Consider the following 144179-nt stretch of genomic DNA (forward strand, 5'->3'; position numbering starts at 1 on the left):
AGAGAGCAGCCCCATGTCCTCAAGAAGCAGAGTCAGTGAGGTGGACAATTTGCAAATAAGCACACAGTTGTGATGTTATATGGCAAATTCTTCTACAGACGGAAGAATAAGAGAGAGTGACAGCAGCAGAACCAGGCCTGATTGATTGAAGAAGATTTTACCTTAGGATTGAAAATCCAAATGAAGTTTTGCAGTGAAGGTTGAACTGGGATTCTTCAGGGAGGAATAGCTATACCAACCTAGACAGCATATTAAAAAAGCAGAGACATTACTGTGCCAACAAAGGTCTATATAGTCAAAGCTATAGTTTCTCCAGTAGTCTTGTACGGATGTGAGATTTGGACCATACAGAAAGCTGAGCACCAAAGAACTGATGCTTTCAAACTGTGGCCTTGAAGACTCATGAGAGTCCTTTGGACTGCCAGATCAAACCAGTCAATCCTAAAGGAAATCAGTCTTGAATAATCATTGAAAAGGCTGATGCTGAAGCTGAAGCTCCAATAATTTGGTCACCTGATGTGAAGAATTGACTCACTGGAAAAGACCCTGTTGCTAGGAAAGATTGAGGGCAGGAGGAAAAGGGGACGACAGAGGATGAGATGGTTGGATGGCATCACCGACTCAATGAACATGAGTTTGAGCAAGCTCCAGGAGTTGGTGATGGACAAGGAAGCCTGGCGTGCTGCAGTCCATGGGGTCACAAAGAGTCTGACATGACTGAGCAACTGAACTGAACGGAAGGGCAGAATTCTTCCTGAAGAATCCCATGGCAGAGGAGTCTGGGTGGGCTACAGTCTACAGAGTTGCAAAGATTCGAACACAACTGAAGCAACTGAGTGTAAGGGCCGAATAGTTCACACCATTTGTGGCAGAGGGAAAGATTTTGAAAGAGGCAAAGGATGGAGAAACCTATTTCTTTAGGAATTAATTGTTTTCCCATGACTGAATTCATGAATAGAAGATCTGTATACACATTAAAAGTTAAAAAATAAATCCCCTTTTCTTCTGATTAACTCTATGATGGTTCAGACATTTTGTTTTCAAAGGAACTAAATTAATCAAGGCTTTATGCACAAATAGAAAAAAAATAATTAAAAATATTTTGGTTTCAACCTAGGAGTCCAGCAGCCGTATCATGAAACTAAATAAAGTTTATAAAAACTGAAATAATCCTGAAGTGTTTAGTTAGTACCAAAGTCATATTAATATTTTGAAAATGACATAATATAGACTCATTATAAGACAAGTTCCACTAAAAACAAATAAACTCCTAACAGCAAGTGGTCTAAGTACTCATTATTTTAGTGTTTAAAACTTTGGTCCTGAAATTTAATGTCTACCCTTCATTCCAAATATCCCCCCTCTATTACATGTGCAAGAAAATGATTGACCTGTAAGATTAAGTAGTTAGTACACTTTCTAATGATACACATTTTCCAGGGCTATATGGTTTCCCCTAAGTTTCAGAAGAGAATTTTAGAAAATAGCTCTGGGGTTTTAAAATACAAGTTGTAGTTAACTTATTCATAAACCACAAAGGTTTTTTTTATGATAATTATTTCAATATTGAAGACTCTAGTGTTCTAGAGTTCCCCTCTGCAGAATATATATTTTTGGATACTCACCCAGACCTATGATATTCTAACCCATACTCAATTTCTTCCTTTGTACAACAATACAATTACCATGTCAATAAAAGTTCTTCTAAAGTTTCCAACAAGAAAATGGGGCAGATCCATTATAGTAATCTTGGCAATGATTTGTTGATTTAAATATTTCTGTATTAAAAAGAAATAGTTTTGGCAAAACTAATACAATTTGTACAGTTTAAAAATAAAATTAAAAAAAAAAAAAAGAAACCATGGTTTTTGGCTACTCTAGTTAGTTTTGGACACAACTCATATTTCGAAATAAGTTAGTGATCTCCAAAGCTGTTTGTTGATCGACATCATTCAAGGAACTTTAAAAAATACAAATTCCCAAGAGATTTCCCTTGGAGATCCTAACTGAATGTGTGTGACTATGACATCTACATTTTTAGCAAGCACTGAAAGTGATTACAATAAGCAGACGAAAGTTATGTTCTATTCATTTCGCTATTTTTTTGCTTTTCTATGTAGTAGATGATCCAAGACTTGGATTCTACTCATTTCTGTATGTTTGTTTCTTGGTAAAGTGGAAGATATCATCATTGTAAGTTTAGAGGTCTTAGGCTAATTTCAGGCATGGAGAACACCCAACTTTGTACTATTGAAATGATCTTCTCCTCAGGACTTTAGCCAAAAGCCTTGTTTTTTCTGGTCTCTTGTGCATTAACGGTCCCTTCATAATTCTTTGCATTCTCAGTTGTCTTATGCAGATAGTGCCTCTGACTTTTCTTTTTTTTTAAGTAAAAAATGTGTGATTAATGGAGAAAATTCAGGATTAGTGAATCAGGAAGACCCCCAAGGGGAAGGTCTTATCATAGCTTTCCTTATCTATTCAGTCTATTAAATAATGCAAATTTGAGGAAAGAGGATGTTAAAAGACTCAGGGTCTTCAGGGATATTCCTGTTGGTCCAGACATGGACTCTGGCTAACCTACAAGCTAGTTAATCATGGATTATTTATTCATTTTATGTTGATTGAAAATTAATGCACTGTATTCAGTTGAACAAAGAAAATTGAAGGGTTTTTTGTTTGTTTGTTTGTTTTGTTTAATCTCTCTTCCACCAACACTGGATGATAGGAAATCTGAATTTAATAATTATCATTTTGTTAATCTCTATTTAAAAGGCCTCTCTCAATTTAATTGTCCTTTTAGCCTTCCAGAGGGATTCCCCTGGTGGCTCAGACGGTAGGTAAAGCGTCTGCCTACAATGTGGGAGACTGGGGTTCAATCCCTGGGTGGGGAAGATCTCCTGGAGAAGGAAATGGCAACCCATTCTAGTATCCTTGCCTGGAAAATACCATGGATGGTGGAACCTGGTAGGCTACAGTCCATGGGGTCACAAAGAATCAGACTAAGCAACTTCACTTTAGCCTTGCAGAGTTTAACTCCAGGATGGAATCTGGGTGTGGAGCTTAATATATGTTCCTGGTGCCAGAGGCTTAGGTAGGGCAGGAGCAGCTACAAGGATTAGTATATAATGGTTCTTTTGTTCCTCCCTATCTTCATTGATGAACCTCTGCACTGGGTCCTGTGCTCCTGAGTCTGTGTTCTCTTTATCTCTGGGTTGGATCCTGTACCCATCAATTCTCCATGAAGACTATCTCACAGCATCTCCAGCTGGCTTTGAATAACTTTCTGATGGTTGGCTATGACTCCCAAACGAATCCCTACTTGGGTGGTTGACTCTGCAGTCACTAAAGTAACAGAACCAAGGCCAGAGTAGACAGAGGGGGGAGAAGGAGGGACTTAGATGAGCTCCAGGATTAGTTTTCCCATTGCTCCGATAATAAATGATCACAAACTTAATGGCTTAAAATAGCATACATTTATTATGTTTCAGTTCTGAAACTCAGAAATCCAAAGTGAGTTTCACTGGGTTTGAGGGGGAAGTCCAAGAGACAATTCATTTTCTTGCCTTTTCCAACTTTTAGAGATATCCATGTTTTTTGTTTTTGTTTGTTTGCTTGTTATTTGTCTCAAGTCCACATCTTCAGAGTTGACAATGGTCACTTGAGTCTTACATCACATCACATCACATCACATCACTGTGACATTACCTTTTCTGACTCCTTCTTCCATTTGTAATGACCCTGTGATTCCATGAGGCCCACACAGATAGCACAGGGTAATCATCTATTTTAAGGACCTGTGCTCAGTCACTCAGGGTGTCCGACTCCCTGTGACCCCACAGATCGCAGCCCCCCAGGCTCCTCTGTCCACGGAATTTCCCAGACAAGAATACTGGAGTGGGTTGCCACTTCTTCCTCCAGAGGATCTTCCCAGTGCAGGGAATCGAACCTGAGTCTCCTGCCTTGACAGGCAGATTCTTTATCACTGAGCCCCCGGGAAGCCCATTGTAAGGACAACTGAGCTCTTAATTCTGTCAGCTATTTTAATTCCTTACTGCCACATAATATAACCTGTTCACAACTTCTGGGGATGAAGATGTGCATCTAAGAAGCCACTATTGTGCTTGTAACAGTTTCAAAACATTTTACAAACCTATAAGTTCATTTAAATAAAATCTCCAAAGATGTTTGATTAGAAGATACTCTTCTCTGCAGATCTATGGCTTCCGATATGTTTGATAGAGTTTTTAAAAAATCAATTATAGCCGCATCATATACTATCTTTTAATTTATCCTTTAACATTAGAGAACTAGGCTTTCTATTTTAGCTTTTATTATCCAGTCAGGATAATTAGGCCCTCCCAGGTGGCACAGTGGTAAAGAACCTGCCTTCCAGTGCAGGAGTTGCAAGAGACACAGGTTTGACTCCTAAGTCAGGAAGATCTGCTGGAGGAGGAATTGCAACCCACTCCCGTGTTCTTGACTGAAAAATCCCATGGATTGTTCTGGCTACAGTCCACGGGGTTGCAAAGTGTTGGACACGACTGAGCACACACATTCCACCCCATCCACTTAGGAAGGTGAGCTGAGGTATGACCTTTAGTAGCATTATTCAGCTGTTATACATTGCCAAGTCTGTGTATTTAATATTCCTTTGGGATCAAGGAAAAATAAAGTCATAATAAATTTGTTCCTGGTCTGGTTAATGTCCATTCTGGGAATAGACTTGGGAGTAACTTAGGAAGTACACTGAGACATTTGCTTGTGGGCATGTGGGTTGTTCTTCCCAGAAGTGATGTTGTACACTAGACTTGGCGACCCGTCCCAGGAAGGAGGGTGCGAGTGCTCCCAAGTCTGCATTTATTTCTCTGACCACCATGGCCATGACTCAGAGTGGAATCCCTAAATGAGTCATATCTCATTTTGCTGCTTTGGGAAAAAAGAAGAGGATGAGTATCTAAGAGAAAAACGGCTAGGTGGTTGTGCTGGATCATGGCTCACAAGCACTGAAAATACAAATCCCGAATTTCTAAACCTCAAAGTGCTAATCATTTTGTCCATAAATATTATTAAGATCCTTCTTAACACTGACTCCCTTCTTCCCCCTTTTCCTTCTTGCTTTCCAATTATATTTCCCTGTACTGCTCTTATGATTACTTTGTGATAAATGCAACACTTATTATTATTTTGTATATAATGTGAATACACATAATGTGAATATATTTTAATGATGCTAAAGCTGAAACTCCAGTACTTTGGCCACCTCGTGCGAAGAGTTGACTCATTGGAAAAGACTCTGATGCTGGGAGGGATTGAGGGCAGGAGGAGAAGGGGACGACAGAGGATGAGATGGCTGGATGGCATCACTGACTCGATGGACGTGAGTCTGAGTGAGGCCTGGCGTGCTGCGATTCATGGGGTCGCAAAGAGTCAGACACGACTGAGTGACTGAACAGAACATATTTTATAATTTTACATATATACATATAAAATGTAAATGTATATATAAAACATGTATATACACACATATATATACATTTAGTGTGTATATAAATATATATATACATTATGTATATGTATGTTTTATATATGTATTTAGTACATATATTTTCCACACAGAAGAAAACTAAGTAGAACAGAAAAGTAAACAAAGGAAGGGGTATATCACTACTTTTAGATTCACTACTTCAATTTTATTAGCTTTTATATATGGCTCTTACTTAAGGAATACTGTTGTAGTATACATTCGGGGGGCATTCCTTAGAAAAAGTAAAAAACATAAAGTATTTTTCAGATATAGTAAACCCGTGGTAAAATTTAAGCCCTCTGTCTCCCTTCCTCAATTCCAAATGTCACTTTTTTCCTAAATGAAATTCCAAGGTTTCCCTCTTCCTCTAACACAAGGAGTCTTACCAATTGAAGTGGTGAAATATGTTCAAGACATTATTACATGTTTGCAGATGGGCACCCTAAAGCACAGGTCTCTGTAAACACATCTCACTGTATACGCAGAGCTCCTTAAGCAGTTTATTTTAATGCCTTCTTTCTTAAGAGTCTTTTGTGGTGGTGATATCTAGAGAAATTCACCAGTTTACCGTTCTTGACAAAGCTAATCAAGACCACTAATGTCTTAGTGATTTACAATTTAGAGAGCCCTTTCATGTATGTTATTTGAACAGATCCTTATTAAAACTCAGTGAAGTGCAAATTACTATGTTAAGGATGAAGAAAATCAGACCTCATATACAAGATATCTGGGTCCAAATTCCTTGACTTCTTATCCCTGAGAGAGGAGATACTGTCTCGTGTTTTCCATTTCCTATCAGATACTCGTTCTCTCACCAACCCTTGCCACCACTCCCAACTCAAGTCTTCCAAAGTGCATGCTTTTTATGCTGTTATTTTCTCTGTAATACCTCCAGCATCTATCACAATGTTCTGGACAGAGTAGGAATTTAAATATTTGTTGAGTGAGTGAACAAGTAGATGAGGATAATGGTTTAATCTACTCATAACTAAAATATTATATATGCTGAAAAAGTCTGAATTTGATTCAGAGTCTGATGAATATCTTTTAAGAATTCAACCATAATGGAGGTAGTTAGTCCTGGGATTATGTGAAGTTTTCCAAAAGACTCTGTGTTAATCCAAATTTCCCCACACCTCTAGGCTGTGTAATGAAAGCATTTAAGTTGGGTCCTTTTGCCTCACAGTACATGTAAGCCCTGGGGCTCTACTCTCTGCAGGCTGTCTGTCTCAGTTACTCTTTAGCTTTTGTCATAATGTTATCAGAAGTGGGGTCTGGCTGCTTGCTGCTCTAAAGCCAATGAACAGGCAAGGTTAGTGGAAAGAAAAGGTTGATTATTTCAGAGGCCAGCAATGATGGGGCAGGGGCAGACTCGCATCCAAAGGCCAACTCTCCCCAACCCACTAACCCCACCCCCTAACAATCAGTGGGCAAGAGTTTTTATAGGCAGAGGGAGGGTCTACATGTAGAAACAGCACAGTTAGCTCTGACAGTCCTCTTGAAATCGGTCATGTAGTGATCAGATCAGCGTCATCTTGACTGTTAAGTGCAGTTAATCTTTAGTTCCAGGGTTGATTTGGTCCCCTTTCTTAGAGGCCAGCTCTCGGAATTGTGGCAACTTATGTTATGATGTCATGATGTCATGTCATGATGTCATGATATCATGTCATGATGACAGTCTGGTCATCATGTAGTTAACTTCTTCTACCTGATGGGGTTTCAGAATTTGTAAAACATCTCAAGGGATATAACTCAGAATATTATCTATAGCCCTTGAGGCACTAAGGGTTCTTGACTGCTTAGTGACCAAGCTACTGTTATTTGGTCTTATTTGACTGCTTTCCTTTGCTTCTGCATTTTGTCACTTCTCTGATTAAACATATTAAAGTTTTTCTACAGACAAAAGGCAGGCGGAGGACATGGAGGGACTGACTAAAGCGTGCTGCTCCATTTCAATAGCACCTATTACAATTTGCCTTTTATTTATTTCTCTGCTTACTCTGGGAGAAGGAAATGGCAAGCCACTCCAGTATTCTTGCCTGGAGAGTCCCAGGGACAGAGGAGCCTGGTGGGCTGCCTTCTATGGGGTCACACAGAGTCGGACATGACTGAAGCGACTTAGCAGCAGTAGCAGCCGCTTACCGTGTGTGTGTGTGTGTGTGTGTGTGTGTGTGTGTGTGTGTAGTTGGAGTGTGATCCTACTTATTTTTATGTTGTCGTTCTCACTGTAATACCTCCAGCGTCTATCACAATGTTCTGCACAGAGTAGGAGTTTAAATATTTGTTGAATCATGGTTTAACCCACTCACAGCTAAAACATTATATGTGCCAAAGGATTCTGAGTTTGATTCTGAGTCTGATGAATATCTTTTAAAAATTAAACCATAGTGGAAGTAATTAGTCCTGGGATTATGTGAGGTTTTCCAAAAGGCTCTGTGATAATCCAAATTTCCCCATACTTCTTAGGCTCTGTCATGAAAATATTTAAGTTGGGTTCTTTTGCCTCACAGCAGTATCTTTAAACTTCTACTTCTCAACCAATTTGTGTTTCAAAAATACTCTTACTATGAATCTCACAGATTTAAGTTTCTCATTGCCAGTTTAAAACATGATATTACCATATATTTGCATGTAAATGATAAAGAATACAGGACTTGAGGACTGGTGGCAGGATTAGTTCCTTCATTAATTTGCTGGTTTTTTCCTCTCCTCTAGTAGCTTTATTTTTTTAAAACTTCTTTGAACTTTATAATCTTTATTATTATAATGAAGTCAGTAAAGTATAACTAGGTTAAAAAAAAGAAAAAAACAAAAATAATAGTTGTTTAATAAATAACAAGAAAGTTGTTTAATAAATAAGCAGAAAAAAGAAGTTACTATTTTAGACCTATGAAATAACATTAATTTAAGAAAAATCTTTTCTTCGGCAAAATGTAGTGGAATGTTCAAAGCCTTTGATCCAGTGTTCTCCATATCTAGATATCAAAATATGAAGTGATTTATAATCAGGACAATAAATTTTTATACAGTATATAATTTTTTAAACATTATATATTATTTTATGGTAGTAGAAAGTGTAGGTAGGAAGAGTGTGTGAGCCAATTCAAAGGAAGAATATCTTTAAAAGTTTGTGAGCAAAACTAAAAATTGAAAATTTGTTCCATAAAAAAAAATAAAAGAAAATTAAAAGAAATTCTAATTTAAAGGAAAAAAAGCATGTTTAAGTGACTATGGTAAGTAACCTCATATAATGAAATATAATATATTGCTAAAATTATATCCATACCCTAATACAAAATGTTTTCGGTGTTAATTTAAAAAATTAAAAATAAATAAATAATTTTTTTAAAAAAGAAAGAAAAAAGAGGAAGCATTTTTATTTAAATAAATCAGTAAAAGTGCAATATAAAAATTCATAATTTCTCTTTGCAGTGATATAACTGCATCAGAATACATACCTAACAACGAAGTGTTAAAGTGAAGTCACTGACACAATTATCTCCTTGAACTAAAAATTTCTTTATCTCTAGTCACATAGTTTTACATAACCTAATATCAAAATAATCATCTAAGAAAATTCTTAATAATGGCAAATTCCTAAATACAGATACAGAATCCATTATTCTATGGGTCCTTTTTGTAATTATGATCTAATTCTCTATCTTATTTATGTTTTTTTATTCCAACCAGAAATAAAATGAAGAATTTGCCTGTTAAAGTTATGTGGGCATTTTGGATAAAGCCTTGTATGTGTTCTCAGTCACTCAGTTGTGTCCAGCTCTTGCGGCCCCATAGATTGCAGCCCGCCAGGCTCCTCTGCCCGTGGAATTTTCCAGGCAAGAGTACTGGAGTGGGTTGCCTTTTCCTTCTCCAGGGGATCTTCCTGACCCAGGGATCAAACCTGTGTCTCCTGCATTGGCAGGCGGATTCTTTACCATTAGCACCATATGGGGAGCCCAAAACTTTCAAACTTTTCATTTAATTTTTCATACTTTGACAATCATAGTAGTTTTTAAAAATGAAATTATACTTTGCATTTCAAATCTGAGAAAAGATAAAACAAATAATTTGAATTTTTTAATGCCATGAATTTCTTCACATCACATTTTCTTCACATCACAATATCATAAATGTATCATAAATGTTATGATACATTTTGTCAAGAACATCTTCTCTCATTTTCATGCCCATATTTATTTTGAAGAAAGTACTCTGGGTGCTCAGCATTTCCTCACCTCAAAAAAAATGCTGTTTTAAATAGATGTACCATCTGATGACCAAAGGAAGCTTTTCAGACATTATGCCTCATATAAACACAAGCCAACCTCAAACAAATCTTGGCTCAGTTTGCAAAATGGAATCTTTTAGGTGACTGTTTTTAAACTTCATTAACTCTAATTTTCCATTTCTTCAGTAACGATCAGAATTCCTGAGGACTGTTTCCTAAGGTATCTGTCTGTCTAATTCACCAACATTTATAGACCCCAGGACAACAGATGTGATTTCCCCTCATTTTGCTTGCTGAAAATAATGTGGTGTTTCACCACAACTGCAGCTTTCTAGTCTAAGAACCCAACCCAGAGAATTTCATTTGGTTTTCTAATTTAATCCAGCTGTTGAAATGGAGACTTCTTTTCTTTCTTCCTTCTGTCTTCTTCCTTCCTCCTTTCCTTTTCTTTCTTCTTCTTCTCTTCCTCTTCCTTGTCCTTCTACTACTACTATTTTTTCTTCTCCTCCTCCTCCTTCTTCTTCCTCTCTCTCTCTCTCTCCTACCCTCTCTCTTCAGTCAATTATTCTTTGGAAACTTATGGCTAAGTGGAAGTAATATTGTTAAAAAAAAAAAGTGAATTATCAGTACCACAAATCCTACCAGGACACACTTGTTTCATACCACAGATACAAGAAGTGATGAAAACTTTATTAAATGCTAATCTTGTGTCACCTTGAACCTATTCCTTGCCCTGCCTTCTAGAATCCTGACTACTCCCTCAGATTCTTCTGGAAGATTGTTAAAAAATATTTCTATTAACTGTTTCACTCTGAAGACCAAATTAAGGAAAAGAAGGTAAATAAAAGCAACGAGTTTGCACACTTTTGAATACTAATTTCAAATTTTCTGAGTAGCTAGTTGTGAGTGAGAGTATATCATTTAACTGAATGATCTCCTTTGCTCTGGCATTCATTCATTAATTTAATCTTTCATTCATTTGCTCCAGATATGGGGAATGTCCAACTGTGTGTTTACAATTAGCCCTTGTTCTTGGCATATAGCAACAAACAAGAAGGACAAGGTCCCTGCCCTCAAGGAGCTTATTTGGAGGGAAAAGATAGTAAACAAGTAAACAGGACAATGTCAGAAGATAGTGTAAGTGTATGAAAAAAAAAATAAGGTAAACAGATGGAAATTGATGAAAATATATCCTGTTTTATAAATGATGGGCATGAAAACAGCATTTGAGCATGGATAAAAGTGCCCTAGGCAGAGGAAAGAGCAAATATAAATGCCCTGACGTAGGACCAGCTTGGCATATTACTAGTGAGAGTTAAGTGAAGAGGTTTGGACAAGAAAGTATTCATGTAAAGCTTTATAGATCATGTAGAAGTGGGATCGAGAGAAAGAGAGGGCAAGTAGAAGCATGAAGATCACTCAGAGTATGTCACATCTCAGGTGAGGGATAATGGTGCTGAACTGGTTGACAGCAAAGTTGATGAAAAGGGGGCTTACTGAGAGGTACTTTGAACGTTATGTTTGTGACTTCCCTGGTGGCTCAGATGGTAAAAGCATCTGCCTGTAATGTGGGAGACCTGCATTCAGTCCCTGGGTCAGGAAGATCCCCTGGAGAAGAAAATGGCAATCCACTCCAGTGTTCTTGCCTGGAAAATCCCATGGATGGAGGAGCCCGGTAGGCTACAGTCCATGGGGTCCCAAAGAGTCGGACATGACTGAGCGACTTCACTACTACTGATGGATTATTAGAAAAGCTTCCCAGACTTTGGGTGAATTAATCAATGCCTCTCTATCATATTGACAAGAAATGTTTGATTATCTCAATAATGTGGAGGGAATGAAAATCATATTTCATTCTCTTGGACAACAAGAAGTTAAGAATATTAATAATGATTAGTTGAAAAACAGGTACACGAATTCCTACTTAATAAGTAAAACTGATACTCCTTGTTTAAAATTCTGTGGGTTTGTTACAGTACACCACTGTGTTCCCTAGTGATTTTAGAAGGCTTTCTCTACTCGTATTTTTATCTATTCCTTTTGAATTCAGTTAACAGATATTTATCAATTTCCAAGCCTCAGGGAAATAACACAAAAGAGTACATAGGCATAGTCAGAAAAGTTTCAAAATACTAAAAATTTTGCTCCGTGCTCTTCTGGAGTATGGTGCTATAGAGAAGTCCAAGGCACATGTAATAGTTTTCCACCTGTGGAAAGACTCTTATTTGTTGTTTGTCCCACGTTATACCTGTGTGATGTTTTTGTGGTTGGTGTTACGTTAATTTTTGATATCCAAGTACATTACCAGGTTTCTTTAAAAATCTTTAAAAATTTAATATTTTTTTCCATTCATATTTCATGGGCTCCCCTGGTAAGCTTCAGATTCCAGTCTTCAACTCAGAAGATGTTTCTCCTATTCTGCCTTTATTTATTTTGGACTATTTGATTTAGTTTATTTTTAAAGAACAGCACTTACCTATGGGATAGTTTCCTCTTTCAGTTTTTATTTGTCATCCCATTGATCTATTCACATCTTTGTCTTTTTCCTTTGTTTTATTTCTGCAGTGTTGATTTACATCTCTACTGTTTCTAAAAATATCTTATTTTTCTCATAATGTGTTTTCATTTTTTAAGCTCTGTCCATCACCCAGTTCTTTCCTTCTCTGTCTCAGCACCGAAGAATTGATGCTTTTAATTGACAAGACTCTTGAGAGACCCTTGGACTGGCAAGGAGATGAAGCCAGTCAATCCTGAAGGAAATCAACTCTGAATATTCATGGAAGGACTGATGCTGAAGCTGAAGCTCCAATACTTTGGCCACCTAATGTGAAGCGCCGACTCACTGGAAAAGACCCTGATGCTGGGAATGTTTGAGGGCAAGAGTAAGAAGGGGATGGCAGAGGATAAGATGATTGGATAGCATCACCAACTCAATGGATATGAGTTTGAGCAAAGATAGTGAAGAACAGGGAAGCCTGGAGCGCTGCAGTCCATGGGGTCTCAAAGAGTCAGACATAACTTAGTGACTGAACAACAACAGTATCTCTAGTTTCATACATGCTTTTTCAATATCTATTTAGAAGTTTTCAGTTTCTATTTTCTTGATAAATTATTTTCAAAGCAGTGATTCCCCATGCCAATTCAGTTCTCCTTTTCATTGTATATTGCAGAATATTTTCCTAAAGTTCTAGCTATTTTTACAATGTTTTTTCATCCTTGAGTATCCTCCATTCAGACTGGCATTTTGCCTATCAACAAACACTTCATATTCTTCTTCTTGTCTTTTTCTTTCTTTTGGCTTTTTAAAAATAATCCTTTTATATATTGAGCAGGGAAACTAAGTGACATGCAACATTCTGATCTTTCATAATGATTTTTAGAATATGAACTTGCTGAGCTAAGGAAGAAACTTCTGGTTCCATCATTTGGTCATCTTATCTTTCCAGGTACAATAAAAAGAGGAAAGTTTAAAAAATTACTTAGAAATTCAAAGTGCATCATTTGTGTGTCTCTACCAGGACACAAAAACAAAAAGCCTGTATAAGATGTTATGAAAATAAATTGCCTCTCCATTTCTGAACTTACATTGCTGCACATGGAATACCATTTTTGCATGTAGCTTATTGAAACTCCAATCTGCAAGTTCATGCAAAAAAAATATTAACTAAGGCAAAAGTTTAGAGACTATAAAAGTTCTTGCTCTTTCAGAAATTGACTCTAGATAAATAATAGTGTTGGCTCTTTGACAACGGTCTTAGCAAGATTTTTTTGGATCTGTCTCCTTTGGCAACGGAAATAAGAGTAAAAAAAACCCCAAAAAAACAAAAAAATGAGACCTAATCACAAGTAACAACTTTTGCACAGTGAAGGAAACCATCAACAAAATTAAAAGATACCTACTGACTGGGAGAAAATATTTGTACATAATATGTCTGATAAGGGATTAATATCCAAGATATATAACTCATACAACTCATATTAAAAACAAAAACAACAGGCCGGTTAAAAACAATGAGTAAAGGATCTGAATAGGCAGATTCTTTACCACTGAGCCACCAGTGAAGCCCATACAAATACACGTGTGCATGCTAAGTTGCTTCAGTTGTGTCCAACTCTTTGCGTCCCTATGGACTATAGCCTGCCAGGCTGCTCCATCCAGGGCATTCTCCAGGCAAGAATACTGAAGTGGATTGCCACGCCCTCCTCCAAAGGATCTTCTCGACCCAGGGATCAAACCTGCATCTCCTGCAACTCCTGCATTGCAGGCAGATTCTTTACCACTGAGCTACCAGGGAAGCCCTTACACATACATACACACACATATATACACACCCTGGGTAAAAGCACTTTGTTAAATATATGTACTGTAAATGTTTTATCTCAAGCTATCTCTGTAGCTTTCTTTATTTTTCTTAAAATGTCTTCTGAAGAGGAAAAATTTTAGTTTTGATAAAGTCCAGCTTGTCAACTTTTTCTATTATGGTTTATGTAATTGTATCTTATGTAGGAAATCTTTGCTTACCTCAAGTCACAAAGACTTTATCCTATGATTTCTTCTAGAATTTTATAGTTTTAGTTTTTACATTTATGATCCCTTTTGAGTTAAGTTTTATGTAGAGTGTAAGGTGTAAGGTGTAAGGTGGGTTTCCCAGGTGTTTCTAGTGGTAAAGAACGTGCCTGCCAATGCAGGTGACGTAAGAGACAAGGATTCAGTCCCTGGGTGGGGAAGATCCCCTGGAGGAGAGCATGACATCCCACTTCAATATTCTTGTCTGGAGAATCCCTTAGACAGAGGGGTCTGTCAGGCTACAGTCCATAGGGTTACAAAGAATCAGACACAACTGAAGTGACTTAGCACGCACAGTGTTAGGTAATTAATGGTCAATATGCATTGTTTTTCATGCCAATATCCAGTTGTTCCATGACCATTTGTTAAAGTGCCTTCTGTCTCCTTTGAATTGCCTTGTCACTGTTGGTGAAAATCATTTGGCTGTATATGCATGGGCTCATTTCTGGGCTGATCTCTTTTGTTCAATTGATCTTTATATCTATCCCTTCACTAATGCCACACCACAGCATCATAGAACTTGAAAAAAAAAAAAAATGAGTATAAATGTTTGATACTTTCCTCGGAAAAAAAAAAAAAAACCTTTATATCTACTTGGTTGTTTGTATTTCCATGTACACTTTAGAATCAGCTTGTCAATTTCTATATTAAGTTTTATTAGAATTATGATTGGAATTGTGATGAATCTATTGATTGTGTTAGTTGCTCAGTCGTGTCTGACTGTTTGTGACCCCATGGACTGTAGCCTGCCAGGCTCCTCTGTCCATGGGATTCTCCAGGCAAGAATACTGGAGTGGGTTGCCATGCCCTTCTCCAAGGGGTCCTTCTGACACAGGAAGCAAACCCAGGTCACCTGAATTGTAAACAGATTCTTTACCGTCTGAGCTATCAGGGAAGTGATGAATCTATAGGTCAACTATCTTACAATATTGAACTGCCAAATTATGAACACTGTATACGTCTTCATTCTTAGTGTCTTCTTTGATTTCTATAAGGGATATTTTCTAGTTTTCTGTGTATATGGTCTTACATGTCTCCTGTTAAATTTATTCATAAGTTTTCAAACACACATTTTATAATTCTAAGGTAAACAGAATAAAAGTTGTTTTTTTTTTTTTTCCAGATTTTTGGTGCTAGTAAACACAGACTTGATTCCTGTATATTAACCTTGTATTCTGTAATCTTGCTAAATTCATTTATTAATTTTAATAGTCATCTTAGTATTTTCTATGGATATGTTCACTTTATCCTCAAATAAAAATGGATTTACAGCTTCCTTCTAATCTTCATATTTTTATTTATTTTCTTGTCTACCACATTATCTAGGACTTTCTGTACAGTGTTTAATAGAGTAATAAAGTTTCATTCTTATTTCCTGTCCTTAGAGAAAAATATCCTAGCTTTTAATACGATCACTTTAGATAGGGTTTCAACACATGAATTTTGGAATGTCACAAACATTCAGTCCATAAAAGGGACGCAATAGATAAATGGGAGAATGAAGAAGTAAGCCAGTGAAGGGGTAAGGGAGATCCCAATAAGATGATGGAATGGGACAGAAGATCTTCCCGGGTTCTGTTACCAGTGTAACCGCTTGTCCCCTGCCAATGGATAATCCTATGTTTACACCTATGTTTAATTTTATTTCTCTATCAAAGCCTTTTAAAATCACTTATTCCTTATCTCTTTTGTGTAGCAGAATGTAAACCAATTCCATTGCTGGTTGTAAAACAGCAATGAGATTATATCAGTGAATACACTTGTCAACCAAACACTGTCATATCAGTGCAGAGAAGCATTCCTATTGCTATTGTTATTATTGCTACTGAGAGAAAACCTAGAGAATGGATATAAATAGATGGATGTTAACTAAACTTATTGTGGTTATTGTTTCACTATATATACTTAGTTGCTCAGTCATGTCAGACTCTTTGTGACTCCATGGACTGTAACCAGGCTTCTCTGTCCATGAGGTTTCTCAAGGCAAGAATACTGGAGTGGGTTGCCATGCCCTCCTCCAGGGGATATTCCCAACACAGGATCAAACCCAGGTCTCCTCATTGCAGGAGGATTCTTTACCATCTGAAACACCAGGGAAGCCTATATATATATATATATATATATATATATATATATATATATATATATATATATATAGTATAGTAAACACCAAGTCATTATGTTGTACAGTTGTCCTTGGTTTTCATGAGGGATGAGTTCCAGGACCTCCCACGGAAACTACAACCTGTGGGGACTCAAGTCCCAGTCAGTCCTCTACATCTGCTCTTCTGTACCCATGGATTCAATCAACTGTGGATCATGCTATATGTTTTTATTGAAAAAAATCTGTGTGTAAGTGGACCTGCATGGTTCAGACTAATGTTGTTCAAGGGTCAATTGCATACTTTAAATATAATGTCATATGTCAGTTATATATCAATAAAACAGAGCAAAAATACATGTTTGCCCAGGTGAAAAAATAAGCTGAAACAACTTCAAATCAGTTTACTATCTGCAGAGTCAAAAAGGACCAAGGTCACAGAGTTCCAGCAACCTACAAAAAGACTGTGTTTATATTATTAGCTGATTTTCAATTCTTGCCCACTAGGGTCAAAGGCATTCTTTCTCAGAAAGGAGTCCAAGGGGGACCCTAGATATCTGAGAAAATGTAGGCCTTATGGATGTGACAGAACTTTGACATCCCAGCTGTGTTGTACAGCCCAGTAATGAATAGTTGTTTTCTGCACAAACTTTCCCTTTCAGAATCTATGAACTCTATTGTCCCTCATCTTAGGTAAACAGATTCCTAATATCTTTATCAATGAGAGTTGCTGAAGCTCAGGAAGAAATACCAGAGTGGGGAGAGGAGTGGAAATCTATGTATCAGTCCAGCTGGTATGAGAAGGATCTTAATCAAAATAACGACATTCATGAACATCTGGGCTCATAAGCTTTGTTTATCATTTCCTAGACCTCAGAAAAAGCTTTGTGAGTTGTAGGTGGCCTGGTGTTTCTCACAGCGTTCCAGATGTTTTTCTCCCAAAGTCAAAGGCAGCCACAGGAAATTTGTTTAACATTATAATTTTTAATCATGAACAGAGACACAATACTTTTGACTTTCATTTCCTCTCAGAATCTTCTCAGATATTATCCTTTTATTCACTTTTAAAGTTTATTGAAATAATATCACACTTTCACATCCCATCATTTTTGACTGCAGGAAATAAAATATACATTTTTTGTTTTTATTTTCTCAAGACCTAGCATAGTTCCAGTCATATTCTAAGTTTTCAATAAATGTGTGAATTAAGTGAATACATGAATGAATGAGCAAATTAATTAAAATTTTCCTTCCTCTCTTGGTGGTGATTTAGTCATTAAGTCGTGTCTGACTCTTGCGACCCCATGGACTATATAGCCTGTCAGGCTCCTCTGTCCATGGGATTCTCCAGACAATAATACTAGAGGAGGTTGCCATTCCCTTCTCCAGAGATTCTTCCTGACCCAGGGATCCAACCTGTATTACAGGCAGTCTCCTGGATTGCTGGTAGATGCTTTACTACTGAGTCAGCAGGGAAGCCACTTTGTCTCTAATAAGCGTGTTAAGATGACAAGAAGATACCACCCTTCCACAGGCAGACACACTCACACACACACATAACTGGTGTTGTGGAAAGATGAGAAAAAGCAACTTATTTCACAAGAAATGTTTTATATTTTTCACGTATCAACGCCAGAACAAGTGACTTCATGCATTCTTCATAAACCAGTGATCAATAGAAGTTATAAAAGAATCGTCTATGCTGGGATTTCGTGAAGTAATGACCAGCTGTGGAACTGGTTCATGTTTTTGTGGTTATCTAGTTAGATGTGCTGGTACAAGGCCTAACGCCCACCGAGACCTCCTGTAGTTTCAAAAATATACTTTCTTTATGGCACAGGACTGTTTACTCATAACTGTCAAACCACCAGCAAGTTATCAATCCACATTCAAGGCAGGCACCAAGCTGAATTTGTGTTAATGTGAACTCTTGAGGGAAACAGAATCTAGGCTGTATTTTTATACAATTTTAAACACAGAAGAGAGAACACAGGAACTTTTTCAAAAAAAATAAAATAAAATGCTTTCTCCTCAAGAGGTTTTTCCTTCGTGGTGTTGTTCAAGCAAGGACTGTTTTGGAAATGCTGACAGGATCTTAGCAAAGGCATCCAGAGGGAAACATATAATATGTTTATTTATCTTAGAAACCACAAGAACATTGCAAGAGGCCAGAACTGGCCCTATAAAATGTGTTGCTAAGATATACAGTATGACTGCTTAGTTTGGGTAAAATCAAGTCATTTCTGTGCTGATAAAGGAGGGTAATCTATATTCTGATGTCTCCCAAATTTATGTCTATAACCCAACCCTCTCCCTGGAGCTCCAGATGCCTAGATCAAAAACTTCTTTTATACCTCCTCCTCGAAACTGAATAGGCGTCTTAAAAGAACAAATCCCAAGCCAGACTTTTCATTTCATCCACCCCAGCCTCCTCAGAGTTTTCCATCCCAGTCAAGGGTGACTTCATCCTTCCTGTGGCTCAGGCCAAAATTCTTGGAGTCATCTCTGTCTCTCTTCTTTCTCTCTCACACCCCATTTGATCTCTCAGCCATCCAGTCCTCTGTAGCTTCAAAACATTTCCATATCTTGACCCCATTCTCACTTCCTTGTCTGATACTAACCAGGTCAAAACCATCGTCACTTCTTTCTTGATAAATATCCCTCCTAGGTCCATGCCTGTTGCTCTACAGCCCGTGCAACTTGAGGTACCCTTTCATAGACAGTTGAATCAAGTCATTTCTCTACTGAAAACCTTTCAATAGCCTCCTGTCTTGCTCAGAGGAAAAGATAGTCTTAAAGTCCTGTAAGATTTAGGTTCCCATTGCCTCTCTGACCTCATGCCGTATCTTGCCTCTCTTTATTCATTTTACCTGCTCACATTTGATCTCTCTGCTATTACTAGAACCTACCACACATCTTCCTAACTTCTGGCTCCTTTTTTTGTTTTGCTTCCTTCCATTTTTCATAGCTCTGCTCAAATGTCACTTTATCTTAAGGTCTTCTTCTGACCATGCTATATAAAACAGCAAGTTCCCATCTCATACTGTCTATTCCCTGGTCCTTAACTTTCCTCCGTTTTATTTTTCATGTCCAGAAAGTCTCCTCCCACTGTGACGTCTGCTGTCTGAGAGTGAGACATCGTTCATTGCTTTATGTCAACCACTAGGGCAATGTGAAACACACAGCAGGTCTTTAATTAATATGTGTTGAATAAATAAGGTGATATGTGTTGGCAGATATATCAGACATGGATAGAAGGGTTGGATTATTTGACTTCTATGTCTATTTAAAAATTGATTTGTGTTCCTACACTTGTCTGTGAAGGCCTGGGAGTATGAACTTAGCCTTCATAGTCCCTATTGGAATAAGGTGTCTGGCGAGCAAGTTCTCTGTTCATCAATGGTTAATCAACAGTTGAGGGTCATGTACTTGGTAAGCAACTCATCCAGTCCTGTTCTTGTTATCTTGCATTGTGGAGGCGGGAGTGGCAGACATATGGACTTTCTCTTCAAATTTAACTCTACTGGAAGGTTGTTTTACATTCCTGGATGTTTATGTTTGATTTTTAATAACTTTAGTGTTTTCCCTCTCTTGAGTTTTCTTTTTTTTCCCACTGTTACACCTTGTAGTATGAAATTAACAGTCTGTCACAGACCTGTGACTTGAAATAACTGTGACAGATGGTGCACTAGAATACATGAACAGATCCCCTAAAAGAAATTCTTTTAGCAATGAATATAGGAATTAAAAACTGAGCAGCAAAATCAGAAATGAAATATCAACTCAACAACTTGTAACGTGTGTCGCAGGAGGAGAGTCTGCAGGGCGATGAATTCTTGTCAAGAGTTAACAGTGTACATTGAGGAGCAATCTTGGAACAGCCCTCACTGGAACTCTGGATGAGTGAGAAAGTGTTGTATACGCGTTTTTAGTTTTTAGTTTACTTAAGGGATCAGGCGTTTCTTTGTTAGCCTGGAAGACAAGGCAATGAGATCCTGCAGCTGCAGCTATAAGAAAATGTGGAATAAGGAATTGTATAATGGAGAGGGAGGAGGAAAAAAGAGAAGGAAGGTGTAGGCATGATTCAGTAAAATGAGTGATTCAGGAAAAAAAGTGGACATCCAAGTTACGCCTGATTTATGTGATGAGAAAGACATAGGTACTTTCATTGCCAGGTCAAGGTCATTGATCAGGAGTGCATTAAAAGAACATAAATACTGTGCTCTGGAAATTTTATGGCGCTTGAATATGATAGATGACAGCCCTTAGGATAAAAAGGTGTGCAGCCTAGGCTAGCATGAGTGTGTGGTTTACCCAGTCACAAAGGGTCAGGAGCAAATTCATACTTTCCAACCTCTTACGTAAACCACACACAGTCAAACAAAAGTGTCAATAGAAAGAAAAAGAAATAAAAAATTTTATAAAGATAAAAAGAAAGTGAGTGTTAATGGTTTAATTACATCCCCTCAAAGACAGTTTCAAGATCTAACCCCTAGTACCTGTGACTGTAATCTTCTTGCAAACAGTCTTTGCAGATGCAATGAAGATAAGGCCATACTGAGTTGTAATGGGACTTAACCCAATACTGTAAAAACAGACACACACGAGAAACAGGCCATGTTGGAGACAGAGGCAGAGATTAGAGTTTATTGCCTCAATATGGGGAGGGAGGAGGGAGGAGGGTTCAGGATGGGGAGCACGGGAATACCTGTGGCGGATTCATTTCGATGTTGGGCAAAACTAATACAATATTGTAAAGTTTAAAAATAAAATAAAATTAAAAAAAAATTAAATAACTCTCCTAAGTCCTGTGAACAGAAAAAGGTAAAATCAAGGAAATGAACTACATTTTTCCTTATTTCAAAGAAAAGATATTCAAGAAAGAAGTTGTGCTGATACCTAACAGTGGGATTCTGAAGGGTCAGGCCTCTTTCCCATGAATTGGAAAAAAAATTAAAAATAGTTTTACCACTGGAAAAGGTAAGTCTGAGTATCTGCCTTGCAGAGGAAAGTCCAAAATCTTTTCCATGGTTCTCTCTCTATTCATCCCTCCCCCAGCTGTAGGTTAAGCAGCAGGGTAGCTGCAAACATTTCTTCTCCAGGAGGAAGTTTACAGCATGAAGGAGGCTGTACTTGAGAGGACAGTATAGCATTCCAGCTCTGAAAAAAAAAATGTCCAGAGATATCCTTGAACACCAAATGCCTTCCAATGCCTACCTTTTCACTGTAGTCATGAGAGTAGGACCTCTTGAGACATATGAGAGAAAAGAAGAAGAAGAAAGACATTTCCTCCTTCCTATTGAACGTTCTGGAAAACTGATATTTTGTGTACCGGCAAGACTGTGGAAAGAAAAAAAAAGCCTCTTTCCCTAATGTTATCCTCAGCTCTGTGTATACCATAAGTAACTATAAACCACTGCTTCTGCTTCAGAAGAAGGTGAAGAAGTAGCAGAAAGCCTTCCTTTATGCCAGAGGATCAGACAATGTGCTAGGTATACCTCTGAGTGGTTGAACTTACTCTCTGCCTTGCATAGCCTCCAAATCTCCCTGTGGAAGGCTCACACAATCATCAAAATCCATTTCAGTCCCTACCTGTGAAGTTTTTCAGGCTCCTCTGTTCTTATTCTCCTGCTCTTAGAAGAGGTGACCATCCCTCTTGTGAGCCATTGCTGTAATTTGCATACATTCCTATGATAAAATTTATCCCTCTGAATTTCTGTTGTTTGGTTAAAAGATTGTGTCCTTTGTTAAACTCCAATCACCTTAAAGTCAAAGATGGTGTCTTCTTACTTCTTGCATCTCCAGTGTCTGACACGGACCTAGTAAATATTTTTCCAAGAATAGAAATTCACTCTGTACCATGAAAATGATATTTAAAATCATTGTGATTATTAAGAATATGATTTCCATTATTATATCGACATATGGCTATTAACTTAAAATTCATTAAAATTACATAAAACTTAAAAGTAAGTTCTTCAATCATTTCACAGTCATGTATGGTTAGTGGATACAAGCCTGAACAGTACTGATAGAGAACACTTTCAAAACTGAACAGTGTTGTTGAAGAATATTTTCGATTTTTTATGAACAAATGTATCCTTTTTGAAAAGTGAAGACACTAATTTGAACTGGTGAGACTGTCTATTATTTTATATCTCTACATTATATGGGAGATGTTCGGTGATTCCTCATTGTTGGGTATGATCTATTTTAAAGTAGCAGAAGACAACACATTGAAGTGATGGAAAATTTGCCTTTCTTACTTACAAGCTGTATATCCATGGAAAAATTACTTGACTTCTCTGGACCTCCATTTGCTCATCTGTAAAAGGGATATTAAATAACCAGAGATAGTGCACAGAGCTGTTGTAAATATTAAATAAGATGCTTTCTGTGTGTGTGTTAGTTGCTTAGTTGTGTCCAACTCTTTGCAACCCTATGAGCTGTGGTCTGGCAGGCTCCTCTGCTCATGGGATTTCCCAGGCAAGAGTACTGGAGTGAGTAGCTGTTCCCTTTTCCAGGAGAGCTTCTCGACCCAGGGATCGAACCTGGGTCTTCTGCATTGCAGGCAGATTCTTTACCGAATGAGCCACCAAGGAAACTCAAATAGGATGCTTTATATACAGGTAAATCATAATATTCAATAAATTACAGTGATTATTTTTATGGAAACTGCACCTCAATACTCTAACCCATTAACACAGAGGACTACTTCTGAGAACCATGAATAGATTCCCTTATTAAAGACTATCACCTTTGGTTCTGACATGCTGAAGGCAACGGCACCCCACTCCAGTCCTCTTGCCTGGAAAATCCCATGGATGGAGGAGCCTGATAGGCTGCAGTCCATGGGGTCGCTAAGAGTCGGACACGACTGAGCGACTTCACTTTCACTTTTCACTTTCATGCATTGGAGAAGGAAATGGCAACCCACTCCAGTATTCTTGCCTGGAGAATCCCAGGGACAGTGGAGCCTGCTGGGCTGCCAGTCTATGGGGTCGCACAGAGTCGGACACGACTGAAGCGACTTAGCAGCAGCAGAACTATATAAATTTTTGCAAAACAAAGGCTGATTCTAACCTGATCAGGACTATGATTCTGACTCTGCATTTCCAATATCTCAATTTCATCATCTGTGAAATGGAATAACACAGTCTTATGGATTTTTTGTGATAAGTAGACATGGTCCCCAAAGAGCCAAATACAAAAGCTGGCAATTTGTTGTATGCACTGAATAAACTCCAGAAATAAATGTCTATTTCTGCTACTGTTATTGTTGTCATTCTTATCTTTCTACCAAGAGTTATCACATGTCTGCAATACATTCACTGCTAGTTTATTGAATAAATGAATGAACAAAAGAATGAATAGAGTATGCTAACGCAGTAAATAGCTTCTTCCAGTTATGGACTGATAACGGATTATGAATAAAAATCACTAGCATAATCACTTCATGGGAGTCTGCCACATAATTAAACTGTTCCTACAGAGCTTTGTATATCCCAGGCAGTAACTGGTATGAGGAGAATATGATTTTAACCAAAACAGCTTAGAGCTCAAGCTTTGATTCTTATGATCTTCATGATTATGCAAATATTATTTTGGTTTTCTGCTATATTTATGTACAATACATAATTGACTGCCCATTAATATTGACAGTATGCGTTTTCTGTTTACGCTTCGATTTTTGACACTAACTACATTTCTTTCAATAAGTAAACTCTGCTTTAGTCAAAGCCATTATAAAAGCAGTCTAGTGTTTCACAACGGAAAATCAGATTTAGCTAATCATTTGACAAAGTTTTGTCAAATATTTTTGTATTTATTAGCACCTCTGCTAATGCATCTCTGCATTAATACTTCTGCTCAATGCAGAAAAGTCTAAAATAATCGGGGTCAGAAAAACTGCCTGGGATGACCTACAATGCAAATGTAATGCTTAGATGAGTGTGTACTAAGTTGCTTCAGTCGTGTCCCACTCTTTACAACCTACGAACTGTAGCCCACCAGCTCCTCTGTCCATGCAATTCTCTAGGCAGGAACATTGGAGTAGTTTGCTGTGCCCGCCTCCAGCGGGTCTTCCTGACCCAGAGATCAAACCTGTGTCTCTTATGTTCCTGCACTGGCAGGCGAATTCTTTACCTCTAAGGCCACCAGGGAAGCTCATGCTTAGCTGGTGGAACGTGTTCAATGATCCTACAGATACGATTACAGTGTTTGGGCTATTCTCTGAATGTCCTGAAGACATCCATTCCCCTCTCCTCCCCACTCAGCCCAGGAGGTGGCTTAATCTCTGGTTTTCTTTAAGGACTGTCTTCCCTTGAGGTTTGACCAGTGGGAGGACCTGAAGTGGGAAGGGAAGGTAGTTACCCTACTTCAGTTCTTCACCTCTGGTGGGTACTGCATCCCACCAGGAGCATGCCTCCCTGGATGCATCCTCTCACTTAGCTCCGGAAATTCAGTTCTTCTCCTGTCCATCAGCCACATGGGTGGGAATGCCTTTCCTCCATTGTCCATTCCTAGGTGCCTCACCATCCCTTGTTTCCTGTGGCTAACTCTGAGCACACTCTAGAGCAGCCCCGTCATCAAATTGCTTTCATTTAAATTCTCTGGGGTGAATTCTGTTTTCTACCAGACCCTGATTTGTACAAAGATTAAAAGAGAAAGCTCTGTTGCCAGGTATTTCCCAGGTATTTGACTATGGGAAAGTTACTAAATTTCTCCTAATTTTAGTTGACTTTTCTACAAAATGGGGATAACAATAGTATTTACTCTACAGGGTTGTGAAGTCTGTATGTAATAGTGAGGGACAATCTCATGACTTTTCCTGGAATTTTGTGTTAATATGCTCTTGTGTTATATGTTAATGTAACACATGTTACATGTGTTAATATGTCTGGGAGTCAATGATGGAGGAAGTTCATATTGTGCAGCCATAAGAGAGGCCAGCCTGAAAACGTAATGCAGGAAGGCAAAGCTGAAAGAATTGATGAGAAACTCTGATAAAGGCTCACCTACTAGCAAGACTGTTTTGTATTTCCCCTCATAGTTTAAACCAGTTTGGGTTGCAGTATTTACAATCAGAAAACATACAAGGTTATAGAAGACATAGACTGTTCTCACGTGTTTGCTTATTAGACATTGATATCACACGCGTACTTTTTGATAAATATTTACTCTTGGTAAAGCAGCCCATTCCCCAGGCTTGTTGAATGATCTGCTTTGATAGCTATTTTTAAATTCGACACAAAAGAATTTATAAAACCGAAGGTTTAGCTAAATGCAGGAAATATTTCTAATACGTCTAGTAAGGACAGAAATGTTTATGTGAGCAGATTGATTATACACAAAGTTTTAAAACGAATTTAGTATCCAGTAACTGAAAATATTCTTTTTTTAGACCAATAAGAAAAAGTCAGTTTTGTGCCTTAGCAGCAGCAGCAGCTTAACACTGAATATAGATTAAGTAAGTTATAATACACAAACATCAAAGGACAGGGGTAGAATACAAACCTGAGAACTTGAAAAGATGTGCTGTTTTTATCAAGAAAGCAATGTCTACTCCCTTCAGAAGATTGAGTTTAGGGAAGATTTAAAATTACACCTTTATACAATAGTAAGTTTAAATGTACTTGTGAATTTATTTTTTTCAAAACAATGACATTAGCAAAAATTTTACATAGCCTGGATTGAATTCACACACTCAAATGAGGCTTTATCAATAATAATATGGATGAATACATTGCTAGACTATGTCAATGGAGCTAATCCCCCGCCGTGAGTTACAGAAGATTGATACCATTTTTATTTGATTCTTTCCGGAAATTAAATGCTCTACTAAAATTGTTTACTCCAAATTTTACATTTAGTGAAACAAGAATATCTGCAATAGCTCAGTTAACATCAATAATAAGCTTCAAAAAAGGATTCTGAAAATGGCAGGCAAAATATTTTTTTATTGTAGGCAATTACTTAAACTGCATATTTGGCTTTATGCATAATAAGTCATGTGGGAAAAACATCCACATTGCAGATAGATTTCCAGTATCTAGTTTTCTTTTTTTTTTGTTTTTTTGTTTTTCTGAGCAATGACATTAATGGGATTTTGCCAGGTTATAAAAATGAGGGTTTTCTTGGGAGCTACTTGTAGTTTCCAAGCTGAACGGCAGCACGCACATAGACACATCGGAAGGTGGATGGCTGGATCTCCCAGTACTGGACTGGGTTGCTGAAAAGGCTCACTCCTGAATAAGAAGCCTTTTTGGTGTTGTATCCGGGTGGGCAGAAGTCGTTAGAGCCGATTGCAGAGATATTGTTGTTGTGAAGGTAGACAACCTGCAACCCCAAATAATGGCACATGGTTATTTTTCTCTAAATATATGGAGACCGTACAGGTGAACACTTAATTCTTTTTTAGCATGCTCATCCTTCAGTTTAAATATCTTAATACTTATCAAACCAAATGTTTGGTTTCTCTCTCCCTTTTTAATCTTGTTTTTCCCTTCCTTAGTCTTCCTTATCTCAGTATATGGCATTTCAGTCTTTCCAGATGACTCAGGCTAAAAACATTGCCATTATCTTTGACTCTCCCTGTCTTATACTCTCTGCCTTACCATCAACAAATCCTGCCAATGTAACCTTAAAAAAACACAAAAACGTGTAATCCAGTTCTTCTCCCCATATCTACTCCTACAACCTTATCCAAAGCCACTATTATCTCCTTCTAAATTATTGAAGCTGCTCTGATCTTCCTGTTTCCTCTTTTGCCTTCTTGAAGTCTGTTCTTTCTTTCTCTTTTCTACCTTCCTACTTTCCTTCCTTCCAACAATTCTTTTAAAAAGTAAGCAAGTTATATCATCCTGCCTCAGTACCCCAGCAGCTTCCCATCTCATGCAGAGTAAAATCTAAAGTTCTCACAATGGCTGGCCATCCTTCTACTCTGAGCTCACCTCCCTTCACCGTTTAGTCCAACCTCCCTGACCTACTCGCTTCTCTTCAACTAGAGCACTGTCCCTCCTCAGGTTGACACACACCACATCCTTCTTTTGCCATAAACTCCAAGGTGTCTGCCAGGCTTACTGACTCATGTAATTCATTTATCCTTACCAAAGAAGTCTTTCTTGACTATCCCATTCTGCTGTTTGCTGTTCCAATTATATTTATTTTTATTCATAGCAATGATCACTATAATTTTTCTGTTTTGCTCCTCTAAAATAAAAGCTCTATGAGGCAGGAAACCTGTTCTGTTTTGTTTGTGACTATATCTCTGGTGTCTGCTAGAACAGAGTAGATGTTCAACAAATATGTGTTGAATGAATAAATGAATGATTTCATGGTTATTTCATAAATTGTATCCACATGGAATATTATGTTTTCAGGGCAAAGATAAAATTATAGACTATTTAAAGAATTAGCCTAAAATAAGGAAGTAATATAGTAAAGTATGAGAGGGTATAGAGTATTAGAATCAGAATTAAAAATCACAAACTCTAAGAAATACTTGAATGTCACTGTATTTGGAATAAGCAGACCTAGAAATTTTTAACAAAGATGTATTCTAAGTTATAAGTACTATTCAATGAATATAATATTATAGTTCATTAGAAATTTTTTTCTGAAATATATTATGGTTATGTTTAAGACAATGGCAATTTGTTCATAGATTTTTTTTTTAGCAAAACTAAATATCAGACTTAAAAAGAAGTTTGAAAATGAGTTTTTACTCCCATTATTTATATGTGAATTCTGAAGAACAGAAGTGATTGATCATAAAACCAAGGCAAAAATATAATGGTAAAGTAATAATTTCTAAAGCAAGCTATAAAATCTATGAGGTCCTTCCTTAAAATAACTGACTTGAAATATTGTTCCACCCACCAGAATATTTGTATTCATATGCTGATTAAGAGTCTTGATTAAGAAAAAGGTTTATGAAGAGAACCATAGATGTCTTACAAAAACAGAAACAAGGGATATTAATATCAAAACAATATCTGTAAGGTGTGTATGTGTGTATGTGTGTATGTGATTCTCAAACTTTGAAAATTTCTTGTTGTCATTTGACAGTCTCCATTGTTTAACAATGATTAAAAAGAAAGGAGAGGTGCTTGGTGAGAGTCTATGGCTAATAGTTAAAATAAGAGAAGGAAATATCAAGACATAAAGCAAGTCTTAGTCTGTGTAAAAAGGAAATTAAATTTCCAAGTCATTATATGAGGTCAATATTTTCTTACAGCCAGACAAAAATCATCACAATAAAGAAAGCTATAGTCATAATATCACATATGAATATAGACAAAAAATTAACAAAATATTAGGAAATTATATATCACAACATATTTAAAAAAGGACTGTTCACCATGGTCAAAACAAAACATGATTTTTCTGAAGGATGTAAAATTTATTTAACTGGAAATCAATTAATATAGCATATTAAAGGAATAAAAGCAAAAATCACATGATCTCAACAGAAAGAGAAAACATTGGGAAAAAACACACATTTATGATAAAAATTTTCAGTAAATTAAAAATCAAAGGAAACATTTTTAACTTGATAAAGAGCACGTACAAAAGACCTATAGTTAGCATCATGCTTAATGACAAAAGGTTGATTGCCCTTGTAAAATAGGGATCAAACAAAGATATCTAATTTCTTTTTTTTTTTTAATTGGAGGTCACACATACCCCAGTGTTCAAAGATGTCTAATTCCATCACTTCTACCAACATTGTACCATAGATTCCAGCCAATGCAATGAAGCAAGAAAAGAAATTTTTAAAATTCAGATAAGAAAGAATAATTAAAATTCTCTTTATTTACAAATTACAAGATCCTGAATGTAGAATATCCAAAGGAATGTATTAAAAGTACTACAATTAAAAATAATTTTAGCACAGGACCCTAGAACTAGGACAGAAGGTAGATGTACAAAAATCTATTGAATTTCTATAAACTAACAAAAAAACTCAAAAATAAAGTTAAAGGAAACCATCCATAACAGCACCAAAAATAACACAAAATTTAGAAATGAACTTAATAAATTGTAAAACTTGCATACTAAAAATGCCAAAATATTGCTGTGAGAAAATAAAGACAAAATAGAGATATTCCATGTTTGTGCATTTGAAGACTTGAAGTTATTACAAGGACAATTCTTTCCTGAATGATCTATAGATTCAACACAATTCCTATTGAAGCCCTGGCAATCTATTTGAGAAGAAATGAACAAGCCGGCCCTAAAATTTGAATGGAATGCAAAGAAACAAGAACAGCCAAAATTTTGAAAACTAAGAACAAGGTTAGAGGAACTTCATTTCTAATTTCTAAATATAATCAGAAGTTAGTTATCAAAAGGTATAGTACTAGCAAAATAAAATGTGGTATATCCATATAATGATGTGCAAGTCATCAATAAAAATGAATGAATTACTGACACATGCTGTGATGTGGATGACCTAAAATTACTCTGATAAGTGAAAGAAGCCAAAAGCCACACCTTGTATGATTACATTTAGAAAAGAAATGTATAGAGAAGACAAAAACAGATTAATGATTCCCTGTGCCTGGGGACGAGATTGAGAACAACTAGAAATAAATATATAAGAGGCCTATTTTGGAGGTAATGAAAATATTCTAAAACTAGATTGTGGTGATAGTTGGATAATTACATAATTTTACTAAAAATATTTGGACTATATGGATATAGAAAAAAAAAAGTAGAGTGGGTGAAACCCCTAAGAGCCTCTAGAAATGCAGTTAATATGAGTACACGGATGCCAACTGGAAATGGGAAACTAAGAGTAAGGTCCTTCTGAATGTGGGGCCCTGGGTAAATGTCCATGAAATTTGCTGATATTCAACAAAGATTTCAAAACGGCATGTTTGATGATATTTTCTCTGTGACCACAGTAAGACACACTATATGTTGAGCTTTTCGTATATACAATCTTTTAAAAATACACAATTTAAATAACATGTTTGTTTAATTTCCTCAAGATCACAATGGAAATCTTATATTGTTATATATGAAATCACTATGACTACTTAAAGTAATAGGCATGACTTACATTTATAGGTTTATGAACTGTAAAGCTCTATTATAGTGAACCACTGAACCATATCTTCTTATCTTTAAGAATACATGATAACTGATAATTTATAGGAAGTTGACTCAGTCACACTGCTAGGTAAACATTGTCTTTTGACCTACAAGATGTTTGTTGAAACTCAAAGTTAAAACTACTATTTTATTTCATATCTATAGATTACAGATGATATCTAACCACTATATATTTGTTACACTGATCTGTATCTTGAAACTACCTTGTTTCATAAAAAATAAATTACATTCTGGAAGCAAGTATTATAGTAATTTCAAGGTAGTAGTCCTAATTTTCAAAAAATTAATACTAATTTAAACCTATATATCTCACAGAACCAGAATGAAAATTCATGTAGAAACATCAAAAATATCTCTCTGCAAAAACATTTCTAAGCAGAACTTCCTGCCTCCAGGCATCCCAGTAGGGATGATTTGCTCCCTAGATATTCCTCACAGTAGGTAGTGGCTTTATGTTACCTGGATGTACTTATGATCGGCCAGCCCACCGGGCACTTTGACAAGCTTGTTGTTGTTCAAATGAAGTTCCCTCAAATGAGGAGTGTTGGCCAAAGAGCCATTGTCAACCGCAGAGATGCTGTTGAAACTCAGTCCCAACCTGCAACAGAAAACAGAAATGAATGGATCCACTGCACATGGATGCCTTCTTACAATAGGAAAGGCATTTTTTTGTTTTGTTTTTGTACTTACTGTTACCTCTGCCTAATGTGATTTTTCCCATACTATTTGAGCTTGGATAGAACCCATTTGTTCTTAAGGTTTCATCTCAGATACAGTCTGCTCCTAGTGAATGCTCATATAGCACCCTGTTGTCACCCTCTTGTAATACTCAAGGGGCTGTGTACTTGTGTGTCTTGCTTTGAGAAAAGTGACTGTCTTGTATATCTGGTACTAACCCAGAGCTTGATGTGATGAAGAGTTGATTGTATAATGAATGCAGTTAACTCAACTGAGGCAAAATGAAAGGGACACTATTACTATCTTGGTCACTTTGTAAATCAAGCAATTGTATTTTTATTGTATAAATTTATTTGTTGTAAATAAAAAGTGAATGTTTGTAATGTCAATAAATCTACCTGCCAGAAAGCTCAACAGAAAATGTGTTTAAAAGAGTCTATCAATGACAATCTGTTACTGTCAGAATATGCCTAGCATCAATATTTCTGGCTTCTGACACTGACCTCTGAGCTATGAGCCTTAGAGCCCTGATCTCTGACCCTGATCTTGCCCCCTCTTCCATTTCTCATACAATGCCACTCAAGGTTCTGGGTTGTATTTTTTTAATTAAATGTTTAACAAGTGGGAGTCTGCAGCTTTGATGTTCCCTCACAGTGCATGCTAGGTCACTTCAGTCATATTCGACTCTCTGTGACCCTATAGACTGGAGCCTGCCAGGCTCTTCTGTCTATGGGACTCTCCAGGTGAAAATACTGGAGTGGGTTGTCATGCCCTCCAGGGGATCTTCAAGACCCAGGGTTTGAACCTGCGGCTCCTGCGTTGCAGGCAGATTCTTTACCACTGAGCCACCACGGAAGCCCTCCCTCACAGTAAATCAGATTCAAAACTCAGAAGAAGCTGACTTGAAGACAGAACCACTGTACCCAACATTCTCAGTATCTGTCAGAACCAGGGTGCTGTCAATCGAAAAGGGCAGAGAGAGATGAGGCAATAAAGTAGTAGAAGAGAACCTGAAAGCTCAAAGGGAGAGAAAGCAGAAGAATTTCTTGAATTTCCGCAAATTTAGTGAAAAAGACTTGGCCGTTTTTGAAGAATGATTCCTGCTTGCCTTCAGTGAGTTGAGATTTTTGAGCCCTTTTGGGATTTAATGTTGGCGTAGGGCTTCCCTGGTGGCTAAGCTGGTAAAGAATCTGCCTGCAATGCAGGAGACCTGGGTTCTATCCCTGGGTTGGGAAGATCCCCTGGAGAAGGGAACTGCTATCCATTTCACTATTCTGGCCTGGAGAATTCCATGGACTGTATAGTCCATGGGATCCGCAAAGAGTTGGACATAACTGAGCAACTTTCACTTTAGGTAACCAAAGTCTTCCAATTTTCATCATGACTTGGTATTTGAAATAACTGAGATTAAACTGTGCTGATTTTAGGCTATTGATAACACAGGTGGCTTGCCTTACTTGTTGATTATCACCCTGGCACCTTGTCTCATAATATTTTGTCTTTCCCTCAGTCTTAAACTTTCATCTGTTTCTGGTCTTTCCTTTTCTATTTCAGAACTTTGACTCCTAGTTCTTACAGCACTCCAAGTCCCATACCTAATTTGGACTAATACATTTCTTAGAATGTAATATTCCTAATAATCTAATTGAAGGAAACTACATTTTCAATGATCAATTTATATTCACTCATCAAATGTTTTTTAGAACCTATTATGTTAAAGACTTTTGTTCTAGGCTAGTGATGGCAGAGGAGACGTGGCTCAAAAACCATGATTCCTTCCATCTAAGAAAATTCCACCTATTAGCAGAGCATATGGTATATATGCTTAATAAGAAAAGGGAAGTTTGCCTGAAAACCACTTTATATTCTTGCAGAGGGATATATAGGATTTTCTCTTTACTTGTTCCTAATAATTAATTGGAATATTTGCAACAATGTTCTGAGATGAGTGGCTGCTTTTTTCTCCTTTTCACAGTTTTGATTTTCAGCACCAATGTACCTCTCATGTTCCAGAATCAGGGAGGAGCAAACAACATAAGGATTTGATGCTTTATGAGATAGATTTTTCTGAACTTGATTCCAAAGAGAAATGTATTTAATCAATTCAAGAATTGAGAAAGTTTGCCTGGCCAGTGAGGCAATTTTCTCTTATTTAATGACTTGAATTCAAAATCTTTTTAAACAAAAATCTTCATTTCTATTGACCTTCTCAAAGTTTATTAGCTCTTTATGCTTCTGTTTGATAAAAAGTATGTGATGTTAATTTTAAAGTGTGGAATCTTAAAGTCTCCATACCACTTTCAGCACAAAATAAACTTACTTTTCTAAAATGGCACAATATTATAAATGATTTACCATGTTTAGAATTTTATACTATTGCCAATCCCTACTACTTATACTCCTCCTGATACTATTGATAATAATCCAATAAAATCCAATAATAATAGCTGTCCTAAGGCTTCCCTGGTAGCTCAGATGGTAAAGTGTCTGCCTACAATGCGGGAACCCAAGTTCAATCGCTGGAGAGGGATTGCAAAGATCCCCTGGAGAAGGAAATGGCAATCCACTCCAGTATTCTTGCCTAGAAAATCCCATGGACTGAGGAGCCTGGTAGGCTACAGTCCATGGGGTCGCAAAGAGTCGGACATGACTGAGCAACTTCATTTTCTTTCAAAGACACTTCTACACAGTGAGAAATGCAATTTATTTTCCTATATTCCTCTCTAGTTAGAGAGGCTTAGTCAACATACAAAGGTAGGTGACACTATTTTGAATATTATTTTCTCCATTCGAGACTAATTAAAATTGCTTTAGATAACGGGTTTCTTATCATTTGAGGCACCAGGGTTATATATTGCAGCTACAGTCACATGCATATATCACCTTCATCCCTCACGCTCCCCTGGGTCACTGGGGGATACGCACAGAAACAGGGGAAAACTGCACTATATATGCATCTGCTTTTATGTATTTCTCAAAGATAAATGATATGCTTTGTATTTATTTATCCATGATGAAATTTATGTGCAAAAAAAGGAGTGAGCCAATTTGGCATAACACTATGCTTCTCAGCAAGGACATCAGCAGTACATGTGAATCAGGAGCAGACTGTTCGTGAAGACAGTTGAAAGGGTCTGCCAACACTCTCTTTTTACTGCTTCGCCAGATTACAAATATAAAAAAAAAATTGAAATTAGGTTAGAAAGCAGAATGGGCATTAATGATCATCTATAAGGAAAAAAAGTTTAGAAGGGTCATAAAAAAATTTTTGAGAGTATATGTAAAGTCCAGAGAGACATTTTAAACTCTTCAGAGAACAGGAGTTAGACAATCACATGATATGTATTCTAATACATGCTGTAAGATGCCCAATATTTTCATGTCCTGGTAGCTTTCATTTTAATACATTTTCAAATTCTGAACACTATGTTATAATTACTTAGACTTCTGTTTGATACAATTAAGTTAGAACATATTGCATGAGAATACGGATATAATCAAATACTTGGTACATATGATATATCTTAATCTAAAAACAGTATGGTATTCATAAAATATAAGGCAGATATTAGTGGACTTATGATAAGTACACTATTTCATTAGTTTTTTTTTAATTTTAAATAATTCAGCAGAAGTTTGTGGTTATTAGTAACAAAAACAAAAATTGTGGTACAGGCAAAAATCAATCATCATGTTTCTAATTCTGAGCATATAGGCACTAATATACTGATCCATTTCACTGATAGAATATTATGAAATAACGTTATTACTTAGCCAAATTATTCAGTCCTTTCAGGCTAGCTGCATCAACTTTGGTGATTTTGTTGCCATCGAGATGTAATTCAGTAAGGGAAGGAGGAAGACCTGAAATATGGAAATACAGGAAGTTAAATTAGCAGAGAAATATAATTAGAGAATGTATGAAGACTTAATGCAGACACATGTCATCAATTTTCCAAATGACATTCAGTTTCAAAGGATTTGCTTTTCATCTTATTCATCAGTTTTGCTTTTCATCTTTTTCCTTCATCCCTTTTACAATAATACATGTTTTCGGAAGTAGTACAAGCCATTTCTACTTTTATCCTAAACTGATTTTAACAAACTGTGTTTGCTATGTAGTAGATTATCATGAAGTAGATTTTTGTCCTAGACACTGTCAGTACAGTTGTAGAAGTGAAGACTTCTCTTCTTTGAATCTCATTAGTTTCTCACAGCTTTGTTAATGGGCTCACACTGCCATTGACAGAGGATAATGACTCTAAAATGAAGCTTTTGGCATTTGAAGTATAAATTAGTAATTATGGATAAGTTCAACCTATAAACAACCTTAATCATGTATTTTCTTACTGAGATTCATTAATAACTAATACTTATATACTGTGCTGGCTCTAGTTTTAATCAATTTTTCCATAAAAACATCAAATGTTTCTGTAACATGATGTGTAGAAAGAGCTTACTTGATCCTTTTAAATTAAGACTGTTTCTTTATACAAGAGGAATACCGAGTCCTATAATCAAGTGATCTGTCATAGGTAGGGCACCTGGGGAAAACCAGCGTATCAGCTAGACCTCTGGATAGTACCTTGTGAATGGCTATGACCTCTGAAAATGTAGTAATGTTAAGTATAAAAGTTTAAATACTATATTTTCATTTCCTCTTGCCATCTGAGGATCTATTATGTTTTTATACAGTTTTTTAAAAACTACATATTGTTCCGTTTATAAGAACAGCAACAACTACAAAGAAAATAGCAAATTGGTTACATGGAGAACTAACATCTGCTTAGCAGATAGGGTTGGTTCTTTGTCTATAATGAATAAAATTGGAAAATCACAGGTTATGTTCGGCTTGAAATTTTCATTACATCCCACTGAACTCAATCAAAACATTCCATTTAATGTAAAAGTTTATTCCATATTTTATTTGAAAATGACTATTAATTTCTCAACAGTAGTATGATTTATGTGGGAGATACCAAAGAAAGGAACTTCTGCTTTACTAACTGTCTGTTATGTGCGGAACACTGAGATTAGCATTTTCCTAACCTAGCTCATGTAAGTTTTTTCAATATATTAATTTATTTTTCATTAATTCTGTTTCACTGATGAAGAAACAGAGATTCACAGTTACCCATTTTGTAGGTTATCTAGCTACTAAGTGGGGACTGTGGTATGCTCCCAGATGGCCAAAGAGAATAACATGCTCTTCACTGAAGAAAATGAAATAACAATGGCATGATTTTTGCAAATAAATGTCAGGAAATCAAAGTCAATAAGGACTAAGGGATTTCAATCACTTTAGTCTCAGAATATATAAATGTGGATTTTTAAAATACTCTCATAAATAAAGCAAGTGAGTACAGAGCAAGGCAGTGAATGTACATCCTTTCTTCCCTGCCACTATGAAAAGGTGTTTTTAAAAATGTAATGTCTCTGGAACAACAATCATCATCACATTCCTCATTCTTACCTCATTTCTAAGTGTCTTCCCTTTGGGACATCAGTTTCCCAAAAGGAAAGTTATGGTAAGTTTCACTGTGAAAGAGAAGTTTGCAATAGGAGGGTCAGATCAGATCAGATCAGTCGCTCAGTCGTGTCCGACTCTTTGTGACCCCATGAATCGCAGCACGCCAGGCCTCCCTGTCCATCACCAACTCCCGGAGTTCACTGAGACTCACATCCATCGAGTCAGTGATGCCATCCAGCCATCTCATCAGAGATCCAAATTTATAGAAAACATCATTAGCCTCTGCCACAGTAGCATTTAGCCAAAGATTCTACACCTGTTACTGCTTTTTCTTTTCCTTTTCCATTTTTAAGATAAAATATATTGAGAGCTTACTTTGGGCCAGATACTGTGTATGTACAAGTCTTATTTATATCTATTAACCCTCACAAATATCCTACAAGAGAGGCGTCACTAATACCACCATTTTATAGGTAGCAAAACTGAGGTTTTAGAAGTGTGGAATAATAAGCCTGAAGTCACAGGATAACTAAATGACTGAGCCAGTCCTCTCACCCAGGAAGGTCTGACTTCACAGTGTGAACATAAATCTATACTCCACTCCACTGCCTTTTGATGTCACTCAGTGAACGGAGATAACATGTGGAAATTAAGACTCCTGGAAAGAGGCTACGTTCAGGTGTAAGGGTACCAGTCTAGGAAAGCTAGACTCTTACATGACACAGGTATAGATATGCACAGGAAGAAGGACTTAAGATGACAGCAGAATGAAATGGTCAAACACATGAGTTACGGCATCAGCCTAGCACAAGCCAGCCGTGCCACTGGCTAGCTTGGAGGCTTTGGTCACAATTTACTTTATGTCTTTCAGATTTATTTTCCTCAATTATAAGACAGGTGTGATAATACTACTTAAAAGGGTCATTTTGAGATTCATATAACAGAAGCCAAGAAAAGCATTTTGCATAATATAACAGAATTCATGAAAAGCATTTGGCATAAGTGCTTAATAAAACTGAGTTATTATGATTTTAATGCTATTAAGAGTTTAATAAATAAAAGCAAGTAGAAAAGATGAGAAAAGAGCCCTCGCATAGTAATAAACAGATATAAGAAATCAAGGAAAACTGATCACTAACTGATGAAACGTGTTATTGAGCTATATTTAGGAGATGTAATTAGAAGGACAGCAAAATCAAAGAATGTGCTTTAATGCAAGTCATCTGGTAGCATGAAGTAATAAAAAATACCTGGACTTTAAATTCAAGCTACTTTACTTTACTTCCTACAGCTCTAAGGCTTTAGAGAATATATATGTATATTCTAAACGTATAGAATATATATGTATATTCTAAATGTATAGAAAAGGCAGAGGAACCAGAGATCAAATTGCCAACATCCGCTGGATCATCAAAAAAGCAAGAGTTCCAGAAAAACATCTATTTCTGCTTTCTTGACTATGCCAAAGCCTTTGACTGTGTGGATCACAATAAACTGTGGAAAATTCTGAAAGAGATGGGAATACCAGACCACCTGACCTGCCTCTTAAGAAATCTGTATGCAGGTCAGGAAGCAACAGTTAGAACTGGACATGGAACAACAGACTGGTTCCAAGTAGGGGGAGGAGTACGTCAAGGCTGTATATTGTCACCCTGCTTATTTAACTTCTATGCAGAGTACATCATGAGAAACGCTGGACTGGAAGAAGCACAAGCTGGAATCAAGATTGCCGGGAGAAATATCAATAACCTCAGATATGCAGATGACACCACCCTTATGGCAGAAAGTGAAGAGGAACTAAAAAGCCTCTTGATGAAAGTGAAAGTGGAGAGTGAAAAAGCTCGCTTAAAGCTCAACATTCAGAAAACAAAGATCATGGCATCCGGTCCCATCACTTCATGGGAAATAGATGGGGAAACAGTGGAAACATTGTCAGACTTTGATTTTTTGGGCTCCAAAATCACTGCAGATGGTGATTGCAGCCATGAAATTAAAAGACGCTTACTCCTTGGAAGGAAAGTTATGACCAACCTAGATAGCATATTCAAAAGCAGAGACATTACTTTGCCAACAAAGGTCCGTCTAGTCGAGGCTATGGTTTTTCCTGTGGTCATGTGTGGATGTGAGAGTTGGACTGTGAAGAAGGCTGAGCGCCAAAGAATTGATGCTTTGAACTGTGGTGTTGGAGAAGACTCTTGAGAGTCCCTTGGACTGCAAGGAGCTTCACCCAGTCCATTCTGAAGGAGATCAGCCCTGCGATTTCTTTGGAAGGAATGATGCTAAAGCTGAAACTCCAGTACTTTGGCCACCTCACGCAAAGAGTTAACTCATTGGAAAAGACTCTGACACTGGGAGGGATTAGGGGCAGGAGGAGAAGGGGACGACAGAGGATGAAATGGCTGGATGGCATCACTGACTCGATGGACATAAGTCTGAGTGAACTCCAGGAGTTGGTGATGGACAGGGAGGCCTGGCGTGCTGCAGTTCATGGAGTCACAAAGAGTCAGACACGACTGAGTGACTGAACTGAACTGGACTGAAATGTAAATTAAAATATATTTACAAATATAAAATCCGTGCACTGGTGATGTAAAAATTACCTATTACCGTGTAACAAGTCAGAGACTCAAAATGAAAGTACTTTGTGAACTATAAATCAATCTCCCTTCATCTATCTATCAGTCTATCATCTGTCTATTGATCTATCATCTGTCTATCTATCATCTATGCCAGTAGTTGCTATCAATGGGTATCAAAAACACTTTGTCGCAAAAATACAATAGAGAGGGCAAGGGGTAGTAAGAACCATCCTATGGACTAAGTACTCTCTAGACCTGAAATTTCAGTAGAAGCACAATAAAGGATAATTGTTTTCTGTGGGCAAGTACCTATATTTTGTATCAATTCAAGAACAAGACATCTAAACTGAGGAAAGGCCAGATTGAGGAGAAAATTTGAGAATACGGAGGAGGCTTTGTGTGACTGAAATAAATACCTGGGACCAGAAAACTGTGAAAATTAGAGAAACTTATTTTTGCTGATTTGTTGGCTTAAAAGCCTCTCCTGACTAAACCTTAGAATGGTGAGCTTATCCCTGTGACTGTGATGATGGCTGTTTACTTGCCTGGCTCTGCTCTAGGCAATAAGCTTCTTGAAGGCAGGCCTATATCCTATTCACTGCCCTTTCTCCATGCTTATACTTTGCCTGAGCTACATGAGTGTTTAAAAAACTTTTAATGAGTAATAGAAGGTAACAGTAACCCACTACTTATTTACCGGCCAGATATTTTTCTATTTATTTAATTTTAAAACAATCCAGTGAAGTGGATACTAATATTATTACCACTTTACAGATTTTACAAATGTGTCATAGATGTTGAATAACTTGTCCAAGATCATATAGCCAATTAGTGACAGTCTGAACTCAAGCAGACTCCAAAATCCACACTCTTTACAACATATAACCACCACTCTTAGAGCGTGACCACTGTGGATCCTGTTATTCAGATGGTAGTGACTAGAATGTCCTCAAATGCAATGGAATTCACTAAGGGATTAGAGACTCAGTAAAAATTGGCTCAATTTCAGATGTTCTTCCACGGTATCATTTTTTAAAACAAAGTACTACAAAAGCAGTCTATTTTTTAAATAACCATAATTTTTTCTTTATGATATCACAATTCTATAATATAAAATCATTGTCTGTTAATTTGCATCTTACATTAGATGTAAGTATCTTTATAGCTGAAAGAGTCTAGCCATCTCTACAGTCAGCCTGGATGGCCCAGTGGCCAGCTAGTTTCACTGAATACTTCAACGGATAGAGAATTTACTAGAAATAATGTTGGCCACTTGAGTCACCGTTCAAATTTTCAAAGACTTTTTTTTTAGTGTCAAAGCCTTTGGATTTAGATATTCAAATTGCTTTGAAGACCCGTGGCTGATTCAAGTCAACGTGTGCCAAAAACCACTACAATACTGTAAAGTAATTAGCTTCCAATTAAAATAAATAAATTAATTTTAAAAAGAATATCAAATGAACAAAATATATATTAAAAAAAAAGAATTTTCATCACCTTGAGGGATGGTAGTTATATTTGTGTCAGCAATGCGGATGTAGGAGAGCTTCTTCATTCCCTGAAAGGCTCCATTTTCAATGCCTGAGCTCTTCAGCGGGTTGGTGCCAAGTTCTACAAATGCAATAAGTGCAAAACTTTTAGAGGACAACCTGAGGAAACTGCAAGCCAGAGTAGTGTCTGCTCAACAAGAAAAAATTTGGATCAATAACAACTTGAGTGAAAATACAGAAGAGAAATTAAAAAGCTTGTGTCTCATAGGGATGGCAAAATGTGGTAAAAGTTTCCCTTATTAAAACAACCAAAAACAGTAACAACAACAAAAGTGATTTAGGAAAAAGTAATAATATGAAAAACAATAACAACAAAATTATTTAAGGTCCATAAACCTGTTTGTCAACAAATCAACAAAAGTGAGTGTTTATAAATCACACTTGTTATGGGGCAATTACTAAGATATATTAAAATACTGTTAAATAATATGAATCTAGCATTTGGTAAGCCAATTATAATATGACATATTTTACCACATACAGAGAAAAACATTACAACACATTATTTAAAGCAAATGATTTATAGATGTTCAGACTAGAATTAATTCCCACAATGTAAAGGTATTCTCCAAATATCTCTAATTAAGCACAGCTTAATTCTATCCTGCATCTTGGGTGCAGTAGGTAGTGTAGCATCAGCCCTAGAGACTTCTTCCTACATTTTCAGATCCTCAAGTCCAAGAATTAAAATTTTGTAAGGCACAGATTCAATACCCATTTCTCCTGGTCCAGCTACTGTTATCTCTACATGCTTTAAGAGCTGTAAATTCTAGCTAATTTACCTTCTTGTAGCTAAAGCTTACTTGTAATCTCTTAAGGTGAACCTTGAATCCTGGTTTTAGAGCTATAAGAATATATGTACCTACGACGATCATCTGGTTCAATCCATTGAACACAGACTTTCGCACTTTGGTGATCTCGTTCTCATGGACACGCAGCTCCTGAAGAGTTTTGGGCATTTTCTCTGGCAATTCCTTCAGTTGATTCTTGGAAAGATAAAGTCGTTCCAATTTCACCAAAGGAGCAAATGCCCCAGGGCTGATTTTGCTAATTTTGTTGTTGATGAGAATCAGTGTCTGTAGATAGTGAACAGAAGCAACATCTTAATTCCAGAACCTTCCACACATAAAATATGTATGTCCAGCAAGTGTGTAATTTCATTCCATTTATGGGACTAGCAGAGAAATCTGCAAAATTAGAAGAAATTGGAAAGAAGTTAAACTGATCTGATTACTTGAAAAGCACATGAGAACCTGAACTTCAGGAGAAAAGGGGAAGAGAAATTTGATAAAAAGCGGATTATACATAGAGAGATATAGCTATTTAATTTTTTAACAATAAATGCTCCAAAATATTGAAATTACTAGAGTGACCTGGAAAGAATCTAGTGCCAACGACATCCATTCTCCAGTCAGTTTTTCAACCTCTAAGTCCGTCCTCATTGGCTGTTGTCATGGAATCCACTACGAAACGGTGGCTCTAATTTATACCACCACCAACACTGCCAGAGAGTAACATTCTCGCAGCCTCGCAGAATTTGATATAATCATTTTCCAAAAGTTTGCAAATCAACACATTATGTTGTAGCTTATTGCTTTACTTTGCACTTTCTTGTCTCTTGAGAGGTTAAAGAAATTTCCTTTTATTTTGTTACCATTAGCTTTATTTTTTGGAGGAAAAGGATTGCTTGGTCACAAAACTTCTCATTTTTCTTAATGTTTAATGTATTTTAATAAATGATTTATGGATACATTATATTTTTCTTCTGTTTCTGCTCATTTTGCACATAATGGTTTTATGTAGTCAAATATGTTAATTTTTTGTAATTTTAAAATGTGTGTTTCTAAGTTCTCTTAATATAAGAAATTATTGGTAATCCATTATTGTTATACTATAGATACTGCTACACCTACTTTTGGACTACCTCAATTATCTTCCAATGATCTGTGTGTATACAGAACCACACTGCATTATATCAACTTGTTGGCATATCATAAAGAATTTAGGATAATTTTATCAAGATCTAAGAAACTTCTATTTTCAATTGTGATTTGTTTTTAGGCAGATGTGAAAATGCAAAGGGGCAAGAAAGGAACAAGAGGAATAGAACAGTGGGAACTTTCCATCTCAAAAATATGACTATTTTTAGAAGGTAATAGCTAGTTTAATAACCCATGGACATTCTCATGTAGTTCACATTATTTGATTAATTAAACCTTATTACAAATAATAAGTTAATAACCTTTTTAACTAATCCTCACTGGTGAATTGTTTGATTAAAATAAAATCCTAGGTAATTTCAGTAACTATTATAGAAAGTTAAAAAAAAAACATGAAGGTTAAAGTCTTAGGAAATTGATATTAATAAGCAAAATGTCCAGAAAAATCAGTAAAAGCCAGAGCTAGAGGAGAGAAGAGAGGACTTGCATCATTTAAAAACAGTCAAAATGGTGGATGCTTAATTGTAAACGCAGGACGTCCTTAATTGCCATCCATGGAAGGAAATTCTGAAAGGCTGATATAATGCATTTAATTATTAAATGCATTAAACCTGGTCTGAAAAATCTGTGTTATTTTATGTTGAATAAAATATTCAACCTATTATGAAACCTATTATGAAGAGTCAACCTGCTGATGTATTACCTGCCATTTTGGGTAATAAAATATTATTTCTTTTACTAGATAATAACTAGACAATGTCTCTACTGGTGAGTATGCTATAGTAATAACTGCTGCTATATTTTGGAGGTGGTGTGACATTTGTCCCCAGTTTTTTCTTCAGTAAAGCAGAAATAATAATAATACCTACAGGGGCTTGTTGTGAGGACTAAAAGTATCAATCATGTATATAGACTGCTTTCTTGCAAAGCAACTTTCAAATAGCATTGTTTGTAGAAAAGGTCTAGTCCAGCAAAAAGAATCTCCACTGAAAAATAAATAAACTACAAATTTTGATCATCATGACATAAAGTGAAGTGTTAGTTGCTCAGTTGTGTCTGACTCTTTGTGACCCCATGGACTATAGCCCTCCGGGCTCTTCTGTCCATGGGATTCTTCAGGCAAGACTGGAGTGGGCTGCCATTCCAGGGAAGCTTCCCGACCCAGGAATTGAACCCAGGTTTCTTGCATTGTAGGTAGATTCTTTTCCAAGACCTGTATAAATTAGAGTTTCATATAAAACAGATACACGTGTGAAAAAAGTTACTCATGTATATATAGTACTGCTGAGAATGGCTAACATTAGTTCTATACACAGGGATAGGTATTTAAGAAAGCATAGTTTATAAAATTATATGGCAAATGTTGATATGGAAAGAAGTGGACTAATTACATTGACTAATGACAAGGCCCAGATAAACCAGAGAAAGAGTCAAAGGTAAACCACATATATTGTTCAGGAGATCAGCTGATGAAAAGAAGAAAGACAGGCAGAAACAGACTATCATTATTTAGATAACGGGCTGAGAGAAGCTGAATTAGGAGGGACACTGTAGCTTGAGGATCAGAAAATGCCCTGAGTGCCATTTAACCTAAAACTGAAGCACAGGCTCAAAAAATCAGAACTACCTACTTCTTTGTAACTAAAGAAAAAGTGATATAGCCTGGTAGTAGGGGAGAGATGATGAAAAAGTGACTGGCAATAGAAATAGGGTGGAAGGAGGAGTAAAAGCATTTTCACCACCTTCGTCAAAGAAAGTAGTCAAAAGACCCTTACTTCCAGTTTTAAGACCAGTAAGTACTGGGAATGTAATGTACAAAAAAAAAAAAAAAAAATGACGACTATAGTGAACACTGCTGTATGGCATGCCTGAACATGGCTAAGAGACTAAATCCTAAAAGTTCTCATCACAAAGAAAACATTTGTTCTTCTTTTTTTTAATATCTATATGAGATGATAGATATAAATTAAACACGCTATGGTAATCATTTCACAATATATGGATGCCAAGTTATTCTGCTGTACTCCTTGAAGTTGTATGAAAGTGAAAGTGTTAGTCGCTCAGTTGACTCTCGGCGACCCTGTGGACTGCAGCCCACCAGGCTCCTCTGTCCACAGATTTCTCAGGCAAGAATAGTGAAATGGGTTGCTATTTCCTTCTCCAGGGGATCCTCCCAACCCAGGGATCGAACCAAGGTCTCCTCCATTGCAGGCAGATTCTTTACTGGCTGAGTCACCAGGGTATCCCTGGTGAAGATATATAGTGCTGTATATTAATTATAGTTCAATAAAATTGAAAGAAAAAATGTTGAAACCCAACTTAATAGTATGTTCAACTTTCCCCAAAGCCACTAATGTAGGGCTCATACTGTACCAGGGGTTGTTTTAAGGAATTTTATTGTTATTATCGTATTTACAGGCAGTTATAAACGTTTGCACAGACTTGAGCCAGACTGCTCCTGAGCTTAGATCTCAAGCTCTGGCTATCATTTGCTGTGTGACAATGAGCAAGTAGCATAACCTCACTGTGTCTGTGTGCCCTCATATGTATTAAGGTGTTATCTAGAGTGTCTACTTCATTAGAATAACTGTAAGAATTAAATAAGTCAATGAATAAACGAATATAAGATGTTAGAAACAGTGCTTAGTATGTGTGTGAAAGTCGCTCAATTGTGTCTGACTCTTTGCGGACCCCATGGACTATACGGTCCATAGAGTTCTCCAGGCCAGAATACTGGAGTGGGTAGCCACGGGATCCCCTTCTCCAGGGGATCTTCCCAACCCAGGGATTGAACTCAGGACTCCCGCATTGCGGGTGGATTCTTTACCAGCTTAGCCACCAGAGAAGCCCCATAGTAATGACTAAACAAGTGCTTTGCTTTTTGCAAATTAAAGCACTATAGAGTTTAAAGACTCTTTCAATCAATTAAAAAAAAACACATATTAAATCCAAAAAAATAACAAATGTTTGCTATTATTCAATCCTTGATGATGTTTGTTCATTTTAAATTAAAACAAAAGTTTTTTACTAGATTTATTTCCCAGGTGACCCAATGGTAAAGAATCCACCTGCCAGCACAGAAGACACAGGAGACATGGGTTCAATCACTGGGTTGGGAAGATTCCCTGAAGGAGGAAATGGCAACCCATTCTATTATTCTTGCCTGGAGAATCCCATGGACAGAGGAGCCTGGTGGGCTTCAGCCCATGGGATTGCAAAGAGTCAGACACAACTGAGCAAGAATGCAACTAAACTTTAATTCAAAGGAAATACATAGAATGTTGGATTATAATGTTTAACTTTCCATTATTTTATAGAATAATTATTTATTTTTATGCTATTTATAAGAATACAACTACTCTCAAGCAGTACGTACCGCTCAAAGGGAGGCGCAGTGTAAACTGAAAAAATTCAAAATCGGACACGACTGAGCAACTGAACTGACTGAGGGAAAAAAGCAACGTTTTTCTCTTAAATCCTTTCCATTTTAATCCTTGGTAAATTTTTATTTCTCTCCCTTCTCATTCAAGGGTGGCTTTCTTTGCTAAAATTACGATGTTTATTTGCATAATAACAAGGATAGAAATGATCATGAATGAAAGAGTAAGAGAAAAATAGCTTTTTAACATCCTCTAAATGTTTAGAAGCTCTAATAAACTCTCTCTCTTCTTCCAGTATATACTTTAAATTAGAAAGAAAGGGATTGCCAAGATGATAAGTTGCCTAAAAACATACTTAGGAGGGGATCAGGCAAAGAAAGGACACATTATTACAAACATCAGATTTAGTGAGAAAGTCACAGAAGCTAGGTATCTCTTGTTTAAGGTATGAGGAGTTTAAACAAACTTTTGAGATAATATTTAAACAAACAGGAAGTTGAAATCAAGAGGCTTTTCCTTTCTTACAAAGTAGCTTGAGGGTAATTTATGCAAATAAAATGAAGCATTTTATAGTTTTGTTTATTGAAGCTAATATATTCATTTTTTTTATTATTGCCTCTTTTAACTTATTCAATAGTTAGTTTAAATAATCACTAACAAACTTTGTTGGCATCTCCATCAGCTCACTCCCAGTGAAATCATAACATGAAAAACGGAGGAAGGTGAGTAGGGTCCCATGTCCTCTGTCCTGGCAGTGGAGAAGGATCCCACTGATCCAGGGTTCATCTCCAGCTCAGGCCTTAGCTTCCACTATTTTGGAGCCTGTATCTTTCACTTTAGCCATCTTCTATTCTTGTTTCTCGCTCATTTTCTTCTGCCTTTCCTTCCTCTTGCACAGAAAACTCTCTTCTCCTTTCAAAATTCTGCTAATCCTCTATGACCCTTTTGTCTCTTATTATCTCAAAAGACTATCTGGGTAACCTGATGTAGGAATATGTCTCTTTTTTTCTCATCATTAGTGCCCATAATATTCACTACTTATATCATAATGTGCTTACATTACTTCAGTAATTTGATGATGTCATTTTGTTATGTGCTATTATTTTTATTAACTGTTTCATGAGCAATCTTAAAATGTCAAGGAAAAATTCTTTGCTTCCTTTTTAAAATCTGGTAAATTTTCTCAGAGAAGGCAATGGCAACCCACTCCAGTACTCTTGCATGGAAAATCCCATGGATGGAGGAGCCTAGTAGGCTGCAGTCCATAGGGTCGCTAGGAGTTGGACACAACTGAGTGACTTCACTTTCCCTTTTCACTTTCCTGCATTGGAGAAGGAAATGGCAACCCACTCCAGTGTTCTTGCCTGGAGAATCCCAGGGACAGGGGAGCCTGGTGGGCTGCAGTCTATGGGGTCGCACAGAGTTGGACATGACTGAAGCGACTTAGCAGCAGCAAATTTTCTCCTACTGGGTAAATGTTTATTGCTTTTCTTATCTTGGCTGTCTGAAGGTTGATAAGTAGATACTGTCTTGATTATAATATCCCTTTTCTGCTGGAATCCTGACTGGTAGACTGTGTTACCTTATAATAGATTAGAGGGAAGTGAAAAATCAGAATATACAGACAGATACAGATAAGGATTCAGCATGTGCATGCTCAATCGCTCAGTTGTGTTCCACTCTTCCTGACCCCATGGACAGAGTCAGCCCGCCAGGCTTCTTCGTCCATGGGATTCTCCAGGCAAGAATACTGGAGTGGGTTGCCATGCCCTCCTCCAGAGGATTTTCCCAACCTAGGGATCAAACCCATGTCTCTTGAGCCTCCTAAAGAAAACAGAGCAATGAAATAAACTAAGATCAGTCCATTTTGTTCCACTGTTGAAATACGTTCTGGAAAGATATTGGAAAGAGAAAGATTGTTATCGATGAAATGTGAGAAGATTAAGATATAATGTGTCTTTTAGACAGCGGATACTAAAGCTATATAGGAGTTGTTGCTGGTGGTTAGTAGCTCAGTCATGTTTGACTCTTTTGTGACCCGATGAAATGTAGCTCGCCAGGCTCCTCTGTCCATGGGATTTCCCAGGCAAGAATACTGGAGTGGGTTGTCATTTCCTTCTCCAGGGGATCTTCCTGGCCCAGGGATCAAACCCAAGTCTCCTGCATTGGCAGGCAGATTCTTTACCATCTGAGCCACCTGGGAAGCCTATATAGGGGTATATGTGAGAAAATTGGCTCTGATTTTTAGGGGTTAATATCCTGCTTTACTCCATCACTCCCTAAAAAGAGAATTTAATAAACACTTATGTGCTTGTGTATTACCATAGAGCACTCTTGACTTTACCTACATTTTGTTTTCAAAAATACTTTGAGTCAGATCTTGTTATAGCTCAAGAAAATAGCAATTCTTACATGAAGGTTCTTCAGGTTCTTAAAGTCTCCATCTTTGATCTCAGTTATTTTGTTGTTTTGCAGGTCCAGCAGCGCAGTATCAGGAGGAAGGTCTTTTGGCACTTTTTCCAGACCTAGAAGGAGAGAAAAAGCAACACGCAGTCATTAAAAAGGGACACATGACCACAGAGTCACAAAGAATGTGTTTACAAAGACATTAGTATTTCAGTGATAGTTTTCCACTATCATATTTGTCTTCTTCTAGGAATTATATTCTAAAGGAGATCAGTCCTGGGTGTTGGAAGGAATGATGCTAAAGCTGAAACTCCAGTATTTTGGCCACCTCATGTGAAGAGTTGACTCATTGGAAAAGACTCTGATGCTGGGAGGGATTGTGGGCAGGAGGAGGAGGGGACGACAGAGGATGAGATGGCTGGATGGCATCACCGACTCAATGGACCTGAGTCTGAGTGAACTCTGGGAGTTGGTGAGGGACAGGGAGGCCTGGCGTGCTGCGATTCATGGGGTCGCGAAGAGTCGGACACGACTGAGCGACTGAGCTGAACCGAACTGAGGAATTATACCAACTGTTGTTTAAAATATCTGCTTGTCAGTTTGACAGAATCTTCAAAAGTAACTAATACTTTTTTTTCCTATGGTTGTCATTAAGAACTAGACAGATCCCATCTCCTGACCCTAAACAGGATCCTACAGTAAACTGCTTGAGGAAATTGGGTCTTTGAAGATTACAGGTGGCAAACTTTGAAGTGAACTCCACTGAAGATCTAAGAGGCCCAACTAAAACAACGTGGCAGGCATCACAGCTGTGGATTGAGCAGAACTTTTTGAAAGGGCTACCTTGAAGATGACAACCCTGGAGGAGCTATGGTGATTGGCAGTGGAAAGAATCAGGACGTGTGAAAAATCCTTAAAAATTTATTGACTTAAATAACTTTGCCTATGTTAATGAATAAAAAGAAACCTTTTGTGCAGAAAGTCAGCATAAAAAAAAAAAAAAATAAAATAAAATAAAATATCTGCTTTACCTTTTCTAACAAAGTCAAAGGGTTTATTTAAAAAAAATCATAAACAGAGCAAACTATTTACCCATGTAATGATTCTTTTGCATAAAATAAAAATAAGATTTTTGCCAGGTATGGTTCAAATGTCTCAGTACACAGTGTGTTTCACCTCATTGTTCTTATTTTAGAGTCATTTCTTTGATAAGTGTTAAGTGGGAGTGATTTGTAAATCTATACCTTTCTATATAAACATGCTTTCAGTAGACAACTTTAACCACATCATCAAATATTCTTTTGATAAACTTAGCACTATCACAGATCTACACATAAAATTTAAATTATGTGAATATGTAACCATGCTGTTGTGTCAACAACTTGAAAATTTATTCAAACTCTTGGGAGAATGGTTCTTTCAGTTTTAAATCACAAAACAGTATCAATTTTATGACTATTAATCAGAATAAAATGAATAAAATTTGTGATTCTAACTTCTCTAAAGTGTATTATACAAAGCATTACCTTCAGACTTAAATTTGGATCTAAATAACTGAGGTTTTAGTTTATAAATGTAAATACATTGAAAAACTAAATGTTCTATGGCATTAAAGAAACATTTTCATAGTCATTCCACTAGATGTATAAGGATAAATTGCTTTTATTCAAAAGGTATGGCATTTAAAATAAATTATCATGCTGAATGTTAATGGAGATAATATTAAACTATGAGGCCTTTTGCCTTGCTTTGTTCCATGGGCTTTGTCCCATATTAATATAAGATGATACTTTATTAACTCAAATTCATATGATCATTTTCATATTAATATTTTAAGATTGTATAACAAATCAGAAATGCTTTTTAACCTCTTCTGAAAGTTTATATCTGAAACTTGAAGTGCTGAAGATCATTCTTTCATTCATTCAATAAAGGCTTATTGAATATTTTTAGACATCATTAATTTATTAGGCAGGCCCTGCCTGAGGATATAGCAGGCACAAGATAGAAATTGCCCAAATTCTCATGGAAAAAAGAATTCAATCTACAGTTTTCAATTAAAAGGAAAATTACAACAGAGTATTTAATAACTAGGTTGGAAAGATATCTTTTTGATTTTTATTATATATAAGCATATGAAGGTAGATTATCAAGGTTACCATATTTCTATCTTCATATGTCCTTGGAAATTACAGAAAATGTATCTGAAATCACCAACTTCTAATTTCTTTCCAAAGAATTTTTCACATTATCACTGATCTGATGATAGTGGGAAAAAGTCTATAGTTTCCAATTCAGTGGTCAGCTATGGTTATAAATTTGAATATCAAAATGCAGGTGATTCTGCACATGCATAAATATATTCTAAGAACTAACTACAGAAATAGTTCACAGAGGAATAACAGAAATGAAGTGTTTTCAGTGACAAACAGCAAGCCACAGAACAGCTACCTTGTAGGAGGATATTTAACTGTACTATATACTCATGATCATTGCCATTTTCAGAAATGTCAGTTTGCTAATTTCATGCAATTAAAGAGTGTCAGACTTCTGCCAAATCTTTGATAATTAGTGTTCTTTAATGAAGAAAAGACAAAGACACGTTTCCTTTCATTTGGAAAAAAGTTACTGCCTACATTTTATTATTACTTCATGCGCTTCTTTGTCCAAGTCTTAATTCCCGCTTTTGCTTACTTTTATACATTGTTGAATGTGAATTCTAGTGTTCAGTGTCAAAGTTGCCTTAACGGTTGTTCAGTGCCAAAGTGCAGGTTCATTTCAGATGTGGACAAAAAATGATATATCTGGATGGCTGATCATTTTGATTATGTTGTCATTCTAGAATATTATAATAACAAGAACTACGTGGGGTGAATTATATACATTGTTCCCCTGATGATTTACCACAGAAAAAAAATCAGGTTTGTGGCTTTTGCAGCTTAGTTGTTAGAGAGTCATCTTAATGATTAAAATCATAACCCTACAATCTCTGAATTGCTAGAAAATTCATATTCATTTGAGAGACTTAACATATTTGTGTTCTATTATTAAAACTTTATATTTACATAGCTTTACAATTTATAAAAAATGAAAATATGTTACCTCATTAATCTCACAGCAACCAAATGAAATAGATAAGGCACTATGAAAATTTCGTTTTTTCGGATGATTTTTAGAAAAAGTTAGGTGACATGAACGAGCTCATGTAACTGGGGTGACAAAATGCAGATGAAAAAACTATTTCTTGGTTTCCAACAGGATATTGTTTTTTTCCTGTCATCCCTATTCGTATCCCTAACAAGAACTGTTCTGACATCAGACTCAATAACATACTGAAAAGGGCTAGACAGGCATCAGAGTGCTAAGTGAGCTTACTCAGAAATTACAGGAAGAATAGGAAGGGGAAATAATCCTAGATACGTATTCTTAGAATGTCACAAAGGGAAGGACCATTAAATATCAGCTAGTCTTTGATTCCTAAATGCTGATCAGGTAGACTCTATGATGATGTTCTTATTAGTCTGTGTCAAAATCAGAAACCTATAGGGAAATTTGGTTAGTTTTAATATAAATTATCAGGTACACATATATATGTGCACACACACCTTTGTGAGGATAGCTCCTGCCTCCATTTAAAATAGACCTTCTTTTTAAAAAGCAATTATTTGGCTGCTCCAGGTCTTAGTTGGAAACTCGGGATCCTACATATTCTTATTCAATACACACTTGTCCAACCCCATTGAAAGATGGAGTCAAATTCTTCTCCCTTCAAATTTGGCATGGCCTTATGATGTCTCTCAGAACCAAGGGGCTGTGGCGAAGGTGACATGGCATGACTTTTGGAACTAGGTCAGAAAAGGCTGTTTCTACCCAATTCTTCTGGCATGCTTGCTCTGGGGAAAGTGTGGGGTCATGTAAGTTGAGTCTGTCTACGATGAGACCACTGAGTTGGTGAGGCAACCTGAAGACACTCCAGATGACAGAAGAGCTGAGCTCCCAGGCAACAGCAGCACCAACTGTCAGTCACTAGAGTGAGCTGTCTTGAGCTGACCCAGACTGGGTCAGCCTCACCACGATTACGGCCTCAGCCAACATGCATGTGTGCTAACTCACATCTGACTCTGTGACCCTATGGACCATAGCCCGCCAGGCTCCTCTGTCCATGGGGTTCTCCAGGCAATAATACTGGAGTGGGTTGCCATGCCCTCCTCCAGGGGATCTTCCCGCCCCAGGGATGGAACCACACCTCTTATATCTCCAACACTGGCAGATGGGTTCTTTACCACTAGCGCCATCTGGGAAACCACGGCCACCTGACTGCAAATGCCTAAGAGCCCGCAAGGAAGAGCAGCCTTCTAAGACCTGCTCAAATTTTCTGTAGCTTAAATTATGAGCAAATACAATTATTTTTAAGTAACTAAGTTTTGAGGTAATATTTATTCAGAATAGTAACAGGAACAAAGTGGTTTCCTAAATCCAATTATTTTTCAATAAGCATTCTTTAATAGAATTCTAAATCTTCTGTTAAAATGCAATTGTTTTCAAGGCTAAACTGAATTATTTAGTTGCTCTTCCAAATTCAGTAAAGGAAACTTTATCTTCTTTAAAATTGGGTTATTAATTAAAATAAATAATTAATTTTAAAAAATTAATTAATTAATTAAAAATTAATTAATTAATTAAAAAATAAAATAATTAAAATAAATAAAATAAATAAAATAAAAAACTCTATTTAAGACATTACCAGGAACTCATTTCTGAAATAAATGCAAATAAGAATTGTATTTTTAAGAAGTGTATTTTTTTTTCTAGTTGTCTCGGTGATGAATGGTATTGTTGTGCTAGTAAATTTCAGCAATCTGGTAAACATCATGTTGGACAAAGGCCAGGATGTCCTAAAATACCATGCCTTTTTTGTTGTTCTCTGACCTGTGGCAGGGGTCCAAACTGCAAGATTTATTCTCGTTGACTTCCAACACTTTTTAAATATTTCTGTCTCCAGTGTAATAATCAAGACAATGGTGATACACTTAGTTTTGACACATGACCAGTATAATATAATGGAGTCCCAGATCCATCAAAAAACATTTCTGCTAAAGGCATGCACGTTTCCTTCTTCTCTTAAAAATGGTAATTTAACACTGATGGCAGTTGGATTCAGAAATACTAAAACTTCCCTTTAATTTAATTCTCTTTCCAAATAACTTAAGGAAAGTTTGAGCTTCCTGATTCTGAGTGTGTGTGTGTGTGTGTGTGTGTGTGTGTGTGTGTGTGTGTATGCTCAGCTGTGTCCAACTGTTTGGGACCCCGTGGACTGTATCCTGCCAGGCTTATCTGTCCATGAGATCTTTCTAGGCAAGAATACTGGAACAGGTTGCCATTTCCTTCTCCAGGGGATATTCCTGACCCAGGGATCAAACTCGCATCTCCTACATTGGCAGGCAGGCTCTACCCCTGAGCCACCTGGAAACCTACTCCTGGTTCTATGTGTGTGTCAGTCGTTCAGTCATGTTTTACTCTTTGCAACTCCTTGCACTGTAGCTTTCCAGGCTCCTCTGTCCAGGGAATTCTCCAGGCAAGAATACTGGAGTGGGTTGCCAGTCCCTTTCCCGGGGGATCTTCCTGACCCGGGGATTGAACCCAGGTCTCCCACATTGTGGGCAGATTCTTTACCCCTGAGCCACCAGGGAAGCCCACTCCTGGTTCAACAGTCATCCTCAAAAAGAATAAGAAAGGAAACACTACAGTTTCATGACTCCTAATTTCTAGGCAGTCATGTTCTATCCTGTTTCCAGCTTGATAGAGTCAAGAAAATAAAATTAAGCACTCATTCAAGCACTAAGGCATGTATATGTTAATTTATTCATATCAAGCATTTACTGATGTTTGAGAACCTACCAAGTATAACTTTTTGGAGTGGAGGGCCAAAAGATAAATTATCACCATGCTTTACTTCTGGTAGGGAAAGTAGATATTTATTTTTATATAACAATCTAATTACATTTTGTTTGGTTGGTTTTATTTTTTTATTTTTTGTGTCATGCTGTGTATGTAGCATGTGGGATCTTAGTTCCCAGACCAGGGATTGAACTCTTGCCCCTGCTTTGGAAGCACAGTCTTAACCACTGGACCACCAGGGAAGTCCCAGAAAGTAGATATTTAAATAGGTGATTAAAGGTAATGAATAATTATCATCTATTTAAATGTAATTAATTGATTATTGTAGTCATCAAGGCAAATAAAGATTACAGTGAAAACATGGAAGTAGACAAGATGAAATAATTGCCTGAAAACCATCTTCAGACTAAGTCAAGGGTTAATTGAATCTTGAGTGTTACAGTGTAGCTGCTACAGGGCTTCTTCCTTTTATTAAGACTGGATTGCAAACTGAGTTAATTCTCCTTTGTGCCTATTTTCAAAGAAATATATAATTTTCTCGCTACTCTTTTGAAGGAGAAAATTAAGATTAGAGAGTCTTCTGCATTTCCTCTTTCATCCAGGAAATTGATATTCTGGCTAACCTATTCCCATCCTGTCCTCTGGAGCCAGGAATGATCTTCCAGAGGAGAATGCATCACAGCTGCAGTCTAACCAAATGCCTTGATCCCACACAGCTGCCTCCTTCTCCCCTCTGGGACTAAGAAGGAAACCAGGGATATGTTAGTTGTCAGTCAGATCAAGGAGACAGATGCTTCCTTTGGCCTTCTCTGACTCCTCTCTTCCTTCTCTTTAACCCCTTGAGTCAGAGGCTTTGGTTATCTGGATCATACCTGAGTATTCCTCTTGCTCTACTCCTACCCCAAACTACTTTAGGCAACCAATGGGCATGCTCCGTGCACAGCCTCCTGCGTGTACCACATCTTAGAGATACTCTTTCGATGCATTTGAAACTCTGAATGAGGGTCATCCCTCACCCCTGCTGATGTGAAGCTAGATATAAATTATGAAAGCAACTAAGCCTCCAGCATTCTCTCTGACCCTTGACAAAGAGGACTAATTTATTCTTCCAAGATGATTTCACAGAAGAACTCTAATGGTTCATTTACCTCATACATAAGGTTTGCTTCTAAAAAACAGTTTCCCCTTAGATGTTGTGGATCTAAGTACCAAGTGGTGACCACTAACAAAATTTTCCTAATTGAAGCAAAATGATTTTAAAAAGAAGTAAACTATGCAATTTAAAGGGCTGTACATTTTCCTGAGATTTTAGACAAGTAAAATATTATTTGCATCATGAGGTACATTTTAAGAACATTAGTTATTCATAATGCTTTTGCCTGGAAAAATAAAATGCTCCACCTTCTGGCCTCTTCTTTAGAGGGCTAACTATATAGGTTGTGAATCATTTATGATTATAAAATAGCCAAACACTTTATTGTTCTCTAAATTGGTTCGGTTCTCAACCAAACCAATTTAGTTCAAAGGAATAGTCTTTGGAGAATACTATTTTGATAATTATATTAATTTGATAATTATACAATTTTCTAATTTTTGCCTATTTATATTTGGTTGTGATATGGCTTTCTTTGGGGAAGGAGGGGAGAAAAGGTGCTATTTTGTATCCAGCTTGGCAAGCCATATACTTAGTGTTTTTTAATTTCATATAAAAATAAAAACCATACAGCCATGAAATTAAAAGATGCTTACTCCTTGGAAGGAAAGTTATGACCAACCTAGATAGCATACTCAAAGGCAGAGACATTACTTTGCCAACAAAGGTCCATCTAGTCAAGGCTATAGTTTTTCCAGTAGTCATGTATGGATGTGAGAGTTGGACTGTGAAGAAAGCTGAGCACTGAACAATTGATGCTTTTGAACTGTGGTGTTGGAGAAGACTCTTGAGAGTCCCTTGGACTGCAAGGAGGTCCAACCAATCCATTCTAAAGGAGATCAGCCCTGGGTGTTCTTTGGAAGGAATGATGCTGAAGCTGAAACTCCAGTACTTTGGTCACCTCATGCGAAGAGTTGACTCATTGGAAAAGACTCTGATGCTGGGAGGGATTGGAGGCAGGAGGAGAAGAGGACGACAGAGGATGGGATGGCTGGATGGCATCACCGACTCGATGGATGTGAGTTTGAGTGAACTCCAGGAGTTGGTGATGGACAGGGAGGCCTGGCGTGCTGCAGTTCATGGGGTCGCAAAGAGTCGGACACCACTGAGAGACTGAACTGAACTGATGAGAAATAGCCTCATGTTATGAGCTTACTTAAGTAGTAAACTGGACATAACATTTACTATGAAAAATATTTTGTATAAATATTTTCTATTCTTACCTAATGAAGTAAGAGATATTCCCATTTATCCAGTGAGGAGACAGGCTTTGAAAGTTTCAAAGTTATAGGTCTCAGTCTTCATGTTAGTCACTCAATTGTGTCCAACTCTTTGCAACCTGCCATGGACTGTAGCTCGCCAGGCTCCTCTGTCCATGGGATTCTCCAGGCAAGAATACTGGAGTGCGTTGCCATTTCCTTCTCCAGGGGATCTTCCCAACCCAGGCATCAAAGCCAGGTCTCCTATATTGCAGGCAGATTCACTGCTGTCTGAACCACCATAAACGGTAAAGCTGAACTCGAGTCCAGAGATATCCTTTGATATCCTTTTATATCATTGGATATCATTGATAACCTTCAATGTCAATGGAGAATTCATAACTTTCTTAGGCTAAAATATATGTCGAACTTCATAACCCAAGATCTTCCCATGATCAAGTGTTTTTAAGGGTATTTCAAGTCTTTTGAAAGTTGTTTATAATAAAAATTTTAATAAACATTGCTTTAATTTGGAAGAATAGTCAAAAAGCAATATTTATGCTTATGTCACCAGTTAGGGCTGATCTGTCTTTAATAAACGAGATCAAAGTACCAAATAATGCTTCTTGGTGACACTTGATCCAAAGATGAATGGCTGGGCCAAAGAGTACATAAGTAAGGGAACCGTCTTCCCTTAAGGTACTAGGTACGTAAAATAAAGCATCTTTTCAAAAGATCTGACAAGAATGAGTTACATTGTGGGTTTCTTATTTTAAGGAAATCCATAGGCTTCTGAATTTGCTAACCCTACATTTATTTTTATATTGATATTTTTATAAATGCTATAATTATGAGTATATTTTTATGCCTTAAGAGGCTAGATAATGAAAAGAATATATGTCTCATAAAATTACAGTTCAAATTACAAATTAAATACAAGTTCAGCCACATAATTTGGTCAATATCAATGGAGAATTCATAACTTTCTTAGGCTAAAATATATGTTTACTTTTTCAATCCCCCATGCTCTAGAAAAACATATGATAATACTATTCAGATAAGTTGGAACTAGGAACTAAAATAGTCAATGGGTCTTCTTGAACACTTCAAGCTTCCCATGGGCTGATTATTCATTTTTCATTTCACAGTTTTTACATCTCAGCTTTGAAAGAACTGTTTAATGATATGTTGTTTAACTTTGTCAGAAATACTTCTTACTGCAAAATAATCAGACATTTTAAAAAGAAACGTTTGCTTACATTAAACACTGTTTGGATAATAAGATGACAAAGCACTATTATCCTTCAACACTGAAGCTCCTCCCTGTTCATTAAAAGCTCTGGTAAAAATAATCCTTAAGAAAACATTAATTGTTTATATGATAAGCATTCACATTTCTTATCCCAAAGTGCACTGTCTTTTTTCTTTGCTTACCAACTGAAGAACAACAAATGATAATAATTCAAGCTTCATGTTCAGCTCACTAGAGAATTTAAAAAATAAACTGCATTGCCTTTATTTTAGGTTTCCCAGGTGGCGCTAGTGGTAAAGAACCCACCTGACAATGCCAGACCCCTGGGTCAGGAAGATCCCCTGGAGGAGGGCATGGCAACCCACCCCAGTATTCTTGCCTGGAGAATCCCATGGACAGAGGAGCCTGGCAGGCTACAGTTCATAGGGTTTCAAAGAGTTGAACACTACTGAAGTGACTTAGCATGCATGCTTTTACTATGAATGAAATTGTCCACTTCTTTGCTTTTTCCTATGCTTCTTTCATTTTTCCTCCATCACACAGGATCATCACACAGGAAAAACCTGTTGAACCTCTACTATGGGCCAGGTACTTCACACAGATAGTAAGATCTTTAGGACTGTGATTTCTTTGCAGATAAAAATGTTAAGACTCTGAACAGCTTACCATGATCATAAAGGGAGCAGAGGCTATGTTGTCGTTGAAAATGTGAATGCAGTGTTTTCTTTAAAGGCAAGTGGATTGCTTTTCTTTTTTAAAAATGTATTTTCTGTTATAGAAATACCTGACCAATTTTTGAATATGTGTTTAACTACTCATCTGTGAAATTAAAAAAAATAATAAAAGTAACTTGTATGAGACCATTCACTGCTCACTGGAACTCAGGGCTCCTCTTCAAACATGGCTCCCCAAAATGAATCATTATTTCAATCTCAGCTACTTCTGTAAATAAGATCATTAAGCCCAAAGGAATACTGTATTCTCTGAAATCTTAGAGAAGAAGATAACTTGGAAAACTTTCTCATTTGAAAACAACACAAAATAAACAAAACAATCTCAAGGACAACCAAGAAACTGTATCACGAAACAGCCACATCAATGACTTTATGTTTCCTAAGGTTACATTTTTCTGTTTAGTTTTGAACAATAGGCTTGGGAAATTTTCATGATAGACAATAATAAACTGTCCCAGTGCTTTCATCAGAGTCAAGATTTATGAGTTATTTATCAAGAAAGCAAAGTAAAACTATATGGAAAAAAATAAAACTTCAGCGAAGTGACTGGACCCATCCTCCTTAAAAATATCAACTCTATTGTTGACAATATATGTAGTGAGGGGTAATTATGGATCCTTTTAAACGTGTCCTCAGGCAAAGTGAGATTCCACTTTTGTCACACTTCTTAGGAACCCAGCCATTTTTGCAACATTTGAAAATTTTTACTACTGGTATAACCATCACATGTTTATTCTCTTCTTTAGATATCTTGTCTAAACCAGTTATGGAGATAATCTCTAGATGCTATAAAAGTTTCTGTAGTAATTTGGTAGTAATCTAATCCCCTTTGTCTTGAATATATAATTCAAAAAAGGAAAGTCATCACCAGTGGAATAACAGACCCACAAGAACTGGGACCATATTTGTCTTCCTCATTGCTTTTTCTGCAGGGCCCAGAACAGATCTGACCCATTATAAGATCTCAAAATATCTGCAGAATGAAAGAGTAATTAATTAATCTAATGGCATTATCCTGTAGCCTTTTAAAAAATCTCCCTTTACATTTTTCATTTGGGTTTAAATGGTGATACAGTACATGTTAGCATCGAAGAATCTAGTTCAAAGTGTTTGCATTTCAGCAGCTGTTACTATTTAACATGCTTCATGTTTTCCTGGGTTCCTGTATGTGTTTATTCCAGCTCTAGGACTTAGTGGAAAATTTTCCTGCAAAATACCCCTAGAAAGCATATTCTGAATAACTATAGGATTTCTCAAATAAGTACTCTACAAAGCTACGGGGTTTATTCTATAAGAAAATGCTCCATGGCAGAATCATCCTGTGAGGTTTTTTCCTTCTTTTTTTCTTTCCAGTAAGAAAATGAACCAAAAGAAGAGAGGAATGTGAATCAGCTGCCATGTAAGCTAAATTCATTTCCCTTCGGCTCATCTGCTAGGGCTCCAAGCTTTCTGGAGATTTATCTTCTGAGTATATGGCTCTTGGAATTCCCAGGCCAAATTTTTCTTGAAAGATAATAAATCAAAATGCATCTGCAGTGTTAAGCTAAAGATATAGGCTTCGTGATCATATCGAATATTTATACCACGACTTAGTTATAAAGATTTTCTTTGAAACTTTCTAAAGAATATAAACAGCTAGATTACAAAATTCCAAAGTCAGAGACAAAACTAAGACCCAGGGATTATGAGAGTATTTTGGTACTTGAAAGATAAATTTTTGTTCTAAAAGTTTACTGGTTTTGCTTTTGATAACACTGCATACTTTACAGTTTTGTTCAAACCCTGCTATCTGGGCTAAGCCAAGAGTAGAGAGATCACCCGGGTTTTCTTAATATCTAAGATTTCATGGGAGCAAATCACAGACTTAAAATAATCTATCACCTTGGAATCATAGAACACAAGATATTATTTGTTCAAAATTTTATTTTACATAAGGGGAGCTATGAACCTTAGAAAAAAATTTTTTTAGTGATGTGTCCAAGATTGCAGAGCGATGCTTCTCTGACTTAAAAAAAAGAATCAAGTCTCCTAACTTCAAACTTAACTTCTTTCACTTCTACTCTGCTTCCCTAACTCCTCATTAGGTGGCACTGTCTCTCACATTTGGAATTGCAGAAATTAAAACTGAAAATGCTGCGCTCCCAGGGAAGCCATTCCCATGAATAAAGCAGACAAGGTAGGTAGAGAGCCGGCATCCCACTCACCCAGATCAGAACACTGGACAACTCGCAGATGGCACTGACAGCGGAAGGGGCAGACTGGGCCCATAGGCTCTATTTCAGGAACTTCAGGAAAGTGCTCTTCCGGGCCTATCCCAGAAGCCTCATCTTCCAGCATAAAGTCAAATAAGCCTTTCTGTTGAAATGGTCCAGCCCAGGAAACTTGTGCAACCAAGAGAAAGATGATAGTTGCCTTCATGATTTCTCTTGTATATTTTCACAACCGAGGAACCTGGGAAATAGCGGAAGGTTTAGAAGAATAGCCTTGCCTAATGTATGTGTTATATAAGTGGAGTGCACATAGAAAAAAGCATTAAAAAGTAATATTTTATGTACTGTTAGGAGCAGAACATTAGAAATATATTTGGAAGGTAATAAGGTTCAGTAGAGATGAACTTGCACTGTTTACTTATGAAGAAAAATTTAAAAAGTATTTGAATCACTTCATTGAATTTGGGGTCTGAATTAAGACCACAGATTATATAGTCAACCTGTAAAACTGTTGAGATGATAAATCACATTGAAATTTTCAATGCTCACTCAACACAAGCCATGCCACAGTTAAACAAGTTTTGTCTGTACACATGAGAGTCTCCAGTTCCTGCTCAGAAATATCTCTAGAAGCCAATCTGATTTCTCCATCCCACTGTATTTATCCCAGTCCAGACCCTTCTCATCACTGAACAAGAGCTTTCAAATAGTCTCAGCCTCAAATATTTCTTCCACTCCAGGCCATGTTCCACTCTGCTGCCCAAGTCATCTTCTAAAAATTCAATTTCATTGTATTAATTTTCTACTGCAAATCCTTTGCTGACTTCTCACAGCTTGCCAATAAAGTCTCCATCCCCTTTGTTGCAAATAAGACCATGCACGACTTAACACCATTTCTCTCCATTTTCTCTCTACTCCCAGTCCCCACCTCAACCCTGACACTCAAAGCTAATCACCATTTAAAATACCTACCTTGTGAGAGTGTTGTAAAGGCTAAATAAGATAATGGGTTTCCCTTGTGTATTCCCGGGCATCCGGGCAGGATGCTGCGTTCTCCTTCTTCTGTGCTCCCAAGGCACGTTGCTTACCTCTTTTAAAGAACTTATCACATTATATTGTAATTTGTTTTGCGTGCTTGGCCTGCCCCCCCACTCGAAGATGTACTCCTTCAGGGCGTGTCTGATTATCCTTTGTTCTGTACCGGGGCCTTGCACAATATTTTGCCCATAAATGACTCAGTTGACCGTCAATTTATTAATAATACAAGTTATTCAATTTGTTCTAAGCAACCAAATTCGATTTTTTAAAATATGGTTATCTTTGTTTAAATAGTGAATTTCTAGCGTAAGAAAGATATCAAATTGAAAACCTGAGCTTGATATAAGCATGATTCAGTTTTTAACATAAATCTTTTGGGTGGTTTCTCAAATGAATCCTTTTTAAGGACTGTGTAAACCAGTAAACACATATGGAAAATCCTATCTGGTTTTATTTTATTTTATATGACATATGTTATCTAATTTTACCAATAGGATTATTTTGTAAACAAATTGACAAAAATATGATTTCAGCGCATCTATACCATTTTTATTCATTCATTTAACAAGCCCTTCGAGATATATATACATCTCTGTTATTGAGTTGGTTGTTTAGATGGCTGAAGTGAACTAAATGAATCTGAATAACAAAATCTTAATAAATCTGAATAATGAAAAGTAGTTGATCATGGATAGAACAGTCTATTTTGAGTTGTTATATTTTCAAACTCCATTAAAACTGCTCAATATTCCCCAAACACATTGTAGATATGATCTTTAGTCTCATCATCTTTAATTATGTTATTTCCAGTCACTATCCAAATGATAGCAATACAGAAAAGATAAAGTTTTCATATGTGCTAACTTTAATATATATTCTGGAAATGTTTGCCTAGATCCACTAGAGGGGAAACAAATGTTTTAAAATTTCTTACACTTTTATTCTTAGTTGATTACTGAAGCACGTCAAAGGCAGCACGTTTGCAATACAGGCTAGTGACTTTAACATAATACCACGAAGATTATTATTCACACTGCCCCTTTAAATTCAGGATCAGATTCCCTCTGGAAACCCATTCCCACTCAGTTACTGCATTGCCTTTTAAAGGAGACCCTATTGTTTTGGCAGGGTTCCCTTGGACTGGATCTCAGGGAGTGGTTTTCTGTCTGTTTCGCATTAAAATGCAATGTTTACGGTTTACCACAAGTTTGCTAGCCTTGCATATTTCATGTCTTGCAAGTTTTGAGAAAAATGAAGCAAACTAATTGCAGATTTAATAAATAGCAATGAGAAATTAATGCAGATGTCTGTTTCTGATCTTTTCTCCAGAAAAAAAAAAAAGAAAGCCTGGTTCACGAATCCAAAAAACAGAATATTAAACATTAGCTCAGGGGAATATTATCATTTACATTTGTTTACTCTTGTTAAAATGGTGCAAATTCTCTACACAATATTCTTTTGGGTTGAATCTGAACTCAAACAGACAGTTTTTAGCTTCCATTACTTATCATTTTCTTGGGTGTGTGGCGGGGGCGGGGGGTGGGGGGGGGGGGCGGGCATTTTAACCCTGAATGTCCTGGGGAAAAATAATATGGCCAGGTATTTTCCACAAATTCCTCCATGAAATAACTTCTTTTAGATTAGTATCATAATACTTAAAACACAGCATCTTAAAATAATTAATCCAGGCTACTGACAGTGATAGTCTCTTTATCATTTCCTTCCTCTCTTAATAAATCAGGAAAACAAACAAACCTATAGCAGTAGCCCAAGTAGACATCAAGGAGACTGTTACTGAGATGATGTACTATTAACATTTTATTTCAACCGTTTTAAGTATTCTCAAAATGTATGCCTATTTCCTAAATACTAATTGCTAAGAATGTCACTACTTCAGTAAAGTTCATTGCCATAATTTAATGTGTTCTATCAAAAATAATAATTTTAGGTTTCGTAAACGACATCCCATTAAATTATACCATTCAGATCAGCATTTGTGTGATGTCATTTATGCCTTTGACGTGAATTTCCAAGTCAAAATTTAAACCTCAGGAGATAAGTGAAGCTCTAAATACAGAGCAAATTAAACCCCCCAGCACTGGGTGAATTAAAAGCCTCAATAATAATAGAAATAAGCTAAAAGTAAACAGTAAAACAGTATCCATCTATCAATAAGGGGTACTATAGGAGGCATCTGATTCTTTTTCTGGTCAAAATAGCAATTCGAAGAAAAAGCCGCAGGTATTTATATCACTGGGAGCCCACTTAATCAGTGGTCATCATGTTACCCTGTTTTGAAATTAGAAAGGAAAATAACCCACGCTTTCATTCTATAGTGAATGTATCTTATGATAAAATTTCATTTGCAGAAAAAATTCTGGCAGAGTCTCTTCTTTACATTTTAGTAACTATGTAGCTAACTGTGAGATTAGCTTAGTTAGGTCCTTAATAATCAGCATAAATAGAGTCAGTGTTGGTTTTCACCTCTCTGGTGACAGTTTCTATTATTTTCTAAGTTGTAGAAATATACACTAGACTTCTATAACTAATCACCAAAGTTCACTTCTCTGAAGTGTAAAGGTTCTTAAAATATACAAGAATTCAGGAGGAGAATAAATTCTTAAATATACAATCCAACTATGAATAGCATGCCAGTCTAGAATACTTTTCTATAAACATTTCCTAAACATTTAATAGTAAAAACACAAAATATATCAATAAAGAGAATCACCGTGTTAGGTTATAGTTTCTCTAAGAAACATCTTTGCAAAGAACAGAGAGAAAGAACTAAAACAATGCATTACAACCATTTTACCAAATACTTCGTTTCTGTTTTCAAGCAATACTTGTTTAAAACACTGCATAAACATTACTAAAAGTTCAGTACACATTTTTTTTTTTCTCTTTTTCTCTTACCAAATAACTCCTTTTTTCTTAACTTGATCAAAGTTTTATTAGTCTGTAGCAGAGTTCAGGACAATTATTGAAAACCATACCTTTTAATCCGGGGATTTGCCACTGGAGCCCTCAAAGCTGAGATGTAATTACACTAAATATTCAGCCCAAGCAAAAGAGTTTGCAGGTGTGGAAAGGAGGAGGGGGAAGGTGCTGCTCTGTGACTGTCACTAGGCTGAAAACCTCCTGCTTCTACTCCATAGCACAGTTAAAAAATAAGGTTTCCCTCAATGAACACAATCCGGCTGACACCCACATTAGATCATATGGTAATGATATGTCTCTTGTATTGTAGCCAGAAACTTTATCGGCCTTTTTTTCTCCCCATTTAAATGCTTTATGCCTTTTGCATCTGCTTAAAATTCTAAACTGCTTCTGTAATGTAGTAGTGGAGCAACTTGACTTGGAATTTGTTTCATTGTGTCCACTCATTTCCCTGAAATTGTAACTAAAGGGTTTATTTCCCCACCCCCAACCCTACTCCTTTATCCACTCTTTCTAGTCTTCTTTATGAGTCACATTTATCATACTTCCGAAATGACAGTTTGTTTGTTTTGTTTTGTTTTTGCTTTCAGGATGTGTAAGTCTGGCAAATGGAATGAAATTATTTTAAGTGTGGGCTATGAAAATAAATGAGTACTCATTCGGATTCTTACTTGCCTTGGGCTATTTGTGCACATTCAAAAATTCAAGTACTATGCTATGGAGGTTTTCTATATATCTTGAACATATTTCTAAAGTTCCCTGGAAGTAAGCCATGACTTTATATGAAAAGCACACCATTTATTACTTTCCTTACTTATAATTTAAAACCTTTCTTGTTGTCTACCAGTTATGTGTGTGTTTTTTTTTAAATAAAGCACATAGATACTAAAAGATGATCACAATTTAATTTAGCTTGTATATGAAAAATTATATTTTCGTAGGCTATATTTTTATGTAATCCAGAACTTTGAAAAGGCAATAAAGTCTATGGCTCTTTCCAAACTCAGTAAATAGAAAAAAGAAAGTGCAAATACAAGGAAAGATATTTATTCAGCCTGTGAAAGCTTTTTTGAGTTTTTGTAATTCCCTTGCTGGATGCTGTCAGTTCTCTGTGTGATTCTATGTTTTGACTTGTATCTTTATGCCCTGGCCCCTAGGCTGTTACCAGGTGGAAACTTGAAATCAACATCTGTGAAACATGAGAGGATAACCCTTCCATTCTCCACCCTCCCTTCTTCCCTTCTCTAGCCATCTAAGGACACAATTCTATAGTAAATATACTTTGCCTTGATGAAACTTGAAGGGATTAAATTTTTATGTGTGTTACCTAAAGAAGAGGGGGTAAGGCTGTTATCACGTGATACTTGCCTTATTTTCCAAGCCCAGTGTCCATAATGTTAACACCTTACCCCACTCTTCTTCTTGGCATTTAACCCCATGCCTGGTTAGTCTGATGATTTAGATCTGATTTAAATCTGATGATTTAGAAGAAGATGATTTAAATCTGATGATTTAGAAGAAGGCAAATATTTTCCCTGGACCTTGGTGCAAAATCCATGATCCCCTTGGTGGTGGTTTAGTCACTAAAGTGGTATCCGACTCTTGGAACCCCATAGACTGTAGCCCACCATGCTCTTCTGTCCATGGGATTCTCCAGGCAAGAAGACTGGAGTGGGTTGCCATTTTCTTCTCCAAGTGATCTTCCTGACCCAGGAATCGAACCCAGGTCTCCTGCATTGCAGGCAGATTCTTTAGCAGCTGAATGGCAAAGGAAGCCCTATGATCCTCTTGGAAGTGAAGTCATTCAGTCGTGTCCGACTCTTTGCGACCCCATGTACTGTAGCCTACCAGGCTCCTCCGTCCATGGGATTTTCCAGGCAAGAGTACTGGAGTGGGTTGCCATTTCCTTCTCCAGGGGATCTTCCCGACCCAGGGATCGAACCTGCGTCTCCCACATTGTAGACAGACGCTTAACCATCTGAGCCACCAGGGAAGTCCGGAATCAATTAATTTTTTCCTCTTGCACTCCTCTTACATTTATCTCATTCTTATAACATGCAATCATTTGTTCATATTAGGGTTATTTATGTACATCTTTCATCTCAAGGAGATGATCCCTGGGTCAGGAAGATCCCCTGGAGAAGGAAATGGCAACCCACTCCAGTATTCTTGCCTGGAGAATCCCATGGATGGAGAAGCCTGGTGGGCTACAATCCACGGGGTCGCAAAGAGTCAGACACAACTGAGCGACTTCACTTTTCATCTCAAGGAATAAAGCACAGCCTCTTCATAGTTGTGTCCCCACTACCAGCACAAAGTAAATTCTCAAGAAGCGCTTCGTGAGCGACTATAACATGAAGAAAGATCATTGACTAAGGATGATTATTGTTTTACCTGGGTCTGGTTCACTCTTTATCAAAACCCAATCTGGGTTTCCCTGGTGGCTCAGTGGTAAAGAATCCACTTGCCACTGTAGAAGACACGGATTGCATCCCTGGTCCAGGAAGATCCCACATGCTGGGGAGCATCTAAGTCCATGTTACAACTACTGAGCCTGTGCTCTGGATCCCTGAACCTTAACTACTGAGCCCCCGCGCGGTAACTGCTGAAGCCTGTGCACCCTGGAGCCTGTTCTGGGCAACAGGAGAAGCTATCATAGTGAGAAACCCACATACCAGGACAAAGAGTAGCCCCTGGCCACTCGCCGCAACTGGAGAATGCCCACGCACAGCAAGGAAGACCCAGCACAGCCCCAACATAAATAAATAAATAAAAATTAAAGAAAAGAACAAAAGAACAATCTACTGCAGTACTGCAGGGTAGACGATGAATAACAGCAGCGGTTGTTACCAGAGAGAGAGGTAAAAGGAGAAAGAGAAGGGGAATAGGGCATTAAAGAAAAAGAAGAACAATTAGAGCAGGAGGAGAAGACACATTATCTTGATATGCAGACCATCTTAATTTTATAAAGCAGAACCGTTTTAGCTAAGTTTCACATCCAGTTTCTTTCCTCTGATAGTAAGCTGTATGAACTCAGCACACTCGACCTCTCTGAGTTCCCATATCTGTAAAACAGGTTAAAAGTAATACCTAATTCATAATGTTGAAATAAAGATGAAATGAGGCAAAGGTTTAAGGCATGTAATTCAGAGCATGGCTGTTATCCCAGGAAATTAAGCTTCCTGTAAATGTTAGCTTTTATTGTTTTCTGATATATATCATAACAATCGTTTAAGTTGGGCAAGGGAAATCATTTTACTGAAGTCCAACGACCTGCCCAAGCTCACAGAGCCAGTAAGAAGCACACAGGAGTAAATATCCAAGTATTCTAGTACCTAATCTATTTTATTGTTTACTATACTTCATTTTAAGAAAGCTCAAACTCTTAAGTTATAGAAAATTAATAATAAAAAACTTTGAGTAACATGTCTTTGTAGACTTGTTTAAAAACTGTGACCAGGTTTTACAATTCTTTTTAAACTTTATCTTTCTGGAGGAACAAACATTTCTATCTTTTAAGTTTTAGTAAGACCCTCACCTCCCAAATCCTAAGGACTTTACTGAATGTTAGTTTATTTCAAATGTGTGCCTTTAACCGGATGTTAAATTGCGTCTGTTGTCATACCTATTTTTAGATAGAAGAAATGAAGTTACAAAAAGTCACACATAGCAAGTCATAAAGATGCCATAGGGACCACTGTCAAAATCTAGGTCTCTTGCAATCAAATGGGAAATGAAACAATTTTGAGGCAAGAAGCCACGCATGTGCGGAGAAGGCTGAAACTTATCCTGGCTTGGAATGTTTGGGGGTAGGGTTCACTGAAACCTTGGCTGCTGTTATAGATATTTGAAATATTCAGATTCAGAGCAGATACCACATCTGCTGTAAAAACCACTTAAACAGTGATTTCTACTGACAACTCACTAGTTAACCGGGTGACTATATTCTGCATGTTGTCAATGTTCATTTGAAGCTAGTCACTCTTTCCCACCAGCATCAAATACAATTGGTCTAAACTGTACCTGCACACTAAGATGTGAAGAATGCCAGAGCTTCGGAAGGTTGTCTTCTGACACCCTTTATTTTCGAAGAGGTCTGGAAGCAAGTGATTATCTTTACAAACCTGTGACTGGTTTATTCTTAGACTGACTCTTCAAAGTAAGGTCAGCAGCTGGAATGGGTGTCTGGCTCTTTATTAGCCATCCTAGACAGTTTTTCTTCTTTAGCCAAGAAAGCAAGCTAAGGTGGAATTCAGGCCAGCCTAGCATGCAGGATGGACTGGAACATTTCTTCTGTCTTCCCCATATTACTCCACCCCCCCACCCTATCAACACTGTGTTTAGTGTCCCTGAGCTGTGCATATGAGTAACTTCACCTCTCTGTGTTCTAGGGTTTTAATCTATAAAATATACCTAACCTTAGTACTACCTTTGTTTACTTGCCTGGTGGCTCAGACGATAAAGCGTCTGCCTGCAATGTGGGAGACCCGGGTTCGATTCCAGGGTCGGGAAAGCCTGGAAAATCCCATGGACGAAGGAGCCTGGAAGGCTACAGTCCATGGGGTCGCAAAGAGTCTGACACGACTGAGTGACTTCACTTCACTTTAGTACTACCTACCTTATATATTTGTTGTGAGGTTTAAAAACAAAAAAACACTAATACATCAAGCATTTAGAGCTGCATCTGACATATCTCAAATAATATATACGTGTTCGTCATTGTTTCTGCTATGGCCACTCCTGCGGGCGTGGTTGTTACAGACCTTTCCTTGGACATACCAGTTTGGTGATTGGATCACATCCCGGTCCTAGCCAACAGATGTTATCTGCCTAGCAACTCAAGAAATCCTATAAATGCTATGATATAATAAATGATATAGCTGGAAAAACAGGGACTTTTCAGTTAGATAAGCTTGGGTTTAAACCTCTACTTGTAAAAAAAAAACTGTCTAGTTTTCTTCTTCTAATCCTAGAATGCATGACATTGTGCTGGTTTCCAAAACTTGACAAAATCCATTTGTAGGACTGTATAAGGATCCAGAGATTCCAGGTAAAGAATCTCTACTCTGAAAAATGAAGGCAAAATGGGAATAGAGACAAGGACTGGGCAAGAGATGAATTAAAATAAAGCTACGGAGATATGTGCCTCTCTTTCATGACAAGGAAGCATTCAGTTGCTTTATTCTCTGACTCCTGAATGTTCAGGAGCATCTCTTTTGTCAATTGCAGTCAAGAGATTTATTATTTTTTTCATAGTATTGATCGATAAGTTGTACTGGGACACCAAGCCAGCATATTAAATATCTGAATATCTAGTAATCTACTAAATAATCAATGAATCAGCACATATTGACTGAGGAACAGCTGTGGGAGAAAATGTTGATCCTAGGACTTGTAGAGGATATTAATAAACAGAAAATAAAAAGTGAAAGGCATGACCTCAAAGGACTTTCACTGCAGTAAGGAGGTAGGGTATAAGCTATATTATATAATATACATCTATATACATATATATATGATATCGTTTTAGAGTTATATATACACATATATGGGCTTCCCTTGTAGCTCAGCTGGTAAAGAATTTGCCTGCAATGCAAGAGACATGTGTTCAATCCCTGGGTTGGGAAGATCCCCTGGGAGAGGGCATGGCAACCCATTCCAATATATTTGCCTGGAGAATCCTGTAAACAGAGGAGCCTGGCAGGCTACAGTCCATAGGGTCACAAAGAGTTGGACACGACTAAAAGACTAAGCACAAACACATATATATAAAATAACATTTTAGAGTTATTTGTGTGTGTGTGTATATATATATATATAAAATAACATTTTAGCATTGCAGTATCAGAAAAAGTATAATGTACTATATAATTATAACTCCTGGCGAAAGTAAAGTATGATGTAATTAAAAATAATTGTCTTAGCAAGTCAGAAGAGGAATGGGGGAGAGATCACTTTACACATGGGTGGTTAGGTAAGTGTTTATGCAGAATGAGGAACAGTTCGAGCTGAATCTTGAAGGATAAAAAGAATGTGAAAGTTGAGAGGCAGCTTTTTAGGCTGGAGGAACAACACTATCAAAACCTTGGCAATGGGAAAGCAAGAGACAATAAATCAGTCAATTTGGCTTAAAAGGACTCTATTCAAAGACGCTCTAAGCTCTTTTCTCATCCTTGAATATTCAACAACCACTCTGGTATCTGACATGTCGATGTCACACAGTAAATGAATGTTCCGTGTTTATGGTAATAACTAAAGGCAGATAAGGAAAGAAATGAGTGCAGAGTCTGACTGTGACAGGACTTGAAAGTCTCCCTTGGGGCACTTATTTATTCATTCATTTGTTCAGCAAATATTCATTTGATGATGACTGTGTGCCAGTTTCCTGTGCTAGCAGCTGGATGTCCTCAAAGGTACTTGAATGAGATATAAGATGATAAAATGTTATTGTAACAAATCACATCTAGCAAGTGTATGCAGTGTAATGAAACTGGAATCAAGAAACTAGTTAGACGGTTATTGCTTTAGTGTTGAAGTATTATGAATAATACCTTAGCAACAAGAAAATGAGCTGGCAAAAACTTAGGCCACTGGTCACAAAGCTGATATGATATATTAAAGATAAATGTTTAGACCATGTGTTTTGTGCCAAGCACTGGGTATGTTCTCAAAATTCATTAACTCAATTGAGATTCTTGATAACCTTATCAGTTAAGCACTATCATAATTAATTTTCATCAGTTCAGTTTAGTTCAGTCACTCAGTCGTGTCTGACTCTTTGCGACCCCATGAATTGCAGCACGCCAGGCCTCCCTGCCCATCACCATCTCCCGGAGTTCACTCAAACTCATGTCCATCGAGTCGGTGATGCCATCCAGCCATCTCATCCTCTGTCGTCCCCTTCTCCTCCTGCCCCCAATCCCTCCCAGCGTCAGAGTCTTTTCCAATGAGTCAACTCTTCACATGAGGTGGCCAAAGTACTGGAGTTTCAGCTTTAGCATCTTTCCTTCCAAAGAACACTCATGGCTGATCTCCTTTAATTTTCATAATCAGTTTTAAAAGCCTGGAACTAGGGCTTGAAGAAGCTCTGTATGTGGCCTTTGTCATGTAAGCAATCCAGGAAAATAGTTAACTTCCTTGCTTGCATCTTTATCTGTAAGAAGAACATTGTTAAATGGAAAAGAGCAACAGAGATGATTAACTAAAGCTCTTGATGACTGCAAAAGTCATGAGAAATTAACCATTTTATGTGAGTACCACTTTTAAGGCATTAAGATAATCAGTAGTCTTGATAGCAACTTTAGTGTGAATAATTATGGAGAAATCATGCAATCTGAAGTATGGAATTAAAAAAAAAAAGAAAGGATTTACATCTAACCTTTGTCTGTGAATTCTCACATGGGAAACGCCCTTGGGTTGCACCAAGTCTTGCTTCCCACAGAGTGATGACAAAAAGGTGACATTTTACAGGTGAGAGCACATTTGGAGATGTACCTATCAAAAGTGAGTGGGAACTACCAAAGAAAGAGATAAAAGAAAGAGCACCCCCAGCCTTACTGCTGCCTGTGTGCTTATTAACTAGTGCTGCTGGAAATAAGACCTGCTACTGTAAACACACCAAAGTTTGGCAATGCTGTACTTTCTTTTCAAGCAAAGAAAAACATTCTGCCTAGACAAAAGTACACCAAGTAGAAGATGAGAAGACAACAATAATGTGTAATGCCTGAATTGTGAGTTGAGCACACAGGCCCTGGGGCCAGAATGCTCAGGTTTTGATTCTTGGCTCTGTGATCTCACTGATTACCTGTGTGACCTCATGCAATTTCCCCATTAAGGACCACAGGTTATCACACAAGGGTAATGATCGCACTTTATTACACAGAAGGATAAAATGAGTCTGTATTTGCAAAGGGTTTAGAACAGGACCTGTCCTGTAGGATAAGCTTTGTGAGTTTCTGTCGAGCAATGCAAATTTCAGAACAAACTGAGAACTTAAGAAATGTTCTCCTTCGTCTTGTTTTATTCATGCTCTTGCCTGAAAGTTCTGTCCTGTTTGGTTTGGAGCATTCAAATGCCGGTCAGGTCTGTGCAGTGTACTTACTGCAGGGCACCTATTTGGTCTGTAAATATTCTACTTTGAGTTTACCTTGTATCCTAGGAAAAAGAAATGCTCCACCACAGGATACAGTCCTCTACACTTTAAGTAGGCAAATGAATGAAAAGTTCGATTCTAATGTCTGTACTGCAAAATAATGGCTTTGCTTAGGAACTTTTTCTGGGATAATTATAGCCCCTTAAGAATTATTTGACTTGATTCAAGTTATCCTTTCAATAGCAATAATTCATCCCTTGTAATTTGTCTTATTTAGGTTATTTTTAAGTAATTCATGAGATGAATTCTTTGATGCAGATAGATACTAACATGAAAACAAAGTGAACTGTGCTCTCCTATTTAAGTCTCATGAGTACTTTTATTTTTTTGGAACCAATTCTTTTTTATTTTGAATAAATCCACCTTAACTTCTTGAAGAAATATTATTGTTTAGAAGTAATTTATGTGCCCATTTTTTGGAGAATGATGTCTGAGCATATTATTGATAAAAGCAATAAATCACCAATGTGTGAGCCTACTTTAAAATGATTATGAGTCTATGGGGAAAAAAACAGAAAATTGGAGGCATAATCACATTTGGTGCTTCATGTTTAAATCTCTTTGGAGCTTTCTGTATCAAAAGGTTGGCTTCTTATGAAACATCTTCCTTCCTGGAGGCCAGTTTCGATAACTTCTCTGGCACTAGTCAGCGGTCTGAGACAATAAAAACTTTAAATAGAAACAGAGTACTTAATTCTTCCCATAGGCCAAAAATCATACAAATTGGTTCTATCAAACCAGCTCCTAATGGATTCCTACCTACTAAATGATAAGAACATTATGTGCCTGTCTGAGAAGAGTAAAACCACAGTGAAAGCTGCTCAGAGAGAACAGGAAATACTGGGAAGATTTTTTGTTTGTTTGTTTTTAATCTATGTAGTTGCAAACGTTGATGGTTGCCAGCTGGCAATTAATACCTAATGGCATCAACATTATATTAACAAGTACTTAATGATGTCATGGCAGATCTGTGGTGTCAAGAGCTTTATTTTTTCTGTGTGTTTTTACTGTTGTAAAAATATAAATAACATAAATTTTATCATATTTACTTTTTAAGTGTTCAATTTAATGTCATTAAGTACACTTACAATGTTGTGCAACCATCACTTCTTTCCATTTCCAGAACTTTTTCATGTTCTCAAATAGAAACTCTGTATCCATTTAATAATAACTCCACATTTCCTTCACCTTTCTGTCCCCAGTAATCTCTGTTTTACTGTCTCCATGAATTTTCCTATTCTAGATACCTCACATGAAGGAGAATCGCAACAACTTTGTAATTTAAGGGAAACTAAGTTTTTTTATTTTTTTTGCTTTTTTTTTTTTAAGTGTATTTAAATGGAGGGAGAGTAGAATGGGAAGAAATGAGCAGGGGCACTGAAACAGCTGGAACTATGTTGCTTCAAGGGATGGGTTTCTTCAAGGAAGAAATCCCTGGCCTCAGTCATTAAGCCTGATAAGTGGGCCTGGGAGCTTGCTATGTTTATGTCAAATAGGAGCTACCCCACATCCAAGGTCAGGGGCAGTGGCCGAGAGGAACTACCCCACACTCAAGGTCAGGAAGGGCAACTCATCCAGGGTAAGGAGCAGCGGCTGCACTTTGCTGGAGCAGCTGTGAAGAGATACCCCACGTCCAAGATAAGAAAAACCCAAGACGGTAAGTATTGTGAGAAGGCATCAGAGGGCAGACACACTGAAACCATAATCACAGAAAACTAGCCATATGATAACACGGACCACAGCCTGGTCTAACTCAATGAAACTAAGCCATGCCGTGTGGGGCCACCCAAGACCGGAGGGTCATGGTGGAGAGGTCTGACAGAATTTGGTCCACTGCAGAAGGGAATGGCAAACCACTTCAGTATTCTTGCCTTGAGAACCCCATGAACAGTATGAAAATGCAAAATGATAGGATGCTGAAAGAGGAACTCCCTGGGTCGGTAGGTACTCAATATGCTACTGGAGATCAGTGGAGAAATAACTCCAGAAAGAATAAAGGGATGGAGCCAAAGCAAAAACAAAACCCAGTTGTGTATGTGACTGGTGAAAGAAGCAAATTCCGATGCTATAAAGAGCAATATTGAATAGGAACCAGAATATTAGGTCCATGAATCAAGGCAAATTGGAAGTGGTCAAACAGGAGATGGCAAGAGTGAATGTCGACATTCTAGAAATCAGTGAACTAAAATGGACTGGAATGGGTGAATTTAACTCAGGTGACCATTACATCTACTACTGTGGGCATGAATCCCTTAGAAGAAATGGAGTAGCTAACATGGTCAACAAGAGTCCGAAATGCAGTACTTGGATGCAATCTCAAAAACGATAGAATGATCTCTGTTCGTTTCCAAGGCGAACATTCAATATCACATTTCCAGAACGTTCAATATTACGGTACCCAAGCCTATGCCCCAACGAGTAATGCTGAAGAAGCTGAAGTTGAATGGTTCTATGAAGACCTACAAGACCTTTTAGAACTAACACCCAAAAAAGATGTCCTTTTCTTTATAGGGGACTGAAATGCAAAAGTAGAAGTCAAGAAACACCTGGAGTAACATGCAAATTTGGCCTTGGAATACAGAATGAAGCAGGGCAAAGGCTAATAGAATTTTGCCAAGAGAATGCACTGGTCATAGCAAACACCTTCTTCCAACAACACAAGAGAAGACTCTACACATGGACATCACCAGATGGTCAACACTGAAATCAGATTGATTATATTCTTTGCAGCCAAAGATGGAGAAGCTCTATACAGTCAGCAAAAACAAGACCGGGAGCTGGCTGCTGCTCAGATCATGAACTCCTTATTGCCAAATTCAGACTTAAATTGAAGAAAGTGGGGAAAACCACTAGACCATTCAGGTATGACCTAAATAAAATCCCTTATGATTATACAGTGGAAGTGAGATTAGATTTAAGGGACTAGATCTGATAGACAGAGTGCCTGATAGACTAGGGACGGAGGTTCGTGACAATGTACAGGAGACAGGGATCAAGACCATCCCCATGGATAAGAAATGCAAAAAAGCAAAGTGGCTGTCTGAGGAGCCCTTACATAGCTGTGAAAAGAAGAGAAGCGAAAAGCAAAGGAGAAAGGAAAGATATAAACATCTAAATGGAGAGTTCCAAAGAATAGCAAGAAGAGGTAAGAAAGCCTTCCTCAGCAATCAATGCAAAGAAATAGAGGAAAACAACAGAATGGGAAGGACTAGAGATCTCTTTAAGAAAATTAGAGATACCAAGGGAACATTTCATGCAAAGATGGGCTCAATAAAGGACAGAAATGGTATGGACCTAACAGAAGCAGAAGATATTAAAAGGTGGCAAGAATACACAGAAGAACTATACAAAAAAGATCTTCATGACCCAGATAATCATGATGGTCTGATCACTCATCCTCACCTAGAGCCAGACATCCTGGAATGTGAAGTCAAGTGGGCCTTAGAAAGCATCACTACGAACAAAGCTAGTGCAGGTGATGGAATTCCAGTTGAGCTATTCCAAATCCTGAAAGATGATGCCGTGAAAGTGCTGCACTCAATACGCCAGCAAATTTGGAAAACTCAGCAGTGGCCACAGGACTGGAAAAGGTCAGTTTTCATTCCAATCCCAAAGAAAGGCAATGCCAAAGAATGCTCAAACTACCGCACAACTGCTCTCATCTCACACACTAGTAAAGTAATGCTCAAAATTCTCCAAGCCAGGCTTCAGCAATATGTGAACCATGAACTTCCAGATGTTCAAGCTGGTTTTAGAAAAGGCAGAGGAACCAGAAACCAAATTGCCAACATCCGCTGGATCATCAAAAAAGCAAGAGGTTTCCAGAAAAACATTTATTTCTGCTTTCTCGACTATGCCAAAGCCTTTGACTGGGTGGATCACAATAAACTGTGGAAAATTCTGAAAGAGATGGGAATACCAGACCACCTGACCTGCCTCTTGAGACACCTATATGCAGGGCAGGAAGCAACAGTTAGAACTGGACATGGAACAACAGACTGGTTCCAAATAGGAAAAGGAGTACGTCAAGGCTGTATATTGTCACCCTGTTTATTTAACTTATATGCAGAGTACATCATGAGAAACACTGGACTGGAAGAAGCACAAGCTGGAATCAAGATTGCCGGGAGAAATATCAATAACCTCAGATATGCAGATGACACCACCCTTATGGCAGAAAGTGAAGAAGAACTAAAAAGCCTCTTGATGAAGGTGAAAGTGGAGAGTGAAAAAGCTGGCTTAAAGCTCAACATTCAGAAAACGAAGATCATGGCATGTGGTTCCATCACTTCATGGGAAATAAATGGGGAAACAGTGGAAACAGTGTCAGACTTTATTTTGGGGGGCTCCAAAATCACTGCAGATGGTGACTGAAGCCATGAAATTAAAAGACGCTTACTCCTTTGAAGGAAAGTTATGACCAACCTAGATAGCATATTCAAAAGCAGAGACATTACTTTGCCAACAAAGGTCCATCTAGTCAAGGCTATGGTCTTTCCAGTGGTCATGTGTGGATGTGAGAGTTGGACTGTGAAGAAGGCTGAGCGCCAAAGAATTGATGCTTTTGAACTGTGGTGTTGGAGAAGACTCTTGAGAGTCCCTTGGACTGCAAGGAGATCCAACCAGTCCATTCTGAAGGAGATCAACCCTGGGATTTCTTTGGAAGGAATGAGGCTAAAGCTGAAACTCCAGTACTTTGGCCACCTCATGCGAAGAGTTGACTCATTGAAAAAGACTCTAATGCTGGGAGGGATTGGGGACAGGAGGAGAAGGGGACGACAGAGGATGAGATGGCTGGAAGGCATCACTGACTCGATGGACGTGAGTCTGAGTGAAATCCGGGAGTTGGTGATGGACAGGGAGGCCTGGCGTACTGCGATTCATGGGGTCGCAAAGAACTGGACACGACTGAGGAACTGAACTGAATTGAACCGAATTATCTGTAAAAAAAGTTCACCAAGGAAGCTTTCTTATCACCAAATGTTTGTTTATAAACATTGAGAATGTAATTTGCAGGCCAGTTAATGCGTTGGGAATGATGGTACTGACACTCTTTAGCAAGCATTCATTTTCAGTTCTTTGCTCAGTGCTGGTAACTGAGCTTTAGCAAAATATCTGTGTCTTGTCACAGCAGTTCTGTGAAATGAGGAACAAAAGGGTATGTTTTGTGACTATAAAATACATTTAAACTAACATGGCATAGCCAAATAAAACCTTTAATCTTGGTCTTACTAGAAATACTTTCTGCACAAACTAGCTATTTTTATGAAAGTACTAAAGATAATATCTTCCTGAAAGAGTAGCATCTATTTATGTAAAATGCTTTTAAAATTTCTTTTTAAAACATTGTATATGTTACAATTAAACACAAACCTCTTAAATATTTAATTCCAAACAACAGAAATCATGTGCAAAGGTTTTTAGGAAAAAAATCTCAGTGCCAGACAAAATCTACCTTGGGAAACGTGAAGTTACTCTCATTCACAGTTTAAAACTCATAGCTCAGTTCCTTCCAAATTTAATTTATACTAAGGCATCCTAGCTGTGGGTGCCAGAATGAAAATTCCATCAAAGAGGGGATATTTGCCCTTTGTCTCACTACAATATTTCTTGTGTTTAAACAGGCATGGCCCATGGCAGACCTAAGTCAAGAGTTGTTGAATATTGGCCCTGTAGAGTCTGATGTTCCCCAGCTTCAGGGCGTACAACATTCAATTCTTCCATGCTACGTCCTTAAATATCTAGAAGAAGCTGTCTTCACTGGTAAAGACCTGTAGTTGGCACAGGATCAAGTTCAAGTTGCTCCTTTCAGATTGATAATTTTGGAGATTTCAGTCCTCTCAGCTTTCCCTGCCATGTTCCAGGGTTCAGATTTCACCATCCCTTGTTGCTCTCTGAAGCCCCACAGATGATCCCCAGGTACCCATACAGAGAATTGCATATCCTCTTCTGTTTAAACTTTCTTGTGTTTTTTTTACTTCCATTTCTCTATCCAAAGTTTTTTTTCACCCTGCCTCTTTCTTTCAAGACTGTCATTTCCCCTTTAAATCAGTGATTTTCAAAATTTGGGAAGTTGATTACGGCCATCATAGCTTTCTATCTTTGCTGTTTTACTCAATGATTATTAACTTTACTTGATTATTAATTATTCACTTAATGACTATTATTCCAAATAATAATAAAGTCTAAAAAACCACATGGTAGTTATTTTTTTAATGTATTTAAAGAAACTTAGCATATTAAAAAACAGAGACATCATTTTGCCAACAAAGGTTCTTATAGTCAAAACTGTGGTTTTTCCAGTAGACATTTATGGATGTGAGAGTTGGACTGTAAAGAAGGCTGAGGGCCAAAGAAGTGGCGCTTTCAAACTGATGCTGGAGAAGACTCTTGAGGGGCACTTGGACAGCACGGAGATCAAGCTAGTCAATCCTAAAGGGAATCAACCTTGAATATTCACTGGAAGGACTGATGCTAAAGCTGAAGCTCCAATACTTTGGCGACCTGATGGGAAGAGTGACTCACTGGAAAATATTCTGATGCTGGGAAAGATTTAGGGCAGGAAGAGAAGGGTGTGACAAAGGATGAGATGTTTGGATGGTACCACTGACTCAATGGACATGAATTTGAGCAAACTCCGGCAGATTGTGAAGGTCAGGGTAACCTAGTGTGCTGTAGTCCATGGGGTCACAAAGAGGCGGACACAACTTAACAATATGTTTAAGTAAATAACTAGTATAGTTAACTCCTTAAATGCACGTTGCTTACTATCAATGAGACAGGCTTTACTCTTTTGGAAAATACTTAGTAATCTTACCCAGTGCTTTTAAAACTACATTTCAATACTTGATACTTAATTTGATATTAGTAATGGTTAATCCGTAACAGATGACGGGCATATCGATATTTGAGGTTTTCCTACGAGAGGCCCCATTAGTTTGTTGGGACTGGGTCAGAAACATGTCCCTAGTTTTCCATGTTTGTGAAGTCATTCAAATCTCTTTCTCAGTGTCACAGACATTCCCAATAACAGCAATCTAAAGACTAGACTAGTCTTACTTCCTTTGTGTTAAATCTACTCTGTATGGATCCTGGGCTAGTTACCTACAATGCTCTTATTGGATAAAGTTACCTGGAATGTTATTTTCTAATACCCTGGAAATCCAGCATTGGTGGTAGTTGGTTAGTCACTAAGTCGTGTTTGACTGTAGTCTGCCAGGCTCCTCTGTCCATGGGATTTCCTAGGCAAGGATACTGGAATGAATTGCCATTTTCAACTCCAGAGTATCTTCCTGACCCAGGGATCGAACATGACTCACCTGCAGTACAGGTGGATTCTTTACCAACTGAACCTTCAGAGAAGCCTTAAATCCAACTTTAGACTTGCCTAATAGATTCCCTTAATATTGCCTTATCTTATTTACAAGGTTGCCCCCCAGTAGTTTCTTTAACAGTGAAGACTCTTACCTATCCGTATACTTAGAAATTTCTTAGGTCAGGTTCATCAGAAAGTAGATCCTAAGACAAATCTTTCTGGCATAAAGGTTGATTGGAAAAATAGCTCAGAAACAGCCCTCATAAAGGAGAGAGGGAAGCAGAGTTGTAAGGGAGATAGGGAAGACACCCTTATAAGGGAGAGAGGGAAGACAGAAAAAGTTGATCTGTGTTGAGGTCACAACTGCAATACTGGCAGATCCGATGGAAAGCTCTGGAGCTGAGTGAACTTTAGACTTGACTCCAATTCAGCAAAGCAGCTGAACTCCTGTACCCCAATAGCAGCCAGATAGCGTGTAAGTTGTCTCTGAGAAGTGACTTGACCTTGTGCAAGGTAACGACCTTCACCATAGGACCACCTTGTGAACCATCAGATGACAGAAGTTCTGGAAGCACAGAAATCAGTGCCTCAGTACTAAAGAGGAGACCTGGGCAATGACTCACAACGTCCACCCCAAGAGCTTGCTCTCCTATAATATAGGAAAATGCAAACTGAGTTTTTATATGAATCAAGCTCACATTTTCCATTATTTTGAAAGTGTCTTTGTAATTGTGTATCTCACTAAACCATGAGTTGATTGAAGGTCAGGGACAGGACTTTTCCACTTTTAATTTCTGACATCTGGCACAATATGTATATAGCTGTTCAAAAATTGTTAAAATATTGAAACTAAAAAACTGGACATTTGACACAAGTCCATAAATAAGCAAATTACAAAAGATTAAGAATACAACTGAACTTTGAGCAAACATTAGGGTTACTGGGCCCTCTATATACTTGGGTTCTCTGTACCCTAATTTCCTTTACCTCTGCAGATTCAATGAATCACAGATACTGTGGTTAAGTAATATGTATTTATTGAAAAAAATAATGTATAAGTAGACCCTTGAAGTTCAAACCTTTATTGTTCACAGGACAGCTTAGCATAGTTCAGTCACTTAGTCGTGTCCAACTATTTGCAACCCCATGGACTGCAGCACACCAAGCTTCCCTGTTCATCACCAAGTCCTGGAGCTTGCTCAAACTCATGTTCATGGAGTTGGTGATGCCATCCAACCATCTTATCCTCTGTCATCCTCTTTGCCTCCTGCTTTCAATCTTTCCCAGCACCAGGGTCTTTTCAAATGAGTCAGTTCTTTGCATCAGGTGGCCAAAGTATTGGAACTTCAGCTTCAGCATCAGTCCTTCCACTGCATATTCAGGACTAATTTCTTTTAAGATGGACTGGTTGGATCTCCTTGCAGTCCAAGGACTCCCAAGAGTCTTCCTTGGCACCACAGTTCAAAAGCATCAATTCTTTGGTGCTCAGCTTTGGTTATGGTCCAACTCTCACATCCATACATGGCTACTGGAGAAATCATAGCTTTGACTAAATGGATCTTGGTCAGCAAAGTAATGTCTCTGCTTTTTAATATGCCATCTAGGTTGGTCATCGGGGAAGGCAATGGCACCCCACTCCAGTACTCTTGCTTGGAAAATCCCATGGACTGAGGAGCCTGTTAGGCTGCAATCCATGGGGTCGCTAAGAGTCGGACACGACTGAGCGACTTCACTTTCGCTTTTCACTTTCATGCATTGGAGAAGGAAATGGCAGCCCACTCCAGTGTTCTTGCCTGGAGAATCCCAGGGACAGGGGAGCCTGGTGGGCTGCCGTCTTTGGGGTTGCACAGAGTCGGAAACGACTGAAGTGACTTAGCATAGGTTGATCATAGCTTTTCTTCCAAGAAGCAAGTGAAGTGGCTCAGTCATGTCCAACTCTTTGTGACCCCATGGACTGTAGACTACCAGGCTCCTCCATCCATGGGATTTTCCAGGCAAGAATACTAAAGTGGGTTGCCATTTCCTTCTCCAGAGGATCTTCCTGACCCAGGGATCGAACCTGGGTCTCCCACATTGTAGGCAGATGCTTTACCATCTGAGCCACCGGGGAATTTCATGGCTGCAGTCACCATCTGCAGTGATTTGGGAGCCCAAGAAAATAAAGTCCACACTGTTTCCATTGTTTCCCCACCTATTTGCCATGAAGTGATGGGACTGGATGCCGTGATCTTTGTTTTCTGAATGTTGAGCTTTAAGCCAACTTTTTCACTCTCCTCTTTCACTTTCATCAAGAGGCTTTTTAGTTCCTCTTCACTTTCTGGCATAAGTGTGGTGTCATCTGCATATCTGAGGTTATTGAAATTTCTCCTGGCGATCTTGATTCCAGCTTGGGCTTCCTCCAGCCTGGCATTTTGCATGATGTACTCTGCATATAAGTGAAATAAACAGGGTGACCATATGTAGTCTTAACATACTCGTTTCCCAATTTGGAACCAGACCATTGTTCCATGTCCATTTCTAACTGTTGCATCTTGACCTGCATACAGATTTCTCCAGAGGCAGATCAGGTGGTCTGGTATTCCCATATCTTTAAGAATTTTCCACAGTTTGTTGTGATCTACACAGTCAAAGGCTTTGGCATAGTCAATAAAGCAGAAGTAGATGTTTTTCTGGAACTCTCTTGCTTTTTCGATGATTCAGCGGATGTTGGCAGTTTGATCTCTGGTTCCTCTGCTTTTTCTAAATCTAGCTTGAATATCTGAAAGTTCACAGTTCCTGTACTATTGAAGCCTGGCTTGGAGAATTTTGAGTGAGCATTACTTTGCTAGCGTGTGAGATGAGTGCAATTGTGTGGTAGTTTGAACATGCTTTGGCATTGCCTTTCTTTGGGAATGGAATGAAAACTGATCATTTCCAGTCCTGTGGCCACTGCTGAGTTTTCCAAATTTGCTGGCATACTGTGTGCAGCACTTTCACAGCATCACCTTCCAGGATTTGAAGGAGTTCAGCCTGAATTCCATCACTTCCTCTAGCTTTGTTCATAGTTATCCTTGAGTTCACACTCAAGGATGTCTGGCACTCTGTTCAAGGGACAACTGTATATAAAAATCACAAATTTAGTTAAAAGACTTATACATGACTGTTTATATATTATAGCATTTTATTATCAAATGTGATGAAGTGTAATCTAACCCAAGGATTTTCAAGCATGCTAACACTTAAGGGGTAAGGAAAGAGGTAGCTGATTCTCCCCTAATCCTCCCCTGCATTTGCAACAATACTGAAATTTTATGTCCACATCATCCCTTCACTGAAAAAAAGTCCTTAAAGAGCTAATGGTTCTCAATAGTTATTTCATATAACTGTTGAAAAAAACACAGTGCTTTAATCTGTGAAGGCTGCTCTAACAAATGTCAGGGACTGGATGGCTTATAAACGAGAGACATTTATTTCTTACTCTTCTGGTGGCTGGGATGTCCAAAATCAAGGCTCCAGAGACTGTGTATTTGGTGAGGACTTGCTTCCTGATTCATGGGCAATTGTAGTTTTGCTATAACCTACATGGCAGAAGCGGCAAGGGACCTTCTCTGTCACCTGATTTATAAGAGCACTAATCCCCATCATGAGGGAATCACCCTCATGATCTAATCACTCTCAAATTCCCCACCTCTTAATGCCATCACCTTGAAAATTAGATTTCAATATATGAGTTTTGAGGGGCTACAACCATTGAGCTTATAACAGGCTTTATTATAATTTCTCATATTTACAAACAGCTCTAAAGTAAAACAATTATAAGAATATACAAATTAGACATTATTATCATGTCATTTTTCAAAAAATGGCTGCTTACAAGAGTCACAAACATTTTAAAAATATTGTGTCTAGTTTCTTAAGATGAAATACATGCACTTAATGCTGTAAATTTCTTCCCATCACTGCTTTTTACTGCATTCCACAAATTTTGATAAGTTGTCTTTATATTTTTATTCTCTTCAAGTAATTTTAAACAATTATTTTCTTTGACTCAAACATTTGTCTTCTTTAACCTTAAAGTTATTAAAAAACATATTGTCTAACTTCAAATATTTGGGGATTTGACGTCTATCTTTCTGTTTGATTTGTACTGTAATCCCTTTGGGTCTGAAAGCATACTTTATGTTTTTGTATTCTCTTAAATTTGTTAAGACATATTTTATGTCCTCCCAGAGTGTGGTCAGTCTTGATGAATGCTCTATGTGAGCTTGTGAAGGATGTGTACCTTGCTGTTGTTGGCTGAAGTAGCCCATAAATATCAATTGGTTCAAATTAACTGATAGTGTTTTTCAGGTAAAATATATTCTGATTTTCTGCTTGATGGTCAGTCAGTTGCTGAAGGAACAGTGTTGAAGTCTTCAGCTACAGTAATGAATTTGTCTATTTCTCCCTTTCATCTTATCAGTTTTTGCCTCTCTTTTTTTGGACACACTCTTGTTAGGTATACACATTTAGGAGAAATTAAAATTGACTTCTTTATCATTATATAATGCCCATTTATCCATGATAACTTTCCTTCTTCTGAAGTATGCTTTATTTGGAATCAATACAGTACTTTAGTTTTCTTTTGATTATTGTTAGCACAATGTCCATTGCTCCATCCTTTTTAACCAATTGGAGATTTTATTTTTAAAGTTGACTTCCATCAGACAACATAAATTGAGTCTTGCTTTTATACCCATTCTGCCAATCTTTGAATTTAAATTGGTGCTCTGGCCACCCACGTTGAGAGTTATTCTTAATACAGTTGGATTAATATCTAACATGTTTGTAACTTTGTTCTATTCATTGAATTTATTCTTTTTCCCCTTTTCCTGCCTTATCTGCTAATAAATGAACATCCAATATGATTCCCTTTTACTTCACATCTTAGCACATAAATTAGTTTTTTTTTAATGTTGCATTTGCCTTAGATTTTCCAATATACATTTTCTTTAACTGCCCTGTCTGATAGTCTTTATATATATATAAAGCAGCAACAACCACAAAGAATTATATATAATTTTTTTAATGTATTTACTTATGGCTGTGATGGTTCTTTGTGGTTGTTGCTGCTTGGGCTTTTCTCTGGTTTCGGTGATCGGGGGCTACTCATGGGGCTTCTCTTTATGGTGGCTCCTCTTGTTTCTGAGCACAGGCTCCAGGTCATGCGGGCTTCAGTAGTTACAGCACATGGGCTCAGTAGTTGTGGCTCCTGGGCTTTAGAGCATAGGCTCAACTGTTGTGATGCTTGGGCTTAGTTTGCCCCATGGCATGTATGGCCTTCCTGGATAAAGGATTACCATGTTTCCCATCTTGGCAGGTGGACTTTTTTTTTTACTACTGAGCCATCAAGGAAGCCTCCCAATATGCATGGAATGATACTCGACCACTTCACTTGTAGCAACAGAATATTTCCAATCCCTGTTTCTTCTCCCTGTGACATTGCTGTCATTCACTATCTATCCATAGGCTATACTCACACAGAACATTGTTGCTATTATTACTTGAAATACAGTTATCTTTTATATTAAATAAGAATAAGAAAAATAAAATATTTTTAATCTTTTTTTTCTCTGACATGTTCTTTTCCTTTAAGTAGATTCAAGTTTGTGGTGTATCTCATCTTTCTTCTGCTAAGCCCCCCAATATACATTTTTAATTAATCTAATTGTCATTAAAATACTAGACCACTTCACTTGTAGCAACAGAATATTTCCAATCCCTGTTTCTTCTCCCTGTGACACTGCTGTCATTCATTATTTATCCATAGGCTATACTCACATGGAACATTGTTACTATTATTACTTGAAACACAGTTATCTTTTATATTAAATAAGAATAAGAAAAATAAAATATTTTTTAATCTTTAAAAAAAAATTTTTTTCTCTGACATGTTCTTTTCCTTTAAATAGATTCAAGTTTGTGGTGTATATCATCTTCCTTCTGGTTAAGAAATCTTTTAACTTTTTTTTGCATACAGGTATGCTAATAATGGGGTTTCCCTCATAGCTCAGTTGGTAAAGAATCCGCCTGCAATGTAGGAGACCCTGGTTCGATCCCTGGGTCAGAAAGATCCACTGGAGAAGGGATAGGCTACCCACTCCAGTATTCTTGGGCTTCCCTTGAGGCTCAGCTGGTAAAGAATCCACCTGCAATGTGGGAGACCTGGGTTTGATTCCTGGATTGGGAAGATACCCTGGAGAAGGGAAAGGCTGGCCACTCCAGTATTCTGGCCTGGAGAATTCCATGGTTTGTATAGTCCATGGGGTTGCAAAGAGTCGGACATGACTGAGCGACTCACACTATGCTAATGATGAATTCCTTCAGTTTTTGTTTGTCTTAGGAAGTTTTTATATTTCTCTTTCACTTTAGAGAGTAATCTTTCTGGATACAGAATTCTTGGCTGGTTCTTTTTATTTTTCTTTCAACACTGAAGATCCTACCTTCTTTCTTGCATAATTTCTGACAAAAAGTCCATTGTATCTTTGTTCCTTTGTAAGTAAGGTTTATTTTCCCTTCTCTAGATTCTTTTAAGATTTTTTTTTTTCTGTCTTTCTCTCTTTATGTTGGAGGATGCTGCTGCTGCTAAGTTGCTTCAGTCGTGTCCGACTCTGTGCGACCCCATAGACGGAAGCCCACCAGGCTTCAGCATCCCTGGGATTCTCCAGGCAAGAACACTGGAGTGGGTTGCCATTTCCTTCTCCAATGCATGAAAGTGAAAAGTAAAAGTGAAGTCACTCAGTCTTTTCCGACCCCTAGTGACCCCCATGGACTGTAGCCTCCGTCCATGGGATTTTCTAGGCAAGAGTACTGGGGTGGGTTGCCATTGCCTTCTCCATTTGGAGGATGAGGGTTTCTTAATATTATGTGTGTGGAAGTAGTGTTTTGGTACTTATTTTTGTTCTGACTTTCATGGATGTGTGGTTTGGTGTCTATCATAAAGTTTGGGAGCTTCTCAGCCATTATTACTTCAAATATTCCTTCTTATTGTGGTATGCCAGTTATGTGTATCTTATATCTTTTGACATTATTCCACAGGTTTTGGATGTTCTGGGTTTGGGTTTTTTTCCCTTCTTTTTGAATTTCATTTTGGGAAGTTTATATTGATCTGTCTTCAAGCTCACTGATGCTTTCCTCAGATTTATCTAGTTTATTGATGAACTTATCATAGGCATTCTTAATGTCTATTATAGGGTTGGGTATTTCTAGCATTTCCTTTGAATTCTTCCTCAGAGTTTGTAGCTCTTTGCTTACTTTACCCAAGTGTTCTTGCACATTATCTAACTTTTTAAATTAGAGCTCATAATGTTTTGCCAAGAGTTTTAAAACATTTCCTGTGATAATTTTAACATCTGTGTTACATTTGAGTCTAGTTCTGAAGCTTACTTTATCTCTTTAAACTATTTTTTCTTGCTTTTTGTCATATATTAAACAAAGATTACACATCCCCTTCCCATTCCAGAGCCTTTAGGGGATCTTCACCAGATCTTCAACTGAAATCTGGTAGATTTTCTAGAGGTAAAACCCACAAAAGGTCCCCTAAGACCTCAAAACCTAAGAATTTCTCATTTTCATGCTAAGTCGCAGAATTAATACTTAAATGTTGGCCCTGATGCTGGAAAAGATTGGGGGCAGGAGGAGAAGGGAGTGACAGAAGATGGGATGATTGGATGGCATCAACCAACTCAATGGACATGTGTATGAGCAAACTCTGGGAGATAGTGAAGGACAGGGAAGTTGCAGTCCATGAATTGCAAAAAGTCAGACACGACTTACTGGCTGAACAACAAACAACAACAATCAGTTTATGGCTACCTCTGCGTCTGCTCTAGTTAGCAGATTCCAAACTGCAAATCTCTGAATTCATCTGTCTAAGGCAATGACAACCCACTCCAATATTCTTGCTTGTGAAATCCCATGGACAGAGGAACCTGGCAGGCTATAGTCTACAGGGTTGCAAAGAGTCAGACATGACTGAGAAACTAAAAAATAACAACAAAGCCAGTATAGTATTTTCCCTGAAACCTGCATTGTCTGATGAGTTCAAGAAAAGTCATTAATATTCTTTTTAAAAATTGTAATAGCAGTTATTTTCAAGCTCTTTACATGTTATTGCTAAAACTAGAAACCTCTTAGTTCTTTTAGGTGAGTGAACTTTGTCTTTCTTTCTAGTTTCTAAATTTCTGTTGCTGTAGTCTTAGTTCTTCTTTTCATTGTCTTTTTTTGATGTTGACTCATTTTTTTTAACATTTTTATGGGATTTGGTGAAAAGTAGAGGTTAATACATTTGTTCAATTTCCCACCCAATTCTTTCAACTTTACCATTATATTCCCTCAGAACTCCGTGAAACATAGTTTCCTCAATTAGGTCAGTAAGTATATTAGTTCCTAGAATCATTACTTTGTTCACTTTTATATATTCAGGGCCAAGACAGTGCTTGGTAAATAATAAGTACCTCAAAAACTTGTTCTAAGTGAATGGGTAGATGACTAAATGGCTGAATGAATGAATGGCTACTTTCTTTACTGCAGTTACAGGTATGCCGAGAAGAGTCTTCTCCTCAAACCACCTCATCATTGGTCTGCTTGTGCTGGAAGCTCCTTTGGAGCTTCATAGGTGTCGGTCTGAAAGCATTTTCTTGTTTCTGGAGTTATGTGTTCATGTTGAATGATGGGAGAAATGAGAGAGAAGACAATATCATGTAACATTCCAGTAGAAAATTTGCATGAACCTAAATAAAATTGTTTGAAAACTGTCAAAACTGGCCGAAGTCAAATGTTTGTCTTGATAAGATATTCTTCTTGTAATACCTTGAGGGGAAAGCAAAATGTCTTTAATATTATCTTTTTTCTTGTCACAATTATACTTGCAAATATTTTTAAAATGCTAAATTATTACTTTTACTGAAGAATTTCCATATCTCATTTGTTACTCTAATGTCTGGCACAGAGATAGTTTTTAATAAATAATATTTTCTAATTGATCAAATGAATGCATTCATTCACACCTTGTGTTGAGGGATGTGTATTTATTATAGATTTCTGCTCTAGAACAGAAGTTAGCAAATTTTTTCTAGGTAAAGGGCCAGGTATTAAATATTTTTTATTTGTGGGCCATAAATCCCTGTTGTAACTGTTCACCTCTGGTATTGTAGAGCAAAAGCAGCCACAGCCATGTGTAAATGAATAACATCATTGCATGCTAATAAAACTTTATTTGAAAAATTAAGAAGTGGGCTGGATTTGAGCCATGTACCCTGGCTTGGCTATCCCTACATTAGAGTCCAGATATTTGACCCAGATATATACTCTATACTTTTATATTCCTCTTTCTACTGAACATTCCTTCTGGGATGTCCATAGGTACCTCAATCTCAGCATGCTGAAAACTGATTTTATCATTATTCACCTGCTTTGAAGTGTTCCCTGTATATTTTCTACCTCAAGAAATGACAAAACTTTCTCCTCAACTAATAAACAATCTAAGATTGCCTATGTTCACTTAGTTGTTTTTTTTGTTTTGTCTTGTTCCTTCATCTGGAATATGTTTCTTTACTATTTTATTTTGTTTAATAGAGACCAATATCCCTTTCATTTTATAGGATAACATTTTAACAAGTTGTGTGTGTGTGTGTGTTCAGTTGCTCAGTCATGTCTGACTCTTTGTGACCCTATGGACTATAGCCCACCAGACTTCTCTGTCCAGGGGATTTTCCCAGCAAGATTACTGGAATGGGTTACCATTTCCTCCTCTGGGTGATCTGCCCAACCCAGGGATCAAATCTATGTCTCCAGTATCTCCTGCATTGCAGGCAGATTCTTTACTGTTGAGTAACCAGGGAAGCCCCTATTTTAAAAAGTAAGATACATGAAAATAGGATTTGAAATCAGCTATGTTTTAAAAGACATATGACCATGATTTCCTTTAAATTTTATCACTATATTTCTTTTTTTTTATTTTATTTTATTTTTAAACTTTACATAATTGTATTAGTTTTGCCAAATATCAAAATGAATCTGCCACAGGTATACATGTGTTCCCCATCCTGAACCCTCCTCCCTCCTCCCTCCCCATACCATCCTTCTGGGTCGTCCCAGTGCACTAGCCCCAAGCATCCAGTATCGTGCATCGAACCTGGACTGGCATCTCGTTTCATACATGATATTTTACATGTTTCAATGCCATTCTCCCAAATCTCCCCACTCTCTCCCTCTCCCACAGAGTCCATAAGACTGTTCTATACATCATTGTCTCTTTTGCTGTCTCGTACACAGGGTAATTGTTACCATCTTTCTAAATTCCATATATATGTGTTAGTATACTGTATTGGTGCTTTTCCTTCTGGCTTACTTCACTCTGTATAATAGGCTCCAGTTTCATCCACCTCATTAGAACTGATTCAAATGTATTCTTTTTAATGGCTGAGTAATACTCCATTGTGTATATGTACCACTGCTTTCTTATCCATTCATCTGCTGATGGACATCTAGGTTGCTTCCATGTCCTGGCTATTATAAACAGTGCTGTGATGAACATTGGGGTACACGTGTCTCTTTCCCTTCTGGTTTCCTCAGTGTGTATGCCCAGCAATGGGATTGCTGGATCATAAGGCAGTTCTATTTCCAGTTTTTTAAGGAATCTCCACACTGTTCTCCATAGTGGCTGTACTAGTTTGCATTCCCACCAACAGTGTAAGAGGGTTCCCTTTTCTCCACACCCTCTCCAGCATTTATTATTTGTAGACTTTTGGATCGCAGCCATTCTGACTGGTGTGACATGTTACCTCATAGTGGTTTTGATTTGCATTTCTCTGATAATGAGTGATGTTGAGCATCTTTTCATGTGTTTGTTAGCCATCTGTATGTCTTCTTTGGAGAAATGTCTATTTAGTTCTTTGGCCCATTTTTTGATTGGGTCATTTATTTTTCTGGAGTTGAGCTGTAGGAGTTGCTTATATATTTTTGAGATTAGTTGTTTGTCAGTTGCTTCATTTGCTATTATTTTCTCCCATTCTGAAGGCTGTCTTTTCACCTTGCTAATAGTTTCCTTTGATGTGCAGAAGCTTTTAAGGTTAATTAGGTCCCATTTGTTTATTTTTGCTTTTATTTCCAATATTCTGGGAGGTGGGTCATAGAGGATCCTGCTGTGATGTATGTCGGAGAGTGTTTTGCCTATGGTCTCCTCTAGGAGTTTTATAGTTTCTGGTCTTATGTTTAGATCTTTAATCCATTTTGAGTTTATTTTTGTGTATGGTGTTAGAAAGTGTTCTAGTTTCATTCTTTTACAAGTGGTTGACCAGATTTCCCAGCACCACCTGTTAAAGAGATTGTCTTTAATCCATTGTATATTCTTGCCTCCTTTGTCAAAGATAAGGTGTCCATATGTGCGTGGATTTATCTCTGGGCTTTCTATTTTGTTCCATTGATCAATATTTCTGTCTTTGTGCCAGTACCATACTGTCTTGATAACTGTGGCTTTGTAGTAGAGCCTGAAGTCAGTGTATTTCTATGACAGTGGATATCTATGACTATGTTTGGAAATAGTATAAAAAGCCAAAATTTGAAAAGTTGTGAATGTCAAATCTATAACCAAATGGTCTTACCATACATCTTATCCCCATAATGAGTTTTGGTTTTTATATATGAAAGCATAAAGATAAGGAATATATTTATTCATGCATATGTAAAATTTCTATTTTTGAAATGTTATGCTTTATTGAGGGAACATAAAAATTGATGGGTTAAGATTTTTATAATACTGTTTTGAGCATAACATTATATATTATTTAAATTATTAACTTGAGGTACCATATTTCTTACCAATTGGTTGTCTTTTTCCCTCATTGCTTAATTTAGTTAGTAATTATTGACCAAACCTGCTTGCTCTCTAAAAGAAATCCATTTCCCCATATGTTTGTGTGAACTGAACATGATGTTTGTGTGAGGCTATTAATCATGAAGACACATAATTTATGTATTTGGGGTGTGTGTGTGTGTATCTCAGTCACCGAGTCATGTCTGACTCTTTTGCGACCCTACGGACTGTAACCCATCAGGCTCCTCTGTCCATGGGATTCTTCAGGCAAGAACACTGGAGTTGGTTGCCATTTCCTCCTCCAGGGGATCTTCTGGACCCACGGGTTGAACTTGCATCTCCTGCACTGGCAAACAGATTCTTTACCACTGAGCCACCTGGGAAGCCCTTATGTATTTGGACAGACGCATTAATGCATGTTTTCACTTGAAGTTAAATTTAAACCCAGAAGATAACAGTAAATTTACTCAGCTGTATCTTTTTTCACATACAAAATTTGTAAAGTAAGACTTTTAAAACATGAAATTCATGTTAAAGGACCTAAAAGTACCCATGGGTCATGATCTGGAGTGAGATGTTCCTGGAGTCAGGGGAACATCCATACTCAGCTTTCAGTTCTTCAAAAATAGCTGTGAATTTGTGAAAACAATGTCTCCTATTTATTAATACCACCTTTGTTTACCCTGTATGTGTTTTTCCTGGATGATTGCTCAAAATTTTGCAAGTTAGCCTGTGAATGAATACATAAGAAAATATTTATCACTAATCACATGCGCTCACTCACTTAAGGGAATTTCCATTTCATAGATGAGTGTGTTCCAGATGTGTTTCATAAGTTGCTTCTCCTAGAGACATTGGTAGAGAAAGAAAACTCAGATTAAATTGCCATCCCAGAAGTTCATGTTTTGTCTGAGAACAGAAGTAGGGGTCTTAGAGGGCAGAAGCCTTTTGAAATTCTTTCCAAATTTTAGCTTCCAGACAGCAAGGAGAGGCAATGGTGGCCAGAGAAGGGTGAATGAGCAAAAGAAAACATAAGGATCCAGAATTCTGGGTCAATGCATAGCCAAGCATCTCCCACAAACTAGTTTTAAAGGAGCAGCAAAAAGAATTATGTACAGATAAACTTATGTAAAGTACTCATGCATCACTGTAAATTGCTTTGAAGAGACCAAGTTTGATTCATATAATTTAGTTTCTTAATGCTCTCCCACCTGAACCCCATGATACTTTATGTTCTCTGGTTGGTGCTGGTTCCTTTCCAGGTAGAACCCAAATAAAAGGTACAATTTCAACTCAGGGGAATGGATACAAGGCAGCTCTACTTCAAAAGGTCAACTTCTGTCCTAAAGACCATAATTAGCCTAAACTATTAATAGTCACTTTTACTAGTTTCTAAAATAGAACAAGTTAGTCTTACTGTTGGATTTCTTCACAAAAGCTTTTGGTTTAGTGCTAGATTAAAAGGTAGAGTTAAATGGACACTATACGTTGCTTTGGAGTTCTTTTGCGTTGGAGTAATCTGTATTTTGGTAACCAGTTTTTACTGACAGAGCCACAGAATGACAGTGTGGTTTAAAATTGCCTACGAAGCACAATGTATTCGTGAAAAAATGTTATAGAAATACTCTGCCTTTGTCATTTTGTTCAGGGTCTCCAAAAGCTGGCATGTCACTGGGGTAAAAGGGTTGGCTCTTCCGTTGACTTTCCACCAAAACCTCCTATATAATATTTCTCAAAGCAAATTAGTGGCAAACAACTCATTTACATCAAGATATCTTTCTTACCACTCCTGCACAACTGGAATTCACGCCATGTCACCTTCTAATCCAGCCTTAGATATTAGCTTTTGATTCTGTGCTTGTTCACTTAGGTAAAGGAAGAGTGTGTTGTGGGCAAGAAGCGTTTGCCTTTCACATCTCTATTAGTGCCCTATTGCTGCTGTAACAGAGGACCACAAATCAAATGGCTTGAAACAACACACATTTATTATTTTACCATTCTGGAGGTCAGAAACCTGAAATGGTCTCACTGGTCCAAAATGAAGATGTCAGTGGGGCCATATTCCTTTCTGAAGACCCTAGGTTAGAATGGAAAAATCAGAACATTTGTGCCTTTTAGTAGTGCTGTGGCTTATTAAACATCACAAGCTGTGCCTGGCATTGTGCTCAATTGCATGTTGTTGCTAAGTCAGGTTTGACTCTTTTGTGAGCCCACCCAGGCTCCTCTGTCCATGGAATTTCCCAGGCTACAATACTGGAGTGAGTTGCCATTTCTCTTCTCCAGGGAATCTTCCCAACCCAGGGATTGAACCCATGTCTCCTGCATTGACAGGCAGATTCTTTACCACTGAGCCAGGAGCGCAGTCCCTGTGCTCAACTAGATGGAACTAAATGACTCTCAGTTCATAGGCCCTGGGGAGCGCTGCTCCATTCATTCTGTTTCCTTCCACTTTTATTCCAGACCTCCAAGTGGCAGCAAGTACTGATAAGTGGGTTTGCCTCAGTAGACCTCAAATTTTCTTTCAATGGACTATGCCACTGTTTTAAGAGAGGTTGAGGGTGTATATAAAGAACAAAGGGCATTCCCAAACTTATTTGGCCATTATCCTAAGTCATATCTTCCAATACAGTTTTTATTAGCAATAAAATTGGCATATCCATCCTATCAATTTATCTCCTATATATAAGATGAGTTTTATTTGTGACTCTCATAAACATTTAATATCCCTTCTATGTAGAAGTTCTGGATCTACTCATATCACCAGCTGGGACTCAAACATAGATCTGAGTCTTTGGTTAAGGCCTTCCTTATTCTTTACCATAAGTCACCTTTGGCTACATACTATACTTATTTTAAAGTTTAAATAATTTCATTAGCTATATCCCACACATAATAGATGTTCAATAATTGTGAAGTTTTCTCCTCCTGTTTTATGAGTAAAAGGAGAATCAAGTAAACTAGAAATTTTAAAATATTGTATAAGGTAATTTTTATATTAACCAGCCCTCAGCAAATAATTTTCAGTCTAAGAGGTACCTGATTTTTTCATTCACGAATTGGTCCCTTCATTTATACATTCAATTAGCTTTTACTTTTTCAAGAGAAATATAAGGTAACATGAATAAGACCAAATTTAGCTTTGAGAAGAACATTCATGTTTTTAAATCAGCAACATAGAAGAATGGAATTCAACTGTATCCCTGTAACTCTCAAGGCTAATATTTCTATTTTTCCCTGATATAGAATAACATAAGCAAAGAAGATGAACTGTCTGAAACTTATAATAAATAATGCCAACTCAGGTGTATAGCCATAACTTTTATTTCTCTAACCCCAACATGAATTCATCCTTGTATCTTTTGACAGTAACATACTTTGGCATAACTCTGTCTGTCTGAATATCATAATCCCTATAATAAGTCAGTAAGACAAAATTTTGCTTGATTAAAAAAAAATTGTGGACAGGATACTCTCCAGCATTATTAGGCTCCCAACGCTTACTGAACAACTAATGACAGGTTTTTCTCTGTTGCAGCTGGCGAAAAGTTTTATAGATCGGTAGATATTTCTCAGGACATCAAATGCAGGATGAGATCAGTCTGTCTCTTTGGGATTAGGCTGCAAAGCTATTGGTGTTTCTGAGGAAAAACAGTGACAGATGTTGTATCATTCACTTTGTTGTTGGGCAGATTTATATAGGCATCTTAGTACCACGTAGCTAATGTTAAAACCAGAATTTCCACATGTGAAAATATACACTGTTGGCTTAGCAAGTACGAATACTTGCTGTATCATCTTATGGTGTAATAGTTAAGCAGAATGTGGAAATTTTACCCTTTTGGAAATACAATTTGGAAAGCCAGACTTCATTTGGTTTTTTTCAACTATGAAATTTTCTAAAGCTGTACACATAGGCTCTTTTGATATTTGCTAGAGGATGTGATGATTTACAATGTAGATCATATAATAAATGAGACTAAACTCTGGAGTCAGAAAATCAGAGCTTGAATCCTGGTTCATCCATTTGAGATGCATGACCTTGGTGAAACCAATCAACATTTCTAGTATTTATTTGTGAATAATGTATATCAGCCTCAGACATTTACTATAAAATTTTATCTCATTTTTACTTATAATATTTGGCATATAGTAATACTTACTAGCTATTATTATTACCTTATATTAAGTTTTGAGCAGCAACACATCCAAAGTATTGAATTGAAAAAGACTTTATAATGAAGGAGCCAGACAGAGGTGTGTTCAGGAGATGAAGTAGAGAGAATGATTGATTATCCCTAACAAGCAACAGTTGTAAGAAATGACCAACCCTGTAGAGAAAAGGGGAAGAGACTGGTATCATCAGAATCCAGGAAAATCTGTAGCCTTGGGGATGGAGGGTCTCTGAATAAGCGTGGCAGTAGAAGCAGAGACACAGGGCCATTGAAACAGCCACAGTTAGTGGGGAGAAAGGTGAAGGAATTCAATTCTCCGTCTGCCTGGCAAGTTACTCTCATTTGTCCGACCCAGTGAAAGCCAGAGATGAAGGAAACAGCATAAGGAGGTCCACAGGGGACAGCACACTGGGGCTCAGGACAGGATAAAGATGGTAAAAAGAAGATAGCCAGCATGATATTAAATTTAACCATCTCCTCAGGGCCCACATCTCCTCATGAATTGTGACAATTTGGGCCTGCTTGCCAAGCAAACACTTGCTCTGTCCCATTCAGGATACAGCTGTGGCCTCCTTGGAGCCCCCACTGCTCTGGACGCCAGTTTCTCTCTCTCTCTCAGCCATGTGGAATTCTTTCAAATCCAAGGTCTTGAGGTCAGAAGTCCACAGAACTTCCCTAAACTGGAAGCCTTCTGAATCTGGCCTCCTAATGGAAAATCATTGCCAAGAGTGCTCTAATGTGAAAAGGTGCAGGCATAGCTGTGTGATTCTACTGAGTCACTTCCAACATCAGCTCCCAGACCACCACCACGTTTTACTCTCTTAAAGACACACTTTTGAACACAAGTAGTTTTTAACCGTTTTCCAAATAGAAGAGGGTAAATTTATCAAATATAAGATACTTGTCAGTAGTTGCCCTTTCTACCAGTACATTTAATTTAGGAACTTCTTTCACAGAAATAGTTGGTGATTTCAGACTGTTCCATAACAGTATCTCAGGGGAATAAGGTACTGGTATGGCATATGATTAAACAGAAAGCATGTTTTCGGAATGTCTTTCCTCTCTTGCTTTAAAGTAGCTAGATATAATTTAAAGCAGAAGATTGAGATCAGTTTCTGACTCCACCAGCCTGGAGAGCTCCCTTAACCTTACTGGGTGGCCATGCTTTCATCTATGACATTAGCATATGAATATTTTCCCTGCTCTTGAGTAGAAATTACATAACAGATATGAGGATCTTTTATGTAAATCATAATTTATGTGAGAAATTCATTCTTTTTTCTTTTCTTTGTCTCTGTCCCCTTCTCTCTCTTTCTTTTCTGATAATATGAACTCTGCTGTCTTCTAACTCAGGGAAAGCCTCGGGTTTTGCTCAAGAGTTAGACAATGACCAACTTTGAGACTCTGAAGAAGTCACATGATGCTAAACAGATAATAGATCCTTTAAAGATATATTATTTTAAAAATCCCTTTGAATAAAATATATTTAACTTTGTCTTTAATTCTGAACTTTAACTGTACAAAGTTGTTTAACAATGATCATATTCAAATATTAATTCTTTTTTGAGATACAGTTGGTTTCCCAGTTCCTTGCTAAGTTAATAAAGAATAATATTATTTCAAATAATTGATTAATCATGCTTAATTCAGTTATGCTGTTAGTATAACTTTTAAAAAATGCTTACCCTCATCACAGAAGAAGAATGATATAATATACCAGATGGAAATCCACTTACTCCTTAGGGGTCAGGAATGCAAATAAAATAACTATGTAATAATATGGTCCAGCTGCACTTTGGATTTAGCAGAGGCCCCAGTTGTGATGTGACATCTGAAAGATTTTTCACAACATATTTTTCCAGCTGAAATTTGTCTTGTCCAGATACAGAATCTGCCAAATTACAAAAATCTACACAGATGCTTAGATTTTGAAAAAGAAGGGACTGTACAAGTTAGGAATTTTTCATAACTACTCCTTCTCTCATCCCCCTCAAAATGCAATACAGCAACTCAGATAGTCTTCAGTGAATCAATCAAACAAGCAGGTTCTACCTTGCTCTATTTCTTTATAGGAGACACATCAAAAGCCCCTGACAGAGAGTGTTTGTAGTTTGTCTGTGAGCATGTTTTCAAAATATGGACCATTACTGGAAAACCAAAAAGCACATGGATAATGTACACTTACATTTTCACTGCTGTTCAAAGGACCTCAACCTTTGATTTGTATCCTTGGTCCTTTTACAGCTAGAGTCAGTTGGTGTACTGAAGAGTGTTATGAATTGTATGTCAAGTAAACTGAGTCCAAAGCCAGGTTCTCCCGTTTGCATGTTTTGTGGCCATGGGGACAGGCATTAAACTTCCTGAGTGTGAGATTCTGAAGTAAACAAAGTCATGCTTAAACCTGGGCTTCCCAGGTGGAGCTAGTGGTAAAGAGTCTGCCTATCAATGCAGGAGATATAAGAGACATAGATTTCCGACCCCCGAAGTAGGAAATGGCACCCACTCCAGTATTCTTGCCTGGAAAATTCCATCAGCAGAGGAGCCTGGCAGGCTACAGCCCTTGGGGCCACAAATAGTCAGACATGACTGAGTAACTGAGAAAATGCTTTACTAGAGAATCTCCAGATTCCTGCTAAATTCTGAAATGTATTGAAACTTAACGCTTCGAATTTTAGAATTCAGCTATCCATGGCATAAGCTGCCCCAAAATGGCCTCAAAATAATTTTTTTCTTTAAATATTAATATATTTAATTTTTTAAAAGTAGTTTTAGGTTTTCAGGAAAAAAATGTTCAGAAGTACAAGGAAAGCCTGTATACTCTCTGCTCCACTCTCACAGTTTCCCTTATTATTGACATCTTGCATTAGTTTGGTGTATTTGTTACAACTGATGAACCAGTACATAGCTGAATTCCATAGTTTGCATTAGGGTTCACCTCTTGTGTTGTGGTGGTGGTTTAGTTGCTAAGTTGGGTCCAACTCTTGCAACACCATGGACTGTAGCCTGACAGACTCTGATTCTCCAGGCAAGAATACTGGAGTGGGTTGCCGTTCCTTCTGCAGAGGATCTTCCTGACCCAGGAATTGAACCCAGTTCTCCTGCATTGCAGGCAGATTCTTTACTGACTGAGCTATGAGGGAAGCCCCTTGTGTTGTAGTTTTGACAAATGCATAATGGTTTGTGATCTCATTATAGTATCACACAGAATACTTTCATAAACCCTAAAAGTACCCTGTGCTCCACCAATTCATTCCTGTTTCCCTCCTCCTGAACTTGGGAAACCATTGATTTTTTTCCACCCCCCAACTCTATAGTTTTGCCTTTCCCATAATATCATATGGTTAGGATCTTACAGTACGTAGCTTTTTCAGGTTGGCTATTTTCTTTTAGCAACATGCATTTAAAGCTCCTCCATGTCTTTTTTTTTTTTTTTTTTCCTCCATGTCTTTTTGTGGCCTGATAGCTTATTTATTTTTTATCATTGAAAATATTCCATCACATAATTGTATTACTATTTGTTTATCCATTGTCCTATTGAAAGACGTGTTCATTGCTTCCAATTTTTGGCAGTTGTGAATAAAGCAACTATAAACATTAGTGGGCAGGTTTTTGTGTGGACATAAAATTTTAACTCATTTGGGTAAATATCTAGGAGCAGGATTGCTGGCTGTATTTTAAGACTATGTTTAACTTGTAAGAGAGTGCCAAACTGCCTTACAAAGTGGTTGTTTCATTTTGTGTTCCCACCAAAAAAGAGTGAGAGCTTCTATACACAAATGTTTTTATTTTAAGAAATGCAATATAAATAAAGTTGGTCCAAATTGCTCCTGAGTGTGAATAGTTTAATAAATAAATATCAATTAACTTATACTTCATATCATAGGAATTCTTGATTACACAAGATAAAAAGAGTTTGATGTATGTTTAATAATGTTGTTTTACAGACTTTACTATCTCTTAAACTATTCCATATAAACAAAAACTGTTTTTACATAATCTCCTTTAAGAACACTTTAGCTACATGTGATAATATTTACTACATTTCATGTATATTTATATTACTATAAGTTAGATATGCCACTGATGAGTCCCAGGAATTTCTACAGCACTTCTGAGATAATCACAAGTCGTGTTGGTTTTATTGAGTCTCAATATTTGACCTCTGCTTGATGCAGATGTTTTACGGTGACCAGACACATCTTGGTGAGATCCCAGATTATAACATTTAGAATATCATTGTATAAGAAATTAAATTTTTTGGCCTAAAATATAAGCTTTGGAGCATGAGACCCTTAGTATAGCTCCTGATTTCCTCTTTGTTTTCATTTATTTCCACTTCTGCTCTTGTCCAACATTCCAGATATAAAGAAATATTGTGCTGTGCTTGTTGTGCTTAGTTGCTCAGTCGTGTCCAACTCTGTGTGACCCCATGGACTGGAGCCCACCAGTCCATGGGGATTCTCCAGGCAGGAATACTGGAGTGGTTTGCCATGCCCTCCTCCAGGGGATCTTCCCAACCCAGTAATCGAACCTAGGTCTCCCACGTTGCGGGTGGACTCTTTACCGTCTAAACCACCAGGGAAGCCTAAAGAAATATTATTCAACATGAAAATGTTTGCTTTATGGGTCCTGGAAGTTCAGGGGTTGGGACTTTGCCTTCCCATACAGGGGTGCAGATTCAATTCCTGGTCAGGGAGCTAGAAAGCTAGGATCCCACAAGCCTTGTGGCCAAACAAAACAAAACAAAGCACAAAAGAGAGGCAATATTGTAACAAATTCAGTAAAGATTTTCAAAATGGTTTGCATCAAAAAAAATCTTAAAAAAAAAAAAAAAAATGTTTGCTCTAGTCCCAAATTCTGGAAGCCGGTAGCATATAGTGGGTCCTAGAGTCAAAGTGTTGGTTCAGTACCCAGGTCTGCAATTTCTTAGCTATTTGAAAATGGGTTGTCATATAATCTTTATTTTCCTCAGTGGCCCCATTGATGTAAAGTATTTACTTCATAGAGTTGTTCTAAGGATTAAATGAGACAGTATCTGTAAGTATTTGAGCACAGCAGAGAGATAGCAGACAAGAAAGATTAGCAAGTACTATCATTAAGTGCTGGACTTGTTACTTTCCACTGACTCTCCTTTTTCTCTGCCTCACTTGTTTATAAAAAGTGTTCAGGGATCATCTCAAAGAAATCCTCTTGGTCAATCTGTCGTTGCCCCTCCCCACAACCTGAGTGAGTTCTCCTTGCTAGATGGAGCCTTCTCTTTCTCTTTATCCTAAAACTTATCACTCTATATAGCTTGTTTCTTTTCCGTTTGTTATTGACATGTAAATCCCTTGCAATCACAGACTCTGTCTTACCCCCTTGTTATCACCAGTACCGGGTACTTAGGAATCCTTTCATTGAAGTAACAGAAGACTTTACTGAGACTGAGGCTCAAAAAACAGAGGAATCTAATGGGCTAAGTAGGTGACCATCAGAAGTATGTCCAAATTTAGTCAAGGTTTGATCAAATGTTCTTGATAATATCAAAAAAGACTCATTTCCATGCCTTCTTGGTACTTTTCTCATGCTGTTTCAACCTAAGGCTGCCTTTCCTTGGGGTTGCAAGATGTCATCCAGGGTCTGTTAGTGGCTACCAGTGACTCATTTACTTTGAGCAGACAGAGAGAATGTTGGTCCAAGAAGCTCTCTTGGGAAAATGTGAAAATTTCTTTCTCAGAAGCCCTCAAAACCTCTCCTCCCATCACACTGACCTGAAATGGATCATGTGCTTATCCCTGAAGTCCAACAGCATGGATTGTGCCTATTGGCTTAGGTCAGTTGGGTCATACCTACAGCTGGGTTTGGGCTAGTTCAACTTGCCTGCACTGCCCCGTGTCACATGAGCTGTGCAGAGGGAGAAGAAAGTAGGATAAAATCAACAGACTATTACCAAGAAAAGGGAGGAACTAATGTGATAAACATAATTACACCCTCTCTTTTCAAAGACACAAAACTGGATCAGAAAACATCGTGTGATCATTAATGCTATGGCATCTATGAAAGAAAGTGTATGCCTAAGTATAATTTTGCCCAGGTCTACCTCTTTGAAATGAGATTTAGATTAAGTGTATAGGAGCTAACCTCCCATATGTACATTGTGAATTGCACATATTGTTTGATATGAGCTTCTTGAGAGTAGGTTCCTGATTTACTTGGTTTCCTGCTAAATCCCAAGTCATAGAACAGTGCCTGACACATAGTAGACATACAGTAAATATTTCTTTAATTAATTCATATTTCTAATGTTGGAAGTTTACCAATGTAAAGGCTACAAATGCAGATGTTGGAGTAAAAAAAATCACATCTGTTCTGTCTAGATTATTAAAGTGTCCAAATCTCTTCATTATGACTAATTTACATGGCATTAGACTAAAGAGAACAAATAAAAACCATGTGCTCCAAAAAACTTGCTCAAATCATGTGAACAGCTTCATCATAAGATGACTGATGAAGAAATTCAAATTTGAGGCAATAAGGCAACTCTAGACTTGCATGCTGGGGTAGAGAAGGGTTAACCCATTCAAGGCTATTTTCAGTGTAACAGTCTGAGTGAGGTGTTAAAAAAATCTAATTCACAACGCGCAACTTCTCTTTGCAAAACACTTACACTGGCTCTGTATTTCTATTAAAAGGTCAGCCAAAAATTTGAAAAGACCTATGAAATTCTATAAACAATCCCTCTCCCCCAACTTCCACTATAACTTCTTAGATTTATCTTGTGATATTCTCTCTCTGGTTTAAGGAGATCAAACCAATCAGTCTTAAGGGAGATCAACCCTGAATATTCACTGGAAGGACTGATGCTGAAGCTGAAGCTCCAGTATTTTGGTCATCTGATGTGAACAGATGACTCATTGAAAAAGTCCATGATGCTGGGAAACACTGAGGGCAGAAGGAGAAGAGGATGTCAGAGGATGAGATGGCTGGACTGCATCACGGATGCAATGAACATGAACTGGGGCAAATTCCGGGAGATGGTGAGGGACAGGGAGGCCTGGCATGTTATAGTTCATGGGGTTACAAAGAGTCAGACATAACTGGGCAACTGAACAACAGCAACAACAATTCTCTCCCGCATTCACTCCCCTCCACTATTGTTAATATCTTGCTGTTGCTCAAATAATACAGGTAGTGTGTTGCATTAGAGCCTTGGCACCAATACTTCCATTTGCCTGAAAATCTTTTCCCTTACATGTACGGCTCTGCTCAGTGTTACCCCTGTGATACCTAACGGTGCTGTATTTAACACTGTATCCTAGTCCTCCCTTCCACCTTGACCCTAGACGTCCATATGCTGTTCTACCATTAATATTTCCATTGCATGTCTTAAGTTCTCACATACAACATAATGTACTTTTATCATTGTTATTCACTTTTCATTTCCCCCATTAAATGCAAACTCCATGAGTACAGTGGTTATTATTTTGACCACTGATTGATTCTGAAGCATAGACTAAGACTTGGAACATAATATGCTAATATGCTCAATACATATGGTTGAATGAGCTTATGTATTGAATGAGCAGTCATGTGTGTGTAGTCGCTCACTTGTTTCCAACTCTTTGCGACCTTTTGGACTGTGGCCCGCCAGGCTTCTCTGTCCACATAAGTTTTAAGGCAAGAGTACTGGAGTGGCTTGCCATTTTCCTCCTCCAGGGTATCTTCCCAAGCCGAGGATCAAACCTGTACCTCCTGTGTCTTCCTGCATTGCAGGTGGATTCTTTACCTGCTGAGCCACTGGGGAAGCCCATACTATATTAACCATATATTCTAGTCAGTAGTTCAGGGTTATCCTATATATAATAGTAACCCAATAAGGCAAACTGAGTGTCTGTTTTCATTTTCCAATATGTTGACTTTTATTTATCTAGAAAATATGTTGGAAAATATACTTGCCAAGCAAAATATATATTAAGCATATTAATACTCTGAATTTTTTCTGCATTTTAATAAAACCCAACTGTCCAGTGAAACCAAACAATGATATGATAGGCATAACAGTAACTATATCACAGCCAATTTTGGATTTTTACGCATTTGCTCAATGTCCAAATATTTAACAAAATTTTGGCAGAAACTCAAATATATACTTTATTGATTTATTGTGTGACCCATAATGGTTGAAACTTGAGTTTTCCAGCAGGACACTGCTAACTATGAAGATTGTATGTTTTTCACAGAATGGCACTTACCTTTTTCTAAAGAATAGTAATTTCTAACAAGTTTTATGATCCTACATTCAAACTTTTTAAAGAAGAGCTAGCCAATAATTAATCTCTATATTAGTGAAATATTAATTGTACAGAAACTAGCATGTATGTAAGAGAAATAAGTTCTTCTTGGTATTTTTTTCCTGATTGGATTCTTTCTTTTAAACTTTATTAATTGATACTATTGATAGCCTCTTACTTGGAAACTAGTCAGCTATTTTTATGGATGTGATTATCTCAGTTCATCCAGGCTACCAACACAAAAATATCATGAACTGGGTGGCTTAAGAACATTTATTTTGAAGACAGGAAAATCCCAGGTCATGACATATTTAGTGTCTGGTGAGAGCCTGCCTTCTCACTGTTAACCTTACATGTAGGAAAGAGTGAGGAATCTCTCTTGGACTTCTTTTATAAGGGTACTAAGCACATTTACCATGGCTCCACCCTCACGACCAAACACTTCCCAAAGGACTCACCTTCCAATATCATCTCTTTGGGGGTTAGAATGTTAGCATATTAATTTGAGTCATCATGGGAGTGGATACTTATTTGGTGTTCCCCAGATTAGCTCCCATAGCTGGAATCACCTTGACCAGAAACAAACCCCACTAACCCTGACCCAAACTGCCAAATTGTGTTCAAGTAGACAAAACAGATCACTGATCCTCAGTGATCAGTGCAAAGAAATAGAGGAAAACAATAGAATGGGAAAGTCTAGAGATCTCTTCAAGAAAATTAAGGATACCAAGAGAAGATTTCATGCAAAGATGGGCACAATAAAGAACAGAAATGGTATAGACCTAACAGAAGCAGAAGGTATTAAGAAGAGGTGGCAAGAAAACACAGAAGAACTATACAAAAAAGATCTTCACAACCCAGATAATCTAGAACCTAGAACCAGACATCCTGGAATGCGAAGTCAAGTGGACCTTAGGAAGCATCACTATGAACAAAGCTAGTGGAGGTGATGGAATTCCAGTTGACCTATTTCAAATTCTAAAAGATGATGCTGTGAAAGTGCTGCACTCAATATGCCAGCAAATTTGAAAAACTCAGCAGTGGCCACAGGACTAGAAAAGGTCAGTTTTCATTCCAATCCCAAAGAAAGGCAATGCCAAAGAATGCCCAAACTACCACACTCATCGCACATGCTAGCAAAGTAATGCTCAAAATTCTCCAAGCCAGGCTTCAGTAGTACCTGAACAATGAACCTGCAGATGTTCAAGCTGGATTTAGAAAAGGCAGAGGAACCAGAGATCAAATTTCCAACATCCACTGGATCATCGAAAAAGCCAGAGTTCCAGCAAAACATCTACTGCTTTATTGACTATGCCACAGCCTTTGACTGTGTGGACCACAACAAACTCTGGAAAATTCTTGAAGAAATGGGAATACCAGACCACCTTATCTGCCTCTTGAGAAATCTGTATGCAAGTCAGGAAGCCACAGTTAGAACTGGACATGGAACAACAGACTGGTTCCAAGTAGGGGAAAGAGTACATCAAGGTTGTATATTGGCACCCTGCTTATTTAACTTATATGCAGAGTACATCATGAGAAACACTGGGCTGGAAGAAGCACAAGCTGGAATCGAGATTGCCGGGAGAAATATCAATAACTTCAGATATTCAGATAACACCACCCTTATGGCAGAAAGTGAAGAAGAACTAAAAAGCCTCTTGATGAAAGTGAAAGAGGAGAGTGAAAAAGTTGGCTTAAAACTCAACATTCAGAAAACTAAGATCATGGCATCTGGTCCCATCACTTCATGGCAAATAGATGGGTAAATAGTGATAGAGTTTATTTTGGGGGGCTCCAAAATCACTGCAGATGGTGACTGCAGCCATGACATTGAAAGACACTTGCTCCTTGGAAGAAAAGTTATGACCAGCCTAGACAGCATATTGAAAAGCAGAGACATTACTTTGCCAACAAAGGTCCGTCTAGTCAAGGCTATGGTTTTTCTGGTAGTCATGTATGGATGTGAGAGTTGGACTGTGAAGAAAGCTGAGCACTGAACAATTGATGCTTTTGAACTGTGGTGTTGGAGAAGACTCTTGCGAGTCCCTTGGACTGCAAGGAGATCCAACCAGTCCATCCTAAAGGGTATCAGTTCTGAATATTCATTGGAAGGACTGATGTTGAAGCTGAAAGTCCAATACTTTGGCCACCTGATGGGAAGAACTGACTCACTGGAAAAGACCCCAATGCTGGGAAAGATTGAAGGCAGGAAGAGAAGGGGATGAAAGAGGATGAGATGGCTGGATGGCATCACTGACTCAATGGACACGAGTTTGAGTAAAGGCTGAGAGTTGGCAATGGACAAGGAGGCCTGGTGTGCTGCAGTAATGGGGTTGCAAAGAGTTGGACACAACTGAGCGACTGAACTGAAGTGAGACAGAAGGATTGGTGTTCTAAGGTACTAAGTGTTAGGGTCAATCGTCATTTGGCAATAGATAACCAAAGCACAAGGTATTTTCAGATAAGGTTAATTGGAAAAAAAGTCAAAACTCACCAAATATCACCACCCCAAATGCTGTTATTTACAAATTTGTAGGGGAAAAAAATGCACTTAACAGCAAACATATAAGAAATAACCACATTTAAAAATATTATCCACTTGTATGTATTTATGCATTTATTTACATGTATATGCATATACATGGCTTCCCAGGTGGCTCTGTGGTAAAGGATCTGCCTGCCAATGCAGAAGCCACAGTTTTAATCCCTGCTTTTGGAAGATGCCCTGGAGAAGGAAATGGCAAACCACTCTGGTGTTCTTGCCTGGGAAATCCCATGGACAGAGGAGCCTGGCAGGCTATAATAATCCATGGGATCACAAAAGAGTCAGATACAACTATCGACTAAAACAACAACAACAAATATGCATGTACTCACACATACTTTTACTGCTTCATTTATTCGTATCTATTTTAATAATAATTGAGTACCAAGTTAGTATCAGGCACTAGACATATAAACTATTGAATAAAACTAATGTATTTCACAGAAGCTGTGAAAGATAGTAAGTATTTGCAGCACTAAGCAACACTATGTTTTTGGTAATTTGTTACAGAGAGATAGATAACTGATTGGGGAGCTCTATTTCTAATAACCCCAGGGCCCACAACTTTGTTGCTTACAAAACATGGATTCTGAAATAAGATAGACCTGGTGTCTGATTACAGATTCATGACTTCCTATTCTTGTGTTCTGGAACAAGTCCCTCGACAGTTTTGAGTATCTTTCTGCATGTTTGAAGAATTGGACTGTAACATTTATTTCTTGTGAATGCTTTGAGGGCCTGATAAGACAAACATGGACGTGAGTCTGAGTGAACTCCGGAAGATGGTGTTGGACAGGGAGACATGGCGTGCTGCGATACATGGGGTCGCAAAGAGTCGGACACGACTGAGCGACTGAACTGAACTGAACTGACTGAAGACAAACATTAATATAAGCTCTGTTGTCATTTCTGCTCACATGACATGTCCCTTTAGAAGAAATTCTCTAACTGCTAAATTAATAGTGAAATTAGGGAGTGGGGATCAAGAACTGATATGAGAAGACAAGTGATTAATTGCCTCTGGGGCCCAGACGACGCGTAATGGTGGCTCAGGGAGAGTTGGATCAAAATAAGACCCCATGAGAAACTAAAAGGAACAGAAATTCTTCTTGATGATATCCATTAATTTTTAAAACTTTTATATTCCTTTAAATAAGGCTTCACATCTTTAGGCTAAATTTTTCTACTTACTTTAAATATTTCTCATATACCATTTTAGTCATTCATCTATAAATGCATTTTAATCCTTCTAAATGGCTCTAAATGAAGGTACCCAGAACTGAATGAAATAGTCCGAGTACTGAATAATCAGTACAGAGTTAAAGTGTTGCTTCCCTAATTTTAACTACAGTACACTTCCCTTAATAAAGTTTGAGATGGTATTATCTTCTTGGTGACAAAAGCACCCCTTTATTTGATATTGAATGTGCTGATAACTATCAAGTTGCCAAGTCATGGCTTCCTTATTTTGTACCAGTGAATCCTGTTGACTGCACATGCATGGAAGTCTCATATTTACCTTTGATAAATTTCACCTTGAAACACTTCCTATATCCTCAGTCCATCACCATCTTTTTGTAGACACACTGTCCAAAGACATATTTGTTCTCTTCCTTACAAGCTCACCATTAATTTCAATTTGGTTAATTTTACCAAAATTAGAGCTAAATGCATGGATGCCTTTAATCCACGTGTAGATGAGGAAATATTAATGACTAGAGTATGATCAGCTTCAAAATGTATTTGAATATATCTAAAAATCATCTCAGTGAGTGTAAACGAAATAACCAGGTGTGAGGGATTCATATTATTACGTTTATATTTCTTTCATATAATACACTGATGAGGAATTTATTGATTTACTCATTTTTTTAGTGTGTGCTGTGTTCTTTGCTGGGTGCTGGACATACAGTAATGAACAAGACAGATTAGGTCTGCAGTTTTATAGATTTCATGACAAGCAAACAATGGCAACATGCAGTAGACTCTATTTCACTGACAACCGTCACATGAATTCTGCACGTGTAATCAATTTTAATTGTCAGATTAATAGCAACCTCACTGCATTAAAATAAATTTCAGAACATTTTCTTCTACTCTTGAGATGAAACTACTTGGTCTATAATTTGGGGTCATTTTTGAAATGCCATCAGCCTATTTCAGAATGTTTTATTTTTACAGCACATTTACAATATCAGTCTTGGTTTTCATGGATTGCATGTGTCTATTCAAATAAATCTAGCCTGTGCCTCTGCTTTGGTACATCAGCTTTTTAAAAGAGTTGATATCATTATAATGGTTAAATAGCCATGTTTAAAAGAACTAGTCCATTGTAAGTTCTATTTTCTTTTTTAGGTTGGTTATAATTTTGCCTTTGTGGTGTAGATAGATTACATCCAAGTGTCTATTTAGAAAGAGATCACTGAAGATGTGAAATGCATTCAGTGGATGACAATGACCCAACATACACTAACTACAGCCTAGTGTGTAAAACTAGATGGTGAAGAAAGCTTGGAGATATTTGGTTATATATGGCTCATGTTGTAAATGATTTATGGAGAAAATAGAGGATTCCCAGGATCAAGCAAAGACCTGAACCCAGATTTTATGTCTTGCATTCAGTGATGTTTCTAGTACGCCGTGTTTCATGCTCATACCAGGAATGCTAGGGATGTTTATACCAGGACAGACACAGAGGAAACAAGATTGGCCGTGTCCTAGTTCTGGATCATTGTTCAGTATGGTAATCTCAACCTTTGTTAGAAATTTTCTACATAAGACATTTAAAAGTAAGTATAATAGAAAGAGATCACCTCTCATTTAGCATGATATTATAATTTATAATGTAGAGGCTACTGAATATTACATAATTTTTGAGGAAAGTAAGTACAGATTAGAAAATATTTGCCACTTTTGGGCACATATCCAAATAAAATCAATCTAGAAAGAAGAAAGCAGAGGGACCTCCCTGGTGGTCCAGTGGCTAAGACTCCACGTCCGCGCCCAGTGCAGGCGGCTGGGATCCAATTCTTGGTCAGAGAACTAGATCTCACGTGCTGCAACTGAGACTCTGCATGCCACAACTAAAGATCCCACATGTGTGTTGAAGCTCCTGAGTGTTGCAATTAAGGTCCAGCACAACCAAATAAGTAAGTAAATAAATGTTTTAAAAAGGAAGAAACTAGAGGCTATTCTAGGAAATTAGCATGCTATAGAATCATCCCTTTCTGCTATGGTAGAAACTTGTTTTTGTTTTCATGTCCACTGAATTTAGTACTGTTGATAAATTGCTGTTTCTGCTGCTGCTGCTTAGCTGTTCAGCCGAGTCCAACTCTTTGCAACCCTGTGGACTGTAGCCTCCTCAGGCTCCTCTGTCCATGGAATTCTCCAGGCAAGAATACTGGAGTGGGTTGCCATGCCCTCCTCCGGGGGATCTTCCCAACCCAGGGATAGAACCACGGTCTCTTGCACTGCAGGCGGATTCTGGTAGCTGTGCTACCATGGAAACCCTTGCTGTTTCTGTGATGTCAAAAATGTCAATACTTGTGGCATTTTATATAGCATAGTGGTTCATTTCATACTCAACCGAGTAAAACATTAATCCAACAGAATTCAACTAATTGGGACCCTACATTAACATCTTGTCCAATTTTCTGTGCAAGAGTAAAACAATCACAAATAGATAAAGAAGATATATTCATTGAAAAATAAATTCTAGGACATGTCTTATGATTTCTACAGACTTGGTACACCTCTTGGTACACCAAGATTTTATTGCAAGTAAGATGGTCCTAAGAATAATAAAGATACAACATTTCTAAAGGAAACTTGTGTTGGTAGTTACAGTAAGGGCTTCCCTGGTGGTTCAGCTGGTAAAGAATCTTCCTGCAATGCAGGAGACCTGGTTCGATCCTGGGTCAGGAAGATTCTCTTGAGAAGGGAATGGCTACTTATTTCAATATTCTTGCCTGGAGAATTTCATGAACAGAGGAGCCTGACAGGCTATAGTCCATGAGGTCACAAAGAGTGACGTGACTGAGTGAAGTTACAGTAAATGAATTCAGGTCACAAAGTATGTTAAATACGTTTTAGAAAGTTGCTAAAACAAGGATAAAAGGGGGAAAAAAGATTCCTTTGTATATTTTTGCTAACTAGAAAATTTTACAAAGAGAACTAATCATATTATATGAATTGGGGTTATTCAGTGAGCTTCAGGGTACTAATTCTATAGGACAAAGTGCATGACTCCAACAAATGCAGTGCTGATAATATCGCTGAGTGTCGAGAATGCTCACAAAATTTTCCTCATGTCTTATCTAATGTTTATGGCAGAGAATAAAGAAATGGAAAATTTTTGCCAATGACTCTAAGGATAGTGGATTGCTAAACTCTTTCCCAGATTCAAGACTATTCTTGTTGCTTAAGGCACCGCAATTCATATTTTTTTAATTACTCATTCTTAAGAGCCTGGTGTGTCATGAAACTTGTGGCCATAACTTTGAAAATTTATTTTTTCCAGAGTTTTCAAAATGAGTAAAAATATTATAGTAAGCCACTGAACTTTTCAGACTTCTTTACAACCACAAACTGCCAGCTCTCTATATTTCATCTGAGATGATTCAAAGATTGCTCACCCAGTGTACATCCCCAAATTCCCAGCTTGAGCAAGCATAGAGCAAGGTAGACATTTGATGAGGAGTCAAACCCAGAAGAGCACGCCTAGGCTTTTTTGCACATGAAATTGCTTAAAATTAAGACTAACTCATTCAGAGACCCCAGCCCAGGTAACAATTCTTTTACTCTTTGATCTCTGCCACTGCAAGAGAGAGATTGTATTCATTCATTTATTCATTCATCTGTTCAATCGTTCATTCATTTATCAAGTACTTATTCGTAGAAGTCAATCCCCCTTGTTACCATATGAGACACACTCTGCTGGGTCTGGCCGACAATAGTATATAAACAAATAAGCAAGGTGATTTCAATAGAAATAAGTGAAAATTTATCCCATCTCCTTTCTTCTAGTTGTGTGAATTTGATAGTTTCCTAACTTTTTTTGATATATGAATTTTTAAGATGTTAATGTTAGCATTTCTCCTAGGCTTTGTGAGAAGATTAAATTAGATTAGGCACCAAAGTTCTTGGAAAATAATATGTGCTTCATTTGCATAAGATGTATACTAGGATGTCTGCAGTGCTATTTTTAATGTTGGAAAAAAATGGAAACAAGCCAAATTTCCCCAGAGGAAAATGGAATGGATAAATAATATGTATTATATTTGTATGATGCTTTGCTGCCCAGCTATTGAAAGGTACATAGTACTTGATTTTAAAAACTATAGACCTTAAAATATAATTGAATTTAAAAATGTGGCATTAAAAAAAAGAGAGAAATATAAAACATTCATTTACATATAGGTATGTATGCAGCAATATTTTAAAAGGAAAGAAAACATATATATCATATTTATGATGGTAAATATACCCAGAAAGAAGGAAAAGACACTATGACCAGGAAGAGGATAGAGGAATTTAGAGTTCTATACTTTATCTGTTATGTATTTTTTACTTTGAAAATAAAGCACATGATAAACTGAGTTAAAAATAGTAATAGGCAAAATGGTAGGGGAGATAAAATCAATTGTATGAATAACTGAGATACAATATGAAAAAAATATTCAGTAAATCAGCCCTGAGTGTTTATTGGAAGGACTGATCCCTAAGTTGAAACTCCAGTACTTCGGCCACCAGATGCGAAGAACTGACTCATTAAAAAATACGCTTATGCTGGGAAAGATTGCATGCAGGAGGAGAAGGGGATGACAGAGGATGAGATGGTTGGATGACATCACCAACTCAATAGACATGAGTTTGAGCAAGCTCTGAGAGTTGGTGATGGACAGGGAAGCCTGGTATGCCACAGTACATGGGGTCGCAAAGAGTTGGACATAGCTGACCAACTGAACTGCACTGATATGAAAAAAAAAATGGTCTTGTGAATGGAAAATTCTTTGTATATTTGTGGCCATCCTTTCTACAGTCAGTTACTTTAAGTTTGAAAGTTCTTTTTCTCTGACTTAGCAAAATTTTGTGAAATGGATGTGCTATTGGGTTTTAACTCCCATTTTTGAGTTAAAACATATTTACTTAGGATAATAAATAAGATTTTTCTTGATATTTCATTTTTTATTATTGCATTTTTATACTTAATGTTTTACTTAAGTAAACATTTTTGCACAATGTTTTTCGCCAGGGACTTCAGCACATCTGGGTAATGGCACAGAACTCCTGACCGCTATTCTTGATCTGAAGAAGAAGTCAGGGTGTTTCAGTGAATTGTCACAGAATAGCTGGCACATGATTTCTCCCTGCCTCACATATTACAAAGACTTGATTGACTTTTACAGATTCCAAATGGTCATTCTTCATGGCCTCATTGTATTACTAAATATACACATTTGTCTATCATTGCCAGCCTAAATTCTTTCCAACTCTGATGGCTTTTAACTTTCACTGAGTACCAACAGTCCATGCACATAGTCACTAAGGGAGATTGTTAAATTTCCATTTTCCATCTGACATAAATAGCTACTCAAGCAGATGTGGACTGGGATGGGTATTCCCTAAACCAAAGCTATCTGGCAGAGATCTGTCTTTCCTTACACAAGAGAAGAAAGGGTTTTGATGACTAACATCTTGACTCACTGCATTAATACTTTGTGAAAACAGATCTCCTCAAAAATAATTTTTGGGGGACTCAGGGTAGGGAGAAACTACTTCTAGATGGGAATCAAGATATCTATGTGGAGAAAGTAGAATTTGACTTGAGAGAAGTTTTCATTCATTCATTTAACACATATTTTTTCAAGCAGCTAAAATTACTTTGCATTGTGACTGACACTGGGCTGAAGAAAATTTTACTAGGTGAAGAGAAAGGGATAAAAATCAATGAGCAGATGAGTAGTTTGAGTAGTTACAAGAATGCTTGAGCAATAGCAGTGAGTCAGTCTAGTGTTCAATTATCTGTTAATACATTCAGCAAAGAGTTATACCACTTCTATATGGGCTTCCCTGGTGGCTGAGCAGTAAAGAATCCGCTGCAATGCCAGAGACTGCCTGCAATGTAAGAGGCATGAATTTGATCCCTGGGTTGGGAAGATCCCCTGGGGGAAGGCATGAAAACCCACTCCAATATTTTTGCCTGGGAAGTCTCATGGACAGAGGAGCCTGGTAGGCTATAGTTCATGGGGTCAAAAGAGTTGGACACAATTTAGTGACTAAAATCACGTAGTTGATATTGGATTAGCTTCTTGGAATACAAAAATGACACAGAACAATACTGTCTTTTTGCTAGAATTCAAAATGTAGTGAGACAAATAAAAAATTTTCAGAAAAAAACATGTGATAACCACTGTACATAAGTAGCTATGCACCCAGAACTAAGCAACACCAGAAAAAAAAAAAAAAGGTAAATTTCCTGCCCTTAGTGAGAAACAAAAAAGGTAGTATAACTGATATAATAAATATTGAGATTAAGGATAGACACAGGTAATATTTGCTTTGGGGAATTTGAAAAAATGTTGGGAAAATTTTAGGAGATTATAGATTATAGGAGAAAGAGACCATGGCTAGATATTGGATTAAAGAAAAACAAGAAGTCCAGGTCAATGAGGGCCAGGCAGTCTGAACTTAAGGCTATAACCAGTGGAAATCTTTGAATTTTTAGTCATACATGTGATCACAATGGCCAGTTTTGATGGTCAGCTTTACTTGTGACATAATGCAAAAGAAGGAAGGGACAGTTAGCAGTCCAAAATGTCCAGGGTTGGTTTAAAAATGAGGCTATGATGTGGTAGAGGATACCACAAACGTTGGAGTAGGCAGGGAAATCAATAAAAACTTGCTGAATAATTGATTCAACAATTCTTTCCTGGTTTCTTGCCTGAGAGAAGAAAAGCACAAAACTTGGAAGATTTTACTTGTATCTCAGTCCAAATTCCGCTGGAGAGGAGCAGGGACACAGGAGGAAGGAAGGGCACAGGGCCACACCACATGGGCCATGGCTGTCGGCAAATCTGCGTCCATCTGGTCAAAGGGGAAATTGGTTGGCCCGAGGTAAATAAATGGCCCGAGGACCATCTATTCAGAGTAAAGTAACAATTTTCTTTTTGGGAAATTTACCTGTTATCATAACTAAAAAGTAAAGTTCCACATACAGTGGTTCATAGCTTCACAGTAGCTATTCACACAGCTTCTGTTCAACATTCCAGAAAGTTCTGCTTTGCTTTTCCGGTTCCTTTCTTACTGAAAGTATTTGGAGGTAATTGAGAGTGGGGAAGTCTGCATTCTGAAATCTCCTCTACATATGCCTTTTTGCAAAAACACTGGCATCTCAAATTTTGTGTCTTTTCTTCACTTGAAAAAATATCTCCATGTCCCTTTTGGTTTTAATATTTTATAAATCTCTTATAATAACCTATGACAACCATTTTACTTGAGAAATCAAGTAATCCCAAATACTTTCAACATCTCCTTTTAGTTCTTACTATTTTATCATCTTAACTTCACTCAACTTATATGCTCAGTTGATCAGTTGTGTCCGACTCTTTGAGACTCCATGAACTATAGCCTATCAGGCTCCTCTGTCCATGGAATTCTTCAGGCAAGAACACTGGAGTGGTTTACCATTCCCTTGTCCAGGGATTGAACCTAGGGATTAAGCCAACCTCTCCTGCATTGGCAGGCAGATTCTTTACCACTGAGCCACCTGGGAAGCCCTTCACTCAATTTAACCATTCTTTTTATTATTGATGCTTTTGAACTGTGGTGTTGGAGAAGGCCCTTGAGGGTCCCTTGGGCTGTGAGGAGGTCCAACCAGTCAATTCTAAAGGAAATCAGTCCTGAATATTCACTGGAAGGACTGATGCTGATGCTGAGACTCCAATACTTTGGCCACATGATGCGAAGAACTGACTCATTGGAAAAGACCCTAATGCTGGGAAAGATTGAAGGCGGGAGGAGAAGGGGATGACAGAGGATGAGATGGTTGCATGGCATCACTGACTCAATGGACATGAATTTGAGCAAGCTCCTGGAGTTGGTGATAGACAGGGAAGCCTGGCAAGCTACATTCCATGGGGCTGCAAAAAGTCAGACATAACTGAACAACTAAACTCAACATTTGACTTTTTATGTCTTCTGTTGTTTCTTTATTTTTCTTAAACTAACTTCATTGACAAATTTTCTAATAACTTTTAATATATCATACTTTGGTTCCCAGATCATTTTATTGTCACTTAAGTCTTAGTGAAATTTTATCCTGTTAAACAGACTGTCCTTGATTTTTGTATGATCATGCAAAGCTACACACCAAAACATTCCATCTGAATTCATTCAACTTGAATGAGTTTGTTAGTTAGGCTAAATGTATTATTCAATTAATCATATATTCAAAGCTACACACACACATACACAAACACACACACCCCTCTGACATAGTACTCATTTGTCTTGTTTATCTATTACACTATTAAATGTCTGAGGACAGAGATCTACCTAACTTAATTCTATTAAAATAATGTAGAACTAATATAGATCCACATTTATTGTAAGTGTGAACTCATTATAGGATAATGATGATGTTATGCGTTGTTATAAGATCTGTGTCCAATTATCAGAGTGATTGAACTGGATAAGATGTTGTCAAACTTCTTGTACAAATATGAATAAATGGAATTTTATGTTTAGAGGGAAAATGTATACCCAAAGAAATTTTAAGTATTAAAAAAATTATCCTCATACACTTACACCATTTTTTTTCTAGGAATAATATGATTTTAAGGGACTATCTGAGGAATACACAATGAATGAGATTAAAAACAAGAAATTAAACATTTAAGTACATATATTATAGTGCTTGGAGAAGGCAATGGCAACCCACTCCAGTACTCTTGCCTGGAAAATCCCATGGATGGAGGAGCCTGGTAGGCTTCAGTCCGTGGGGTCGCTGAGTCGGACATGACTGAGTGACTTCACTTTCACTTTTCACTTTCATGCATTGGAGAAGGAAATGGCAACCCACTCCAGTGTTCTTGCCTGGAGAATCCCAGGGACGGCAGACCCTGGTAGGCTGCCGTCTATGGGGTCGCACAGAGTCGGGCACGACTGACGTGACTTAGCAGCAGCATTGTAGTGCTAAAGGGCTTCCCAGGTGGCTCAGTAGTAAAGAACCTGCCTGCCAATGAAGAAGACATAGAAGACGTGGGTTCGATCCCTGGGTCAGGAAGAGCCCCTGTAGAAGGGAAAGGCAATCCACTCCAGTATTTTTGCCTGGAGAATGCCATGGACAAAGGAGCTTGGCAGGCTACAGTTCACAGGATTGCCAACAGTCAGAAAGGACTGAGTGAATGAGCACGGATTATAGCACTGTTAGTTGCTCAGTTATGTCCGACTTCTTTGTGACCCCATGGACTGTAGCCCATCAAGGCTATTCTGTTCATGGAATTCTCCAGGCAAGAATATTGGTTTGGGTTGCCATGCCCCTCTCCAGGGGATCTTCCTGATCCAGGGATGGAACCCAGGTTTCCTGCATTGTAGGCAAATTCTTTACCATCTGAACCACCAGCACTAAAGAGCTACATAAAATTTTAATTATAATATTCATTTGAAAAAAGCAATTTTATTTTTCTCTCCCTCATTTATTTCTGAGGGGGTTGATATATATCTGTAGGATGGGGGATAAATATTAAATTTTGTACCCAAACCAGACTTTATCACTAACAACAGGTCAGTGGAACCCTTGACATGTCAGCAGGAATCCCCAACTACAGATTCAGTTCATTTTATCTGTCTCTCCTTTTGTTCTTTTTCTGAATATGAGGTTGTCATTGGCCCTAGGATAAGTATACATTATTGGGGTTTGGTTTATCCAAAACAGCGTATGTTCGACTACGCTAAGTAGAGGTTTAAACTTGAAAATGATGTTGAAACACTACTTTGGTTGTAGACACGTGGAAAAAAAAAGAAGAATTTGCCTTTCCATTGCCAATGTTTTCCACATCAAGGAGACTGGGCTACAGTTGTCACTGGTGTGTTTCCTTTTTTATTTTGCACCTCGGAAGCTCTTTCTCCCTTCTTTTCCTCACTTTTCCTCATGTATGAGAAAGGTCAAAAGGCCACAAATGCTTCTCCTTTTAGAATGAGTAGCCATGGGCTTCTTTTGTAGGTTAAGAAAGAGATGTAGTATCTGGAGAGACCCTCTGCTTAGCTCTGACTTACCAATGAGTATCAGGGTAGGGTCATAGGTTAATTCACTAATACAGCAATTTCTGTTTTGTTCTTGTTCTGAATTCCCTCTGTTTGAACAAGACAGGCAGACACTTTGTACTCTTTCACCCCAGAAGAGTCTGTGTAGTGCACTCTGCCTCAAATATCCCTTTCTTTTTTTTTTAGAAAATGAGGCTATTTAAAAATAAGATTGTAGGGATGAGAAGAAAGAGGGAGAAATGGTCAAAGGGGAGAGTTTTCTTCATTCCAACACAGGGGCTAGAGGCTCACTGCCTTGTGAACGGGGCAGACCAAAAGCCTTGAGGGACCCAGAGCAGTGGGAGGAACAACATATTCCTGGAGGCGTCACTTGACTTCCAGCACAAATTGTGCTTTGCTCAAGAATCGTAGACATAACCCGAGCATTGGTGCTCAGTAAGGTACTTTATGATCTTGGACAACGGATGTCTAAGGGGTAACTCAGTATGAACAAAAGGCCCTTAGAGCTTAAATAATCTGAATGGGAAATAGGGAATAAGTTAATGATTCAAATTCAGTTTTTGCTGCATCTAAGGGACAGAGCCTTATTGTCAGATTTATCAGGATTTAAAGGGTGGTTAGAATCCTACCCTATTTATATAATACACATACTAATAAAGGGGTTGGAAATTAAATAAGATAATATTAATATAAGAATTCATATAGCAAGTGGATGCCTCATAGCAGGTAGTTAGCTAATCATTGCATAATTCTTAGATATAATTGCAGAAAGCTGTCTGATCCTCTATAGGACTAGGTTCTGGGCCTTAAATAGTTAATATATTAAGTCCATTGTTAATTTCTATTAATATGACTTTGGAGTTTCACAGGATGGTAAATGTCAAGCCTGAATGCTGGCTAATAGATTTTGTCCTTGTGGGTATTTTAGCATAAACCTAACAGATTGTACATCTCCTGGGGAGAACTGAATAGTATTTCCATAGAGTAAGGGAAACTATAGGCAAAGGTTGAAGTAAAACTTCTAGCAAAATAACACAGCAGCTTTCACAGTTATAGACTCTGAAAATCAAATACCCATAGCATACCTTCGCTTTTCATTTAGTCATTAATTAATCTGTTTATTTATTCATTAATTAAACATCTATTTGGTTAGTCTCTATTAAAGTAAGTCTCCCCAACTTACTGGCTGAGGACTGGTACCTCCTGTTGGATCAGAAGTGGCATTAGATTAGAAATAAAGTGCACAATAAATGTAATGCTAATGAATCATCCGAAAAACCATCCCCTCTATCCCCAGTCCGTGGGAAAAGTGTCTTCCTTAAAACCAGTCCCTGGTGCCAAAATGGTTGGTGACAGCAGCATTAAAGGATAGGAATATTTGTGATAAATTACTGAACAAAATAAGCAGTGGAGTGACCTTGTGGAGTTTATAGTCTAGAAGGCAATTTACCCATAGTGAGATACTTTTTTTGGAACAACATAAGAACACTTAATTGTTAACTATAAGTCTAACTAGAAATAGCAAGCTCTGAAATAGTAAAGGAGATAATAGTCTGTCCCAAATCTGTGGTTGTTTGGCACTGGAATTTTGAGCTGATTCTACATGCATAAAGATCATTTAGCATTTATTCTACAATTTATTAGCCTTGATAGACCGTGTGCTAGCTATTGCAAACACAAAAAGACAAAGTCCCTGCAATATAGGCATAATGGCTTATGAGATAAATGTTATTTTCACCATTCATTTTGAAGATCAAGAATAAAGATGGTGTAGAAAAGAAAGGAAAATAAAGAAAAATAGAGAAGTCCCTATTTATGAATCACATACTTCAGGTCTGATACTATGCTGAGCATTTTATAGATTGCTTCACTTAAGATCTATAACAGCCAAGAAATATATTATTATTCCATATTCATGATGAGAAAGCTAAAGGTGAAAAGATATGTTACTTGCTAAAAACTATTTAGTTGGTTAGTAGGAAATCTAGAATTTGAAACCCAATCTGTATTATTTTTTCACCTATATCTTAAATCTTAGCAATAGTACAAATTTCTATATGTCATGAAAATATTTTAAAATGTCTAGTGCATTGGAATAACAAACTAGGTAAAATGTGAACTCCATGGCTGAAAATTGTCCATAGATATTCAATTTGAAAAAAAAAAAATATACACACACACACACACACATAAGTCAATCCAGTAATATAGAAAATTTAAAAATATCTCAGCACCTCCTAACTTAGTTTTAAATGGATTATCTAGTTTTCACATAATTTTATGTTATAGTCAAGCAAAGATTTTTAAATTTAACATAATCTGCTTCAGGGCAAATTAAGCATTGCTTAATAATCAAGGAAAGAGTTATATTTAAAAATCTAAATAAAAGTATACCTTTTGGTTACCATTTTCCTTGGGAGGAAAATCATGTTAATTTCAGTATGAGTAACATATCTTATAATTAGCTTATAATTTTCATGTATTACTTTTTCTAATATTTGAGTTTTTAACTGAGTATATAAAAATGTGTCAGCCTTTGAGAGTTTGAAAAAAAATCTAAAATTTTAGAGTCTCTGGTTAGCTTAGGGATAGAGTTATGCAAAATACTTTTCACTTCTGGCAAAAACAACAGGAAAAAAGCATTAGTCTCTCCAGGGTGATTTGGTACTTCCTCCTCCAGGGTAGTCCAGAAACAAAATGAGGTCAGAATTTTTCACTAATTTCTGGCCTTCTGTTCTTCCACATTCTGGCAATGAAATGTGGAAAACATATTTGTTCAAGGGCAACGTGAACTTTTTCTGAACCTCTCAAGACATCCACTCTTAGTCATAGGAAAACAGAACTTTTTGGTTCTTTTTTAACTTCAACTACTGAAACCGCTAATGAATTGTACAATGGCTTCTCCCAGTCTCCACTCAATCAGCATTTTCCTTTATTTACTTATCACATTATAAGTAATATTATGCCAAGGTGTGGATTTATAGAATGCTTGATCAGAGACAGGAAATCAGTTTTGTTTTCAGAATGAAACAGCCGATATTCTTAAAAATGTTCCCTTTCTGCCTCCTAAGCTATTTAAGCCAAAACTACTAATGAAATAGAAATCATGGTTAATTGACTGAGTAGGATGAATTCTTTTCTAAAAGGTCAGAGCCTATTACCATGTTTGTCTCTATTAGCCGCCAGAGTTATTTGCTTATTTGAGGATGGTCATGGAAAGGAGTTTGAGGTTGTTTTTTATTTTATGAATGAAAAAAGAAAACTGACATCAAAACAGAAGGCAATATTTGTTTAAATAAGTGTTACACTATTGGCTGGAGTCCCAAGAGTTTTTCAAATATTAAATGCTTCTTCTAATACAGTAATTAATAAAAGCAGGAATCTGCACAATGTCTAATTGCAAAAGAATTTACATACACATAAACTAAAAAGTAGGAGCCCTCTAGGAAGAGACAAATATGCTGAAGAGAAATCAACAGTGTCTCTGAAATGAAGAAACAAGAAAAGAAAGCAAAGAGAAATTACCTTTCCATCCATCTTCCCCCAAATCGTCTGCTTCACTACTTGAAGGGGTGTTGAGTAACTTTCAGGGATTCCTATTACAAGTACTCAGCTGAGGATATTATTACAGGTTGTGAAAGAGAGCCTTAGGTATACGAATTTTTATTTTATTTCACTCATTCCTTTGGTAGAGTTCCTCAGTACTTCATTTTAAGAAAATGCACTGATAGCATTACTGGTAATAAATTTATTTAAATTCTTTTCAGAAATATCAACCTGACGTTTATATTTTTGTTTGACTTTTTAAAAAAGTGAATTTAGAGCTTAATATTATAGAATATAAAAGGTGAGCTACATGATTTGGGCACACACTGATCCAGACCATATGTTCTACCCAGTTTAAATGTCATGCTCCTTGCTGTTTCTATTGTGTTGTGACTTGAGAAACACCAGGTTTCCATTCCAATTTTCTTATATAGCTTCAGGGCTTAAAAGCACAAAGAACAATTACTTTAGAAATTCTTTGAAAAGTTATTTAGTTTGCTTTCCTATTTTCAAGAATTTTCTAAAGTCAAGAGCGCATATACCTTGGATTACAATACACCAGAGAAGAAATTCTCTTTACTACACGACGTGTCTTTGTGAGTGCACGCTTGCTAAGTCACTTCAGTCGTGTCCAACTCTTTGTAATCCTAAGGACTATAGCTCACCCGCCTCTTCTGTCTGTGGGATTCTTCAGCCGAAAATACTGGAGTAGTTTGCGGAGTCTTCCCTATGCAAGGATCGCACCGGGGCCCTTCTGTCTCCTGCATCGGAAGGTGAGTTCTTTAGCCCTAGTGCCACCTGGGAAGCTGGCCTTTGTGCAGTGGCCAGTAAACATTTTCTGTAAAAAAAAAAAATATTAAGCTTTCTGCACAGTCACCTATTTGCACTTCAAAGAACTTTCACTTTCCACAAAGTATTATTATTTTTTAACCTTTAAATGATTAAATATATAAAATTATTCTTAGCTCATGGACCATATGAAGAAACCAGGCTGAAGCTAGATTTGCCCCTGGGTTGCAGTTTTCTGACCCCTGATTTGGTGCACTGGTTAGAAATCTTAGTCTTGAAAGTAGCTAGTCTTGAATATAATGAAAATTCTACCATTTATATTACAAAATAAAACTCTCTGTATATCCATTTTTACAAGCACAGCATCTATTTTGCAATATGAGGGTTAAGTAAAGTGCTTATTGTACACTCATTGAAGTAGGTTCATTATTGGGCTATAACTTTTTCAAGCAGAGAAGGAGACCTGCATCACCCTGCTTCAGTCTCTGTATAAACAAAAGATAGCCAACTACTATCACTGGCAAATAATATTTTGCAAAACTTGAAACTTCATGTCATTCTCCTTCCTACTTCAACCAATGCTGATTCTTCCAGATTTAACTTAGAGATATTTTTCTTCCAACTCTTTACTCATGTTCTGAAATTCTTGTAAATGCTCTGAGATAATTCATAATGCTCTGAAATTTTGACATCAAGAAAAGACTGAATTTTTTGACTAAATATGAAGCCCTATTCCAAGTCATTGCTTAACCACATGAAACATTCCCAGAAGAATTGCTGGTTGGTATTTTCTGAAAATTTAAGTTACATATCTAACGCTTTATATTATTAAGCTTTCATTGTGCTATTTATATTACAGTAACATTTGCTGTTTTTATACAAATTCAAAATCCTGTTGATGTTTAAAAGGATATCTTGTTTGATTTTTTATTTCTTCAACTAGTTACCTCAGTAGTGCTCTTGAGAATTTCCCTTTTACCTTTATTTCCTCCTTACTATTTCAAATATAACTATAAATTATCACTGCAAGGAGGGCTTCCCAGGTGGGGCAGTGGTAAAGAATCCTATCTGTCAATGCAGGAGACACAAGAGACTTGGGTTCGATCCCTGGGTTGGGAAGATGCCCTGGAGCAGGAAATGGCAACCCACCCCAGTGTTCTTGCCTGGAAAATTTTATAGACAGAGGATCCTGATGGGCTACAGCCCATGGGGTTGCAAAGAGTCGAACACAACTGAGTGACTAACACTTTCACTTTTTTCTTTTTAAACTTATTAATATGATTGATTACATTGATTGATTTTTGAATTTGGAAACAACCTCCTTTACTTGGAAAACACCATTTGGCCATGGTGTATAATTTTTTTTATGCGTTGTTGGATTCAATTTTCCCTTATATTTTACACATTTATTCATGAATAATATTGGTCTGAATTTTTAATTTTATTTTGTTTTGATTTGTACTGTTTTTGTCTAGTTTTGCTACCAGGGTAATTCTGGCATCATAAAATGAAGAGACATTTCTCCTCCTTTTCTTCTTCTGAAACAGATTGGGTAGAATTAGTGTTCATTCATCTTTAAATGATTGGTAGAACTCACCACTGAAGTTTTTGGTCACAGAGATTTATTCTTGATTGGGTTGAATTAGTATTCATTCATCTTTAAATGATTAATAGAATTCACCACTAAAGTTTTTTGGTCACAGGGATTTATTCTTCACGAAAGTCTTAATTATTAACTCAATTTCTTTAATGGTTATAGGACTAGTCAAAGGATCGATATGACTTTAATTAAGTTTTTTTAATATTTTTTGGCTTACAATGAATTGGCCTATTCATTAATCTAGATTGAATTTGTGAGCACAAGTTATTCATTGTATTCCCTTTTTATCCTTTCAATGGCTGCGGGAACTGTACTTAGAGCCCATATACATGTAATTTGTATTTTTTCTCATCTCACTTTTGTCAGTTGTGCTAGAAATCCATCAATTTCATTTTATTTTCAAAGAAAGAACTTTTGTTTCATTGTTTTTCTCTACTATTATTTTCTGATTTTTGGTATCATTGATTTCTGCTCTTGTCTTTATAATTCTACTCTTTTCCTGCTTTGCATTTATTTTACTCTTGGTTTTCTAATTCCTTGAGTTAGTATTTAGATTTGCTTTTTTTTGAACATAAATATTTTGTGTTATAATTTTTCCTCTCAGAATAACTTTACCTGCATCCCACATATTTTGATATTTTGTAGTTTCCTTTTTGTTCAGTTCTGTGCATTTTATTTCCTCTGACAATTTCTCTTCAAACAATGATCATTAAGAAGTATATTGTTTAATTGCTAAGTGCATGGAGATTATCTTGTTGTCTCTATATTTTTAGTTTTTAGTTTAATTGCATTATACTTATTATGATTTCAGTTCTTTTAAAGTTGAGGTTTGTTTTATCACCTAGTATTTGATTTGTCTTAAAGAATGTTTCATGAGCCCCTAAGAAAAAGTGTATATGTAGGTGTTTTGTCCTATAATTGCCAATTATACTGTTGTGTTGTTGTTTGACTGTGTTCTTCAGATTTTCTATATCCTTGTTAACTTTTTCCTTAGTATGTGTGTGCTTAGTCACTCAGTCGTGTCCGACTCTTTGCAACCCCATGGACCATAGCCCACCGGCTCCTCTGTCCATGGGGCTTCTCCAGGCAAGAATACTAGAGTGGGGTGTCATGCCCTCCTCCAGGGGATCTTCCCAACCCAGGGATCAAACCCAGGTCTCCCACATTGCAGGCAGATTCTTTACCACATCTGAGCCACCAGGGAAGCCCTTTCTCCTTAGTGGGTCTACCTGTTTCTGAGAGGGGCATTGATTGAATTCCCCAACTATAGTTATGGCTTTATCACTTTTTGAAGAGCATTTATATACAAGCTTAATCACTTTACAATTCTTAGAATTATGACGGAATGTGATTTTTTTCAAAAATTGAGGCATAATTGACATACGACATTGTGTAAGTTGAAAGTATACAGTATATTGATTTGATACATTTACATGTTATAATATGATTACCACCTAGAGTTAGCTAACACCTCTATCATGTCACATGTTTATCATTTCCTTTTTGCAGTGAGAACATTTAAGATCTAGTATCTTGGCAACTTTGAAGTATATAATACAATATTGTTGACCTTGGGCTTCCCTGGTGGCTGAGCAGTAAAGAATCTGCCTGCAATGCAGGAGATGCAAGAGAAGCAGGTTCAGTTCCAGGGTTTGGAATATCCCCTGGAGGAAGGCATGCAACCCACTCCAGTATTCTTGCCAGGAAAAATACCATGACAGAGGAGCCTGGTGGGCTATAGTCCATGGGGTTGCAAAGAGTTGTCCATGACTGAAGCAAGTGAGCATGCATGCATGTATGCATTGTTGACCATAATCTCTACACTGTGTTTTAGATCTACAGAAGAATGTAGTCTTGAAAGTTCTTTTACCACTGCACATTTCTTACTCGGACAGTAGAAGGAAACAAAATAACAGAATTTTGATATAGTCCACATAACTAGTGACCAAACACACCAACTTGGTGTTGGAAAAAGTAGCAGATTTTAACCAGTTGGTGGCTAGAAGTCCAAGCATATGCTGAAGAAGTCAGTTCTCTGTAGCTCTTCTGGTCCTGTATAATATGCATGTATGTGTGAAATTTGCACAGCATTTCTTAATAGACAAAGTTGCCTTGACTTTTTGTAATAAGTAAATACTGAGTAACAGCAGTTACACTAGAGCATACGACAGAGCAATCACTAACAACATTGTGAGTGGAACCCAGTTTATCTAATATTTACACTCTATTTACTAGAGTCAATGGCCTTACATATGTAAGTCTATTTTACCATCTCATTATAGAGACTTCTACTAAATTTGAAACGAGAAGACATTTTTCTTGATTGGGCCTTTGTTTTCCGTAGTCACGAAAGACCTATAACTAAGGGAAAACAGGAACATTCTTCCTGGTAGTGCTATTATCTAATGAATCACATCTGATTTTGCTGGATAAATAGTCTCAGAAGAAAATTTTATAATGTATCGAGAGTTTAATAATCGCTGATTCAGTGCATCTTTATATAACAGGAAAATAAGAAAACTCTGCCGTAAGCATGTTGAACAAGGTTTTAATTAAAAGCAGTTCTACAGCTGGCAGCAGACTCTGCCCTAACTGCGCTTTTATAAAAGTCTTCAAAATATTTTAAATTTCTACCTTTACATGTTATAAAGCCTGTTTTGCATTCTTCTGACTGATATAAATAAGAATAATTTTCAGCTCATGTAATTAATGGAGTAATAAATTTACTTATATATTAGAGTTAGCCAGCAATGGGTGTGTGTGAAATAAAAAGCCCACTCCTATCTCCCTGGTGTATGACCTCAACTTTGGAGAAGATAATAGAAATGGCTTATGTAAGAGATTAGTTCCTGATGTTTGCAGACTTAAAATCCACAGAATGTGCTCTTTGTTCGAAACCAGAAATGGGAGCTTGCTCTTGTAGCCGATGCCTTATTTACATGTATACATGTGTCACATTTTTAAATATGTCTTCAAGTATAAACTCTTTTGCTTCCAACTTCCATCTCACTGTTGTCTTGTGACAAATTTTCTTTCTCATCCTCTCTTATTCCTATTTATAGCAAGTGGTAATCTGACATTACAAGGAAAAGGCTAATCAAAAAAGCCTGAAGCTTTTTCAATTTTTAAAAAGAGAGCACTGTTTGAGGTTTTATAAGCCATGTTAAATGTCCTCAGTTCTCCAGTGACTTTGACAAATGACTTTAAAGAAGTTTTGTTATAACAAAACAAATCCCCAGGATATACATTTCTCTTGTAGCCTCATCTCCTTATTTTTCTCATAATTGCCCTGGGACTCTTTGAGAACATCTGGGAGAGCTCTGATTACAAAATCCAAACTGCTTTGAGCACAGAGTAGTTTGTAATTCTGATTTGCTTTGTTTGTAATTCTGAATCTTGTTGCATTCTCATCCTTTCTTCCCTCTTTTCAGATAGACACCAAGTCCAAAATGTCTTTTAAATGGGTTAAGTAAACTTAGGTTCCATGGAGTTAGAATTTCTCATCACTTAAGGGAAATCTGACATAACAGTTATCATTACATGTCAGTTGATGTCATGTAGGATGAGGCAATTTAATATAAAGAGGGACGAGTGCTGTACTACAGGGATCTTAGGTTGCAAAGCCAGTTTCTTAATTTCAGTATGATAGCACCTGGTGAAGTTCCTGTAAGAAGTGATTCATATATTATTAGGAACTTTTACTCAAAATGTCATCTTGAAATTCATTAAAGTTAGAGAATGGATTTTGCTTTATTCCTATGTGAATTTCTAGTGCCTAACCCAGAGACCAGCACAGAATATTCAATAACTATTTCTTGAATCAAATTTATATACAGTTGATATATAGATAAGAAGATAAAGAAATAATTATTTTTTAGATTGTGAATTCATTATCATTCTAAAGATATTTAGTAAAATTTAAAGCACCAAAAGTTAAATTTATAGGCATAATTTTTAAGAACCTGTTTTTGTCTATTATATGTGATATTAAGATAAAATTAGCATTATCAGCTTGATATATAACAGCCTTATACTGAGTGGTATAATAATCATCATAACTATCACTTATTTGGATTTTACTCTATGTTCTTGGCATTTTACAGCCATTATTTAGCAATCTCAAAACAAGCTATGAGTTAGGGTATTATTATTTCATTATGTGGCTCAGTGGTAAAGAACCCATCTGCCAATGCAGGAAATGCAAGAGATGTGGGTTTGATGCCTGGGTCTGGAAGAGCCCCTGGAGGAGGGCATGGCAAGCCACTCCAGTATTCTTGCCTGGAAAATTCCATGGATAAAGAAGCCTGGCGAGCTACAGTGCTTGATGTCACAGTGTCAGACATGACTGAGAGACTGAGCACGCATACTCACAAGAAAAAAATTCGAAACTGAACATTTTAAATAACTTTCCTGAAGCTCTCTGGCTGAGATTTGAATTCAGATATGTTTGACTCTAAAACTTGACTTGAATCATTATTGATGAAACTAGTACTGGATTGAGAACGGGACCACATTTTATACTAAGCTTTGATAATAGCTCTGTGTCACTTTGGATAAGTGATTTAAAATTCTCTGACCTCTTTCTGATTTTGAAAATAAAAGTAGAACTAGTTAATATATAAAGTCCTTTTTAGTGTTAAATGTAATTATTCAGTGATCATAGATTGTTATTCATTTTAGTCACTATTATTTCTTTTCTCTGATGGCTCAGATGATAAAGAAGCCACCTGCAATGAGGGAGACCTGGGTTCTATTCCTAGGTTGGGAAGATCCCTTGGAGGAGGACATGGCAACCCACTCCAGTATTCTTGCTTGGAATCCCCATGGACAGAGGAACCCGGTGGGCTACAGTCCATGGAGTCACAAAGAGTCTGACACAACAGAGTGACTAAGCACAGCACAGTTCTTTTCTACCAAGGACAGCAAAATCATGACCAGGGCAATGAGGCTGCAGTGATTCCTATGCACTCTCACTTGTGAATACATAGGAAATAAGTAACTTATGAAATAAGTAACTTCTGACTGTAGAGGAAAATAAAATCAATTTAAGACAGGAAGGGACCTAAGAATGCACCCAGTTAAAGGCCCTAATTTTACAAATAAGGAAATTTGGGACCTACGAATTTATGACTTGCCTAAGTTACTTAGTTACTTTGCCAGTGACTGGACTATATCCAAAATTTTAATACATTATTCTTTCCGCTATGGTATGATGATGATTTCATCATGAAGATCTTAAAATTCAGAAGTAGTGATCAAAGCATAGTGTTACACACACACACACACACACACACAGTGAGAAATCTGCCTCCAAGACAAATACATTCATCTGTGCATTCAGTCAAAAAACATTCATCGACAACCTCTGTTTCAAGACTGCTTACATTAAGACGTGACACCTGAGACAACGAAGAGCTTCCTGCTCAATGCAAGAAGCAGATAAGTAAATAGACTGTTAAAAAAGTAGTAAATCCTATGGGAGAAAGCACAGGCTACTCCAAGATAGCCCATCTTACCCAGATTGTGTGGTTAAAACACTGACCTACAGTATTTTTTCTAATTTACCCTGTAAAAAGATTATAAAATCCTGTACTCTCTTGTCTCTTTTAAACTGATATCTGAAATTTTTCATCAGCAATATTATAGTTACAAAGGATTTCATTTATATTATAAATATTGATTTTTAGAAATAAAACTATGTCTCTCTTTTAAGTATACTATATCCAGTGGAATTCAAATTGCAAAGCAGTATGTCACCAACCACGTCCCATTAACATACACATGAACAAGTTGTTCTTTGGCAGTCAGAAATTTTTCATCATTTTTTAACATTTTTGAATTCATATTTCCTTTTCAATTCTTCTACTGAAGTTTTTGAAATACAGACTTACACCTAAAAATATTCTCTTGATTGTCCTAATATCATTTCTACAACCAAAATATTTCATAGATCATATAAATTTTAAGTAAATTCTAATGTATAATTTTATATATAAGAACACTTGGTATATAGTATGCAATATAATTATATTTAAATAAAATAATGTATATAATAATATGGGGCTTCCATGGTGACTCAATATAAATAAATTATAAACATTTTAATTTATATGTATGTTCAATTTCCTAGACTTACAGCAGTAATGGCTAAAACATTTTGTCTAGAGTTATTTATTTCATTTTAATGTTTATTACTGCTAACTGATAAAATAAACGTGTGACTAATTTAATGACATGGATAAGAATAGTTTTCGTTTAGTATTTCATATATTCATCCTTGAATATTAATTATTGCTTGAATAAAGCAGATTACAATGTGAATTTTAATTCTGATTTTAAAAATTCATGTTTATAGAAGCTAACACTTATAAATGTTGTTTACATAAATGCATATTTGTGAATGGAAGGAACTTCATGGAGAAAAAGAACCAATTAAAAATTTTTTTCTGTCTATATGCCATGAATCACATAATAACATATCATCAAATATTTTGAATGAACCAAAGCTCAAATAGGCATTTCTTAACTTTGTCAAAGGCAAATAAATGAAAACTATCTGGCATTAAATGAATTTGTTATCAAAAATCACTTGCTTTATTTCTGGAAGATATATGTATAAGGCTTAATCAAATCTCATCAAATTATTACTTTATTTTGCTTACTACCTTTTCATTTAGAGGCATATTTATTAAGCCAAATTCAGGCAAAACTGAGAACAAAATTTCATAAGATTGGAAATTTCATATTTTAGTATTTTCCCCCTCTTTAAAATGCATAAGAAATGGACAGAAAAACAATATTTGATAATTGCACTAGTTATTTCTCTTTATGGTTGAAAGAAATCCTATTCATAATCATGCCTTTGGCAGAATTAATATGGCATATATCAACTGAGGAAGAAGGAACATGATCCTACTTGAAAGAAACTGATTTTAAGGCTCAGAACATATTTATACATGGATAACCTTTTTATCATAATCCCTTTGTGAAAATTAACACAAAGGAATTAAAAACCAAAATATTGGATCTTTACTAAAACAGCTGTGAAAGTGTAGTAGTAATTATTGTATTATCAGTTGCTGATTGTATTAGTAGATTTCACAGTATTCTATAAATAATTAATAGAAATGAATAATGAACAAATGTATATATGATTGCAAGGAATATTGGCGATATGAAAAATTGCCTAAATTTAAAAAATAGATATACTAAATGTATCTTTAACTTTATAAGAAGCCACCACATATGTCTTTTCCCCCAAAGAATTGTATTATTTTTTATTCCTACTGCATAAAATTGTCAGTTTTCCCGAATCTTTGTCAACACTTGTTATCACTAGCTTTTTAAATTACCGCTCTTGTAAGCATATAGTGTTTTATATCATTGTGTTTTAATTTATATTTCCCTGATAATGTATCACTCAGAATATTTTAATGGTTTAGTTTTTGTTTACATGTATTGTTTGGTCATATATTTGTTTAATTCTTTGGACTTAAAAATTTTATTATTAGGCTGTAAGAGTTTCTCATATGTTTTGGATCAACGTTTTTTTCTTTTTGTTTTTTTTAGTCAGGAATAAGCATTGCTAACATTTTCTCCCAGGTTATAATGTGTCTTTTCATTTTTTAAATAGTATCATTTAAAGAGCAAAGTATTTCTAAATTTTATGATCCAAATTTGTTGTTTTTCAATATTTCACCTTTAGATGTTTACCTAAGTTTAGAAAATATATGTAGTTTTACTTAAATTTTACAGCAGTTTTATTCATAATAGCCCCAAATTGAAACAACCCATACATCTATTGACTAAATATTTCATATCCATACAATGGAATACTACCTAGGAATAAAAATAAACTGCTGAGATACACATGACATATCTCAATTGCATGAAAATAAAAAGTGCCCAACTGAAAGGCTATATGCTATTTGATTCTATTTTATGAAATCTTGCAAAAGACAAAGCTGTTCAACAGAAAGCAGATCATTGTTCCCAGAATGTGAGCGTGTGTGTGTGTGTGTGTGTGTGTGTGTGTGTGTTTGCTGAGTCCCAGCCGACTTCTTGTAACCCTAGGGGACTGTAGTCCACCAGCCTCCTCTGTCCATGGGATCTTTCACACAAGACTACTGGAGTGGGTTGCCATTTCCTGCTCCAGCGGATCTTCCTGACCCAGGGATCGAACCTGTGTCCCCTGAATTGGCAGGAAGATTCTTTACTGCTGAGCCACTGAAGAAGGGTTTTGACTACAAACAGGCACAAAGGGACTTTTTGTAGAGATGCAGTTATACAATATCATGATTATGGAGGCTTGTAAAAGGAATGCATATATCTGTCAAAACATTGAATTGTATATTTAAAGTTGGTGAATTCTATTACTCATAAATTACAAATAAGTTTTTAAAACTGAAAAAGTATAGATTTATATCACTTTATTATTTTTTATAAAAGCTTCTGTAATGTATTGTAAATGTAATGAAAAATATCTTTCCTCCAATAGATATTCTCTTTAACCAAGAACTAATAAATAAGGTTAATTGGTAAAAGTATCAGCAAATGCATAACAAAGAAGAGTCAAATTATTAAAAAAAAAAAGTTATCACTTCCACCTCTTCACTATACTGTATCTGAATTTGAAACATTTCTAGGGCCACACTTAACCCAGAAGGGAAATGTATTTAAGAGAAAAAATTAAGTCCTATATCAATTGATTAAGAATGATTCATCAACACCCAGTCTTCTAATAGGTTCTTTAGTGTTCTGAAGGGTTTTATGTCCTGGAGCAAGAAAAGGACGGATGCATAACCAAAACTGTCTAAAGCTCTTTCACTAAAAACTCTTGTTGGACATCAGGTTCTTAGGATGTCATTGCCTCTTAATAGGATGGGGCACAACAGGAGGTGAAGACTATTTTACTCTGGAGGTCAAATGTCATGGCCTGAGAGTAATTCCTAACAGCTTTCACCTAAATTAAGTGAGAAGAAAGAGTACAAAATCCTTCAGAGGCTGACAGAAAAAGAAGCTAGGGCTGTTGATAAAACACTTCTGCAAGTCTTCAAAAACTAGATGCGAAGATGTTTGAAAGAGCAGGACATATAACATTGGACAGAAAGATGAAAGATAATTTTAATTATCCCCCTCTCTCTCTACATATATACATAAAATTATTAAAAGAAAAGTATATATCCCTCCCAACATCATTAAAAGAGATGAAGAAATTTCAAATCATGCTTACTCCTACATCTCTGTGTGTTGCACATTTTCAGGATGTAAATAGATTCCAAGCTTAATCTTTCTCAGTTGAAGACCCTGAAGGTAACGGTTCTTTATAGTTAAGCTATTTTGAATCCCTCGTGTTCATTTATTAGCCAACTATGTGAGTGCAAGTTTGATCACTTCGTTTTGGTGATGTCTTTCTCCTCCTTATCCAAGGTTTGCCTCTGCATCCTCTCCTTATTTCCTTACTATACCCTGGGATTAGCTCAATTAAATTTTAATTAAATCATCATTTTCTAATTTGTTTTGGTTTCCAATAAAATTAATGAAGAATTTAATTTGGTAAAGATTAGCAAACAACTAACATGTGTAAGACCCTGAGCTAGACATTGTCCAGGATATAAAGGTGAATAAGATGAAATTAATCTACAAAAGGACATCTAGTAAGAGACGAGGGATACATTTAAAAAAGAAAATCTAACACAACGTATAATGTGATGTTTGCAATATGAGAGATATAAAATGCTATGAAAGAACCTAAGAGGAAGATATTATAGAATAAAGATGTTTTAGATACAGGAGGGACCTTGGAGATCATCTAGTCTAGTGATTCTCAAACTTTAGCAGGCATTAGAACTACCTAGAATCTGTGTTAAAGCACAGGTCACTTGGACCCATCTCCAGAATTCCTGATTCATTAAATCTGGGATCAGCACTAAGAATTTGCATTTCTAACAAATTTCCAGGCGATGCTCATGCCGTTGGTCCAGGGACTACACTCTAAGGATCACTGATCTAGTTCATTTAGACTTAATTTACAGAGGAGGAAAAACTGAGTCTGGAGAGGTGTGCTGTGTGCTGTGCTAAAGTGTTCAGTCATGTCTGACTCTTTGCAACCCTGCCAGGCTCCTCTGTCCATGGGGATTCTCCAGGCAAGAATATTGGAGTGGGTTGCCATGCCCTTCTCCAGGGGATCTTCCCAGCCCAGGGATTGAACCCAGGTCTTCAGCATTGCAGGTGGATTCTTTACCATCTGAGCCACCAGGGAAGTCCCTGAGAGAGGCGAAAACTAGTCAAAATGTGCGTAGCTTATTAGAGGCTTCCCTTGTGGCTCAGTTGGTAATAGAATCCATTTGCAATGTGGGAGACCTGGGTTTGATTCCTAGTTTGGGAAGATCCCCTGGAAAAGGGAAAGGCTACCCACTCTAGTATTCTGGCCTGGAGAATTCCATGGACTGGATAGTCCATGGGGTCGTTAAGGGTCGGACCGGACTGAGCAACTTTCACTTTCACTCTATTAGAGGCAAAATTGGGATTAAGATCCAAGGCCCTTGACTGCAGTTGAGTTTTCCTTTTCTAAATGCATACTTCTTTGAAATAAGATGTGAAAGGAAGGGAAAGATTTCTAAAGATTGAAATTCATAACAAGGCCTTCCCACACCCAGGAGCAGGGGCCCAGGTAAATGGTACAACAAGCACAGTATTTCAGTTTGGCTGAATTCATTGGTTAGTGCATGAACTGTGACAGAATCGTTCACTTAATCAGTTATGTACAGAGCAAACTGAGGGAGAAAACCACCTGAGAGCTAGGAAGTTTGCAAAATCTGGTTGAGAGGTAAAAAAGGACATAGCTAATATTAGAGCAACAATGAAGTAACAAACTGTCTATGGCTCAGAAGGTAACCAAGTATGTCTTTTTGGCTAGAAAGGATCCCTAATTATAAATTTAGAGTAATACTGAAATTCAGAAGACCTTGAGCGTAAAGGAAAAAAAAACTCATATTCAATTGAATTTTAAATATCAGGATTAACTCTCTAATGTTGCAGAAGAAATATACTCTGAATATCTCAACTCATAATAAGTTAGAGTGATAAATAATTTGAAAAGAATCATGAATTTCCTAAGCCAGGTCTAAAATCTTTTTATTAATAACTCAAAAGAAACAGAAATGATATGTCTTCTGGCTCCTGCTATCCATTTTAATAAAATAAAGTAGAATAGAATAAAATAAGTAGAAAAGATAAAAAATTGAATAAATTCTAAGTTCAGAGATCTAAATATTTCTTGTTTAAGGGGTTGAAAATTTTAAACTTTTGAGGCTGGTCTTAGTGAATATAAACTTCAAAATTATGCTTTGTCCAAAACTACATGAAGAGTTTTATTTGAGGGGAAATTAAAAAGGAGGATTTAGCTCAAGAATTTAATTTCCTAAATCTGACTTTCATTCTTATTTTTTTTTTCCCACAGAAGGTCAGCACAAAATTTCACAATTAGAACTCATCTGGCATTATTTTCTACAGGAAGACTAAAAACTAAAGGATCTGTTGTGTAGCTAAAAGCCCATTTATTTATTTATTGGGGTTTATATTCATGCCTGTGGGATGGTACCTTAATATTCTACCCAGTGTTTTGGAAGACATCAAGAAGCCAGGGGAAATCATGAGGTTGGAAGAAGTATCTCTGATGTTCCTTGAATTAATGGATGATTTTCAACCCTTCTGAAAAATCAGCAAAATTAGTACCATTTCCTCTTGCTCCAAGGATCAGACTGTTCCATTAGTCATCCATCCCAACACTCTGAAGGACAGCTGCTTCTACACAGTCTAGAAAGTCATGGAAATCATACCCTGTGACTCCCATGGCCACTCCTGTGAAGTGGGTGCCTCGGTCAAAGGCTATTGTGTGAGAGCTCCTGTTTGTAGATCTACACTACATTAGCCCTGGAACAGTCACTCTGTGTGAGGCTCTATGGAGATAAAAAGCAAATCTATATCTGAAATGTGTATACCTTTCTGTGAAGGTAAACACTGGCCCTTCTAGAATGAGGGGGACCCAAATAGATGACTTGCCACCAGTGGGCAGTTGGTCTCCTTGAGGAACAGTGTCACGGTAAGTCTCAGCAATGGGTTCTGTGGTTGCTGCTTTGGACTTACAGAAATGTCTGTAGTCTAACTCAATGGACATCCATTGGGCCAATTGCATAGCTTCCACTTTTGCCACCATGGCCTCTCTGTCCAAGTACCCACTGTGTCAGTTGTGGGATAGCTGAATACAAAGACTGGTGGAATCATTTTACCTACTCAGTATTCTGTGCCTCTCAAGGGTGAATGTTTTCTGGTGGATATTAATATGCAACAACTCAAATCTTCACACAAGTCCTATTTCATTGTGTTCATTCACAAGTCTCCACTCCAGACATCCTTGTCCCTGATCCTCCAGTAGGTTTCCTTCCAGTATGCCTGTAACACTGGCCCTGTTCATTTGTGGTTTGAAGCCAAATATCATGCCAATCCCTCCATAAACCAAACTCAGGCTTTTTATTTTTCTTTGATCTGGATGTACAAGACCCTTATATGGCCATGGCAAAATGAAAACTGAAGGACGGTCCCAGAAGCAACTCTGGTGGGTGATATGGGAATCTGGGCCATGCATCTTATTCAGGCCTTCTGATCTTGCTCAAACTCAGTTACATTTTCTTCTTATGATAGACCATCCGAGGCCCTTCTGACATTATGCTTGGCAGGTCTGACAGAACCTAGCTTATGATGAGCAGCTTCAGAAACATGGTTACTTGGCGTGTGTGCATGTGAGCTCAGTCGCTCAGTGGTGTTCGACTCTTTGCAGCCCTGTGGACATTGCAGCCTGCCAGGATCCTCTGTCCATGGGGATTCTCCAGGCAAGAATACTGGACTGGAGTATGCTATGCTCTTCTCCAGGGGATCATCCAAACCCTGGGATTGAACCCACACCTCTTGCATCTTCTGCATTAACAGCTGGATTCTTTCTAATAACCCCACCTGGGAAGCCCTGGTTACCTGATACTCTATGGAAATTCTTCTACATCTTCCAGGACTCAGTCACTTACAAGAGGCTGCTTCTCAAAAGGAGTATAATTCTCCTCTGTTGTTAGCATGGCCCTGGTCTAGAACCCTAGGAGATTGTGTCAGGATCCTCCTGCTAGGGCTTGTCCTAAAGCCACACTGAAACTCTTTTACCCACTTACTCTTCAAACACAACTGGGATGGATCATCTGACTCAAATGGCAGGGCTGTTTGACAGCAGCCTAAATTCTCTGCTGCACCCTTTACTGCTTTTGGTTCTACTCAGTTCTGACACCCTTTTGTGTTCCCTGGTATATCAGTCAGAGAAGTAGACCTACATGTAAAACCTGTTGCCTCTAGAACCCAACAACCCCTCCAAGCATTGTACTTCCTTCTCTGTAATAAGGTATCAACATGTAGGAATTTATTTTTTATTTTGTAGGGGTTATATCAGCATATCCCTCACCATGTGTGTGTGTGTGTGTGTTTGTGTGTGTGTGTGTGTGTGTGTGTTAGTCGCTCAGTCATGTCCAACTCTTTGCAACCCCTTGGACTGTATCCCGCCAGGCTCCCCTGTTCATGGAATTCTCCAGGCAAGAATACTGGAGTGGGTTGCCATGCCCTTCTCCAGGGGATCTTCCCAACCCAGGGATCAACCCCAGGTCTCTTGCATTGCAGGCAGATTCCTTATCAACTGAGCCACCAGGGAAGCCCCAGCCCTCACTATAGACCCTTTTAAAATTTTGCTGAAGCTATCTCATTGCATCTGAAGTGCACGTGTCTTACCCAGCCTCCAGAATCTTAATAAACTCTTACTCATTCTGATTGAATCACAGAATGTCAACAATCTAATGAATCAATGTGATATTCTATGCGGTACTTCTTTCTTTCACATGGTCTACATCTCCTTGGACTACATCATGGCAAAGGCTACCAAAGTTAACCTATTTCTGGGGCAGAATTGTAAATGCATATTACTATTTGTCTCCTGTGAAAGTGTGCATTCTCTGTTGTTCTTTGTTAACCCCACAGAAAAGAATGCATTTGCCAAATAAATGAATGGCCACATATCACATGCCTGAAACTCTATTAGTTGTCTCTTGCAAGCATACCATGTTTAGCACAGCACTCTGATCACACGTTTTCATAGACTACAGCAATTCTTCAAGCTGGGCCAGTTTGCATTGAGACTGGAATAGAACGCTAAATGAATATATGATGAGAACCATCACCAGGGCATCCTTAAAGATCATAGCTCTTGTTCCACAGGCTTGAGGCCCAATAGGTCACAGTGATGATCCATCTTTCCAGGTATTATATCCACTTATATCAAATGTCCAGTGGTCTTTGAAATATCTAAACAGTATATTTACTCCAATATGCAGACATCTGAATAAATGGCTGTAGTTCCCATTTCAGATAAAGAAAAAATGGAAAGCAGAACTGGTGGTTTAGTCGCTAAGTTGTGTCCGTCTCTCACAACCCCATGAACTGTAGCCTGCCGGACGCCTCTGTATATGGGATTCCCCAAGCAAGAATACTGCTTTGCCGTTTCCTTCTCCAGAGGATCTTCCTGACCCAAGAATTGAACACAGGTCTCCTGCATTGCAGGCAGATGCTTTACCAACTGAGCTATAAGGGAAGCCCCTTAGGGAAAGCAGACATAACAAACAGCTAATAACTATCCTGGCTGTAAATGGACTCATAACTCATGCTACTCTTGCTATTTACCTTAGTGATTCATTCATGCATACAAAAAACACCAAGGCCCGTTTTGGGACTCTGTACTAGATGCTTGAGCTCATGTGAAAAGGAATTCAGGTACCAGGCTAACAAGTTCTGAAATTTGCCAAACTTCTCACTTGGCAGGGTATACAAATTTAAGAAACAGTTTTTAAAGATAGTTGTTGTTAACTTAAAAGGATATAAGCATATTTTATTTATGATATTAGTTTACATTCTTTCAAGGAGTTTTAAGTTCTCACTTATGCAATTATTTTGTTATTCATTTTCTAAAAGGGCTCTCAGTTCAGTTCAGTTCACTCAGTCGTGTCCAGAAACCCCATGAAACCCAGCACACCAGGCTTCCCTGTCTATCACCAACTCCTGGAGTCCAAACCCATGTCCATTGAGTTGGTGATGCCATCCAACCACCTCATCCTCTGGGGTCCCCTTCTCTTTCTGCCCTCAATCTTTCTCAGCATCAGGGTCTTTTCCAATGAGTCAGCTCTCTGCATCAGGTGGCCAAAGTATTGGAGTTTCAGCTTCAACATCAGTCCTTCCAATGAACACCCAGGACTGATCTCCTTTAGGATGGACTGGTTGGACCTCCTTGCAGTCCAAGGGACTCTCAAGTGTCTTCTCCAACACCACAGTTCAAAAGCATCAATTCTTTGGCCCTCAGCATTCTTTATAGTCCAACTCTCACATCCATATATGATCACTGGAAAAACCATAGCCTTGACTATTTGGACCTTTGTTGGCAAAGTTATGTCTCTGCTTTTTAATATGCTGTCTAGGTTGGTCATAACTTTCCTTCCAAGGAGCAAATGTCTTTTAATTTCATGGCTGCAATCACCATCTGCAGTGATTTTGGACCCCAGAAAAATAAAGTCTGACACTGTTTCCACTGTTTCCCCATATATTTCCCATGAAGTGATGGGACCAGATGCCATAATCTTACTTTTCTGAATGTTGAACTTTAAGCCAACTTTTTCACTCTCCTCTTTCACTTTCATCAAGAGACTCTAGTTCTTCTTCACTTTCTGCCATAAGGGTGGTGTCATCTGCATATCTGAGGTTATTGATATTTCTCCTGGCAATCTTGATTCCAGCTTGTGCTTCCTCCAGCCCAGCGTTTCTCATGATGTACCCTGCATAGAAGTTAAATAAGCAGGGTGACAATATATAGCTTTGATGTACTCCTTTTCCTATTTGGAGCCAGTCTGTTGTTCCATGTCCAGTTCTAACTGTTGCTTCCTGACCTGCATACAGGTTTCTCAAGAGGCAAGTCAGATGATCTGGTATTCCCATCTCTTTCAGAATCTTCCAGTTTATTGTGATCCACACAGTCAAAGGCTTTGGCATAGTCAATAAAGCAGAAATAGATGTTTTTCTGGAACTCTCTTGGTTTTTCAATGATCCAGCAGATGTTGGCAATTTGATCTCTGGTTCCTCTGCTTTTTCTAAAACCAGCTTGAACAACTGGAAGTTCACAGTTCACATATTGCTGGAGCCTGGCTTGGAGAATTTTGAGCATTACTTTACTAGTGTGTGAGATGAGTGCAATTGTGCGGTAGTTTAAGCATTCTTTGGCTATTCCTTTCTTTGGGATTGGAATGAAAACTGATCTTTTCCAGTCCTGTGGCCACTGCTGAGTTTTCCAAATTTGCTGGCATATTGAGTGCAGCACTTTCACAGCCTCATGTTTCAGGATTTGAAATAGCTTCACTGGAATTCCATCACCTGCACTAGCTTTGTTTGTAGTGATGCTTTCTAAGGCCCACTTGACTTCACATTCTAGGATGTCTGGCTCTAGGTGAGGATGAGTGATCACAGCATCATGATTATCTGGGTTGTGAAGATCTTTTTGTATAGTTCTTCTGTGTATTCTGCCACCTCTTAATATCTTCTGCTTCTATTAGGTCCATACCATTTCTGTCCTTTATTGAGCACATCTTTGCATGAAATGTTCCCTTGGTATCTCTAATTTTAGACCCTTTAAAAAAATTGCACCAGGGACTTCCCTTAGAGTCCAGTGTTTAAGATGCCATGTTCCCAATACAACGGGAAGAGGTTCGATCCCTGGTCAGTGAACTAAGATCCCACATGCTGCACAGTACAGCCAAAATAAATAAATACATAAAATGAAAAGAATAAAAAGACTGAGAAAAAACATTGAAGTTAATGGATTAAAATAATGTAGATACTGACTTGTGTTATTACATGCACCACTGCAGCACTGCAGGAAGCTCCATTCACGAGGACTGACATGATTAATACCCACTATGCTGTGCAGCACACAGTCAATAAAATTGCATAGAAAGGTCCTATATTTCTGTTACTTACAATCATGATGCATCCAGCGCCTATCATGCAGGAATTAATAGGAATGTTTTGCCTCATTCTCACATTTGAAACCCTGGAATTTAACATTTGGGTAAATCCGAATGAGGTGATGTAGTCCATTATTATAATGTTATGCTCTATAAAGTTTTAATTTGGTGAATGTAAATATTTAAAATGTGCAATGAATTTTTAAAACATCACTACTTTGTTCTTTAGCAAACAGCATTAGAAAGTAATTGAGCAAGCAACAATAAACAAACAAAAACAAAAGGTCCAAGCTTTAGTACATGCCAGCAAGGTACAGAGATTATTACCATTACCATTTCCATCTATCTAAAAAAAAAAGAAGTGAATTGCAGAAGACCAGGTGTTGAATTACAAATGTAGCTTCTTTAATGTTAGTTGATGTCGTGATGCATCTCTATGAGGAGATAAGGAAAGAAAACAAAAATTGCCTAACCTGGCAAGGCAGGTGCTAGCACTTTGTACTCCTGGGAAAATAACCTGTTTCATAAACATGTATTGTTCTCAGTTGGGGGATAGAAAAAGGAATATATCTCCTTTCTCTTGAAATTTAGACTTATTGAGAAAGACCAAAAATATGGTAATTATTTCTATATACTTTCTACATATTCTATACATAGGGCTTCCCAGGTAGCTCAGCAGTAAAGAATCCACCTGTCAAGCTGGAGATGCGGTTTGATCCCTGGATCAGGAAGATCCTTGGAGACAGAAATGGCAACCCACTCCAGTATTCTTGCTTGGAAATTTCCATGGACAGAGGAGCCTGGTGAGCTACAGTCCGTGGGGTCATGAAAAAGTTGAGTTGGACCCGACTTAGAGATTAAACAGCACAACAACAAAAACAATTCTGTATATAATGTACATGGGCTGTTTACTCTGTATAACGAATGATAACTGCGTGCAGTTACGTAGGTCACATACCCATGATATGTTCCTGCATAGTGAATTCTTCTCTGAAACACTACTGAACCTATAGTATTAAGCATTTTATTGACTCCTTGGCATTCATTCCATTTTTTCCCATCCATTTGGCTAAGGTAGAATTGATGCCACCCTCAGATCCGAGTGGATCCTAATTGATATGAACCAATCATTGTAATCTTATCCCCTTCACCTCAGTAGAACATGCAATAATCTGAGTTATAGGCCAAATAGTCTTAAGCTTAAATCTAGACCAAAGTGATCTGTTCAGATTGGTCCAATCTTATTGAAGTTCAGAACTGTTATTTGACTGGGAAAGAAGGTCTTTCTCTTGGTGGTATGATATGCAGAAATGAGGTTGAAATTTCTGTATGCCATTTCCTTCCCATGAAGAAAGCCAGACTAGAGGACATAGGTCTCAAATATCTTCATGTCCCATCCTTTCAAGTCTTTGTTTATAAGCCAGTGAAAATCCATCAAGGCTCCTAAGCATGAGGAAAGAAGTAGATTGGACTTTGACAGGTTTACAGCAGGATTTCAAAATTTCAGAAAAAGAAAATGAAAAAGGAGACTACTGGATGATCAGTGTAGAGACGAGTCATGCAGATGTAGTAGTAGAAGAAAAACAATATTGTAAGAACAAAACAGCAAGTGTAAATCTGTAAACTGGCTGTTCTCAAGATTGAATGTTCCCCTTTGGTCCCTCTTAGGACTTTGGTAAATGTCAACTGTCAACTGTAAGTAGGAATTTTGAAGAGGGAAAACAGGAAATCCTGAGAATTTGATTCAGTAGGAAGAGGAGAGGGGGAAAATAAGAAAGAATACAATTAAGAAAGAAAATGACAAGACACTACTTATTCAATTATACTTCTGAGGTGGAAAATGACATAAGAAATAAGAAAAATTTATCATGACAAATTTATGATGAATAGGGCAAGAACACTTACTCTGCTCCACTTTGATACACTCCCTCTTTTCCCTAGTAAAACTGAATTCCAAATCTGTGCCCCCTCCAAAAGCCCCATCTAATCCCTGAACGTCCCACTACCAGAGGTCAAATGACTCAGCTATTCTGCCGTTCTAATGACAATGGCAATACACATCTCCATACACAAGAATCTTTTCTTCTCTCAAGTCGCCAAAAAGAAGGTTCTGTATATCTTTGTGCTCAGTCACTCAGTCGTGTCCAACTCTTTGCAACCCCATGGACTGCAAGCCTGCCAGGTTCCTCTGTCCATGGGATTCTCCAGGCAAGAATACTGGAGTGGGTTGTTATGCCCTCCTCCAGGGGATCTTCCTGACCCAGGGATCAAACCCATGTCTCCTGCATTGCAGACAGATTCTTTACCATCTCAGCCACCCAGAAAGCCCCTGTATATCTATTATTGAGGCTAAAAAAACCCATTCATACTCTTCACCTTATTTCTAAACCTTGGTTTATCTGTTTTCCCTTCAAACTCTCTCATTTTCTGCAGAATCCTTCCTTTCAGCTCAGATATGTGTTTAACCTCTCCATCTTTGAGAAATTTCTTCAATACATTATATTGCTTTCTAGCTAACCTTTTAGAAAAAATAAAACTTTACACTTGCTTCTTCCACTCATACAATATTATAAAAGCCACATTTTCAGATAATGATCTGATGACCAAATCCAAAGTGTAGTCTCACTA

The 144179-nt window shown here is 37.3% G+C and overlaps 1 protein-coding gene and 1 long non-coding RNA gene across 3 annotated transcripts; both read right to left on the reverse strand.

Moving 5' to 3' along the window:
- Window positions 1-26043: 26043 nt before the first annotated feature.
- DCN (decorin) lies at window positions 26044-65203 on the reverse strand. Of its 2 annotated transcripts, none has more exons than XM_086398922.1 (8): window positions 65028-65203; window positions 60988-61234; window positions 48554-48666; window positions 41684-41897; window positions 40769-40882; window positions 34993-35086; window positions 31004-31142; window positions 26044-26761 (listed from the first exon to the last, which is right to left on the reverse strand). In XM_086398922.1, the coding sequence occupies exons 2-8, from the start codon at window positions 61199-61201 to the stop codon at window positions 26567-26569; spliced, it is 1083 nt and encodes a 360-aa protein (XP_086255048.1). In that variant the 5' UTR covers window positions 61202-61234; window positions 65028-65203; the 3' UTR covers window positions 26044-26566. The 2 variants fall into 2 exon arrangements, with proteins under 2 accessions (XP_086255048.1, XP_086255047.1); XM_086398921.1 differs by lacking the exon at window positions 65028-65203 and adding an exon at window positions 61966-62062.
- Window positions 65204-81453: 16250 nt separating this feature from the next.
- Window positions 81454-122088, reverse strand: LOC147371394 (uncharacterized). The gene is made up of 4 exons (XR_015163488.1): window positions 122052-122088; window positions 94267-94348; window positions 93056-93116; window positions 81454-83533 (listed from the first exon to the last, which is right to left on the reverse strand). It is a non-coding gene; the product is annotated as an uncharacterized LOC147371394 (long non-coding RNA).
- Between the last annotated feature and the right edge of the window lie 22091 nt (window positions 122089-144179).

This window comes from Bos grunniens, chromosome 5 (assembly GCF_055505025.1).
Source record: "Bos grunniens cultivar Pamir isolate PY7600 chromosome 5, Bosgru_T2T1.0, whole genome shotgun sequence".
Taxonomy (NCBI): domain Eukaryota; kingdom Metazoa; phylum Chordata; class Mammalia; order Artiodactyla; family Bovidae; genus Bos; species Bos grunniens.

Coding starts and splice junctions, on each gene's coding strand:
- DCN (XM_086398922.1), bottom strand. CDS start 61,201: ATGAAGGCAACTATCATCTTTCTCTTGGTTGCACAAGTTTCCTGGGCT. Junction 48,667..60,987: donor TGTCCAGTGTTCTGATCTGG/GTGAGTGGGATG, acceptor CTCTCCTTCTAG/GTCTGGAAAAAGTGCCAAAA. Junction 31,143..34,992: donor GGACTGAATAATTTGGCTAA/GTAATAACGTTA, acceptor TTTCTGTTGCAG/GTTGGGACTGAGTTTCAACA.